We start from the raw sequence: 144,179 nt of genomic DNA, 5'->3' as shown, positions 1-144,179 counted from the left end.
GCCGAGAAGCGCTTATCCATTGACCTTATAATGGGAAAGCGCTCTTCTCTGGGCAAAATTGGGTTAGTTGTATCCCCCTCAAAATTAAGCCACCAAACCCTTAGTGTAAATCATTGTTTAAGTCCCGAACTGGTGCCTGTGGTTTCGGACGTTGAGGATATTAGTCCTACTCTAGACATATCTAAAACCAGTACGTCTACGAATAGTTTCACCAATAGTGTTGGTGACTCGTCCCTACGATTTAGCCCCGTACAAAAATCTCTAGACTTGGGCAGACTACATAATCCTAAACCCAGTAAAAGGAAAAGAGGGTATAAAATCCAGAAAGGGGGCACTGCTAAATTTCCTGAAAAAAATAGTATAGCACAGCCCCCATCTGTCTCAACAAGCCCCCCTAATTCCACTGTGGTCCCCATTAACCCTGCTGATCAACGCTTGACTCATAGTATAGACGATGATCTTTTGGTTAAGATAGAAATTCTTGTTAAATCTTTGATGTTACCCTTACTGGAACGTACGAGGTTGATAAATTCCAAATTGAATCGGCTGGAGAATTTAGCTACAGCTAATTCGATCACGTTGGATAAATTAGTAAAACATTCTGATAAAAGAATGGAGATTCCCCTTGGATGCCTGAATACAGGAAACAGCGTCGTACTTAAGATGGCCCCTCCAGTCACAATTGATCCTTTGATTACTCAGACAAAACAATCACGATTGGAGAAACCTCCCGATGACAATAATTCTTTGGCTTCCACCAAGGGTAGGTCCTCGAAGGATGGAGTGGCGATTAGAACTCAGCCCGCTCCTTATGTACCTGTCACTGGCAGACAGCCAATGGGGAACGGTAAACTGGGAAATGAGTCTGTTAAACAGAGGCTACCTTGTGTTAATCTACCCCCCCGAGTCAGCCACCTATACCATCATCTTGACCGGAGTTCCAGCTATTGGGGAGGAAAACATGGAATCACCTAGGGAGTTAAAAAACAAAGTCGTCTTCTGGCTAAATAAGAACAGAACTCTCCCTCCCCTGTCTAAAACGAAGATTTAAAATGTCAGAAGAGTTAGCTGGGTGGGACATTGCCCTAAAGACTTGGAGGGCGACTTTGTTATAATTAACTTTAGTGACCCATGGATGGTGGACTTTGTCCGTAGAGAACCAAGATTCGGAAGAGTGGGTGAAGTACAATCGTTAGGCCTTCATTACTTCTATCCTCAAAGAAGCATTGTTCCTCCTCTTCATCCATTTAAGTCTCGAAGGAGAAGCCCTATTGGATGATGTGTTTGCAATGTGTACAGGTTGTGTGAAATAGGAATACATCTGTGTGACTATGAGGGATAAAATAAACTGGGTGCCTGTATAGTCCATTTGCCGATGAGTCCCTTACATTTTAAACACTCACAGTTTCACCTACAAATGATGGGTTTTCATTATGAAGTTTGGACCCGGCTGGTGATGTTAATGTTAATGTTAATGTTATAAGGGACTTATAAAGCGCGCCTACACCAAGAGGTTTCATGGCGTTACTCTGTAACTGGTCGAGGTCAAAGATAAGTATTAATCATGTGCTTGTTCGAATAACCATGTTTTAAGCAGCTTTCTGAAACGCAATAGTTCTGTTCATGATCGGATCTCAAAGGGGAGTGAGTTCCACAATTGTGGAGCCAGATATGCGAATCAACAGCCTCCTTGTCGTTTCCGTTTGAATTTAGGGATGGCTAGTAGGTGAAGATGTTTTGAACGAAGAAATTGGGTACGGGTGTACCTGGATAATAGGTTATTGATAATTATGGTACTCTGACTATTTAGTGATTTAAAGATTAAGCAGCCTGTCTTAAAGGCGGTCCGTTGAGACAGCGAGAGCCAGTGTAATCTTTTTAGGAGAGGTCTGGCAGATTGCCACCTAGGTTGCTGGTGGATCAATCTTGCTGCCTGGTTCTGCACCATCTGGAGTTGCTTAGTCAGACAGAGTGGCATCCCTAAATAGATCGAGTTGGCATAATCCAGATGGGATAGTACCAGAACTATCACCACCTGTATGAGGGCTGCATGGGTGAGCAAGTGGCTGATCTTTTGTATATTTCGCAGTTGAAAGAAACAGGTTGATACCACTGTACCTACATGTGTTTTTAGAGATAAGTCTCTATCTATAGTCACTCCGAGGCTTTTTAGAGGGCATTGGAGGGGGACCGGGTTCCGCTGGCCAATAGTGAGGTCCCCAGAAGATCTGGCTTCCCCCTATCAGTAGCACCTCAGTCTTACCTGGGTTGAGTTTCAGGTGATTATGATCCATCCAAAGGTGACTGTATAACATAGTTTCCTGGAAGTTGGTAATTGAATTGGGGGAGTTGCCTATGGTATATGTGAGCTGAAGATCGTTAGCATAGTTAAATGTAGTCAGATTCCTGTCCTTCAGAGACTTTATCAGAGGAAGGATGTACAGATTAAACAGGTGGGGAGAAAGAGAGGAGCCCTGCAGGACCCCACAAGTTGTGGTTAACTCAGGTGCTATGAAGTTGTCCAGGCTTACTGCTTGAGTGCGACTCTCTAGGAAGGATTCGATCCAATTAAGGGCAGGGCACTGGATACCAGCCTGTCTGACACGGTCCCTCAGTATCATGGGGTCGACCGTGTCAAACGCGGCGGATAAATCCAGGAGCACCAAGGCCTGAGGGATACCTAAGTCTGCTTTGCCACGTAGGTCATCCAATACTGCCAATATCACTGACTCCGTGGAGTGGGCCGGACAAAACCCTGCCTCAAGGGGGTCCAAGTAACCAGATTGTTGCATGCAGCATTTAGCCACGTGGGCTTCCAATACTTTGGCTAGGTAGGGGAGCAAGGATATTGAGCAATAATTAGAGGAGTTTGATGGGTTTGCACCAGGTTTTTTTAAGGGAGGGATCACAATTGCATCTTTAAATGTTCTAGGGACACAGCCCTGTAGCAGTGATGCGTTCAGAAGAGATACAGCAGGCTGTGGTAGAGCGGAGAATTTTTTAAATTTTTTAATTTATTTAATGCATTTTTATAAAGCGCGGACTTTACTCGAAGGTGTCAGAGCACTGTACAATAGAACCAGTTACATTACATGATAGAACTGTTGCAGGAGCCAGGCAGGCAAAAGTCACACACTCTCTAGCACAACATAAACAGACTGTACAAGCAAAGATAAGAATAAATATGACAAATTATACAATGACGATTTTCTCGTAAAAGACATTGTTCAGGTTGTCGCACAGCTCCTGATTCGGAGTAGGTTTTGTCGACACTCTGTCGGCATTTGATAGCTCATTCACAATTGAAAAAATGTCCTTCGATTTGATGCAGGAATTCAATATTCTAGTGGAGAAGTGAACTGCCTTTGCCGCAGTGATAGCTTTTTTATAATCTTTCTGCGCCTCTGCATAGAGGAGCTTGTCTTCAGGAGCATCATTTAACCTCCATTTTATTTCTTTTTGTCGGAGTGCTAACTTCTGTTCTCTTAGTTCTCTAGGGAACCGTTTGTGTGCGGCACATACTCTTGCCAGTTCTATGGTAAGCAATATTCATTTATGCAAAGTTATTTAAAACCATAACAATTCCATAACATTTAATAAAACATTCAGTCATTAAATAGTTCCAAATAATTTCTTTAAAACAAGATAACATACACACGTGTGTGTGTCTCTCCATGGGCTAGGTTAAAAATATATAATATTCCAGTAATAAAAGCTTTGCTGAATATAAAACCTTGAATAAAAGCAGAGCCTTTGCAGCTACTTCAGTACCCTAAAGTTCTGCATGTTTTCCTAAAATGCAGATGTGACATACTAAGTCTCTTCATAAAGTGCAAAGCAGAGAATTATATCGAACAGTGTCAGGGTCATTTTATCGAGCTTCATGAGTTCTTGTTTAGCAAGTAGTGCTCCAGAGTAGTTAAACATTTTTGACCCAAATAATACAAGTTTCGTAAATTGACGATTAATCATAGGATCAGTAGATCTAAAGCAGCAACGTCCTACCTGCAAGTAGGTATTCCCTGTTCGTTAAATAAAAGTTTCAGCAAATATATTCTTTCTGATAGTAAGCCCAGGTATGCACATGTGATGTGCATGATATTTTCTATCCCTTTATTACATGGCCTACAGTGAACTTTCATAGACGTCTTCTATTTTCCATCTGCTTTTTTCAGCAGGAATACTGCAGAAAGGTAAATGCATAAAGTCAATCTACATGTTTCTTCACCATCGGCCTTCTAGGTATGGTTGGCACATAAGTATTTAACATTCATTAATCACAGACCAGGAATGTTCCCTGCTGCCTAACTGCCTAACTTCTCTTTATCTCTTTATCATTGAAAAGTGATATTCTCTTGACTGTAGAATTGGCTAATTTCTTTAAAGCAGCTGGTGAGGTGCAGTGAGAAGTTACTTAAAATGGGTACCTTGCTCCACTTAAAATAACCATCATGGTGATTTAAGAGGTCATAGATAACCTTAGAAAGCTATCCAAGTGTTAGCTGTGGAGAGCAGCCGTCATACTTAGGGGCCGATTATGATGGCGGACGGACCTGAGTCCGTCCGCCACCATAGAGTAGGGGGGAACGTCCGCATGGGCAGTGGCGTTCCCCCCGTGAAGATTAGGATGTGACCGCCAGGGTGGCGGTCACATCCTCTATCCTTAACATTGCGGCGGGGGCAGCTTCAAGCTGCACCCGCTGCAATGTTAAAAATGCATACTTTGCATTTGTATGCAGAAAGCGGCAGGCACCGCGCGATGCCCGCCGATCTCTGCATACAAATGCAGGGAGGTACCATAGGTACCCCCCATGTGCACCTCCCACCCCTCCTTCACCTAGGGGGCCCACAATGGGCCCCCGCAGTGAAGTACCACATGCTTTTCCACGGCGGAAAATCCGCCGCGGAAAAGCATCTTTTCAAGCATTTCCTAATATGGTGACAGTGTCTGACAGACACCGCCACCATTTTAGAGCTTTTCTGCCGCGGTTGTAAGCCAACCGTGGCGAATAGCTGCGGACTGAAACCAGGACCCACCAGCCATCCTAATGTGGCAGTGGGTCTCTGGTGGGTCCGCTGCGGTTTTTCCGCATCCTCTGGGCCGGCGGTGGCTTCGGCCGACCCGGAGGATGCGGAAAAACCGCAATCCTAATAGGCCCCTTAGTCTTGAAGGAATGTTAAGCAGCTTGTTTTTACCAGAATCCAACCTGATAGTATGGGTTGGCAGGAGAATCACACAGTAGTTATACAAATATGTATTAATTAATATAACACTATCTAGTACTACACAGTATCTCCTACACAGAGATAATCACAAAGCACACAATTCTTAAGCACAGAAATGGCAGTAAATAGCACTAATACACATTGGCCCTAGGGAGGGACCCAACCATATACTAGGAAAGTGGTATGAGAACCACGACTCGAGTCAAGACAGTGTCAAGAGGATATAGAATCGCTGGTACTCCAAGGAACCACCCAAGGTGAGTAAGAAGGGACCCCACGGAGGATGGGTGCAGTGTGAAAACAAAACCACGTGCTGCATACAATTCTATGGGAAAGTCGCTGTTGAAGTTTTAGAGTTTAAGGACCCTTCCCAGTCAACTTCAAAGAATCCTTGTGGAGGATAGGAGGTTAAAGAGCCTCCTCACCTGTGGATACCAATGTACCTAAGTTACCTATCCCAGGGCAGCTGGGTTCAGAGGTCTGAAGTGGCATCAGAAACCACAGTCTAACCAAATTGAGGACTTTGAAGAAGAGCCGCTTCTGAGAGCAAGAAAAGTGTCAGTTGGAATCCAAAGGTGTATTCTTGTCAAAGAATACCTGAAAGCAGAGGGGACAGAGTCTATCTCACTCAGGGGTGACCAGGGGATCGGTAGACGAATGCCCATCAATGTTGGGTGACTCAGGTGCTTTTATGGAGTTCTTGACTCTGCAGCTACAGGGACCAGGATATGTTGAGGACAACCAGGAGCCAGATGTGAGCTGTCCCATGCAGGATGTCGAGTACTGAGGCGTTGATGTCCATTGTAAGCACCAACAAGCCTTGGCAAATGCACCTACCCAACCTGAATACACGAAATCCTGTCTGGGAGGTGGTCACACCTTCCTGTGATAGGATGCCTATTGTTGTACCTTCCCCAGCTTGAGCTTGGCTCCGCAGCAGGAGGGCATACATATGTCTCTGGTCTGCAGCAACCATTTTGTGCTTCCTCAGGACTAGAAGGCTGATACCGGGAACACCAGGGACCCAATTAAGCTCAAGAGGGTTGGAATCATATCTCCAACAACGGTTAGCAGTGTGGGGACATGATTCCAACATGTTTGACACCAAACACAATAGGATTGGTTTCAGCCATTTTAGAGTTGGTCATTACATGGTTGCATAATGCCACTCTATATGTCATAAATGGCTGCCTCACTGACAACCCGCGTGAATGGACTCCTCAGAGTGCAAGGGTTTTGTGCTCATGCAGTAGCACCCTCTCTCTTAGAACCAATCACCCTGCCCCCAGGATGGAACTGCCTGCTAGAGGGGTAACTTATAGGTTTTAAGTGCAGTAAGTGGTGCAAGCATCAACTTACACAGGCTGCAATGGCAGGCCTGTAGTTCTATTTTTCATGGCCTCTCATGGGTGGCATAATACATGCTTCAGCTATGGGAGGCCTCTGCGGTACCTGTGCCCTGGGTATAGGGTACCATATACTAGCGACTGACATGGGCACCATATACTAGTGACTGACAAGGGTACCCCAATATCCAATCTGTAATGTACCTAAGTACATAACATAACAGTTTAGGGAGAACGCAGCTAGACTAGGGTCCTGATAAGCGGAATCCCAGTCAGACCCTTCAAAAACCGTATCACATTTAGCAAAAAGAGGTGGTAACCATAAGAAGCAGATTCTACTTTCCTACAAATGCTATACAGCTTTTTTTGGGGGGGTTATACAAGACTCGAAAGTATCACAGCACTATACATGAGCACCACTTACTTTACAGACAGACACTTTCATTTTAAGTGATTCCCCCAGAATCAGAGAATGTTGAGCATCCTTGCCGACAGTCAAACATGAATCCCCAGCTCTGAGGTCAACTGCGCTAGCCGTTAGGTCACATTGTCTCCCTGAATTAATCCCTTTGTCTTTTTGGCAGGATGAATGATTTCATGAGTTTAGTTTGCCCTATTGATTCTCCTGAACTTGAGGAAGGTAAACGTATTTTCCCATGTTCTTCATTATAAGCTAGTAAGTGTCAAGGGCTTGCCTGAGTGAGCTACACTAGTACGAAGCTGGGAAAATTGGGAGTTCTGACCTAGGCCTCCAATATAGGTTCAACACGATCAAAAAAACACAGTTGTCTTTGTGCGTTTTGAAGCTATATTGTCATTGAAATCTTTGAACTTGCATATTTATGGTCCTACCCTGGTTATCTGACCTCCCAGGGCTATGACTCAGCTTCCCTCCATGCACTAAACCCCAGAAGAAACAACAACTGCCAGCTGTCAGTGTTGAACACCACTCATGGCCAGTTCTCCTGATGACACTGCCGCCACACCTTCACCCACCTCCGGGCCCCGACAGCTACAGAACACCCACCCACCAGGAACCATCTCACACAAACTCCTGAGATGCATCCTCCACAATGTACGCTCCCTGCACAGACAAGCAGTTGAAATCTGGGACCTCCTAGACACCCTGTCACCAGCCGTCACCTTCCTCACAGAAACCTGGAGCAAGTGCGCTACTGACAGAGTGAACACCTTCTGCTGTCTGAGACTGATGCTGCATAGAATGTACTCTGAGTTTATTGGCAAATTTGATGGCCATGGCTGCTACAACTGTAAAAAAAAAAATGATGGTGCCGCTGCAGCCTGTGGGCTGCATTGATGAAGCTACCATTCAGGCAGCCTGGTGGCTCTAGGTATCATTTTCCCTGTCACAGCCCCATGCCACCAAGTTAAAAATACAATACTGTATTGGAGTTGTTGAGGCAATGGGCAGGACCTTTGCTTCTCCTTGTTGCCCGGCTCGGTGTCCCTCTGGTCCACGTGGGGTAGTGCGAGTCAGCCTCAGTGCTCGTGATGATGTTGTTTAGGAGGTTGGCAGGCCAGACTTGCACCAGGCAGATTGTTTTTAACAAAGTTTTGTCGAGCTTCCAGGAAGACATTGTGTGAGTCCAGACAAGGCTCTGAATCAGATCAACTTGTCACGGTGAGTGCTGTCTCTAAAGGTAAAGCTCAGTCTAATAAATCATTCCACGGTCTAGCTCACTCATCGTAACGTCTGCTTCTGGGAACATCTGCCTCATCTGTCCCCGGTCACAGCCCTGAGGTCTCCGGACTGCTCGTCTGACCAGAGCACTGTACTGTCTGAGCAGCCCTGAGCAGAGCAGCTGTCAGCAGCGGTTTTCCCCACAGCTTACTGTACAAAATGCTTTTTCCTCTTTCCTTTTCTGTCAGAGAGCCAGACGGGATCATTGCCTGCTTAAGTGAAAATGCCAATAGAAATAGTGTGTGCATACGTGCAGAGACTTTTTAAGGTATAGACAAAGTGGGCCCTGGCCCAGGGCCCCAGCCTTTCCGGGGGGCCCCCTCCTTGATATAGCCAACTTTGTTCTGCAGTGTTACCATGATGACCTTGGTAAGATTGTTTTACACATCGTTTTCCATTAATTGAATTTTAACATGGGTGATGTGTGTTTTTACAGTCATTTTCAGGGAAAAGTTTGTTTTTCAACAATAGCTAGATCCATAAATTTTAAATCTTTTAGATCAAAACAGGGCCTCACAAACGAGAAATAGGTTGGAGCTACAAAGATTTTTTGCAATAATATTATTGAGCTGGCGCTGTATATTATTATATTGAAAACAGGTCACCATCCTTGAGTATTAAATGTAAACACACATAGAATATGGACCAGTGTGCCTGTGCACTTTGAGTGACCTGGCCAAAGAGAGCAGGAAAGAGCAGACATTTGATCATGACCCCAAAGCTGTTCCTAACAGGGGTCCCCAAATTACATTTTGCCCAGGGCCCCGGAAATCCTTAAGATGTACTTGTGTGTGTGCACTGTACCCTGGGCTCTTGTTGGGTTTCAGTGTGCAGTTTGCTGCCCACTCTCTAGTCCACTGGATTAATCAATGCTTCCCTTCTACTAAGGCAGGGTATGCTCAGACGTGAGTCCCTTGCTCACTTTGCCACTGGATTCAAGCAAGCCGGGCTGAAGACGGCTGGAATGCCAGAAACCGGTCCTCGGAAGCTTGTTTCCGGTCCAGGGAAGGCATAGCTTGGCAGTTTGGGCTGGACTGTTACCATGAGGCACAGGATCAGACTGATTTGCATATGGCCATGTCTGAACTGGGGTGGCAGGGTGGGCTAAAGAACGGTGATGGATTAAACCCAGATCAGTTGACTGGGGGTGAGTGTTTGATTGGTTCAGATGCTCCGTCCATTACTACCCCCTTTTGTATCCCTTCTACTAATGACATTAAAAGGCAGACTTTGAGGCGCTGTGTGGCTTTTTGAATTTAAGTGGTGCTCGCACTGTGCAGTCGAGGTAGTTAACAGGTTTGCATCAGACATTGTAAAGTGGTAATTTTGAAGAGAGTAAGTATGTAGGTGCAGAGTTATATTATTGTTGTAAGGGGAAGGAGTGGATGATTCCAGCACTGAAACTGTATACTTATAACACCACATCTCGGCTAAAAAACTACTAGAACAGCATCAGCCCCAGGCAGCATTATCCCAGCAGCGTGACCCGTTACAGGCGGGGCAGGCGCTACAGAGTTCAGTGATTTGTCTGTTTACAGAGAAATCACATTATATGGTACTGTTTAAAATAAAAACTAAATGGTTTTCAAATCTAAGTTGCAATAAGGTGTTCCATAGCCAAACATGATCTGGCAAATGTACAATGATGTCTGTGGTTCTGAAAGCAACTGCAATGGTCAGAACAGGTGTAAACTCATGTAGAGTCTGACTGTAGTGAGGTTGCACAATTGTTTTACAGCATGATCAGCTTTCAAAGCTGCAGTAGAACAGCGCCTTTCCATTTCAGGAGCTTTTCAGACATTTATGGGGTTTTTAGAACTTCTTATGTTTATCTGTTATTACCATGGACTGCATTGCTTGCTGTAGCTGGTGTAAAAGTGTCACTTTAAGTGCCACACAATTAGTGGTTGAATGTTACTCATAAGTACGCGGAAACCATAAAAATGTCACAAATAAGCCATCTGAAACCTTGGCAGCTACGCGTGGAGCTCAGAGTGAGCGAATCATGCCCTCTTTGATTTGTGAAGCGATTGATAAATATAAAAATGTATCTGGAATTTCAGCAATGGCAGAGACAGTGCCCTCATCTGGATCCTGATGGTGGCAACTTGCTCTTATTTTCCGGCAAAACGCTTGTGTTACTGTGTGCTACAGTATTTCATGGCCGGACAGCGCAGGCCCTGATGAACCCTTCCATTTCTGGTGCTTTGCAGCCGTCTTGAGCTCGTCTTAGTGTTTCTTGTTGTTCAAATGGTAATTTATGATATTTATATATTTCCTGTGTATTCACTGCTCGATTTTGCTTGCGAGAAACTGTCACAATCCTAGTTATTGAAATTTTACTCATAATTACACGGAGATTATGAAAATGTCATACAACCTTGACAGCTATGGTATATAATTATGGGCATGTTCAAAACTGCATATACATAGTGTGTGATAAGGATGTCCAAGACCTCACATAGATGGTGTGAGAGGTAATGATGATCAAGTTCACACAAAGATAGAGCATGAAGACGAGGTTCAGGTCTCCACTCAGATAGTGTGTGTGGATAATGATGTTCTAGTTTTCATACAAATAGAACTATTACAGGAGAGTTCAAGACCTCTCAGTGATTGTTTGTTAAGGTAATCATTTTCAAGTCACCAAAAAGATAGTGGTTGATAATAATGTCTCCATAAAGAGTGTGTTACTGTAATGCTGTTTTAGTATCAGAGAGATACTGTGGTCCTAATTCACAAAGGTAAACTTACACTTTTGTGTAAGTTTACGATTTTTCTAAATTCCCATGGAATTTTACAAGTAGTATCTTTATGACTGAGGAGCATCTGCACTCGCGTCAGAGACAGCACACTTAAAAAGGTAGGGAGTATTAAAAATACTGCTCATAAAATTGCTCAGTGAATTGCAAAATGTCATAAACTTTCACAAATGTTTAAGTTTACCTTTGTGAATCAGGCCCTGTGTGATTATGGGAATGTTCAAGACCTTTCACAGATTATGCGTGAAGTTAATCATATTCAAGTCCCCACAGACAATGTGTGGTTAGTGATATGTTTGAGTCCCCACAGACACAGCATATGGTTTTTGGGATGTTCAAGCTGCCACAAAGATAGTATGTGTTAATTACAATATTCAAGTACCCCCAGAGATAGTGTGCAACTATAGTAGTGTTCAAGTCCCAACAGTGATAGTGTTTAAATAATCTTCATGTTCTAACACAGATAGCATGTAAAGGTAAGATTTCTCACATTCAAACAGGGATTACAGGCATGTGTAACCCTGCACATACATAGCGTTATTATAGTGATGTTCTAGTTTCAAATAGATTGCGTGTGAAGTAAAGAATGTTCAGGTCCCCACACAGATAGTGCAGGATTATACAACTGTTCAAGAACTCACACAGATTGTGTGTGAAATTAATCTTATTCAAGTCCCCACAAAGATAGTGTGTGAATATATTGTTAAAATCTCCCCCCCCAAAATTTTGTTTGGTTATTAACAGGTTCAAGTCCCCACAAATATAGTGTGTGGTTACAGGGATGCTCAAGTCCCAGCAGTGATAGTGTGTGGTTACAGGGATGTTCAAGCTACGACAAAGATAGTGTGTGTTTATTAGGATGCTCAAGTCCCCTAAAGATAGTGTGCAAAGATAATAATGTTTAAGGGCCTCATTTAGTTGTCCACGCAAGGGATACCCAGTGACAGGTCTTGCGTCCGCCAAAATATTAATCCCTTAGGATATTATGAGATTTACATTTCGGTAGATGGGATTTCCATTACTGTTGTGACGGAGTAACCCGTCTGCCAAAATATAAATCAGGACCTAAGTCCCTATATTGGTAGGGTTTAAATATAATCTTTATGTCTCCTCACAGATAGTGTGTGAAGGTAATGATGTTCATATTTAAACAGGAATATTATCTGATGATAGACATGTTCAAATATGCATATACATCGTGTGTGATTATATCGATGTTCAAGTTTTCCAAAGATTGTGTGTGTTTATAGGTATCATCAAGACCTCAACGAGATTGTGTGAGAAGATAATGATGATGAAGTTCCCACAAAGATAGAGCATGAAGATGATGTTCAAGATACTGTGTGTAGATAATGATGTTTAAGTCCCCAAAGAAATGAAGCGATTACAGGAAAGTTCAAGACCTCACGGCCATATTGTATGAGGGTAATCATGTTCAAGTCGCCACGCAGATAGCGGTTGATAATCATGCTCAAGTCTCCACTAAAATGCTGTTCTAGTGTCACAGAGATACTGTGGTCCTGATTCAGAAAGATATAATTACACTTTTGTTTAAGCTTACAATTTTTCGCAATTCACAAAGGCATTTTTACGAGTAGTATCTTAGCCTCTAAACGTGTGGCGGAGATGCCACACATTAAAAGATAAGGAGTTGTAACGATACTACTTGTAAAATTGCATTGTGAATTGCAAAATGTCATAAACTTACACAAAAGTGTAAGTTTACCTTTGTGATTCAGGACATGTGTGATTAGGGGAATGTTCAAGACCTCCCACAGGTTATGTGTGAAGTTAATCATATTCAAGTCCCCACAAAGATAGGTTGTGAATATAATGGTAAAATCTCCCCATAGACATAGTTTGTGGTTACTGGGGTGTTCAAACAGCCACAAAGACAGTGTGTGTTTATTATTATGTTCAAGTCCCCACCGAGATAGTGTGCAACTATAGTAGTCTTCAAGTCTCTACAGTGACAGTGTTTAAAGATAATCATCATGTCCTTACACAGATAGCATGTGAAGGTACAATTGTTTGCTTTCAAACATGCATTGTAGGCATGTTCAGCCCTGCACATACTAAGGGCCTCATTACGATGTTGGTCAGAACTAAACCGCCCGACTCCTTGCTGGATTCAGTTCCGACTGACTCGCAGTCAGTGGTTCCTCCCGACTGATTACGATGCTTCCAAACACCGTTCAGAAGGACTCCCATTGACTTCAATGGGAGCCAGTGTTCTGACCGCCAACACAGGCTCCTATTGGGAAAATGGGTGTCTGCTGAAAACCTTGCTCCCTGTTGCGGGCATCCCATGGTGCCAGTCACACTGTGCATGGTTTAACAGGGGGGTCCCTTGGATATCACCTCGAGCCCTAACCAGAGGACTCAGGATGAATGGGGCCTCCTAGGGGCCCCCAAAGTCAGTTTCCAACAGCCTTTTTGTGTCGGACAGACCGAGTCGGAAATGCTTTTGGAAACCGACACGGAAATCGGTCATGCAGAAATGCTGGCAGTTGAGCTGTAGGAATTGGTTCCGACTGACTCACATTCTCCAAATGCCAGTGAGAACCAATTCGGAATTCGCCTTCCGACTGCGAGCATCATAATCGGAATTGTTTCTCACTGAGTTGGGCAGATGATTTCCAACAAAGTAGAGAGGAATCCGACTGTTGGTCAGATGCTTCCGACCAACATCATAAATAGGATTATAGGAATGGTCAAGTCTTAAAAAGATTGTGTGTGAAGTAAATGATATTCAGTTTCCCACAGAGATAGTGTTTGATTTTAGGAATGTTTAAAATTTCACAGAGCTTGTGTGTGAAGGTAATCATGTTCGAGTCACCTCAACAATTGTGTGTGAAGATTATGATGTTTAGGTACCCACACAAATAGTGTGTGATGATAGGACTCTTCAAGAGCTCACACAGATTGTATGTGAAATTAATCTTATTCAAGCCCCCACAAAGATAGTGTGTGGATATAATGTTCAAATCTCCCAATAAATACTAATTACTAACATGTTCAAATCTCCACAGAGATAGTGTGTAGTTATTGGAATATTCAGCCACTCTTAAAAAGTCTTCCCTGACTGGCTGCAAATCCACAAACACACCTGTTGTAGATGATCACAGTTCAGTGGGCAGTCTAAGACTCCTCTTACTCATGTTACATGCTTAAAGAGTCCGAAAGGGATATCATGCTGAAGGGAGCAGGGTACCCATTTTGAATTAACCCAGAATGTCTATGTGGGCATGCAATAACTTGATAAGTACACATAAGTGAATAAGCTGGAGCTAGTACAGCTCAGAAACAGGGGCATTGTGTTGCTTCAGCAGCTACAGCGGGGCTGTAGGTCTTTGTGCTCCGATTCAGTCTGTACCTGGGCAGACAAAATGTCATAATTAATGCAATAAAGGAATATTGCCTCAAAAGAAAAGCAAACAGCAGAAATGAAGAACAAAAGATGGGTAAAGAGAAAAAGGAAAGAAAGAAGGAATATTTAAAGGAAGGATGGGTGAAAGGAAGGAAGATGGGTGTATGGGTAGGTGGATGAATGGGTGGGCAGATGAAAGAGTGGGTGAAAGGATGCATGGAATGAATGGATAGTTGGATGTACAGGTGACAAGATGGCAGAGTAAATGGCTGGATGGATGAGAGAGCACATTAATAGGTGGATAGACATGTGAAAGATGTCTTTTTTGTGTGATTCTGAGCATTGCACGACAGTGCTAAGGCAAGCTAGTAGTGTCTTTTGTGTCACTGAAGCCCTCCAGTACAAACTTCAACACAATGTCAAGAGGCTAAGGCTAAGCTGTTATAAGTGGATATTTTTGCAGAAATCACATGTATATCAGCAAATATCCTAGGCTTTTCTGTATAGCCATTGTTTGCTCCTGGTTTCATTTGGTGGTATAACGTCATGCAAAGGCAGGACACATTAGTTAAGTAGGTCTGGCTTTGTGTGGATTACAGTTGTGTTTGAACTGTTCCCACCCTGATAGTGGGTTTGTGCACCACAGAGCAGAGAATCTGGTGCTGCACTAGTGTCAATGTTTGACACAAAAAGCATTTTGTTGGTACAGTTGATTGACTCCCCCCATGCCACACAAGTACACACTCAAATTGTGAGTAAATCATGGCTGTATTTATTTAAAATACTGTCTTCAGCTTAGCCACTAACTTAGACTATTTCCATGCTAGGGTATGAGCTGTAGGTAATGTGGTGCAATTACATTCCAAAACAGACACACTTCTACTGTTTTCTGCCTGCGCCCATATCCAGGCTATGGCTGTTTCTTCTTAGATGTATAGCAATAATTTTCTAGGCTTACCCAAAATGTTAATTGTAGTGCCTCATTTTAAAAAGTACTGCCCTGCTTAAATGACAGTCAAATTGCATCAACATTCATGCTTTAATTCCTATATATGTGTGGTAGATTCCTTGCTTAAGGTAGGTTCCCAAAACTTATAAGCACTTTTAATAGTCTGCAGTTAAGCGAATCCCACAATCTCTGCTCCCAACTGCTGACCAATATGATCATAGACAACATATTATGCCAAAGAACTATTTACTTCTAAACAAGACATTGTTCTCCCCTAAATGTGATATACTTGTCCATTCTTTATGCACTATATGTCTGTGGTGAAAGCCCTTTTTCTCTTGGTTGAGTATGAGGCTCTCCAGGAATGAGTCGTTTTTATACAGAATAAGTGTATAGTCATAGTAAGGGCTTGGAGTAGCTAAAATAGTTCAGCTGTGTACAGCAATTATGGGTATATTGATGTATGTTATGCCGTTAGCAAATGTTTTTGATTAGTGAGGCCCTCTGTTTTAGATGCTTCATTCCATGCCTAGTTCCTTTCAAGGTCATAGGTCAGGCACAGCCATACCGCTTCTCTTTCCAAAGGTGTGCTCTTACCAGCAGAGCCCATCTCCCACTATGGGAGTGGAATCAACTTGAGGAGGTTCAGGTACACCAGCCTATTCACTTGTTAATGGGAAATTTGTTATGTGCGTGGACCATTGCCCTGAAGCCCTGCCTGTGTTGGATCTAGCCCTGATCTCTTGACTGGGTGAGAGTACTCTGCTTAATTCAGAGACGCTGTCCATCACCACCCCTTGTTGTAAATAATTTTGTCCACCCTAAGCGTGGAAGGGTATACTCAGATGTGAGTCCCTTGCTCATTGCACCATCAGGATTCAAGCAAGCCGGGCCGAAGACGGCTGAAATGCCAGAAACCGGTCCCCGGAAGCTTGTTTCCTTCCCAGTGTAAGAATTGGCTTTTGTAGTCTGGTCTGCCCTGTTCTCATGATGCACTGGGCCAGGGACAGACTAATTTGCATACAGCCAGGTTCTGAAACTGGGATGGTGCAATGAGCTAAAAAACGGTGTTGGATCTAGCCCTGATCTCTTGACTGGGTGAGAGTACTCTGCTTAATTCAGAGACTCTGTCCATCACCACCCCTTGTTGTAAATAATTTTGTCCACCCTAAGCGTGGAAGGGTATACTCAGATGTGAGTCCCTTGCTCATTGCACCATCAGGATTCAAGCAAGCCGGGACGAAGACGGCTAAAATGCCAGAAACCGGTCCCCGGAAGCTTGTTTCCTTCCCAGTGTAAGAATTGGCTTTTGTAGTCTGGTCTGCCCTGTTCCCATGATGCACTGGGCCAGGGACAGACTAATTTGCATACAGCCAGGTTCTGAAACTGGGATGGTGCAATGAGCTAAAAAACGGTGTTGGATCTAGCCCTGATCTCTTGACTGGGTGAGAGTACGCTGCTTAATTCAGAGACTCTGTCCATCACCACCCCTTGTTGTAAATAATTTTGTCCACCCTAAGCGTGGAAGGGTATACTCAGATGTGAGTCCCTTGCTCATTGCACCATCAGGATTCAAGCAAGCCGGGCCGAAGACGGCTGAAATGCCAGAAACCGGTCCCCGGAAGCTTGTTTCCTTCCCAGTGTAAGAATTGGCTTTTGTAGTCTGGTCTGCCCTGTTCCCATGATGCACTGGGCCAGGGACAGACTAATTTGCATACAGCCAGGTTCTGAAACTGGGATGGTGCAATGAGCTAAAAAACTGTGTTGGATCTAGCCCTGATCTCTTGACTGGGTGAGAGTACTCTGCTTAATTCAGAGACTCTGTCCATCACCACCCCTTGTTGTAAATAATTTTGTCCACCCTAAGCGTGGAAGGGTATACTCAGATGTGAGTCCCTTGCTCATTGCACCATCAGGATTCAAGCAAGCCGGGCCGAAGACGGCTAAAATGCCAGAAACCGGACCCCGGAAGCTTGTTTCCTTCCCAGTGTAAGAATTGGCTTTTGTAGTCTGGTCTGCCCTGTTCCCATGATGCACTGGGCCAGGGACAGACTAATTTGCATACAGCCAGGTTCTGAAACTGGGATGGTGCAATGAGCTAAAAAACGGTGTTGGATCTAGCCCTGATCTCTTAACTGGGTGAGAGTACGCTGCTTAATTCAGAGACTCTGTCCATCACCACCCCTTGTTGTAAATAATTTTGTCCACCCTAAGCGTGGAAGGGTATACTCAGATGTGAGTCCCTTGCTCATTGCACCATCAGGATTCAAGCAAGCCGGGCCGAAGACGGCTGAAATGCCAGAAACCGGTCCCAGGAAGCTTGTTTCCTTCCCAGTGTAAGAATTGGCTTTTGTAGTCTGGTCTGCCCTGTTCCCATGATGCACTGGGCCAGGGACAGACTAATTTGCATACAGCCAGGTTCTGAAACTGGGATGGTGCAATGAGCTAAAAAACGGTGTTGGATCTAGCCCTGATCTCTTGACTGGGTGAGAGTACTCTGCTTAATTCAGAGACTCTGTCCATCACCACCCCTTGCTGTAAATAATTTTGTCCACCCTAAGCGTGGAAGGGTATACTCAGATGTGAGTCCTTTGCTCATTGCACCATCAGGATTCAAGCAAGCCGGGCCGAAGACGGCTGTAATGCCAGAAACCGGTCCCCGGAAGCTTGTTTCCTTCCCAGTGTAAGAATTGGCTTTTGTAGTCTGGTCTGCCCTGTTCCCATGATGCACTGGGCCAGGGACAGACTAATTTGCATACAGCCAGGTTCTGAAACTGGGATGGTGCAATGAGCTAAAAAACGGTGTTGGATCTAGCCCTGATCTCTTGACTGGGTGAGAGTACTGTGCTTAATTCAGAGATTCTGTCCATCACCACCCCTTGTTGTAAATAATTTTGTCCACCCTAAGCGTGGAAGGGTATACTCAGATGTGAGTCCCTTGCTCATTGCACCATCAGGATTCAAGCAAGCCGGGCGGAAGACAGCTGAAATGCCAGAAACCGGTCCCCGGAAGCTTGTTTCCTTCCCAGTGTAAGAATTGGCTTTTGTAGTCTGGTCTGCCCTGTTCCCATGATGCACTGGGCCAGGGACAGACTAATTTGCATACAGCCAGGTTCTGAAACTGGGATGGTGCAATGAGCTAAAAAACGGTGTTGGATCTAGCCCTGATCTCTTGACTGGGTGAGCGTACTCTGCTTAATTCAGAGACTCTGTCCATCACCACCCCTTGTTGTAAATGATTTTCTCTTCCAGGCATATGATGGTAATATTCCCAATTGAAGGAAAGAGTAAGGAATATGAGCACACAGGCAGTTCATCTTCTCAGTAGGTCTAGACAGCCTGCGGCTACCTCATGACAGATCCTGAGACCTGAGCAGTAGTTTATATCATCCTCATCCATGGCTGTGGTTGCATTAGTAGACTTGACCCTCACACAAGTTCTCATGGTAATCGTGCCTTCTCAAGGATCTGGAACTCCCTCCACCCAGAACTCAGGACACATCCTTCCACGTTCCTCTTCAAGAAAGAAGCCAAAAGGCTCCTAATGAAGAAATTCTTACCTCAGTCTGGCCTCCCCACTTGATGCCGTGGCCTAACCGTTGATCCGTGGCCCGGCGGCCTGGACCATTTGAATGTTCAGACTTTTCATGTCTGTGAATTTTCACTTTGTATATTTAAGCCTTGACATTTAATGACTCAGGAGAATTTCTGATCACTTTTGACTGTGAAATTTTAGCTGTGTTTACCATGTTGGACACTTAAGGGTCATGAGGATGTTTGGACACCTATGACTGTGTAATTATCACTTCATTTATTTTCTCTTGCTGTGATATTTCCTTCACTTGTTACTCTTGGTTGTCTACATGTACCCTCTTGCCACATATATTGTAAAGCACTTAGATACGCCCGGTGGTCATGTTTGCGCTATATAAAACTATATAAATAAATAAATGGTGAAGCAACAAAAGCCACTTCTCACATACTTCTGTAAATGCCTCATTCCCACCAGTGCTGTTCTTGTGTCACTCCACTTTGACGCACTTTACATGAGCACCAGTTAAGTCATGTACAATTTCTTTAGGCACAGGGAAATTAAGTGATTTGACTAGAATCACAGGATGTCAAGCTAACGTCAAGAACTGAGTTTGAAGTTTGCGGCTCTAGCATAACGCCACATCCTCTCCTCCCTTCCGGCATGAAGACCTTCTCACTCATAAGGCAGGTGGTTGAGCACAGCCTATGCTACTGCAGCATATTGTAGTTAAACTAGTATGATCTTGGAAGGCAAACTATATTTAAATACACGGGAAGGGAAAATTGGAGAGGACGTCAACATGAGGGGGCCCATTTTACAGCAGAACATTGCACCTTAGCTGAAGCACTAAGTCCATACTGTAATAAGTGTGGGTGCCAATGCAGTAGTAAGGGCACTGTGAGCCCAAATGCAAGCTAGGGATAAACGGCCACATGCATCAACCTATTTAGGAAGTGCAAAGGGTGCGAATCGGTAAATTCGGCCGTTTGCGATTCCTAAATAAGCTTTTGGGATGCATCATACATTTTTGTGAAAATCGCTACTTTTAACGATTTCCAAAAATGCGATTGCTTTTAAGGAATCGCATATTTGCGATTCCTTAAAAGCAATGCATGATTGTTTTTCAAATTGCGAATTAGCAATTAGGGAGTGCAAATTACCACGAGGTTGAATCTCGTGGTAATTTGCGAAAAGTTATGGGAATGCTCAAAAATGCATTTTTTAAACTTTCATGTTACAGACACACATGTCCTTAGGACATGTGTGTGTGAAACATGCACTTTAAAATACATTTCAGGGGTGCAGGGGTGGTCCTTTGGACCCCCCTCTGCACCCTTGGAATGCATTAACAAATTGCGAATCGCATTTTCAAATTCGCAATTTGTAAATGCGTTTACATTGACTCCTATGGGCCTTTTGGCCCATAGGAATCAATGGGATTAGCGAAATCGCAATTAGGAATTCGCATAATATTTGCGAATCGGTAAAAATTGTGATTTTCACCGCAAATATTATGCGAATAAAATCATGCATCCCATTTTGCGATTCCTTATTTGCGATTCCCTAAAAATCGCAAATAAGGAATCGCAAAACCTTACATTGATGCATGTAGCCGTTGGTGTCCTATCCATCTACCCTTTTTTGGCTTTTGAAACATACCCACTAATTAGGGTGACGCAGGAGTCTGTGCCTCTGCACCTACTTCACTACAGTTGATATATATCAGAGTCTGCATTTTATAATTGAATAAGGCCAAGGAGGCTCCGACAACTTCTTTATATACTGTGATCAGTAGTGGCACCGTCGGTGATTTTTCTTTTCCCCACCCCCTCCGTTGATAGTGTTGACCCCTCACACGCCCCCACCCTACTGCCAGCAATAAAAATAAGTGTCATGATGTGGTCTGTTTTGGCTGCATCATAGTGCTTTTAAATTGTTTTAATTTCAATTTCATCCACGAGGCAGAGCAGGCACGCTGTGCACAACAGGGCAAAAAAACTCTGTCAAAGCCAGTAGCTGTCTCATAGGTGACAACTGCTGGCTTTGACAATGCTTGCCATATGACCGTTCTTCACCCATCTATAGGAATGAAGCTGATTTAATGTGTAAAGCATTAGGAACAGTTTGAAAATTAAGCAATTCAATTAAATGTAATTTCATCTTATGGCAATATTTTGAATATATTTTCTAAGAACACGCTTTTTGTTAAAATTAAACTTCCCTTTGCTGTGGGCATGACATTACTGCAGTTCGGCATCTGAGAGAGCATAGCTGTTAGCACAACGCCACTCTAGGCACTCACTCATCTAGCCATCATCTTAAGAACGTATTCCAAAGTGCATAATAATATGTAATCAAATTTGTAACAAATTATAAGATCAGTTTATATTGTATCATGTTTTAATGCACCATCATTCTTTAATTGCCTATAAGGATCAAACCACAATAGTGATGTAATCTGGGATTCAAATCGTATCCAAATTTCTTGTAACAATGTTTAATAATTTTTAAACTCAAATAGTCAAAAATTAAAATTTTCATGATTCTACTAACTTATGTTCCTGGTGAACAAAGTGTGTTTAAATGCAAAGTGTATTTCAACAACACGAGAGTGCTTACTGGAATACATACGGTGTACAGGTGACCATATCCCTGTTTACCTAGACTAAAACTTCTTCACGCTGCGCTCTCAATTAGGCTCAGCGACTCGCCGCCATGGACCTAACTATCAGGTCACTGCCGTCCGGATCCGGACGGCAGTGACCTGATTGTTAGGTCCATGGCGGCGAGTCGCTGAGCCTAATTGAGAGCGCAGCGTGAAGAAGTTGCCGCACTGTCGATCCATGGGGCGATTCAGTTCCTTGAATCATGTAATGACTCCAGACGATAAGCAGGAGTACTGACTACGGCGAAACCGTGAGTTACAGAAGGCACTGAATCCAGGTGGCTTTTTTATCCTTTTTTTACACTTGTCTCCACGGAGTGGACACACCTTAGTGAGTGTGGACCCCCGGGGACTTTTCTCACATCGGTCCTGAAGAAAGCTGAGCTAATAGCTATACACAGCAGAAACATGTCGACCTTTTAGATTTTGGACACTGTGGTTCTATTATTAACCCACGGCGTGTCCCCACTGTTTTTAATACGATCAGCTTGTCCATTAATAAAGTCTATTCTGGGCATAGTCGTGACTTTTTAATTATGCATATTCACCACGAACACTTTTTGGTTTGAAAATAAAAATTCAAAAACATTTTTTCCAGCTCCGCTGCAACAGCAGGCGTCGTAGCACGCAGGAGGGGATAGTCTGTCCCTCCTGCGAGAACCCTATGATGAAGCATGTCACCTCTAGGGTGAGTGAGGGTTCGTTTTAGAAATTAACTATTTTTTCTGGTGTAATCTCTTGGTTATTCCTTTCTGCACTGTATTTAGTTTACTACACCTTATTTGAGTCTAGGTAAACAGGGATATGGTCACCTGTACACCGTATGTATTCCAGTAAGCACTCTCGTGTTGTTGAAATATAATTAAAATAGGGGGTCGGGGAGTGCTCTCAGAGACCCTTTCTCTCTAGTTGTTTACTTATAAATGCAAAGTGTGCCTGCAATACCACCTCCTGTCTACGGGGGCAGAGCTGGTCAAAAATGTAAACACACTTTATGAAACGCAGGTCCCCACAAGACAAATTTTTTTAAAGTTGTAAAAATTGACACAGAAGTTCCTTAAGCCATTTTTTATCATTTAAAGGACATTACCTTGTGGGGACCTGGGTTCAGGTCCCCACAGCGCAATCAAGTCCCCACAGCGTGAGTGTGTTACCACACCCAAGTCCCCACAAGGATAGTAACACAAACACACACACACATATATCTGCTTACTTCATACAGCTCATGAACTGGAATTCTTGTGTGTGTGCTGTGCCTCTCTTTAAGTTTCCTTCATGGATACAAGCATGTATCACTCCTCTGGAGAGTGCTCTGTGACCCTGAGGATAGTGTGTGTTTATCCTGTATCCACATGGTATTTTTTTTTCCTGAAAATAAATTGATGTTTTTTATATTGCAAACACATGTGGAACCAGTCCAATTAGGCCAGAGAAACAGAATTGAAGTCACAAACATGTATAGTGATAAAGCATGTCTGTTTGTCCTCTTTGAAGGAGCCAGGTGATGCAGTGACCCTATGCATCGTTCAATGCATTCGATGAGCGGGCATGCAGTGGAATGTTGATTCAGTATACTGTGAGAACAGGATGATGCATGGAGTGTTGAACCAGGATGTTGTGAGAATGTGGTGGTGCGTGGAATATTGAGCCAGGATGCTGTGAGAACATTGTTGTTCATGGAATATTTAGCCAGGATGCTGTGAGAATGTGATGGCTGGGTCCAAACTGGGGTGGTGTGGTGAGCAAAAGAATGATGGATTTAACCCAGATCCTTGTGACTGGGGGTGAATGTCAGCATTGTCAGCATTACGTCCATCAACTGTTTCTTTTGTATATGACACCCTAAGTGGGAAGGGTATGCCCAGACGCAAGTCCCGTGTTCACCACACCACTAAACTCAAGCTAGCCTGGCTGATGAAGGGGGATGCCCTGTAACCGATACCAGGATGCTTGTTTCTGGTCTAGGGAGGACCTACCATGGAACTTCTGCCTGGACTGTTCCCACTAGGAACAGGGCCAAGACTTATTTGCATATGGCTGGGTCCAAACTGGGATGGTGTGGTGAGCAAAACAAAGATGGATTTAACCAAGATCCTTGTGACTTGGGGTGAATGTTTGTATTGTTGGCATTCCGTCCATCAACTGTTTTTTTTTTTGCATAAGTCACCCTAAGTGGGAAGGGTATGCTCAGACATGGGTCCCATGCTCACCACACTACTGGATTCAAGCTAGCCTGGCTGATGAAGGGAGATGCCCTGAAACTGGTCTCAGGATGCTTGTTTCCGGTCCAGGAAGGATCTGGCTTGGTAGTTCGGGCTGGACTGTTCCCACAAGGAACAGGGTCATGACTGATTGGCATATGGCTTGGTCCAAACTGGGGTGATATGGTGAGCAAAAGAATAATGGATTTAACCCAGATCTTTGTGACTGGGGATGAATGTTTGCATTGTCAGCATTCCCCCCATCAACTGTTTCTTTTGCATATGTCACCCTAAGTGGGAAGGGTATACCCAGATGTGAGTCCTGTGCTCACCACACCACTGGATTCAAGGTAGCCTGGCTGATGAAGGGTGATGCCCTGAAACCAGTCCCAGGATGCTTGATTTTGGTACAGGTTGAAACCTGGCTTGGCAGTTCAGGCTGCACTGTTCCCGCAAGGAACAGGGTCAAGACTGATTTGCATATTGGTGGGTCCAAACTGGAGTGCTGTGGTGAGCAAAATAATGATTGATTTAACACCGGATCCTTGTGACTGGGGTGAATGTTTGCATTGTCAGGATTCCGTCCATCAACTCTTTCTTTTGCAAATGTCACCCTAAGTTCGAAGGGTATGCCCAGATGTGGGTCCCGTGCTCACCACACCACTGGAATGAAGCTAGCCTGGCTGATGAAGGGTGATGCCCTGAAACCGGTTCCAGGATGCTTGTTTCCGGTCCAGGGAGGACCTGGCTAGGCAGTTCGGGCTGGACTGTTCCAGCAAGGAGCAGGGTCAAGAATGATTTGCTTAAGGCTGGTTTCAAACTGGGGTGGTGTGGTAAGCAAAATAATATTGTATTTAACCCTGATCCTTGTGAATTGGGCTGAATGTTTGCATTGTCAGCATTCCATCGATCAACTGTTTCTTTTGCACATTAAGCCCTAAGAGGTAAGGGTATGCCCAGACGTGAGTCCCGTTCTCAGCACACCACTGGATTCAAGCTCGCCTGACTGATGAAGGGTGATGCCCTGAAACCGGTCCCAGGATGCTTTTTTCTGGTCCAGTGAGGACCTGGCTCAGCTGTTCGGGCTGGACTGTTCCCACAAGGAACAGGGTCAAGACTGACTTGCATATGGCTGGATCCAAACTGGGGTTGTGTGGTGAGCAAAAGAATGATAGATTTAACCCAGATCCTTGTGACTGGGTTGAATATTTGCATTGTCAGCATTCTGTTCATCAACTGTTTCTTTTGCATAAGTCGCCCTAAGTGGGAAGGGTATGCCCAGATGTGGGTCCCGTGCTAAAAACACCACTGGATTCAAGCTAGCCTGTCTGATGAAGGCTGATGCCCTTAAACCGGTCTCAGGATGCTTGTTTCCGGTCCAGGAAGGACCTGGCTTGGCAGTTCGGGCTGGACTGTTCCCACAAGGAACAGGGTCAAGACTGATTTGCATATTGCAGGGTCCAAACTGGGGTTGTGTTGTGAGCAAAAGAATGTTTTATTTAACACAGATCCTTGTGACTGGGGGTGAATGTTTGCATTGTCAGCATTCCGTCCATCAACTTTTTCTTTTGCATATGTCGCCCTAAGTGGAAAGGGTATGCCCAGACGTGGGTCCCATGCTCACCACACCACTGGATTCAATCTAGCCTGGCTGATGAAGGGTGATGCCCTGAAACCTGTCCCAGGATGCTTGTTTCCGGTCCAGGAAGGACCTGGCTTGGCAGTTCGGGCTGGACTGTTCCCACAAGGAACAGGGTCAAGACTGATTTGCATATTGCAGGGTCCAAACTGGGGTTGTGTTGTGAGCAAAAGAATGTTTTATTTAACACAGATCCTTTTGACTGGGGGTGAATGTGTGCATTGTCAGCATTCTGTACATCAACTGTTTCTTTTGCATTTATCACCTTAAGTGGGAAGGGTATGCCCAGACGTCAGTCCCGTGATCACCACACCACTGCATTAATGATAGCCTGGCTGATAAAGGGTGATGCCCTGAAACCGGTCTAAGGATGATTGTTTCTGGCCCAGGGAGGACCTGGCTTGGCAGTTCGGGCTGGGCTGTTCCCACAAGGAATATGGCCTAGACTGATTGGCATATGGCTGGGTCCAAACTGGGGTGGTGTGGTGAGCAAAGAAATTATGGATTTAACCCAGATCATTGCGACTGGGGGTGAATGTTTGCATTGTCAGCATTCCGTCCATCAACTGTTTATTTTGCATATTTCGCCCTAAGAGGGAAGAGTATGCCCATACGTGGGTCCCGTGCTCACCACACCACTGGGTTCAAGCTAGCCTGGCTGATAAAGGGTGATGCCCTGAAAGCAGTCCAAGGATGCTTGTTTACGGTTCAATGAGGACCTGGCTCGGCAGTTCAGGTAGGACTGTTCCCTCAAGAAACAGGGTCAAGACTGAATTGTATATGGCTGAGTCCAATCTGGGGTGGGGTGGTGAGCAAAAGAATGATGGATTGAACCCAGATCCTCTTGACCGGGGTGAATGTTTGCACTGTCAGCATTCCGTTCATCAACTGTTTCTTTTGCATGTGAGAATGTGATTATGCATGGAATGTTAGTATTTGTGTGCAGGGTGAATCTTGCAGGGTAATTATAGATGGAGGAGAAAAAGGAGGACTAACAGAACCTACCAGGATATCACAGAAACCTAAAAGCCTAACATGGAGCACAAAACCCTCTTCTATCTGGGTGGCGACAGAAGATTATGTTATAATCACTTTGTCATCCAAACACAATAAAGAAAGTTGTGTGAGGGAAGCAAACGTTCATCATGACTCATTTTATTTATCAACTAATATGCTTATTCTTTATTGTTTCGCAACATTGCATGTTTGGCTTGGTAGAACACTTGCAGTTTCCAGGTAGTAATCATAAATCTTGAATTATACTGGAGGGTCAAGGGCTGTGATGCTGCCTTGTCCCTCACGGTTCCCTTAGTACTGCATTTATATGTCAGAAGACATCTCTCTTTCTTTACGAGCTTTTAAAATACAAAAAGCAGTATAATCTGAAATGTCATATAACTTGTTGAGTTGCCGAGGACAAATGTGAAGGTCCACAACAACATAACCGGCCTCGATGACAGCACTCCTCACAAACTCGTCATCGAGGTACAAATGGGGACACTTAACGGTGCCAGCCATGAAGTATGTGCATCCGAGGGCGATGCTCATTATCAGATGCCCCCCAGTTTTCAACAGTGAGCATATATTTTTCAGGGCACCGCAGAAGGTCTTCTTGTCTGTCACAAAGAGCTCCATGCAGTGTGTGAGCAGCAGACAGTCAGCCTGGGGCAGGCTTATGGGTGACAACGGGGCACTGCTCAAGACATCACACTTGAGAACTCGCTTGGCTTTTTTGCGGAATATGTTTAGTTTCTCATCACTAAAAATGGAAACATATAAAAAGAACAGCATGATTAGGTGTGAGAGATAAAAGAAAACAATCTTGTTATTATTTACACATAACAGTAAATAATGACAACTAATTTGCATCCCACCCATCTGGTAACCACATCCATGATCAGGACGGCTACCAGCTGTCAAGAGTCATGGTAGTCATGTGCTCATGACAGCTGGGAGCCGTCCGAATGTTGCTGCTCTAACCACGCTTGATTAATTCCCCGTCTGTATGGGTGAATTAATCAGTTGCCGGAGTTTGGATGGCTCCCGGACATCATGAGCACATGGCAACCATGATTTATGACAGCCAGGAGCCGCCCTGGGTACCCGAGCGCCACGCCCAGCCCCGCCACCCCTCGCAACAAAGCGGAATTTGACTCACGGCGAAAGGGTTAACAATCTGTGGTACACAAACTAAAGGCCAATAACTGTTGATTCTTCCCTCAGTTGTTCTTTATTCAACACAATGATGTCACGTTTGACTTTTGAGTATATTTCAACCTGGATGTATTTGAGAAAGACATATTTTGTTTTTTTTGTTAAGATAACCCGACGTCTTTTTGTATTTGCTTTAATGTGGATTCATGATAAAGCTTTAGGAGATGTTGCAACACGGGACATTAACCAAGTAGGCTAAATAATAGGTTTTGCCATTGGTGCAGTGGGATCAGTGTGTAATGGACACTAGGCTAATGTGCAAGGTGCAAGTCCTAAAAAACGAAGTGGTGGGAGAAACCAAGCTAGTCATCACTGCATGTGACAATGGCAGGAGGTGGCATCACAACCCATGACTTCAAAGAAAGTGACATTACAAGAAGAGACACCATATAATAAGACCTCAGGAATATGTTTAGCAGGTCCACCATGAGTACATTTGAGACTTAATAAAACTTAACAAATTAAACCTGTTTAGTACTTCAGTCAGTGATTTGAGTTCCCTGTCTGAAGAAATGAACAGCTCAAATTTGGGTGAAGTTTGGTGTCTGACTAACTACAGTAGTCAAGCCTTCTGAGTGCTACGAGCTGGGTATGCCAAACTTGGCAACAAGAGCAAAGCATAGTCCATGCGCTGCATTAAAAATACTAGAACCTGCAACTGTGAATGTCTTAAATATAACATGTGTTACTCTACCCAAAATACCAACTTTATATATGCTGAAAAAAATTAGCACACTTTAAACTTTATAAAAAAATATAAGTTGCGCATTGCAGTTGGTATTCTGGTCATGGCAAACAATAGTCCCTCTGAAAGATACAGTTAGAATTGGATATTTTGCACATACAGGCATTCTGTACCATGCTATATCACCATAAGCTTTTTAGTAACTAAAGAGACCTTAAAAAAATACTGCATATGAGGTATTTTTTGTTGTGATGGGCAGGAGGAGCCACCTTCCAGACTGAGTGTCATACACATGGCGATGAGCACTCAGCCATCTGTCAACACAAGGATTACAAAGAGGCAGAGGAGGGCCCATGAGATCTATGAACATTCGTGAAGAATGACGTACAAAACCAAGACAGATTTGTAAGGGTAACAGGATCAAATTCTTTGTGAGAGGATATCTTTCTTAGACACTTGTAGTCACTGGTAATGTGTTTATGGCCCTCAAAATAGGTTGCATTTGTTCTGTTTTCTCATTTCACCGTTGTCAATAGACTCTTTGAAACTTTCTTATGTGAGTTTATAAATAAAATAGAATCTCCTACATAGGTCTTTACACTAGCACAAACTATACATAATTAGAATTAGTCTCTCATTCATTTCTTCGAGGGTCCTGCTAGGAGGGTGTTTCTGCAGACAGTAGTGTAGCCATGGTTCTAAAGCACTTGTCTAGCATACATAAATTGTCCATGTATGCTCTGTGGGTGCGGCTCCTTCAGCTTTAATCACACAGCATTAAATGTCCTAAGAAAAAGTAGTAAAAGATGACAAAAACAACATGTCTGCATCCAAGAATCAAGTGGTCACCATCAGTTAAGGAACAATATAAAGGCCTAACTATATATAAGGTAAAATATTGAACAGAATGGTGAACTGATTAACTAGTCAACTGTGTTAGCTTAAAGTTGACTACTGCAGAGACCTCTGTGTAGCATGCAGATCTGTTTGAATCGTAGCCACACCGCGTTAGAGTTTCACCATTGTGGAAAACTGATGTAATTATAACCACTGAGATGAATTAGGAACATATAAAGTCATGAGACAGGTTTAAAGATGGGAGTGAGATCCTAGTAACTGCAAAAAACAGCGCTGAACCTTGTCAGACAGTTCAGTTTCCAAAGCATGGGTATGAAGTGAGATCCATCTTTGCAATGTTTGGACACCATCCAGTGTGCTTGAAGAGACTGTGAAATGAACCCTGAAGACAATGGACAAGAAGTATAAAAGCAAACCCTCTTGATTTAGGCAGAAGACTCAACACTTTTGTAAGCCACCCACAAAACAATGTTGCTTTTTGTCATTGTAAGTCTTCCTTTACTCACGGATTGAACAAGCTAACTCTACCGCCAGCCTTCTCCAGAAGGCATACTATACCATGTGCAGCACATTTCCATCCAGATGTGACTGCAATAGCTGACTGCTCTCCAGAGGTAACACTTTTCTCCTATGTGACAAATGATTACTCAGCCCTACTCCCACCTTTTAATGTGTCTGTTGTAGGAGTGTGTACTCATTTTAGGAGATTGGGTCTCATTGTTAACAAAACAGTCCATGACACAAAGCAAGTAAGAAAGAGAGAAAAGGGAATTGAAAAAAAATCTTGCAGGAATAGGCAAGTGTAGGGTAGAGAATGAAAACTGTTATGCAAATCCTTCATTCAGCAATGGCACCCTAAGAAACAATTTAGGGCTCTGCATTTATGTTTTGACAAATACCACACTTTCCCCCATAAATTCAGTAGCAGGTATCTCTCATGTTCTTATTGTTGGCAGAACTATTTGTAAACCATCCTCATATTCACCAGCACAATCGGACAGCTCACCTGGGAATCAGTAATACCTGAATAGTCACATTAAGAATGAACCATAATGCTCACAGTAAGAAGGTTCAGCTCAACATCAAATTAAGTGTAAGCCACCCAGTATCCAAGGATGAGAAGGAAATGGTGATAAAGTTAATTCACAAGAAAAGGACACATGTAATTCTAATCCCAATTAGCACTTTCCGGAAAATATTGGCACTCTTTAAGGAATATTGCTAGTTTCCACAGCAAAACCACACAAGTGGGGAGATTATGCTTGCTAAAAAGAACTTTGCACATTGTGTAACACTGACAACATGGTGCACTGAAGAAGGCCCACTTGACCTACTTGTTTACAGTATCACTGACCTTTGGGCTCGCATATTCACTGTAACCTCATTCTGAAGGAGCCAGCCCTTTGTAAGCACACATTGTTGTAAATTGACAGCAATGGGTTAGAATTATCAGAAGCCATCTTGTAATTAGAAGTTATATTATCCGCTTTGTGAAAGCCATTTTGTATTTCTGGCAGCCATTTTGTTTTCCATGTGCTTGCCATGTGCTCTGTCTTACCTTTCTGTTAACTGCTCTTGTAGTCTGCCTAGAGACAAACTATGTTTAGCATCTTCCACCTTCGCACATACTCAGAAGGGCCTAGCTAGTAGAATACGCCTGCTTCTCTAGTATAACTGTCAGGCAATTTTTGCTGCTGTATGGAGAAGTAACTCTCCTCCCACTTTGTGGAGCAAGCAGATCTTGTATGCCCATCTTAGTCATTTTTGCATGCTTACATGTGTCAGGACTGGTCCTTGGTTTTATGCTTACTATGTAACCCTAAGCATATATAAAGCCCCAGTTTTCTGTACTCCTTAGACTGCCTCATTCAGTTGCTAAGGCTTCTGTGTGAGCTAGTCTCACTCATTTGAGGTTATTAAAAATGTTCTTTCATATTTCAGCTTCTCTGCCAATTTCTTCTTTGTGAATTTAAAAGGGCTAAGTATCAGTGGGACCCATGAGAAGTTTTCTTTGTTCAACAGAATGGCGCTCCAACGTGGACCACATCAGAGAAGTGGCTATCTAAGGGAGTAATCTTGTCAGGAGACAGCAATCTACTGAGGAAGACAGCACAGGACTCTACTAAGAAGGTACTGCGATTCTGGGGATTCTCTGTTTCTGCAGCCCAGTATATTTCTTGTCTTCCTGATTTTGATCCTCCACATGATGTCACCCCTGACTGAGAAAATTTTTGGCGTGAGTATTTAAAAAAAAAGACTGTTAGGTCATTCAGAACTTGGCAGTTAGAATTTGGACAACCATTTCTTTGGTAAGAGTCGTTCTACGGCTCTTACTGTTGGTTTGATGCCTTGGATTGTTGAGGTTGTTTAGTAACACTTACTGTGGCTTAGATTTGTATTGGCCAACTTTGGATTTGTATGGGATAGATATGTAAATTGCAATTTATGTAGGCAGGTAATGAGGAGATTTTTCTCTGTTTGACTTTGAACGGCGCAACGTATGAGGAGTTCCTTAAGCGTTACTTTGATTATATAATATTTGCATATTCTGCAATATTTTTGGCATACCTGTTTCAAGCAAACATCTAAGAATTTGTTGCTTTTTGGAGGTACCATAGTGAGATGTGAATTAAATTAACCGGCTCCCTTGAGGGAATAGCTAGATAGGTTTATGTATAAAAACATATTTCTTCCTTGGTGATTCTGTATCGCCAGGGAATTAAAATATGGATCTTTTTCTGCGCAATTTTATGAATGGAGATATGCAGAGCAATTTTTTGTTGTTCTGCCAGCCAAAGCTAGTGAATTGAGTATATTTTGGCTTCTTGGAAATTAAAGTTTGTTGGGCTGTTTTTGCAGTCTTTTGGAATACTAATGAGAAGCGCTTCATGTAAATATGACTTACAACTAGTATTTACAAATGGTTTGGTTTAAGTACAGTCTGTGGGCTGTCCTTTGTTTCTGTCTTAAGTGTTGATCTGTGGGTTAAATGTGTGTTTAAATGTGTATGTGGGGCGCAGTTTTACATTGCAAATTCTGTAAGTAAATAGCGATTTGCGCTATTTATGAAATAATGGCTATTAAGCGCCCTGTATTATGTGTCTGCTGTAACCTAGGATTTAGACTGCCCCGCTCTCTCCCCCTCCCTCCACCTGTCAGATGGTACGGTCTTCGAACCTTGGAAGTGAAGGCTGTAATAGAATGTTGTACGTTGCCTGACCAGGGCTCTGACAAGTTGGGGGCATCGTTTACTGCTAACTGGTTTAATAAATCTACTTCCAGTTACACCGTGTGGACCCTTACTACAACATTTTGTGGCAACGAGTATGGGATACGAACCCACACGTGCAAAGCACCATGAGGGCCACTTGGGTCGCAGCCTCAGCAAAGCAAAATTACGGTTGGAATATTGGTTTCCAGCAATGGATCGTGACATGGAGGACAAAGTTCGTGATTGCTATGCGTGTAGTCTAAGCGACAAGTCAAAAGTAACAATGCGCGCACCCTTGAGCCCGGTAGAGGTTCCCAATGCACCCTGGGACAAGCTGGGTTTTGACATAGCGGGCCCTATTCAAGAGAAAGGTCCCCAGGATTGGTATTTGTTGGTGTTAATTGATTATTACACCAATTGGATAATACACAAGGTGGTACACAATGTGAATACGAAGTCCCTCATATATTTCTTGAGGGAGGTGTTTTCTAGAGAAGGAATTCCATCCACGATGGTAACGGACAATGGCGTACAATTGGTCTCAGAAGAGATGAAAGAGTTCCTAAATGACTCCTCCATTACCCACATCCGCACACCTTTATATTGTCCATAAGCTAATGGGAAAGTGGAGAGAGCTAACCGCATGTTGAAAGAATGCATACAACTGGCCAGCAAGTCGGGGCAAAACGTAGAAGAAGCTATCCGGGACATGCTATGGGCGTACCACACCACGCCCAATTCAACAAAGGGGCATTCACCATTCGAGCTGCTGAGAGGAAGGAAAGCTGGATCGAAGTTATCTCCAAATTGGATGGAAAGGAAGTTCGCAGGGGAGATAGATCAGGAAGAAACTAGGAAGAAAATCGAATGGAAGCAGAATAGGTACAAGGAATGGTACAACAAGAAGTGGGATGCAAAGGAAAGGGACCTCAAACAGGGACAAAGTGTTTACATCAGGAAGCCGGAGAAACTTGACAAAAGTGGGGACAAGTTCTATGCCCCTAGAAAAATCAAGGAAGTGAAGAAAAATGTGGTTGTCCTGGAAGATGGGAAAATGTGGAGTCAGGACCAGGTTGTACCCGCCACAGGAGGAAACATCAGATCAGGGGAAGACAAGTCACAGGTATATGGCATCAGAAAGGATGAGGGGCAGAGTAGGAAAAACTGTAGACAAAGAATATCTCCGCATTGGCACAGACAGTATAACATGACAGGATAGGTTTTTGGTTGTTATCTTTTCTGTATTACGTGTAGGTATGTTGGTCTTCTGCGCAAGACCTCGTATTACTGTGTTTTTTTGCCCAATTTTTGGCTCCAATCTCTTCCCCCTTTTCTTCTCTCTTAACCTACACCCCTTCTCCTCCCTCTCACTCTCCTTGCCTCGCACCACCCTGTTTTCCCTAGGGGGGATGATGTGTTGTAACCTAGGATTTAGACTGCCACGCTCTCTCCCTCTCTCCCCCCCCTCCCTCCACCTGTCAGATGGTGCGGTCTTCAAACCTTGGAAGTGAAGGCTGTAATAGAATGTTGTACGGTGCCTGACCAGGGCTCAGACAAGTTGGGGGCATCGTTTGGACCCTTATTACAACAGTGTCCTGAGTGTCAAACCCTTTCTGTACAAGTCTGGAATGAGCTCAATGTGTGTGTTTGTGGTTTTTCTTGTCTCTAGTCTGTCAAAATGTCATTTAATTAATATTAAATAAAAATTAAATACAAATCCAGAAATGAACCATATGATATACTAAATAAATTATATGTACTATTTAAATTATAGAGTAAGCAATTTTGCACATTTACAAACTGCCAATGCCTAAAAGATAAAATTATAATTCTCATTCAATAGGAATAAAAAAAGGTCCCAAAAAAGAAATTGTGTGTTTTGCAATAAATAAAATTACAGCATTTTTCTTAGATACATTATGTTAGATATAAACAGGCAAACGCATCATCTGAGTAACATTGGATGTTGTTGGAACTAAAACACATATTATAGAACATGCATTGAAATGCTTCAGTTTTAAATAGACTGTCCCCAAGCTTACAATTCAACACTAAGAAAAGCTTTCCTCAGCTGTGTTTTTACTGCCGCTAAGCAAGCAGCTGTTGTTTTGATTGTAGGACACGGAGAAACAGGAATGTTGGCTAAGCCAGGACTTTGTCAGTTAAACACAGGGTGAAATTCTGCATTTCAGACTGCTGTTTTAAAAAAAGGTTACAAAAACAAGGTTCATTATTTTGTATAACAGGAAAACATTTCAATTAAGGATTTCCTTTCTTAAAGCTTTTTTTATAAGCATATTTGTGGTTCTGATGCTAAATAAGAATTTAGGCTTCTGTGCTTAGGCAAGGGATGCAGCTTGCTTTTCCTATGTGGAATTATCAAAAATGATTGGTTTAATTAAAAAAAAGATATATTAATTATGGAAAAAAATATTTTTTAAAGTGCTTTTAAATTCATTTTTTAATATTTATAAAGCGTAATACTCATACTGTGACCTCCTAGTATCCAAATTAAATTGAAGTTGTGTCGTACCGCATAATGAGGAAATTTGCATGTGAACTATCACTCTGCAAAGGCGTAAAAAACTCATTTTTATAAAGGTATATGTGTTTATTTTCATTTTTTATCTCCTGGGCTATGTAATGAACATTCTGATAATGAATATTATGCAAAAAAAATAGGATATTCAATTTTAATTGCCCCAAATATCAAAGTCGAAATTGGGTAAAATGCACTATTTAAACAGCATTTTTTTCATTTAGAGTAGCTTTTAAAGTGCATACCTTTAGGTATTAACAAATAGCTGACCTTTATATTGCTGCAAAAGTATACTGCACACAGCTTATAATTGAAAAAATGTATAAAAAACCAGCAGAAGTTATTCTTTTAACTACAAACAGGGGGATTAGTGCTAGCCAGAATAGGACAGCTGGGAAGAGTTAAATGTCAGCTCTATATTTAGAAGCCTGGCAGGGCTCCCAGATCAAGGGCTGTGTTGCAATTTTGACCTCTGCAATGTTTTACCTTTTTCTTTTTGGCAAAAAACGAGCACTTTATGCATTCATGTGATAGACAATGATATAATGGTATATGTGAATTTTGATTAACAGATAAGCTTTGCCATATTTATACAGCACTAATGCTTAAAAGCTGAGGCAATGCATTTGCTAAAAGGATTGGGTTTGGGTATTCATATTTTTTTTTACCTCCTCAAAAGTGCTATGTACCTCCTATAACTTTGTTAATGGCCAGATGCTACAAATAGGGGTTGATAGTGTTGACAGAAGTGAAACCTGTTTCAGGTTTCCTACTGTCAAAATGAGGGAAGGAGGCTATCTCCTCTACAAATTAAGGCTAGGTAATATGTATGTTGCTCTTTCTTTTTCTCACTTTTTTTTAGCCTGTCGTAATCTGTCTGTGAAATAGCAAAGAGACATTTAATTGACTATTCAGTAATACTGTTTTAAACATTGTTAGCATTAATAAAATAAATTAAAATATATGTTTTATTACTGCTTATCCTGTTTGATGAAATTATGGCAAGATCAGTAGTCTAGATTGTTGTTCCCTTATTATCTTTAAGGGGAATTAGATGTGGGTGGTGTTGTTCTGCAAGTCTTAGGTGATAACACCATTATTGTAGTTTTGCAAGGGCATTGCTAAATTTTTGTATTACCTAGTCCATGTAAATAAACTGACAGTCCTTATTAGAGCTGATGTTGCTTAGTCTGGATCATGAAAAGTAGAACGTAGGGAATATGTCCATGTGATCCTTAGAAAAAAATGTTTTGAATAAAATGTTGTTTTATAGATAAGAACCCTGTTAAATTAGCAGTTTTAGATTTTCCTGCTGCTCCTATAACATGAGAGCATGGTCCTAAAGCGTACAATGTAGGTATAGCCCACAAATCTGTCACACCTATCTCAGTTCTGAGCACTGAAGTTGACTACGATTGTAATCATTTACATGTAGGAGTAAGGGTAAGATGTGTTAGCATTTCTCTGCATTTTATGTTGGGTTGTAGACCTTGTATACCCTGTAAAGCACTCTGATACCATCACGGGTCAAGCTTGCGCTCTATAAGACACTAATATTAATAAATAAATAAATAAATAAATAAATAAGAAGAATCATTTTAGAAGTGTCTGCAGTCCTGTTCAAGTAATGTAAATTTTATGAGCAAAAATGTAGAACATTTCCTTTTTTTTTCAATCAATCAACAAAGCTTTATTTCGATATGCGATATCATAAAAGCACATTTACAAAATTTCATATAAAAACCTTTTCGTTACAATAAATAGTTAAAAATATATTAAACTTTAACTGCTTTGTGAATATATGAATTCTTATTTTTTTATTTTTTTTAAAACAATTAGTTGTACAAATTCATCATACAGCCTTCAACCTGATCAGCCAAGCCCAGCTTAGAAATGTAGCCACCCCGCACATAAGGTTGTGCTAGCATCAGCCTTAAGTATTCTAAGTGCGACAGAGTGGTCCCTGGTTTCAAGCGGCAGGCACACTGGTTTGAGCCATTTCAATCTAGGCTTTGCATATGCTGGACATACAAAGAAAAAGTGAGGAATGCTTTAAGTAACTCCCACACAGTTAGGACAATCCTCGGAGGTTTGATGCGCAGGCTTCCATTTACTAGTGCGGTCACGAAGAGGAAGGGTACCCATCTTAAACTGAATATAAAGAGATCTATCTCTTGACTTCATGATGAAGTCTAGATAAGGTTCCAGGCGAGGCGTAAGCTTATGCTGAAGAAATGCCTCAGTCAGCCTGCCTTGATTTGGGACCATCTACTCTTTGTTATCAACCCATGCCCAAAACGCTCTCTTTGTTTCTGCCTTTGACAGCACTGCCCCGGACTCCCAAGCAGATGTAAGGCCAGTGGCTAAAAAAGCTTCTTTATGCTAACTAACCATCCGATCTTGTGGGATCCTTGGAGATTCATGACCTCACTTAGGCCGTTGGCGTACCTGGCAAGTTCTGGAGTACGCCATAACCAAGCCCAATATAAAAGAGGACGCAGGGTGACTAGGTCCTTGATGGAACGACGGTCTAGATCACTCAAAAGTGGCTTAGTTGGCGTGCCCCTAGGGAGTGATACAAGCTCCCTAAAGAACTTGTTTTCTGTAGTGACTAACATATCCACGCAGCCAAAGCCCCAGAGTTCTGCTCCATAAAGGACGCTTCCTACAGCTTTGGCAGCGTAGATTTCCAGAGCTGGAGCCTTGGGTTTAGAGGTGGAGGCACGGCGTTCCCTCCCTAGCGCTCCTACTGCCCACTTGTGGTTTAGCGCCATTTTATTGATATGGGGCTGCCATTTACATTTTTCAGAGATTCTAATCCCCAAATAATTGAACTCCTTAACACGCTCCAATGGCACCCCATCAAGAGACAAAGTAGATCTGACGATCTACTCGGGTTAAAATAAAGAAGCTTGGTTTTAGTGGTGGTAATAACCAGGCCTCTCAATTTGCAAAACAAACAGAAGAGATCCAGCAGCTTCTGTAAACCTACAGGAGTTTTCAACACTAACAGCGTATCGTCCGTGAAGAGTAGTGCTGGAACTTTATCCCCCGCCAAAACCGGGGCGTCGGCATTAATTTCATGCAAAAAGGAAACTACACCGTTCACAAAAAGCGTGAAAAGTGTAAGGGCCAGTACGCAGGCTTGGTGGACCCCTCTGTTAACAGGGATTTAATCAGTTTTTTGGTCCTGTGCTCCCCATCTAATGCGGGCGTAGTTACCATCATGCATTTGGGTCAAGAGCTTCACGAATGGCAAGGGAACCCCAATCTCCTGCAAGACCAGCCATAGCCGGTTGCTGGGGACCAGGTCAAAGCCAGTCTTCAGGTCAATAAAGGCCAAATAAAGACCGCCTTTGCCAATGGTGACCACCTTCCAATGCAATAGTGCCAACCTAAATGCCTGGTCTATCGTGCTTGTGCAAGCCCTAAAACCTACCTGAAACTGTGAGATGATATTATTTTCTTCTGCCCACGAAAGGATCCTCTTCAGGAGAACTCCACCAACCAATTTCTGTCCAGCGTCTATAAGACTGATAGGACGGTAGTTGGCCGGATCCCCCCTGGAGCCCTTCTTATAAATAGGAATTACTTCGGCCCCCTTCCAGGAATTCGGGACCGGCGATCCTTCCAACAGGGCATTAAAGAGAAGTACAAAATAAGTTGCCCAACCATCAACATTGGCTCTAAATAGGTCAGCCGGGATGCCATCTTGGCCCGGGGCCTTGGCGGGTACAATCTTGCTAATAGTGACCACCACCTCCTTCTTCTCTATCCTAGCAAAGGAAGCCTGAGTAGGGGCTGCAGCCGTAGAGCCACTAAAGGGCCATAGACTACCTGTTTTCTCCTCCCCTACATAGAGTTTCCTAAAGTGATCAAACCACTCCCCATCTTTTTTTTTAGGGTTTTCAGATAAGTACACAGAAATACACCAATGTGAGTATTTAGAGTATGTCTGTGTTGTTTTTTTCTTTTTCCTCTGCATTTAAAAAATGAATATAGACTTCCTTGGCTGCTTGGGTTTTAGTGATGTATTACTCTTGTTCACCAAAGAGTTCCTTTAATACTTGCCAATAGGTCCAGGCTGCTATTTTTTTTGACTCTCTCATAGATGAAAGTGGTTCTTGGGTGCCTTGCTAATATATGGGGCACCCCAAGACCAGAAATTATTCTGACTATCCTCTATGTTGATAGACTGTTTCTGTGCCTTGTCTAAAGACATTTTGTTCTGTCCACCAATAGATATTTGCTGCTTTACAACCACTACCAGAGGGGCCCGGACATCAGATTCAGCCTGGGGAGTCAGCGTCAGCACCAGTCCAGCTTGAAGCCAAAGGGAAGGTAACCAGCACAGGCATTGCTGGCAACTTGGACCTCAGTGAAGGCGGAAGCCCTGTGATCAAGTATGTACCACTGCCACTGTCTTGGGCGAAAGACGGGGTCACAAATCAGAAAGGAGAAATTGTATTTGATGCCCAGCTGAGAGTCACAAATCGACCAGAATGGCGAGGAGGCTTTGCTTGAGGCGACCCCTTTTGAAACAAGGGTTGCTTCAGAGATCCTAGTATCAGGCCTTTGAATCCTGGTCCTAAAGTGAGTGCACGTTTGCTCCTTTGTTTGTTGGTCAAGAGATTCCTGGGTACACTGGATGCAATGTGTAGCCCCAACAAATGAGCAGTGCGCCAGCAGAGCAAGACAGGGGTTAGGGAAGGACTCGAGATTAGGGTACAGGTGATGTGTCTCTGGTGCCTGTTAGATTGAAGTGAAAAAAAACAGGCGCACTGCCTGATACACTGGACAGGATCGCTAAGAGCATTTGCCTGGTGGGTGACTGCCCTATCCTGAAAGAAGAGACTTTTTCCTTGAAACTGGGCTTTGATTTTTGGGTTGCAAGTTGTCCAGATCCACCGTGGAAACAACAAGAGCCTGCCTGTGAGGCTCAAATGGAAACAGGGAGAATACTCCCCTCTGGTTGGTTGTACAGCAGCTTCAATTTCCCCAAGGACTTCTTATTTTTCTTGTAAATAATGTATCACTTTAATCGTCCCATTTTTGAGGAGGAGCCGCCCTTCACAGCTCTTTGTCCTAATTCCTATGGCCCTGTGTGGTCATCCTCGTCCCAGATATGATTGATTATCTAGCCCTCATAAAAGGAAAATGTAACAGTCAATTGGAAAATGTTTTTATTAGATATGTGTTGTTGGCTATTCTAAATTTAAAATGAATAGTCACTGGAATGCATAGGAGCCCTGAAAATGTTTGCTAGATGATTTTAGGATTTGCTTTTGCTTAGGACTAGGAACAATTATAATTCTGTTTGTAACAGTGGTCATTACTTTCTCCTGCTATATGAATGCTTATTATGATCTGATGCTCCATTCCCTTTGTATTCCTGTTTATACCCGCTTAATGACATTTTTAGAATGGAAAATGCCCACCTAGCAATGAATTAGGATATTGATACATTTATGAAAAATTAATATGCAAATATGTTCTATGTTCCTACTGGATCATAGGGATGTCTTCAGCTAATGCTAAAACGGTTGTCTGTTGTAAATTGGCAGCAACGGGTTAGCATTAGCAGAAGCCATCTTGTAATTAGAAGTTATCTTATCTGCTTTGTGAAAGCCTTTTTGCATTTCTGGCAGCCATTTTTTTTCCATGTGCTTGCCATGTGCTCTGTCCTACCTTTCTGTTAACTGCTCTTGTAGTCGGCCTAGAGACAAACTATGTTTAGCATCTTCCTCCTTCGCACATGACCAGAAAGGCCTAGCTAGTACAATGCACCTGCTTCTCTACTATTACTATCAGGCTATTTTTGCTGCTGTATGGAGAAGTAACTCTCCTCCCACTTTGTTGAGCAAGCAGATCGTGTATGCCCATCTTAGTCATTTTTGCATGCTTACATGTGCCAGGACTGTCCCTTGGTTTTATGCTTATTATGTAACCCTAAGCTTATATAAAGCCACAGTTTTCTGTACTCCTTATACTGCCTCATTCAGTTGCTAAAGCTTCTGTGTGACGTAGTCTCACTCATTTGAGGTTATTAAAAGTGTTCTTTTATATTTCAGCCTCTGTGCCAATTTCTTCTTTGTGAGTTTAAAAGGAATAAGTATCAGTGGGACCCCGGAGAACTTTTATTTGTTCAACAACATGATATTTCATCTGGTACTTAGCATAACTCTAAATGACATCAGTCTGCCAAACCTAAAAGCATAATTAACATGAACACTACCTTGTGTGATTGTTTAAGGATACAGTAATTCACAATCTTTACAGCATTGTTACAGAAGGTATTTTCAAAAAAAGGCAAAGAGCAAGACCAATCATAACTCAGCATGGTAATATCTTGTAAACATTAGACACAGCATTTCCAGGGATCAGGAATTTTCACAGCTACAAAAAATTAACTTATCTACTTTTCATGAACACAGGTAATAAAAGCACATTATTTCAAATGTTTGGAAATCGTTTTGTGTTCTGGTGTGATGTTTGAAGATACTTCTTGGCAAAACTGAAATATGTGTGTCAAGGAGAATCTAGCAGGATTATGTGGAACAGCCCTTATTTGAAGTGGAAAATGCACAGTTGCACCACAAATGAATGAAGAAGCAAGCACACAATTTCTAAAAGTTGGAAAAAAGTGTGCATCAGTCAGTTGCATTGGCCAAACTTGAAATGGTTAGTTCAAGTTGACTAGTGTAACAAACATACATCTGTGTATGCAATTTCGCAAACACACAACAATAAGTGGAAGCTTAACTGGGGTTTAGCTATGAGTGGAAAGCATGTAACCTTTTTTTGTGAATTATTTAACTATAATGTTGTTTCACATGTAATAAGAATCTAGGCCAGGGCGTGGCTTGCAGCAAAGGAAGATGGCTGCCTCTTAGGTGAGCTCCTTGCCACGTGGTGGTTATCCCTGTCATCCATCATTACATCTTTTTAAATCGTTCCCAGCCCAGCAAGCACAGTGTGGTGCTATCCCCCCTTTTACACTGGTGCAGGTCATGGGGATGCTCAGGTGGTCCCACAACTGCATAGAGAAATAGTGTGAGGGCAATGCAGCCTAACAAAGATGGCTTCTGAGTCCCTGTTGCGTTGGGGACTTAGAGTGAAGTGATCCTTCCCCTGCACTGCGGAATAAAACCTGGCATGGGCGGGGCGGTGGGCTCGACCTGCACCAAAGATTGCACACAGACTGCGACAGAACAGCCAGAGAACGTGCAGTGGCAGAAGCCTTGGCCCTTGGTACGAGACCTAGTGATCGCTACGAATCCTGACAGAGAAGAGAGCTGCCACCAGAGGCTCTGTTGCGATGATGCTGGTGCGAGCCATCACCATAGTCAGTGCCCGTTCCTGGCCTGCACACTGGCTCCTGACGCGGGGGCTAAGACCGAGTACAGTTAGGGCCAAAGACTGATTGCTGGCCATGGGGGCAAGCTGGCAAATTTACAGTGGTGAGTGTGGTGTTCCTCAGGTGAACTAAACAGACATAATGAGCCCCTGGGGATGTCTATACAAAGGCAGACAGTTCATGCAGGATGGGTTGCAAGATTGGTGAGGAGAGCCTTTCCCCCCCTTACCTATAAATGCGCTGGGGCTACGGGCCCTGGTAGGAATTGTGGAGCAAGCTGGAGGATCTCAGTGGGGGCTGCAAAATGCCAAAGGTCCCCAGGAAGGTCTACTCAACGAAGAACATTTGCAGCAGGCCCAATAGAGAGACAGCTGATGTGGGCCTTCCCCTCCTGTAAATGTGGTGGAGGCCACAAGTCCTTGGACAAACTCCGGGAGAGTGGTAGCCTGGAAGAGACTAATCCTGGAATCATCAACTAGAGATCCACTAGGGCACCAGTGTAACTGGCATGCTGGATTGTGCTGGAGTGCTCCTGTTTGAGAGGTGCTGTCCCCAAAGGGGTGTTTGAATGCAGTGTGGGGGCCCCCAACTGGGGAGACTCCAGAGGAGAGTTGTTTGGTGTAACCAGGCCTGAACATGCAAAAGGGTGATGCCTGTATTGGTGGCCCCCATGGATGAGGCAGAGTCTGGAAGGTACTGGTTTATTTGGCCCAGTGGATATCAGAGAAAGGCAAAGTGATGGGGGAGGTGGAGGTCCCAGCAATAGAAAAGGGCTGCCACCAGAGCCCCTCAAAACAGAATAGGCTGGACAAATACACTGTGAAGATTTCCGCAGCCAGGCCAATGGCCCAGGGTGTGGACTTTGCCCTTCGGGTGGGGATCAACAAAATGGAGAGCCTTCCCTGCAAACAAAAATTACTGCCATAAAGGGACTAATAGGCTTCATATCCCTGATTGAACTCAAGCTAGATGCAGTGACGGTGGATGTCAATTTATTTCAAGCTGACTTCCATTAAATCTCTGAAAAGGTGGCAGTAGCGGAAACAGAAATAAACTGATTCCTCTCTACAACTAAGTGCCTGGAAGAGGAGTACAGAACCTGACAACACAGATCATGATCATGTGTTCCAGGCTGGAGGACCACAAAGGGAGGGCGATATGAAACAACATTAGGGTGGTTGGGGTTCTGGAGGGCTCCAAGGGCCCCAGCATAGACCAATTCCTGGAAGACTTGATTCTTAATAAACTAAAACCGAGACGTATGTCAACCTTTTTCTTGATGGATAGAGCTCATAGGGCACTGGGCCCGTCGCCGAGGCTGGGACTCCTCGGTGTACCATAATTACCTGAATACTGTACTTCGGAGATCTGGATGCAATATTACAGGCTGCATGTATGCATGTGGACCTACAGTTGGACAACACAGTGATCTGCTTCTACCCAGACATAAACTTACAAGTGCAGTGTCTATGAAGAAGCTTTAATGAAGTAAAAAAGGCCCTCCATGCTAAGTAACTGAAATATATAATGCTCTACCCATCCAAGCTGAAAGTTATCACAGACAGAATCACATTGCACTTTGCCTCTCTGGAGGAAGCATAGGATTGGCTGGAAGGTTGGAGATGAGTCGGGAAAGGGGCTACTGTTGACAGAAAGACAGGGTCAAAGGCCACAGCGAGAGAAGGGCCATCCCTCCTGACAGCCAGCAAGATCCACATCCCCCTGTGAAGGGAATGTGAGCACCCGGGAATGTATAACTTTATGGTGATGACTTGCTGTGTGGTGATATTGGCAGTATAAGGGAACCTGGGGAGGGATTGATTGAAGACAGGGTAGATTGCAGACATAGAAGTGCCGGAGGTGCTAGGTTTAACTTGAGCGGGGATACACAGATTTCATTTTTGGTTATAATGGATGATTCGATTGTAATATCAGTATTTATCCAATAGGCCATTGACCAAGCAGCTGCAGCACCCCCGTTACTAGAAGTTAAGTTTGGGGAGTCAGGCACTCTGCTAGTTGGGAAAGTAGGTTGTTCTAAGTCCACAGAGCAGCATGGCAGTGAGGGGATAGTTTTTGGTTTTATGATTTAAGTTAATGCTTACCAAAGCTTCACAGAACTGTGCTTTTGTGTTTGTGGTGTGAGAGGATGGTGGGCTACTGGCCCCCGGATTATCCCCTTGGTATTGAGGGGGGCACTGATATCCAGCAGCAACTGTGGGTGCACATTCTAAGTGACAAATATGTGCATGAGGCTTCACAATGGTAAAATATATAGTCCTGGAATGTCAATGGGCTAAACGAATAGCATCAAACGTACATTGGTCATGCAGCATTTTAGATACCACAGCCCTATTACAGTGCTTCTGCAAAACACACACCTTTAGAGTCATCATTATAAAGCTTTGGATACAATGGGGTATGTCCAGAAGCCCCAAGCAGGATGCACATCCCGTGGGAAACCTGATCAAGAAAGTGTTACCACTTATCTCCCGAAGGGTGTGGAGAGATGATCATGGTCAATACGAAGCCATCAATGGGATGTGGAACGGGACTGATCTTAATATTTGCTCGACTTATGCTGAGACTCGACCCTTGGGAACTCTTCCTGATCTGGGGGACATGCTTTTTGAGCTTCCCCCAGGAACTCTGCTTATGGGTTGGGACCGAAACGTGGCCTTCGACATGAATATGGATAGAAGTGGTGGCACGGATGTGAGAGGGGAGGGGACCCCTGCCTCAGTTAGCATCAGCAATGGGATAGGTGGATCTCTGGAGGGAGCTTAATTCTAACAACCGATAATGCACATAATTCTCAGCACTACATAGCAGTTTTTCCAGAATAGATTATTTTCTTGCCCTCTGATCCCAGATGCTGTGATTTATGGCGGCAGCACAACTGGTGAGAGGAATATTGGACCACTCCCCAGTGGAGGTCCCGCTATTGGGCCTGACAGTAGCTTATCAGAAGCCACATAGATTGAGGCCTGGTATCTGAAAGATAAGGAGACCAGAGACAAGATACGCAGATCAGCTTACCTGTACTTGAAAGAAAATCAGGGGTCATAGAATAAGCACTAAGCCTATCGGACGCTTTTAATATTGTGATGGGGTGCCAAGGCAATAATACAATTAATCAATCAATCAATCAGGGAATTTTTAGAGCGTGATACTCATATGTGAGGGTTTCCAGGTGATAGGGTGGGTGCAGCTCAGCTGAAAAGCCAGGTCTTGGGGCTCTTCCTGAAGGTGTACAGTGTAGGGGAGCATCTGATGTTGGCTAGGAGCTTGTTCCAGGTCTTGGATGAGATGTAGGAGAAGGTGCTTACGCCTACTATGGTTCTGCAGATGTGTAGGGTTTCTGCCAGTGCGAGGTCAGCAGAGTGGATGTTTCTTTAGGGTACGTGGAAGGAGACTCTTTTTTTTAATGTATTTGGGTCCTATGTAGTGGAGGGATTTGTAGGCTTGGATGAGTTGGGATAGGAAAAAGGAATCTAAGCAGAAATGTGCAGACCTTGAGAGAAAGATGTTAGAGATTGAAAGTTTGTTGCTCTGTCAATAGCAAATGAGAGCCCTGGCAGATGATCTAGCCCGTAAACATGCCCCAGCAATGCAGCAACATCTCTATGATGCTGGAGATAAAGCAGCCAAGTTGCTTGCATGGCTAGAAACCTGGGACAGAGAGAGGTCATGGGTAGTTGAGGTGAGAGATGAGAAGGGAGATCCTTATACAACTAATGTGGCAATAGCAGAGTCCTTCACCTCCTACTACAAGGCTATGAATGCCTCCTGAGCTTCCATGACAAACACTGCCTGTATAGGCTTCTTCAAAATGTCACTCTTTAGGCACCAATGGGGGATGAACAGGAGGACCTGAATGCTTTTTCTGACTGTGGAGGAAATGCAGTGAGCATTGCAGGAGCCACGGTCACTCAAGGTACAGGGGCCCAATGGTCTTCCAGTTGGAATGTATAAGGGGTTAGCGGGGTGGTAGTCGGATGCTGGCAAAGTACCGAGAGACGCTCTCCACAGGCTGCCTCCCCTCCAACCAGAGGATGGAGAGGATAGTGGTCACTCTTAAGGAAGTGAAGTCCCCAGCTGAGTGACGTTTATATAGACCAATTTCTTTGCTTTATGTGGAAGCAAAAGTATTGGCCGCATCTTTAGTGTACAGATTGCAAGATGGTCTGCCCTTGATAGTCCTCCTGACCAATCAGTTTTTTTGTCCCAGTAGGACCACAAGGTTAAACTTTAGGCATCTATATGGGGTACTCCTTTTTACTGAATTGTGTCAGGAGACACATACTTTAGTGATGGCCTTAGACTTGAGGATGGCATTCAACTCGGTGGACCTGGAGACACTGTGATCTGGTCCTATATTCAGTGCGCATGGCAAATTACTTTACCAGGCCCACATGTCTAGAGTCAGGGGGAACCGTATAAGATCGCATAGTTTTGAGCTCTAAAGGGGCACACAGCAGGGATGCCCACTATCCAAAAGATGTTCACCCTCGTGCTTGAACCATTGGCGGTGTTAATCCTCTGGGACCCCCTAATTTGAATTATAGGGGCACCAGTAGGTTGGGAAGAAAGATTCTCCCTCTATGTGGATTATGTATTGCTTCACATTGCATGCCCTCAGAGTTCCATATTTAGTCATGCAGTTGTTCAATATTTTTGGGGAGCAATCTGAATAAATGATCTACAGGACTAAGCCAGTCATTTACTGGTGATTGGGTGAAACCCCTTGTATGCCTTGTGATTGTCTGGCCTCGGTGATCCCGGAGGGGTTTTTTAATCTAGGGATCTATGTCATGGGAGAGCCATAAAAAATCCTTAAACAACATATTTACCCATAGCTGGAAAGACTTAAAGGGGATGTGATGCACAGGGGATCCCTGCCACTGATGTTGGTGTGTAGACCGACTCGCTACAAGATGATGTCTCTCACATGGCTGCTTTACATAATGGAAAATACGCCCTACAAGATTCTGGCAGAAGTATTCAGGAGTATTGACCAAGAAGTGTGCAAACTGTTGTGGAAAGGGGGCCCCCAAGAATTGCCTTAGTCAAATTATATGACAGGGGCTTGCATTCCCAGATAGACTGACATACTACAGGGCTTCAGAGCTGCTTCTTACTAATGATTGGGTGTTTGTAGATCACCAGGACCCAGCATACAGGGTGGACAGAGAGTACAAGGGCCAGGAGGGTATGAAAGATTTCCGTACAAGAAGGCTGGGAGAGCTCACTGGCCACAACACACACAGGGTGTAGTAGTTGTATGGTAAGGGGCCACCAAGTTTCTAGGCTGGAAAAGGAAACTGGCTGCTCTGATTTCACTATGGGGCAGCACATGACTGCCAGTAGTAGGATTACAAATAGTTTGACAATGGGAGCTCATTAGTGTAGAGCACCTGCGTGATGTCTGGAGGAACCAGGCTTACATAATGTTTACTGGCCTGTAGGGTCAGCAAAGCCTGGCGGAATATGAACGTTTCCGGCATACACAGTTGGGTCATGCACTTGGTTGTCACCTACCAGAAGTTGAGCAATTGCAGACTCATTGTCATTAGAAAACCGAGTGCTGACTGAGACAATGACGTACAAGGGAGAGTCATTGATATACAGGAAACTAACCAATAATTCTTCTGATTTACTGCGTCCCTAAGGATAGCGTGTGAAGGGAATCTGAGGATGCTAGAAGATGACTGTACAGAGTCCCTAATGGTCCCCAGGGAGATAGCTAAAAGGGTGCAATTCAGACTGGTCCAGATTAAGGTACTCCACATTTCGTATTATGCACAAGCGCTCTTGCACAAAATAGGTAGGGCAGGTGTGGCTGTGGGAGTGAGGGGTCCTTCTTTCATATCCTTTGTGACTGCTAGTTAATTTGAGACTATTGGGCTCAGGTGACATCAATAATGGTGAGTGTGGTAGAGGTAGAGTTCCATTTTGAAACCAAATGGTTAATCTCAGGTCCGGCTCAGACTGGCAGCTGGAGTGGCAAAGCAAATTATAGCGAGAGTGTAGGTGGCCACCGCTATGCAGATAGCCCAGATAGGGAGGCGGATCTAAATTGGTGCCAGAGGGTGGAACAGGTGGTGTGCACAGCAAGAGGCTGCCCCAGGAAAAGGGAAAATATGCGGCAGAGTTAGAGGACATATAGAGGACAGGGCTGGATGGACCTGTGAGAGCGTTCCTGAGGAGTAAATTGAGTTAGTTTGAAATGTGGTTATTGCTTTGATTGGCCATAAAAGCATTGAGTCTATGTCTGGACATTATAGAGAAATTATTTGTGAGGTACGAAGGCAAACTGTTCAAGTGCTGTAACCTCATTGTGTCATTACTACATGGTATGATAAGCCTATGTGTTTGGTTCTTAATAAAAATACTTTTTTCTAAAACAATAATCTAGGCCATTTGGAGGGTGCACAGGGCAATTGGCTTGCATGTGGCTGCTGCGTGCCGCCCACCTTTCAACCTTGTGTGTTAAGAGTTAAAGACAAAGCATTAACTTTTGTAAAACAGGAAAAATAAAGAGACGTTCATATAAAGGCTGAAAATACAATGGGAAAGCAGAAAACTTCGGCTTAATGCCACCTTCCCATCTAGTCCAAATCATTATTGTAGGCAAATCACCCTCTTGTGTTTGATTTATTAGTCTGTAATGATGCACCATGAATAATAAGAATCTATGTCACATATAATATGCTCTTGACACTTATGTCTGCCAGCCACACTCTAAACTCATGCACCAAACATTAACCTGTTCCATGCTAAGGACAGGATGGTTACATCCTCAGCCACAGTGGCCATGCAGGAGCAGAAAACCCACTAGGCACCAGGGTCTATTTGCTTTAGTGAAGGGGTGGATATGCCCAGAATGGGCATGCCAATGACCCCACCTGCCCCCAAAAAATGGGCACAGTCTTTATGCCCCATGGGGTGCATAGCTGGGCAATAGCAGAAATACTTCAAGGCAGCAGAGACAATTTGTTTCAGGGGCGGGGGCTACCCTTAAGGGGAATACCAATGCCCCTACTTCATCCTAAAATTGAGCAAAGTCTTACTGCCGCCGGGGCAGATATAGGCAGCAGCCCACTATCTGCCTCCCTGGGGGCAGAAAACACACTAGACACCAGGGACTAATTTTAGTGTGTGTAGTGATAGGGCTGCCCTGTATGTATATGCCGATGCCTACCCCCCCCCCAAAAAAAATGGCAAAGTCTTTCTGCCCCCTGTGGTGGGAAGATGGTTGTTAGTACACCAGATCTGCCCCCCAGGTGGGAGAAGAAAACCCACTAGTCACCAAGTATATGCTTATGGGCATGTCAGGGAGCAGTCCCATAGTCAAGGATTGCCACACTTTTATTAGGCACACATTTGAGGCACACATTTGAGTCATTTATGCCCCTTTAGTGGTAGATCAGGGATACCATAAAACTACTACATATCAGAGGAAGTTTCTGTGTGTATGTATTTGTGTATGTGTGTGTGTGCATGTATATGCATGTGTGTGTGTAAACTGGAGATTAGCTGACAGTGTGCATGTACTAGTGTTTAACTGGCTAGCTGTGTACTGTCATTTTGCTGGCCACATGTGTGGACTTGACTTGGCTGATGTTGTGCGTTGGATGGTACTTGGCTAGAGGTGTGCATGGATGGTGCTTGGCTGGTGATGTGTTTGGATGATATTTGGCTGCTGATGAACATGGATAGTGCTTGGCTGGTAGTGTGTGAGAAATGGCACTTGGATGGCTGCATGTGTGGACTGTCACTTAGCTGGCTGTGTGGCTTGAGTGCATCCCCTTAGTTTTTTTAACCGCTACACTATGGCCAGAATTCACCTGCGGTGCGGTTGGGACGGCCCATGGCCGGCCTATGCACATGCCCACTGTGATGTGAGACGGCCGGGGGCCATCTGACGCATAGAAGCGGTTAATTCGAATCCGCTGCAAACCTGAATTTTCGAGAAAAAGTCATAATTTCCTCACATTTCTGTGTGGGAACATTATGGAATCACCTGCCCGGCATAAATTTCAAACCACCCAGCATTCCTGCAGGACTCCTAATAAAAATGCTTTCTCACTTGTGTGGGTAGGCCAGGAGCCCGCAACTCTGTAGTTTGTCCATCTCATTTCTTGGTGACAATTCTGTTTTCCTTCCAAATTTCTCCTTTGCTCTGTGCTAAGACCTGTATGTTAAATAATGCACTCCCAACCACGATTTTGTGTTCACAAGCCAGTCAAACCAGCCCCCCTGTCCCTCCAGCAACAGGGGTTTTCTACATCAGATGATGCTTCTGTGAGCTGTTTAAACTGTGTTTACTAGGGCCTGTGCACTTTGTTTTTTGGCCAGCCGAGGGTGTAAAGTTTTAAACAGTATTGTTAGGTTTCAAGTTAGTGAGGCCCTTACCTGCTGAAGTCCAAAGTCTGGATTGAGCCTGTCTGTCTCCTGGGAGATTCTGAACAGGAGAAGCAGCTTCCAACTCCCTGGCCAGCAAACCTCGTCTGAGGTTGCTGGGACCTTATATGGTCTGCTAGTGGTTGGTACATGTCTATACTGATTGGTGGTTGTATCTGTTGTTTCTATTGGATTAGGGTTAATGTCCTCATTGGTTGGTTAATGTCCTCATTGGTTGGGTATTTGAGGGTTCTGATTGGTTTATGGGTCTGTGATTCAATCATTGTAGGGTTGGGACTAGGGTTAGGATTTCTATTGGAAGTAGGGACTAGGGCTTCCTATGTTAATTGTTGTTGGGAGTAGGGTGGGACTAGGGCTAGGGTTAGACATTTAATTGGAAGTAGCGATTAGGGCTTCTGGTATGATTGGTTGCTGGACTAGGTGGGACTTAGAGTAGTTTAGGCTTTCTATTGGAAGTAGGGGCTAGGGCTACCTGTGCCATTGGTTGCATCGACTTGTTTTGGGACTACTGGTTGTGCTAGGGCATTTATTGGATGTAGAGATCAGCGTTTTTGAACTGATTGGGTGCTTAGACTAGGGCTAAGATTGGCTGTAAGATCCTGGTCTCCCTATTGGTTCTAGATTTTAGGACTAGTGTTGTGATTGGATAGTGTTAGGACTAGGGTTCCCATTGGCCCAATGGGTCACCCGATTACTAGGGTTATAAAAGGTCAGGCTTAGGGTGTCTCAGTCCGGGCTTCGAGGCTAGGGCCAGAGAAGACAAGGACTGCTGCCTGTTTTAGCATGTTATAGACTGGTCAGGACTAGGGCCAGAAATGTTGCTCTTTTTCTCATTTATGAACTAGGATCATTGACTAAAGTATCAAAGGAAGTCAGAAACCTCGGAATGACCATGGACTCCAAGCTGTCGATGAATACCCAAGTGGATAAACTAGCCAGATCAAGCTTTGTCACTATAAAAACACTACAATGGATTTTCCTTCATTTGGTATTTCCACACAAGGTCCAAGCTACCATCGCCCTTGTTCTGTCCAAACTCTATTACGCCAATAGCCTCTACCACGGATCACCTTTAACGACCATGAAAAGATTACTTTACTCCTGAAAAAGCATATCCAATGCACTACCCTATTTCTCACACCAAGTCACCCACAATAACACACCAAGTCACTCACAATGACAGGGTAACCAAGTAGCGGTGGGCTCGCATCTGGCCACGCCACTTCTGAAACTAGGCTCTTGGAATCTAAATGGGCTCAACAACAAGGCAGCAGACACTGAATTCTCACAATACGTGAAATCATTTGATATTATCCTCCTTCAGGAAACATGGTTGGAGGATCCTGTACACATAGTCAGACCATGATGCTGTCATTTTTAGAATCAAAGCACATAACCCTAATCCAGCACAATCTAAATCACAATCTGCACCGAGTATCCGTGACTGGAAAAACTTAGATCTCTCCCTGTTTATCCAATTACTCACTACTCCCCCTTTTGAGACTCCCGTTGACTCTAATCAGGCATCTATCAAATATCACGACTGGCTCTTGGACGCAGTCAATCTGGCGGTCCCCACCAAGGTAATTTTTCCAAACCGTTCTACTAAATCTGCTGGTTGGTTTTCAGAGGAACTTAGACTGCAGAGGCAGCACTGCAGGAACCTTGAGAGACATTGGCGAAAACACTATAATCCTCACGACAAACAAAGCTATAAAGCTGCCATAGCCATTTACAAGCTTGCCATAATCTCTCATAAAAGGGCGTACTACCTATCCCAGATAGAGTTCGCACAAAATTCCTCTAGAAAACTGTTTCAAATAGTTAACATTTTATCCACCCCTCCTTCTGTCTCTGCAATTGAGCCATCCCAAGACCTCTGTAACTCCCTAGCTGATTATTTTACATGCAAAGTCACCAACATCTGCTACCTTTCTTCATTAGCCCATTCCAAAGGCTCTGACCCTTAACCTATTTCTACTCCGGCTACTGGTCCTACTCTTTCTCTGTTTCATCCTGTCCTCGTTGAGACTACCAACAAATACACAGCAACCATTACCTCAGGTTCCCCGCTTGACCCATGCCCTCCATCGGTACTTAATTTACTCAGTGGACTCACTACACCTCCTCTCACCGAGATTTGCAATTCTATGTTCCTTACGGGTGAGTACCCAAAAATTTGGAAGAAAACTATAATCAAACCTCTGCTAAAAAAACCCGCACTGGACCCTTCAGAACTAGCCAGTTATAGACCCATAGCCTGCCTTCCTTTCCCAGCAAAAATCTTTGAAGCACTCATGAATCACCAACTGTCTGATTTCATTGATCAACATCATTTGCTGGATGATACCCAATTCGGATTTAGAAAGAGCCATGGGACAGAAACAGCACTGATAAAGGCGGCTGATGAGATCAGAACTATTTTAGATCATAATGGGGCGGCTGCACTCATTTTGCTCGATCTCTCCGCCGCCTTTGACACGGTCGATCACTCCATCTTGATCAACCGTGTCTCAGCATTGGGGGTTAACCATCTAGCCAGAGACCTTATAGCTTCCTTTCTGGCCAACCGCTCCCAATCCCTGAAACTTGGTACTTTCTACTCGCCCACTTCCACACTACCCTGTGGAGTACCCCAGGGATCCTCGCTAAGTCCGACACTATTTAACATCTATGTGTCGGACTTGGCGAGGGTCATAAAAACGTATGGGCTGAATCTGACTACCTACGCAGACGACACCCAATTGGTGTTGGCGGTCCATAAGAATGGTTTGGCAGTTGCATCAAGATTTCAGGAGGCTATGCTAGCCATAGGCTCCTGGATGCTGATGAACTGCCTAAAACTAAATTCGGATAAGACAGAGGTGATGACCTTTGGCAACCTGTCCCCGGTATGGTCTGACATCTGGTAGCCCACTGAATTCGGCCCCCCACCAGCACCAGTTGCCAAGGTCAGGAACCTGGGGGTCATATTTGACGCCAAATTAACATTTATCCATCATGTCAATACTGTGACCTCATCCTCTTTCTTCATCCTCAGGAAAAATTAAAAAAATACTTCCTTTCTTACCTTCAGCTGCAGGAATGACACTGATAACCACTCTAATATTTTCAAAATTGGACTATTGCAATGCACTCCTGCTAAATGCCCAACAGCAGGTTGTGGATAAACTGCAATTAGTCCAAAATGCGGCAGCTAGGGCCCTTCTTTCCATCCCTAAATACCAATCTGTTTTGGCGGCCATACGTCAACTGCACTGGCTCAGAGTCCTAAGCCGCATAAAATTCAAGGTCCTCTGTATTGCATATAAGGCCATTCACAACTCAGGTCCTCAATTTTTAATAAATGCCTTCAGGATTTACACCCCCAGCAGGTCTCTCCGCTTGGCATCCAACTTCCTTCTTCCTCTTCCTCGCACCAGAACAGTTGCTTGGGGAGACAGACGTTTCCTGGTAGCCACGGCGAGGCTATGGAATACCCTCCCTCTCTTTATCAAAACCAGTCCAACCCTTTTAATTTTCCGAAAACAGTTGAAAACGTGGCTCGTTGATCAATAAATTTACTTCTCATCCATTTCTGTCAATTGCATAATCCTCTGCGCCGAGACACCCTCGGGTATTTGTGCGCAATACAAATTTAATTAAAAAATAAAATAAAAATAGAGGGCTACACCTGCTATCACTCCACAGCCATAAGAAAAAGCAAATTCGGTCAGCTGGAGGGTGGCTTAGCAACCTATATTAAAATCTCAAATATTCACAGTGCACAGGAACTTACCACCCACTCTCCTACCATTAACACAGTACAGATTAAATTAAATCTTAGGGGGAAAAAAGAAGAGGTGCTGCTGACCAACATTTACATCAATCCAAAAAAGAAGAAACAGGAGTCGAAACTTCTAATGGACCACCTACATCATTTAATAACTACGCACACCTCTTCCAACTTCGTTCTGTCTGGGGACTTTAACCAATATATTTTAGGCTTATCCTCAAACAATGACATTCAGGCCCAGTCCTACTACTGGAATATTCCAACTCATTCCTTTAGCAGCCAAGGTAAAACCTCCAAGCTGGCGAAGGAGCTGCTGGATGACCTGGAGCACATCGGCCTGAGGGTTCTCAATGGAAGATTCGCTGAGGACTCCCCATCTGTTGCCTCATTCAAGTCAGGCAATGCAACCTCTACAATAGACTACACACTAGTCTCCCTCCCACTTTTTCATCATATACTAGGCTTCAACCTAGGAGACAAGGGAGATAGCGACCACCGTCCCCAGGAAGTCTCTATTTCTGCCTTTCTGGATCCAATTCTACCCAATCCAACAGGCCCACATGCCTGTCATACCAAAAATCTCAAACGAATTAAATCTTCTGTCGCAAATACGATGGAGGTACTTCAAGTAGCAAAACTCATTTTTAAATCCAAAACATGTTGGAATAACTTCGCACATAACCAATAACTCCTGGGAATCTTTCTTAGATACTCATTTTAACCAACAGGTCATTGTAACATACACGCCCCTTGTTGCCCAGGAGGGCCATCCCCCCCAAAAAATAAAACTACAGGAAAAAGCCAAAATCGAAATTAATGCCGTCACACTTAGGAAACTAATCTCCAAAGGAAGGAAGGATGGAGCTTCGGGGCGAAACGGAATTCCTCCAGCCCTCTTCAAACTTGACCCGGCATACTGGGCAAAATCCTTGACCCCCTCTACACGTCTGTCAGCTACTCTGGGCGTTTCCCTGCATCATGGAAGGGATCAGTTATTTCAAGCAGGGGACAGAACGTTACCAAAAAACTACCGCCTGATAGCCCTTCTGGACATTGAGGCAAAATACTTCGCAGGGCTGTTACTGACACAGCTGTGCGAATAGGCAACCAAGTGAAATATAATTCCACCTAGTCAAACTGGATTTTGTAGAGATATGGGAACCACAACAAACCTCCACGCACTATAGCTACTTATAGACAAAGCAAAACTGACTAAACAAACTCTTCACTTTTGCTTTGTGGACTTCAAGGCTGCTTTCAATAATGTCAATCGAGCCAATCTTTGTAGAAAATTTGCCTTCTGGGGGATCCCTGCCCCTCTCCTTGTAGTGTAGTTCCTATATTCCCAATAGGCTCTGCTCATTGGAAAACCATAAACGATAGTTTAGACATAGGACTGAGGTCGACTAGGTCTCTCTATGTTAGATTTAATTATGAATGCCAGCTAGAGCAGAAGTCACTAGAAACTTTCTCGAATTCACAAGAAGGGATTAGTTTCTGACAACCGCATAAACATGACAACTTTGCTCCCCCAAGAATAAGGAGTATATCTCCAGAGTCGTGGAAACAATAGATAGCTATTTTACTCAGTCAATCGTGCATGCTTGGTTTCACCAGAAGTGCAGAGAAACAGAGAGACAGGCGTTTTGAATAAAAGTGGTTATTTATTGAGCAGTCTTCTTTCTCATGCAAGAGAAGTGAATTGCCACAATTGCAATACTTGTCATGAAATAAAGTGCGTACAGTAAATGGAGTATTATGAAATAATACTGTAAAAGCATTTATATGGTTTCTAAGCCATAAGATACTTAAAACGGATAAAATACATACAATGATAAAAGATGACTAAACATACTCAACTGGTGCTTCTAAGATACGCCTACCCCGTTGTACCTAACCTAAGCCTAGTACATGGGATGGAGTAAATGAGTTGTAGTTTGAGTTAGGATAGTTTTCTGCCAAGAATCTGAATCAAGAATTCTCTAAGGGTCTAATCAGCTCCGTACCTTGGTTATAGAATGAAGGAGGTCTTGTATCTCTCTCTCAGGACTCGATCTCCCAGCAACCCGCAAGGGTGACAGAGAAACACTGGAGCTGGCTTTCTCGGCAGGAGAAAAGACAGCGTCTCTCTCAGTGCATCAATGGGAGGGTCGGCTTCCTTCGGCACTCGCTTCAGCAGGGCGCGGGCAAGTAGATAGCCGATCTGCTCCAAACCACCATGTGATTTGCTAGGGCAGATGCTGGTATATTTATACCTGGAAGGTGCCGAGTTTGATGTAAGGTTGGACATAAGACGTCACTAAGAACTCGCAGTTCTTTCAGGACTCCAGGAGTTCTAGGACAAATCAATATAGAAGCAGGGGGAATTGCTGGGCTGCTGGTGGCTTGGTTTGTTTAAGAACGTGTTGTGCTTTCTAGGAGTCTATGGGAGTAGCCTTGCCGTATTTGGACTGCATTGGCTATGACTTAATATGGGACTGATTCTTATGCCTTTATAAGGATATGATTTGATATAACCACATAAGGGCATATATCTGGAATATTTAAATAGGGTCCTAGTGTCGTCTACAACATCCTAAGCCTTTTGATTGAAATGCACTCTAATACTTGGGGCCAGGTGAAGCTTGGGAATGGCACCCACCTCTCCAGGTGCATTCCATCTACAAAAGGCCTTAAGCAGGCGTGCGTTTTAGCGCCAACCCCTTTTAATTTATTTTCCACCTGCTCTAGAAGCCTATGCAGATGACGTGGTTCTGGTTAGTCACACCAAAGTAGGACTGCAGAGTCTCATTAATACGTTGCATGGATACGCCGAAGAAAACATACTTGAAGTAAACATCGACAAGTACTGTCAATAACTGGGAATAAAAAGTTGCACTTCTGGCTCCTTGGAACACAGGTAGTTACAAACTGCTCTGAATATGAATACCTTGGCATCATAGTCGATAAAGGAGGTCGCTTGGCAAACCATCTTGAGGCCACAAAGAGAAAAGGTATGCTGATCGCGACAACACTTAACCAACTTAAAACTAAGTTGACAGGCCCAACTCTTCTACCATTGCTTCGTGTTGTCCAAGTTAAAATACAGCCATCAATTACTTATGGCAGTGAAGCATTAAGAGGCACAGACACGAAACTGCTGGATACAATCATCTCAAAAGCATTCAGACTTCTCTTAAATCTGCCACCTTACACCTCACAAGCCCAGATTTGGCTAGAATTTGGACTAACGAGCCAAATGCTAGCAAGGAGAGGATCATATATTAAGTGCTGGCACAAAATAAAGAACTCACCAGAAAATACATTGAACAACCAGCTTTGGCAAGATCTGTGCAGCTGCTCCAAAATGCCGGGGAAAAAATACTTAGAGGAGTCCCTGATTGTTACAAGACTAAAAGAACTATGGGAAACCCCATTATCACACGCACAATTCAAACATGTAGCAAATAAGAGTATAAAGACACTCTCGCTCATAGAGGACAAAGCCATTTTTTCCCATAGGCGTCACGCTTGGATGACTCTGTGTACATATAAATCACCCGGGTTACAGGCATACTTTGGACTGGGGTACTGCAGGAAATCAAAAGAAGCCTTTTTAAAACATAGGCTAGGAATTCTACCAGCTATACCACATCTACAACCATGGTTGAGAAGGAACTGTGGGACAACATGCAGGTTGTGCGGTGCAGGGAAAGAAGATATTTTACATTTGTTATGCACCTGCTTGAAGTTAAAAGAGGAAAGAGTAGCTCTTCTAAAAACGTCTTTTAATGAACACAGAATACGCTCACCCAGACAAGCAGTCCTTGCATGCTTCGACCCAGGATATCCGTCACTAAATAGGAAGTTGGTGAAATTCCTGAAATTAGTGGTGCTGAAATTAACACGCCAAGATGTCGGCCCAGACAAGATATAATGAACTATGGACATTTTCCAAACCCTATTTTTCTACTATTATATCTATTAATACTCATGAATTCTTTTTTTAAAGATTTTTTATTGATGAAATGTGCACCCAAATGTATTTTTGTAATGGTTTTAATTAATCAGACACAATACATTTATACTTACTTCTTACTTACTTACTACTACCCTATTTCTCATCCTGTGCCTCTATCAATATCTTCAATATACATATAATTACCTCCTTTATGTATCTATATACTTTCAATGTAATTATGGATCTATATATTTATCACTTTCTTCTAATTTAGCATTTCCAATGCTCTACCCTATTTCTCAGCCTATACTGCGCTCAATATATCTTCTAGCCCAACCTTCTGACTCATCTCAAACTTCTTCTACTACTCCATCTAATGCACTACCCTTTCTATCATCCTATACATCTATCAATATATCAACTACATCCACTCTCTCATTTATCCCAAACCCCATACCACTACTATGATTTCCAAAAAAAACCTTTCTAGACTCTCTCTTACTCTACCCCTCCTTGCAACATGTGACACCTCTTTTACTATAACGATTCCCTAAAACAAACCTTTCTAAACTCTTCCCTCTGAGTCCTTCTCTCCAAAACTCATTTTTACTCATCCAAAAGCCTCCTCCTACTGCTAAGACCTAAAAAACAAAAAACAAAAAATAAAAAAATCCATCACTCTTTTATCCATCCACTATCCTTTTCAATCGAAATTAACAGACTAACATGTTCACTTCTCAAATTCCATATTAAACTATACTAATATACTACCCAGATAACTGAATAACATATCCACTACTCAAATTACTTCATAGTTTTTACTATACTAATTTTCAACAGTAATCTTTTATTGGTTCTGGAGTGGTGTGCTACTCGCCAGAAACACACTTCAACACCCTTCACTCTTTTATCCCTCCACTATCCTTTTCAATCGAAATTAACAGACTAACATGTTCACTTCTAAAATTTCATATTAAACTATACTAATATACTACCCAAATAACTGAATAACATATCCACTACTCAAATTACTTCATATTTTTTACTATACTAATTTTCAACAGTAATGGGTTCCGGAGTGGTGTGCTACTCGCCAGAAACGCGCTTCAACACCTATCAGGGGTAACAAGTGCTATATGAATGCAAATATTTCTGCCCCTTGTATCCCTATGCTATCCTTCTCACTCCATGTAACTGACTAATATCCACCACTGAAATGACTTCATATTTCACCATATTAATTCACCAATAATCCTTTGTAGGCTTCCTGAATAGCACGTGTCAACAAGCGCTATATAAATACAAACCTTTGTCCTGCTCAATCCTTCTGCTATCATTCCAAATCCAGATAACTGTCTAAACTACCCACCACTTAAAATGTACTTGCATGTTTTACTATACTAATTCAACATTAATCCTCTATGGGTCCCGGAGTAGCGTGATACTCGCAGAAAAAGCAATTTGACTCAGGGGTAGTAAGCGCTATATAAATGCAATTACAATACAATTACAATATTGTGAGGTATAAAAATTATTGATCACAAAATGATCTGGCTTTGCAGTGGGGTCATCTGTGTTTTAAGTCCCGGACTCAGCAGCCATCAAGGGAAACCTACCAAACCCAGACAGTTCTGAAAACTAGACACCCAGGGGAGTCCAGGCAGATGTAGCATGCATTGATCCCTCAATGTTTTCTTACCCAGAATCCCCTGCAAACCTCACATTTCCTCATATTTGCCTCACATTTTTGTGTGCAAAAGTTGTGGGATCACTGGTCCAACTCAAATTTCCTACCACCCAGTGTTTTCCAGGTTTGCTAATAAAAATGGTACCTCATTTCTGTCAGCAGACCAAGTGTCTGTGACAGGGGAGGGCCCAAAACATATTGTGAAGACATCAAAACGCCCTATCACAAAAAAACCTGGTTTTGCAAGGAGGCACCTACATTTTTGGTACTGGGCTCGGCGGCCATTGGGCGAAACCTACCGAACCCAGACATTTCTGAAAACAAGACACCCAGGCGAATCCAGGGAGTTGTGCCTTCCTTAATATTTATTCCCCAGAAACCCTGCAAAAATCCCATTTTGTTACAAAAAATCACATTCATGTGTGGGAAAGCTCTGGGATCACCTCCCCAGCACAAATGTCCTACCACCCAGCATTGCTCCACGTCCCCTGATAAAGATGCACTCTCACTTGAGTGGGTGGGCCAAGTGCCTGTAACAGGGAAGTCCTCAAAGCGCATTGTGGAGACATCAAATTCTCTATAACAGAATGACCTGGTTTTGCAAAGGAGGCACCTGTGTTTTTGGCCCTGGGCTTGGTGGCCATCTAGGGTAACCTACCAAACCAAGACATTTCTGAAAACTAGACTCCGGGGAGAGTCCATGGATGTGTAGCTTGAATTTTGTCACTAAAAAACACCCTGCACACTTCAAATTCCTCATATTTTTTCACAATTCTGTGTGTGATTACTGCTCCAGCACAAATGTCCTATCACCCAGTGAACCCTTTTGTCTCCTGAGTAAAATTATACAAGTGGGCTGCTGGGTGTCAACAGATGTGTCTCCTATGAAACAAGGTTGTATATAGAAAAAGCATCCTTGCCTTGGACCGAGATTGTTATCAGGCCGCTGTTGTTTGTTTTCCACAGATAGCTGTGTCGCCTCATGGACGTAATAACAAACATATTTGTACGATGCATGTGAGGGTCTTTTATATGATGGCAGGCACTGTGATAATGTTCCCACAAAATCCTCTGTGTCAGCAAGGTCTGTGTTTCCAAGAAACTAACCCAAGTGCCACTGTTAGACCTGGCATCATTGGCATGAGTCTCTCCTCCATTTTTTCTGTTTGCCTCCTCTGTTTACGATGTTTTTGCTGGTATATGCTTTGGGCACTGTGCCACTGCTGATCAGTGCCACAGTGCAAGTGCTCCCTATGTGAAATTGCTGTATTGATTGACTTCCATGTTTGGCTTATTTGGTTTACTATCAGTCCCTAGTAGAGTGCACCAGGAGTGCCAGGGCTTGTAAATACAAATGCTGCTAGTGGGCCTGCAGCACATGTTGTGCCACCCACAAGAGCGGCCTAGTAAAAGTATGTCTGAAGGTCTGCCATTGCCGGACCACGTGCAGCCTGACTGTCACGAGGACTGCGCAAGTACACCTACTTGCCAGTCCCTAAACCTTCCCTTAACTTCATGTTAGTCACCCCTATGGTAGGCCCACGGGCAGGGTGCATTGTAAGCATAAGGTAGGACAAGCCTGACAAGGTTGGCATGTCCTGATAGTGAATTACAGCCATAGTCGATTTTCACTATTGTAAGGTAGCCTGCTCTCCATCAGTTAGAATGGGCTGCCAGGATTATTAATGCTATAATCCTAGCGGGCTCGGGGAGCATGGTGCAATGTCGAGTTTGGTATCCCTGAACTCAGGGTTTAATAACGCATCCGTTTGTGTGGATGGTTTTTGGACTCTGTGTTTGAAAATAGCACTTTTAGAAAGTAGCTATTTTCTTGTCTAACTGTCTACCGGTCTCTGCTGGTTCTGGTGTGCGTGTGACAGGAGCTGGGTGGCTCCAGAGAGTCTGAATGAGTCAGTGTGGGATGAGTGGGGCATTTGCATTGAGAGTAGGGGAGAGTAGCTCTTGATAGCCTGCCCTGCCTGATACAATGTTGGCTCCGCCCCCCTGCCAGGCGACTGATGACTCTGTGCTTGCCTGGGACTTTCCTGGCCCGCCTCCTGCCGGGCAGCTGATGGCCCTGCCCCTGCCAGTGACAATGCTGGCTCCGCTCCTGCTGAGCGGCTGAGGACTCTGCCCTGCCCAGTGAATAGGCCAGGTGCTCTGGCCTGGCAACACCCACAACAAACCCAGGATGGGGGGAAATTCCCCTGCATGGACAAAGGGATCAAAGCCAAAAAGGGGTATAAGAGAAGGACCCCTGAACCAAGAAATCAGATCACTTCTGACAAGGAAACCTGAACCAAGGACAAGAAGCCTGCTGATCTAAGGACTGCCTACCCCTTCTGCCAGAGTGCTGTTTGTTGGGGGAATCCTGCATTGCTTCTTTATTTTTGCCAAGGAACCAGGAGAGAGGAACTTTGTGTGTACTCTCACTCTTTGCTGAGAAAATCTCCAAGGGCTGGAAGAGTGCCAGTCTCCTGTTGAAGTCACAGGGCTAAAGGACTTCATCTGCTTAAAGTGCTATTTGCTGGGATTTGTGAATCCAGCACCTCTGAAAGAATCCAGCAATCTCGACGCCGACGGACGCCGCCGAATCCAGCTCGACATCGTGAGTAACGGCTCCAGTGTCCCGCTTCCTCGACGCCGGCCGCCGGGCCCGATCGACGCCAGCAGCAACGCAAGTGAGTAGTGAGTTCGGCTCCAGCTCCAAGTGACCCCGTGTCTGCACCGCCGCTGATCGCATCGACTTCGAGCCCTCTCGACGCCGTGAGCGCTGCTCACTCTTGCAACATCGACATCGACGACGCCGTATCCTGCTTCATCCCGTGAGCGCTGCTCCCGCCTGACTTCGGTCGACGCCGCTGCAGATCGCCCCGACTCCGAGGCCCGATCGACGCCGAAGACGCGACGCCGGACATCTCGACGCCGCTGATCATCGAGTGCTTCACTTCTTCCAAGGTACTGTGTTGTTGGGGTCTGTGCGACTCCGGGCTCGACGTAGCGCTCCTCGCGGTCGACGCCGAACCTTTGGATTAACTTTGCCTCGACGTCGTGTGACTCCCGTGTGGGTTACATTGTTGCCAAGAACTGTGTTTTAGAGAAGAAGAGTTGCTTTTGATACTAAAGACTTTGTGCTAAGAAGAAACCGTGCTTGAACTATTATTTTTCCTTCCAAGAGTATTTATTAAGACTGTGGTATATTTTTGTCGTTATATGGTCTTGTGCTACACCTTATATAAAAATACTTATTTTTATAATACTACTGTGTCGTGTCCATTTGTAGTGTATTCACTTTATTACTGTATGTGGTCATAAATGCTTAACGCACTGCCTCTGAGATAAGCCTGTCTGCTTTGCCAAGCTACCAAGGGGGTGAGCAGGGGTTATCTAAGTGTGTGATCTCCTTGCCCTGACTAGAAAAGGTGTGTCCCTATTTGTCAGAAGTGTATACCTCTGCCAACTAGAGACAGCCGCTTCTAACATTGGTGGGTCAGCGGTGGGATTTTGAACTTTGCATTTATGACCCATGTGCAGTGATTAGTGTGCGCTACATAGTGAAAGCAGACCATAGCGCAGCCACAATCTGTTTTGGTTGGATATTCTATTTTTGTTCTCCGCTTTTCCTGAAGCTTGATTTTTGAAACTGCCAGTTTTGACCATGAGTACTGCGGGAAGCACTACACCTGTTGTTGCTGTTGTGGAGGAATTTGATAGGAGTAAGATAAATGGTTATTCCTTAAAGGAGCTGAAACACTTTTGCAAACAATTGAAAGTCCCTACTCCAGGCCTCTCCAAGAAAGCAGAATATTTCAAAGCATTGGAAGCCTGGTTAGAGTAATATTCAAGAGGAGTGGATCTCGCACAGCTAAGGTGATCTCAAAATGAGGGTTTGTAATGAGCTTTCGTGTGCCGCAGGGTGATAAACACTGTCTAGCCCAACAGTGTGTAAAGAAGAATCCAAAAGAAAGTCTCCCGCCTAGGGAGAGGAAAACCCAGCGCACACATGTGGAATGTTATTTACTGATGTGCTATACCTGCTTCAGCATCGTCACATCCATTTGAATAAATCTGGATAATCGATAAACTTATAACAGACTACCATTCATTGTTTAAATGGAATATGGACTAGACCACTGGTCTCTTTAAAGTAGTGCGCTGGGTTTTCCTCTCCCTAGGCGGGAGACTTTCTTTTGAAGCCTGGTTAGAGGCCAGAAATCCCTCTGATCCGGTGGTGGGACCGACAGAGGAAGGGGAGGAGGAAGTGCCCGTGACTGGGCCTGTCTCCCCTCCTGGCAGCAGTGTTTCCTCCAAAGGTCTTTCCCCTGAAGAAAGAGAAGAAAGGGCGAAGGAGCGAGCCTACAACGTGGAAATGGCAAAACTTAAGATAAATGGGCAGTTGGAGATAGAGAATGCAAGAGGCAGGAGAGAAGCTGATTTGGAGATCAAAAGATTAGAGTTTGAGAGAGAGAAGTTAGCTTTTGAGCGTGAGAAAATGGTGAGGGACATGGAGCTCAAAGCTAAGGAGTTAGAATTGAATCCCTCTGGTGGCAGCGTCCCATCTGTGCCTGCAGAAAGTAGGTTTTATTTTCCCAAAGATGTGATCAAAGATTTTCAGAAGAATGAGGATATTGGTCAGTGGTTTAAAGCATATGAGTTAGCATTGTTGGCCCACCGGGTCCCTGAGAAGGATTGGGGAGCGGGGTTGTGGGGTCGCTTTGTGAATGAGGGAAGAGATACCCTGTTAGACATGCCTGTTGAGAATAGGACGTCTTATGCTCATATGAAAGATGCTTTAATGTTAAGGTATGGCCTAACCCCAGAAAAGTACAGACAGGCCTTTAGAGAATGTAAGAAGTTGCCTGGTACCACGTGGGTGGAGTATGTGTCATATTTTTGCAGAGCCATGGATGGTTGGGTAAAGGGCAGCAAAGTGGAAAGTTATGATGCTCTTTATGATTTGTTTGCTTGGGAGCACTTGTCTAATAACTGTTTTCCAGAGCTGCGCCAGCACCTTATTGATAGCAAGATATCTAACCCTAGAAAACTTGCTGAAGAGGCGGACCGCTGGGTCAGTACCAGGGTCCACAAGGGTCCAGTGGGAGACTCAGCCAAAGGTGGGCAGGGTCCCCAGCAGAAGAGTGGGGGGGACAAGGGTAAACAGAAGGAGTCCCAGAAAGGGCCCCAAAGTAATCCCCAAGGGAACCAAGGGAAAGGTTCCCAGCCTCCCCCTGTGAAGAAATCAGAGGCCCCGCCAGGTAAACCTGGTCATAGGGGCCCACTGACCTGCTTCGTTTGTAAGCAGGTAGGACACCGTTTTTATGACCCTCAGTGTCCCTTGAAGAAGTCTGGTGCACTACCCAGTGCACCACCCCGTCAGTTGGCTAGTGTAGCTCTGGGAGGGGAGGAGATGGTTGCCCATGGTGGGGAGGGTCCCGCGGAGATGTCCCTGGTCTCTCTAGGAGACATGGAATTGGTCCCTCCACCCCCTCTGCCTAGTAACACTAAGAAATATAGGCAGTGGGTGACCATTAATGGCCATAGAGTGGAAGCTCTCAGAGACACCGGAGCGAGTGTGACAGCTGTCAAGTGTCACTTGGTGTCCAGAGAGCAGGTTGTTCCCCACGCATTCTACCCTGTGATAGCTGCTGACAACTCCCAGAAAGAGTGTGAGGTAGCTCAAGTTTCCTTTGAATGGGGGGGAGTTTCAGGTACTCTTCAGGTTGCTGTGAGGCCCGCCATGCCTGTTGATTGTCTCCTGGGCAACGATTTAGAAGACTCCCCTTGGGCTAAGGTGGAGAGGGAGACACATTTGAAAATGTTGGGTGTGCCAGAGTGGGTGTGTGCAACCACTCGATCCATGACAGCAAGTAAGGGTGTTGATGGGGTTCTGGAGCCTGAAAGTATGGCCCAGGACCCAGCTGTGAAGAGAAGAGGCAGGGGGCGCGGGAAACCGTCCCCCGTAGTTCCCGTGGTCCAGGAGGAGGCAGACCTCGAGGGGGATGCCCTGGAACCCACAGGTGAACAAGTTGCCGACCTGGGAGACCTGCCCGAGCTGACCCATTGGCAGCAGGATGGTGGTCCCTCCAGGGAGGAATTCTGTGCAGAACAGAAAGTGTGCCCTTCTCTTGTGGGTATGAGGCAGCAGGCCTCAGCCCAAACCTCAGGTGATCAGTCAGGGTCACATTTTGTGTACTGGGAGAACGACCTCCTGTATAGCGAGCCTAAGGCTGCTGAGCCTGGGTCAGCCCGTGTGCTGGTGGTACCCCAGCGCTTCAGAGCCTTCCTACTGGGTTTGGCTCATGACGTTCCTTTAGCTGGACATCTGGGGCAGGACAAGACCTATGACAGGCTTGTCACCCATTTCTATTGGCCTCAGATGCGGAGGGATGTAGACATCCAGTGCAAGACCTGTCAGACTTGCCAGGCAAGTGGGAAGAGCGGGCGGAAGCAGAAGGCTCCCCTCCAACCTTTTCCCGTGGTCAGTACCCCCTTTGACCGGGTGGGGATTGACATTGTTGGGCCACTGGACCCCAAGACAGCCCTGGGCAACAGGTTCATCCTGGTCTTGGTGGACCATGCCACACGGTACCCGGAAGCCATCCCTCTCAGAACAGTGACTGCCCCCGTGGTGGGACGGGCGCTGATGGGTGTTTTCTCCCGAATGGGGTTCCCCAGAGAGGTGGTGTCAGACCGGGGCACCAACTTCATTTCCAACTATATGAAGTCTCTGTGGAAGGAGTGTGGGGTAACTTATAAGTTCACCACTCCTTACCACCCTCAAGGTAATGGGTTGGTTGAAAGATTCAACCGTACCCTTAAAGGCATGATCATGGGTCTTGAAGAACCAATGAGGCGTACATGGGACGTCCTCTTGCCATGCCTGTTGTTTGCTTACCGTGAGGTGCCACAGAAGTCTCTAGGGTTCAGCCCCTTTGAGCTTTTGTATGGTCACCCGGTAAGAGGACCTTTAAGTCTGGTCAAAGAAGGCTGGGAGCAATCTCCCAGGAAACCTCCCCAGGATGTATACAGTTACATGCTGGCCTTTAGAAACCAGACTAGGCGCTTCAGGGATCTTGCTCAGGCAAATCTGGAGGCCAGCCAGGAGGAGATGAAGCGGTGGTACGACCAGAGGGCCACTCTGGTAGAGCTTCAGCCTGGACAGAAAGTTTGGGTCATGTCCCCTGTGGAACCTTGTGCGCTCAAGGACAGGTGGACTGGACCATTCGAGGTTGTGGAGAAGAAGAGCGATGTCACCTACCTGGTGGATTTAAAGTCTCCCAGGAACCCCTTGCGGGTCCTGCATGTCAACCGTTTGAAGCCCCACTTAGAAAGGTCCGAAGTGGGCATGCTCCTAGCTACAGATGCTGGAATGGAGGAGGAGAGTGAGCCTCTTCCTGACCTCCTGTATGCAAAAGAGCAAGATGGGTCAGTGGATGGTGTTGTCCTCTCTGACACACTGACCCCTGAACAGCAGCAGGATTGTCGCCATTTGTTGGGGCAATTCCCTGATCTGTTTTCCTTGATTCCTGGTGTTACTCAGTGGTGTGTCCATGACGTAGACACCGGGGACAGCACTCCTGTCAAGCACAAGGCTTACAGAGTGACTGACAAGGTCAGAGCATACATCAAGGAGGAGGTCTCCAAGATGTTTGCCCTAGGGGTGGTTGAGTCCTCTAGCAGTCCTTGGGCCAGCCCCGTGGTCTTGGTTCCAAAGGCTGCAGCGCCTGGTGCTTCACCGGAACTTCGGTTCTGTGTGGATTACCGAGGACTCAATTCAGTCACCAAGACTGACGCGCACCCCATCCCCAGAGCTGATGAGCTCATCGATCGGTTAGGGGCTGCCCAGTACCTTAGTACGTTTGATCTAACGTCTGGGTACTGGCAGATCGCCTTGACCGATGGGGCAAAAGAGAGGTCAGCATTCTCCACACCAGATGGGCACTACCAGTTCCGGGTTATGCCCTTTGGGATGAAGAATGCCCCTGCCACCTTCCAGAGGTTGGTCAACCAGGTCTTGGCTGGGCTGGAGGATTTCAGTGCTGCCTACCTGGACGACATCGCAGTGTTCAGCGCCAGCTGGGAGGAACACTTGTGCCACCTCCAGGAAGTGTTGTTGGCCCTGCGCAGAGCAGGCCTCACAATCAAAGCCAGTAAGTGCCAGATTGGGCAGGGTTCAGTGGTGTACTTGGGGCACCAAGTAGGGAGCGGCAAGGTGGCCCCCCTACAACCCAAGATTGATACCATCCTGGCATGGGCACCACCCAAAACCCAGACTCAGGTGAGAGCCTTCCTGGGTCTCACGGGTTACTACAGGAGGTTTGTCAAGGATTATGGTAACATTGTGCACCCCTTGACTTCGCTGACTTCCAGGAAGCAGCCCCGACTTGTGAACTGGACTGACGCCTGTCAGACGGCCTTTGACACCCTGAAAACTGCAATGTGCACAGCACCCATACTCCAGGCACCCGACTTTTCGAAAGAATTTGTTGTCCAGACGGACGCTTCAGAGCATGGCGTGGGGGCTGTTCTAGCTCAGGTGAATGAAGAGGGCCGAGACTTACCTGTAGCCTTCATCAGCAGGAGGTTACTTCCCAGGGAACAGAGGTGGAGTGCGATAGAAAGAGAAGCATTTGCTGTGGTCTGGGCACTGAAAAAGCTGAGACCCTACCTGTTTGGGACTCACTTCCGGGTGCAGACAGACCACAGGCCCCTCAGATGGTTGATGCAGATGAGGGGTGAGAATCCAAAGCTGTTGAGGTGGTCCATTTCCCTACAGGGGATGGACTTCACGGTGGAACACCGCCCTGGCACAGATCACGCCAATGCTGATGGTCTGTCCAGATTTTTCCGCCTTAGTGATGAGGACTCCCTAGGGTAAGGGTAGTTCTCCCCACATTTCAGCTGGAGGGGACACGTGTTAGACCTGGCATCATTGGCATGAGTCTCTCCTCCATTTTTTCTGTTTGCCTCCTCTGTTTACGATGTTTTTGCTGGTATATGCTTTGGGCACTGTGCCACTGCTGATCAGTGCCACAGTGCAAGTGCTCCCTATGTGAAATTGCTGTATTGATTGACTTCCATGTTTGGCTTATTTGGTTTACTATCAGTCCCTAGTAGAGTGCACCAGGAGTGCCAGGGCTTGTAAATACAAATGCTGCTAGTGGGCCTGCAGCACATGTTGTGCCACCCACAAGAGCGGCCTAGTAAAAGTATGTCTGAAGGTCTGCCATTGCCGGACCACGTGCAGCCTGACTGTCACGAGGACTGCGCAAGTACACCTACTTGCCAGTCCCTAAACCTTCCCTTAACTTCATGTTAGTCACCCCTATGGTAGGCCCACGGGCAGGGTGCATTGTAAGCATAAGGTAGGACAAGCCTGACAAGGTTGGCATGTCCTGATAGTGAATTACAGCCATAGTCGTTTTTCACTATTGTAAGGTAGCCTGCTCTCCATCAGTTAGAATGGGCTGCCAGGATTATTAATGCTATAATCCTAGCGGGCTCGGGGAGCATGGTGCAATGTCGAGTTTGGTATCCCTGAACTCAGGGTTTAATAACGCATCCGTTTGTGTGGATGGTTTTTGGACTCTGTGTTTGAAAATAGCACTTTTAGAAAGTAGCTATTTTCTTGTCTAACTGTCTACCGGTCTCTGCTGGTTCTGGTGTGCGTGTGACAGGAGCTGGGTGGCTCCAGAGAGTCTGAATGAGTCAGTGTGGGATGAGTGGGGCATTTGCATTGAGAGTAGGGGAGAGTAGCTCTTGATAGCCTGCCCTGCCTGATACAATGTTGGCTCCGCCCCCCTGCCAGGCGACTGATGACTCTGTGCTTGCCTGGGACTTTCCTGGCCCGCCTCCTGCCGGGCAGCTGATGGCCCTGCCCCTGCCAGTGACAATGCTGGCTCCGCTCCTGCTGAGCGGCTGAGGACTCTGCCCTGCCCAGTGAATAGGCCAGGTGCTCTGGCCTGGCAACACCCACAACAAACCCAGGATGGGGGGAAATTCCCCTGCATGGACAAAGGGATCAAAGCCAAAAAGGGGTATAAGAGAAGGACCCCTGAACCAAGAAATCAGATCACTTCTGACAAGGAAACCTGAACCAAGGACAAGAAGCCTGCTGATCTAAGGACTGCCTACCCCTTCTGCCAGAGTGCTGTTTGTTGGGGGAATCCTGCATTGCTTCTTTATTTTTGCCAAGGAACCAGGAGAGAGGAACTTTGTGTGTACTCTCACTCTTTGCTGAGAAAATCTCCAAGGGCTGGAAGAGTGCCAGTCTCCTGTTGAAGTCACAGGGCTAAAGGACTTCATCTGCTTAAAGTGCTATTTGCTGGGATTTGTGAATCCAGCACCTCTGAAAGAATCCAGCAATCTCGACGCCGACGGACGCCGCCGAATCCAGCTCGACATCGTGAGTAACGGCTCCAGTGTCCCGCTTCCTCGACGCCGGCCGCCGGGCCCGATCGACGCCAGCAGCAACGCAAGTGAGTAGTGAGTTCGGCTCCAGCTCCAAGTGACCCCGTGTCTGCACCGCCGCTGATCGCATCGACTTCGAGCCCTCTCGACGCCGTGAGCGCTGCTCACTCTTGCAACATCGACATCGACGACGCCGTATCCTGCTTCATCCCGTGAGCGCTGCTCCCGCCTGACTTCGGTCGACGCCGCTGCAGATCGCCCCGACTCCGAGGCCCGATCGACGCCGAAGACGCGACGCCGGACATCTCGACGCCGCTGATCATCGAGTGCTTCACTTCTTCCAAGGTACTGTGTTGTTGGGGTCTGTGCGACTCCGGGCTCGACGTAGCGCTCCTCGCGGTCGACGCCGAACCTTTGGATTAACTTTGCCTCGACGTCGTGTGACTCCCGTGTGGGTTACATTGTTGCCAAGAACTGTGTTTTAGAGAAGAAGAGTTGCTTTTGATACTAAAGACTTTGTGCTAAGAAGAAACCGTGCTTGAACTATTATTTTTCCTTCCAAGAGTATTTATTAAGACTGTGGTATATTTTTGTCGTTATATGGTCTTGTGCTACACCTTATATAAAAATACTTATTTTTATAATACTACTGTGTCGTGTCCATTTGTAGTGTATTCACTTTATTACTGTATGTGGTCATAAATGCTTAACGCACTGCCTCTGAGATAAGCCTGTCTGCTTTGCCAAGCTACCAAGGGGGTGAGCAGGGGTTATCTAAGTGTGTGATCTCCTTGCCCTGACTAGAAAAGGTGTGTCCCTATTTGTCAGAAGTGTATACCTCTGCCAACTAGAGACAGCCGCTTCTAACAGCCACAAAGGCAAATGTGTCAAGAGTCGATGTGACAAAGTAAATGCAACTTAGGAAATAACTGTGTACAAGTAAAATGGCACTATTTCTTACCAGGCTGAGCTTGGGCACATAACAATACAATGATAAAGGCTAATTTAGAATGTATGAATACACCAAAGAAGCCAACAATATAACAGGCGCGCAGGCTCTTCTGATTTGTTACAAACAGCCAATTATTCCAATGCTGAATATGATGACTAAATGTCCCATCACCTCAGAAAAGTCTCTTCTCCAGGGAGATATAAATCCACAGATATCAAATCAGACTTGAATTCACGAAGGATTGAATGGGGGCTTGTGAGAAGTTGGCCTGATATATGATTCTCACTAGTTCTAGTGATCACCTTGTATCAGTCCAAACAACCCTTATGGTGATTGGTTGTAAGTCAACCTTATAGACCAGCTATCCTAATGGTAGCATGGACAAAGCAGTCTTAGGCTAAACTCTTTTGGCATGTGAAGCCAGCTGTTTTACCACATATAACCCCTTGAATACCAGATGAAAGGACACCCCACAGGTTGTTATGAAAATAAACAATATATTTATTAGTAACAAAACACCTCTGAACTCTTTATGAGATCAGAGGGCTAAGCACATGACAATCTCTTAGGAAAAATACAATAAGTTGCACAAAATTACAATGGTGCCCTAGGGGCACGACAAACCATATACTAAGTAAATGGTATAAGGAAATCGATAGAAGGAATGGAGCTGTCCAGAAGCTGTAGGATCGCTGGGACTACGCTATCCTAACCTTAGGTAAGTGATAGGAGGCCCACGGGACGCGGGTGCAGAGTGTAAACTCACACGCGAGATGCGGAACAAAGTCAATGGACAGTACAGTTTACGAAAAAGGTGAGTACGGACAGTATTTACTATCTAGGACTGAAACAACTGGAAATCTGGACACTAGGAGAGTTAATCTACCCTTGAGCACCAAAATGCCCTTGTTACCTCACCCACGGGCTGCGGGTGCATAGGTGTCAAAGTGTGTCGGGTTTCCGCGTCGAAGTCTATGGAGCCTTGTAGAAAGATGCTGCAGGCGACCAGGAGGAAGATGTCCGGTGCGATCCAAGGGTGGATCGAGGAAGAAAAGGACCTGAAAGCAGAGGGGACAGTGTTCAAAGTCACTAGCCAGTGACCGGTGTGGAACCAGGATGGAACCAGATGCTGTCGTCGCGATCAGGTGAAGAGTTGACGCTTGTCTCTGCAGCCACCTGGACCATAGGATGTCTTTGACAACCAAGATGGAGGCACAAGCTGTTCCACGCAGGCTCTCGCTGTCGGCGGTGTCGGATCCGGATTTGGAGTCAACAGGCCTTGGCAAAGGCAACCCATGCAGTTAGTGGAAACAGCGTCTGGTGGGGACCAGGAGGGTCCGGGGTGCTCCTCTTTTGGAAGGGAGCAAGGGCCAGTCTGGAGCAACTAGACCAGCAGTGTAGATTTCAAGGATCATCGTCTAGGAGGCCACTAGCCAGCCGGCAAGTGACCAGACAACGCGTCGTGCAGCAGTCAAGCAAAAGGGCCCCTCGCAGATCTCGTGGGTGCTGGAGGGCTGGTCTTCGGTGCAGGAGCTGCTCGGGGCTGGGGGTTCTCAGTCCCCAAAGCACTTACTTGAGGATGTCTCTGAAGTCGTGCTGGAAGCAAAGTACAGTTTCTCCAAGATGGCCGGTCCCACGTGTCTCGTCGCACCCACGGATCTCAGCTGTGCTGCAGATGTAGGTTGAGGTCAGAGAGGTCTGGAAGTCTGGATCTCGTGGGCTCTGAAGTCTGGTTCTGGCAGGAAGGATGACAGAGTGAACCGCTAGGACGCTTGATGGTGCCTGCAGTTGCAGGGTGGACACTCCTTGCCCACAAGGGAGATTCTTCAGTCTTCTGGGGAGCAGAACGTCAAAGTCCAGAGTTTCTTCTTTAAAGAGTTGTTCAGGATAATCTAATTTGGGATGGGACCAGCTCCTACCTTTATCCTGCTAAAGAGGGCTGTACTGCTGACTAGGTCCCTCCCATGGGTGGGACCAGAAAGGGGAGTGGTTACACCCCATATCCGTTGTCCGGTTTCGCGCCAGAGCTGGGGCTGGAGTGCCTCAGCAACTGGTTTGCACCGGTGTATGCACAGGGCACCTTGTGTGCCCCAGGCACGTCTCATTCCTTTCAGGCCTGTCCTACCTAATACACAAAATCCTGTCTGGGGTGTCGCTAGCACCTCCCAAGGCAGGAAACCCTTTGTCCAGGCCTCCCTCACTGGAAGGACTCCCAGCAGCAGGAGGTCAGACTTGTGTCTGTGGTGGCAGCATCCATTTTGTGATGCTGAGGCATCGTTTAACTTTAACCGGGGTTCACAGTTACATAAATGTTGTGTCCCTCTAGAAGGGTGGAATGCTACCCCCGTTGCCAGAATTGGCGAGGGGGTAGTATTCCAATTCGTATGACACCTTACTCGACATGTTTTGATAATGCTATACCAAAGTTAGCATTCAATCACGAGGATTATAATGCACTTAAGAGTATATGGTATAGCGTTATCATGGAACAGCTATTAGGACATGGTTCTGCAAGCTGCAGACAGTCTCATCTCATGCTAGAGCACCATCTCACATAATTCCAAGCACTCTGCCTTCAGGAATGATAAGGCCTGCCATAGGAGTGACTGATAGGAATATATGTGTCCATTTTAGGGTTAGATATAGGTATACTATACCTATAGCAAAGGGTGTTTACACCACCTTGCCCCAGCTGTCTTACTAGCCAGTTGTGTCTGTTTAGATGGCCAGTCAAGGGTGGCATAATACATGATTCAGCCCCTGGTAGGCCCTGGGTACACCTATGCCCTGGGTACCTAAGGTACACTATACAGGGACTGATAAGGTGGCCTAGTACCAATTGGTAAATGCACCTAAAGTACATGGATGTCAATTTAGAGAGAGAACAGCTAGGCTGTGGGTCTGATTAGCAGGCCCACAGCCAGGGAAAGTCATAAACCAGTGAAGCAAAAAGCAAAAATCTGGGGTGACCATAGGATTGCAGACCCTACTCTCCTACACAACCCCCCCCCCCAACCTAGGGACATTAAACTAACCTTGACCAGGTGAGTCTTCCTGTTCTAAGTGGAAATACCTGGAGAGACCATCTGCATTGCCATGGTCAGTCCCTGGTCTGTGCTCCACTGTAAAGTCCATCCCCTGTAGGGGAATGGACCACCTAAGAAGTTTGGAGTTTTCACCCTTCATTTGATTTAGCCATAAGAGGGGCTTATGGTCGGTCTGAATCTTGAAGTGAGTTCCAAACAAGTATGGCCTCAACTTCTTCAGGGCCCAAACCACAGCAAAGGCCTCCCTCTCAATAGCTGACCAACGTTTCTCTCTAGGGGTCAGCCTTCTGCTTATAAAAGCAATGGGCTGGTCATGACCATCAATATTCAGTTGAGATAGAACAGCTCCCACACCCAACTCAGATGCATCTGTTTGGACAATGAAGGTTTTGGAGTGAGAATAGGTGCAGTACACATGGCCTGCTTCAGGTCATCGAATGCCTTCTGACAGCTAACTGTCCACTGAACTTTCTTTAGCATTTTCTTGCTTATCAAGTCATTAAGTGGTGTCACAATGGACCCATAATTTTTGACAAACTTCCTATAGTAACCAGACAGGCCCAAGAAAGCTCTGGCCTGTGTCTGGGTGGTTGGAGGAGCCCAGTCATTTATGGCCTGTATCTTGCTCTCCAATGGTTGAACATGGCCTCCACCTACAAGGTGGCCCAGTTACACAACCTGACTCTGCCCTATCTGGCATTTGGTGGCCTTGATAGTGAGGCCTGCCTTTTGCAGGGCCTCCAAAACTGTCCTTAGGTGGATCAGGTGATCCTCCCAGGTGGAGCTAAAGACAGCAATATCATCTAGATATGCTGCACAAAAGTCATCCAACCCAGTGAGAACTTCGTTCAACAACCTTTGAAAAGTGGCAGGTGCATTTTTCAAACCAAAGGGCATCACCACAAATTGGTAATGACCTCCTGGGGAAGAAAATGCTGTTTTGGCCTTGGCATCTTTAGCTAACCTGATTTGCCAATAACCAGCTGTTAGGTCATATGTACTCAAGAAGGTGGCAGAAGCCAACTTATCTATGAGTTCATCTGCCCTAGGTATTGGATGTGCATCTGTCTTAGTGACAGCATTGAGACCCCTGTAGTCTACACAAAACCTCATCTCTCTCTTACCATCCTGGGTGTGAGGTTTTGGCACTAGAACTACAGGACTAGCCCAAGGGCTCTCTGAGGGTTCAATGACTCCCAATTCCAACATCTTTTGTACTTCTTTCTTTATGCAGTCCCTGACGTGGTTAGGTTGCCTGTAGATTTTACTCTTGACAGGCAGTCTGTCACCAGTGTCCACCTCATGGGTGCACCAGTTTGTCTGACTGGGTGTCAGTGAGAACATTTGTCTAAAGGATTGAAGAACCTGTTTGCAATCCTTTTGTTGATGCTCAGAGAGGCTGTCAGAAAAGACCACACCATCTACTGACCCATCATCAGGGTTCTAAGTGAAGAGGTCTGGGAGAGGGTCACTCTCTTCCTCCTGCCCCTCACCCGTGGCCATGAGCAAGCCCATGTCCTCCCTGTCGACAAATGCCTTGAGCCTGTTTAAATGAAGCACCCTGTGGGGGCTCCTGGGAGTTCCAAGGTCCACCAGGTAGGTGACCTCTCCCTTTTGCTCAATGATGGTATGGGGTCCAGATCATTTGTCTTGGAGAGCTGCTTGGGCCACTGGCTCCAACACCCACACCTTCTGTCCTGCATGATAAACAGTCAGGACAGCCTTTTGGTCATGCCAAGCTTTTTGAAGTTATTGGCTGGCCTCAAGGTTTTTGGATGCCTTCTCCATGTACTCTGCCATCCTGGAGCGGAGACCAAGTACATAGTCCACTATGTCAAGCTTAGGCTTTTTGAGAGGTAACTCCCATCCTTCCTTCACAAGACATAGGGGTCCTCTTACAGGATGCCCAAACAGAAGCTCAAAAGGGCTGTAGCCAACCCCCTTCTGTGGGACCTCTCTGTAAGCAAACAGGAGGCAGGGTAAAAGGATGTCCCATCTTCGCCTAAGCTTTTCAGGTAACCCTTTTATCATCCTTTTAGGGTCTTGTTGAATCTCTCCACAAGCCCATTGCACTGTAGGTGATAGGGTGTGGTAAATTTGTAATCTACACCACACTCCTTCCACATTGCAGTCAAGTATCCTGACATGAAGTTTGCACCTCTGTCAGAGACAACCTCCTTAGGAAACCCCACTCTGGAGAAAACTCCAAGTAGGGCCCTGGCCACAACAGGAGCTGTAGTGGTTCTAAGGGGAATAGCTTCTGGATACCTGGTGGCATGATCCACTACCACCAGTATAAACCTGTGCCCAGATGCTGTTGGGGGATCCATTGGTCCAACAATGTCTATCCCCACTCTCTCAAAGGGCACCCCCACCACAGGTAGTGGTATAAGGGGGGCCTTTGTTGTGCCACCTGATTTGCCACTGGCTTGCCAGGTGACACATGAGCGACAAAACTCTTTGGTATCTTCAGACATGTGAGGCCAGTGAAAGTGAAGGGCAAGCCTGTCCCAAGTCTTATTCTGGCCTAAGTGTCCTGCAAGGGGAATTTCATGGGCTAAGGTGAGAAGGAAACCTCTAAGTGACAAGGGGATGACCAGCCTCCTGGTAGCACCAGGCTTGGGGTCTCTTGCCTCAGAGTATAGGAATCCTTCATCCCAATATACCTTGTAGGCACCTGTAGCATTCCCTGCAGCCAAACAAAATGAATAATGTAATCTTCGTCAGCCGTAGAAATTAAGTGAGCGACAGATCAAATTGGTCCGCCGAGTCGACCAGACTCATATGGGTTTTCAAGTATTCAATATCAGTATTCCAGTATCTCTACGTGATCCGAAAAAAGACGTGTGTCTTAATTTAAACTTAATTTCTACGGCTGACGAAGATTACATTATTCATTTCGTTTGGAATATATGCAGTTATTATTTAGCACTAGACTACCGGTTGGTGCTAATTGAATTTTACAGCCGCTCTACCTTAAATCATTAAGGTCTCGACGATACACAAATTGAGGAGCAGTTCCAGTAGCTCTGCTATGCTTGAAATCGTGATCGAGTGAAGTCCCTTTTCTTAACTAGCAGTTTTGCAACCAAGATTACTTGTGGTCATATACAGTTTATAATTGACATCAGTCCTGAAGATGGTCTCAGAAAGTGCTGTTTAGGAGACCGAAACGTCGACCTTCATTTCATCCCTATTTTGTTTTATTCATTTTGATCTGGGATAGGTGTTTTTAGGTTCTGTTGAGCCACTTATCAATTGATTTATTTGTGTACCTCCAGTCCTAATTTGTGCTGTATTACATACATCTGTATATATGAAATCACTTTCCCTTTAAAATTTCTTTTGATAAACTCAATTTTTCTAATACACCTTTGTGTCTGTTGTGTATATGTTGTTTATATGTTTTTTACCAAATATAGGTTTTGTATTGAATTGAAAATTGATTTTATTGTTGCATTGATTGCCTGAAGAATTACTAAGATATCCTTTGAAGTTAGTCGGAATCACTAATTGTTCTTTGAACAAATCCCCTTGAAGGCATTCATACCTCTCTATTTAATCACCCGGGCCCTCAAGGGTATTTTGGGTCCCTCACTTTTTGTTGATCAGGAGTGGACACCTCACAGGGAAAGCCAGGATGGGTTCCACAGCGGTATTCGTACAAGCGCCTTGAGACCCTTGCGGGTGAGTAGTGCGCTATACAAGTATCAATTTTCACAATTTACAATTTACACCTTAGCCCATGTCATAGATAAGGTACCCTGCCATGTTCAGCGTTGTGCACAGACCAAGTCAGTGTTCACTAGCACAATGATGCACTGCCCTGAGAGCAGTCAAAATGTAGTGCCTGCCCTGCGGGCAGCACATTAATGAAAGAGAACCAGCAGTTTGAAGCCACCTCTTTATATTTCATTATGCCGGGGGCCTGCTTTTGAAAGGGGGCAGACATCTCTCCACAGGTGGGTGCAGCGAATGACGGCAACCCTCGCTGCAGATACATATTTTGGGGTTTTATAGAACCCCCTTTTCTTCTTTCAATGGGGCTCCCTCTGTGGGCTCAGGGCCTAGATCCCACCTCTTTGTGGAACACAGTCAGTGTGCCTTCTGACATCGTCTTTACTACTGTACCTTTAACATGGCATGGGTGCAGAGGCAATGTGTTTCCTCAATTGAATGGCTGCCTGTAAAGTAATGCCCGCTTGAGGTTGTGCCGGGGCTATATATGCTCGAGCAAAATCTGTATTGCACAAGGAGCTGTCCAAGCTTCTGCAATAATACCCAAGTTCCTTAAGTGTTCAACAAGTGTGTGCATATGTGTGTTGCACACTTGGGGACTTTTGATAATAAGCTCCTTGATCTACTTCCAGGACTTGTGCAAATATAATAAAATCAGACACTTGACATAATATGTACTCCACATGGTCTGTACACGGCTAGTGTGACTCCAAACTTGCATGAAACACACTTACCTGATAAAGGTGAACATACTGTATGTACAGTTTACAGAACCTATATCCTGAGAGCAGGGGTGGAGGGTTTGTGTTATTGGGGGAATTGAATGTGAGTAAATGCTCTTCAATCTGACTCAAATTTAGCTTCAACTTGCAATACAAAACTGTACGCATATCGTTAAATTCTACCCTGGCATGTGTGCCGCACTCCGTGAGCACTCAAGTTCTTTAGAAAGGATATAAATCAAGACTTGAAGAGGAAAACAAATAGGACAATCTTAATATACAAAATAATCCTTGTTTCTTACCAGTTTCCCTGCTTCAGTATACCACTCAAGTCCATGGCATCCGGTTTGTTCTTCAGCCAGTTCTCTACCTCCTCAATGGTTTTATCGTGCGGGGAGGCAAAAATGATTTCAGTGAAATAGTCACAGATTGGTACAGTATAGAAGATGTAGGGGGGCAAAAATATTTGAATCAGAGTATTTCCTTCAACAGCACCTGTTTAGAGAAATATTCAAAAGTTAGACCATTGGATATCTATAACATGATTCAAATGACTGAAGGATAATAAACAGACGTATACCTGGTCTAATCATTCTTCCTACATGCTATTTTATGCAGCACCAGACCTTCTTCTGAATGGAACTCTTCCTAGAAGGTTATTAAAATAATTTGGGAACACATCTGTTAGGAGGGTGAGTGATTTCAGGACTGCTGTTGAGTCAAGCACAGAAGATCTGTAGGTTACAAGTTTTAATCCCTGATCATTCCTTCCTTTTGCGATTTGTGTAAATTGAGTACTCTTAATTTGAGTAATAGCAACAACTCTAACTTATGGTACTTAGAAGCAGTAGAGGTGAGGCATGAGGAGTTATATAATAATAAGTTATTGTTACACACAATAGAATATGAGACTTGTACAGTTTAGGAGATAAACAATCATAGTCTTGGCCACCGTTCTCTGCAATTATTAACTCTTAGAATGCCAGAATTTTGCTGAACCCTAGAGTTCAAAAATGTGACTCACCTCATTGCCAGTATTTTTTTATTTGTATTGCTCCATCAAAGTGCAATCCTTCACCATCTCTTACAGAGGACCGCAACATAAAATCTTTATTTAAATGAGATGTGACGGCTTGTAAGCAAACTATGAAAGATAAAGCTTATTCTTGACAGCCTCTCAGGGAGCATAGGATTTGCAGGGCCAGAGTTTTCTAAATGTTGAGAACCATATCTGAAGAGGTGAATGGGTCAGGTATTCGATGCACCATTTCTAAATTATTGATTGAAACAGCCATTTTAAAACTAATCTGCACAGTTTGGAGAACTGGATTTAAAGTCCATTCTGTATTTGTATCTAAGGTTAGCGTAGTTACTTTAAGCTGTGAATATTATGAGTTTTAAATAACAATCTGACTAAAGCATTGAAGAAAATAGAAAAAAAAATCCTTTGGTAATTGTTTTGGTATTAGGAATCTGGGACCTTGGCATCCAGTGCCTGCTTTATTCTTCAGATCTCACGTTTTCTGTTCCAGGTTGTGTGCTCTCCATTGTCATAACACCCACTTAGGTATGGCCCTAGTAGGAATGTGTGGTTTGTAGGTGATGGGACATAGACTAAGGAAAATGCTCTTGGGCATAGAACCAAAGTAGGAGCTCATGATGAACTCTTCTAAGTAGCCGCAGTGTTACCCTACCCAGTATGATACAAGGAAAGGTGTAAGATATCTTCTTAGGAACATTCTAGTTTTAGGGGGACACAAAAAAAGAAAAACAACCTTTTTGGCAATCAGATTTATGTTACTCAACATTATTCAAGCAGGAACCTCTTGTCAATGGAAAGACTTATGTCTCACCTGGGATTGTGAACCAATAATATTGTCCTGTGGACAATACTGCTTCTTTGGATGATATTTTTTAAGGTTAACCCTGCCTCCCAATTCACAATCATGACCTCGGCAAAAGAAGCAAAGAGGATGACCAAGTTTGATATATTTTCTCGGTTTCATTGCCTCCTCTTCTGGCTAATGTCTACATATGATCACATAACATCCCTCTGGGTGTCAGTGATCATAGAATGATCAATACAATTCAGGCCATAAGTACATTCACCTATGCACTGGGGACAGAGTTCAGCATGCACTGTATTCCTCTGATAGTGTATAGCCTCTAGTGAGTCATTGGTTGATTGTGACAATTATGTAATGAAAATACTTCTGAATAACTAGGAGTTGCGCTCCGATTTGAATTGATGATGTGCATTTACAAGAAATATAGGAATACAGTTGGGACTGGAAAAAGAATCCCAATGCTACCAATCCCAACTTCCACAGACATCAACCCCAACCACCTGCTCACTGCCTGGGACCAGCTCAACACACAAAACACCACAGCCATAATGAATTCCATCCTTTCATAAGCCCCTTCGAACCCCTGTCCCAACTTCGTTTTCAAACTTGGGAGCAAAAAGCATAAAAATCAACAACAATCTCACCAACATTTTCAACCTTTCCAGCACCACAATCCCTATCCCACACTCGAACAATGAGATCAGGAAAAGAAAGGAAGTATACAACACCCAAGCGAAGGAAATCCAATCAACCTGACTTTGCTGAGGTTTCAGACCGCGCTAACCACAGATTAAAACCTCAAAAACCCTTAAGCCTGCAGGACTTTTTTAGGAAAACGCCATCAAAGACTGCTGAACTGCCACAACCACACGTGCAGTCTCCAGAGGTAATTACCACCACAACCCCAGTTCAATCAGGGTCAACTCACTTGGCCCCATCGCTTACATCTTGGAATACGCTCTGTACGTAAAATGCTTCAATCGTTCATCCTTCCACACCCATGTTCCGATAAATCCTTACGTACAGAGCGTATTCCAAGATGTAAGCGGCATTCCTGTATAATACGAGGAAGTGGCAAGGGTACCTATGTGATGTGAACAGACATTGAGACTTTTGATTAAGCTGATGGTTGTGGAATATTATTGACGAGAAAATCTGGATGAGGGTACGCTCATTAATACGGAAACGGATGATAAGAAACTACACTCGATTGATATAGAATATTTGCGTGTCTCATTGCGGTATCAGGAATAATACGCCAAGAATTACTTGAACGTTGAACAACAAGTTGAAAGCAACATATCAATAAGAAGCCCTGATGACGTCCTAGACTTAGGACGAAACGCGTCGGCTGTTTATGTTGTGACTTTACACTCAAGAAACAGAACATAAAAGAATATGCAAGAAAACAAGATTCATCTGAAAGATTGTTTTTGACAAACTTTATTTTGATTGTACTGTGCCATATATAGATATAATATGCTCCTACATCATTTGTTGTATTGATTTTGGGGTGAAAAGGAGGCGCTAATCCTTCGCTGCAGCATTCCACACCATAGCCCACCACACCCTTATAAAGAGGCCTAATTATATTAGAAACCCTCAATTGGATTGCTTCCTTTCTTAATGGTAGAACCCAGAGTATCTGGCTACTGCATTTCAGATCTGAATCCAAAACATAGTCTGCATCATCCCTCAAAGCTCGCCCCTCAGCCCTGCACTGTTCAACACCTACATCACCTCCATTGCCAATATCATCAGAACACATTGACTAAACATCATATCCTGTGCCAACGACCCCCGGCTCGTTCTGTCAGTTTCAGAAGATCCCTTCACTGCGATGTTCAACTTCTGCAGGTGCTTGATGATCATAACCCACTGGATGAAAGATAACTGTCTAAGACTCAACACAAACTAATCAGAAGTGCTGATTTTCTGGATCAACTCCTTAGGACCGTCCCTTGCTGGCCTTCCACACTTGGACCCTGACCCACTTCGACACATCATACCTGGCACCTCGGCATCATGCTGCAATGCAAGCTTACCATAAAAAGCCAGAATACCGCAGTCTCCTCCGCCTGCTTCCTCACTAATCGCATGCTCTGTTAGTTCTTTTAATGGCTCCCTAGCAACACCAGACACACTGTCACTCAAGTCCTAGTGACCAGCATGCCGGGCTAGAGCAACACACTATATGTAGGAGTCACATCGCATCTCTCGAATAGACTGCAGACCATACAGAACTCAGTGGCCAGACTCAACCTTGGTCTACTAAAGCAAACCCACATCACCCTCCATATCAAGAAGCTCCACTGTTTCCCCATTCAAAAGAGATATCAGTTCAAGATTCTGAGCCATGCCTACAAAGCCCTACACACCAAGGACTGGCATACATCAACTACCACCTGAATTACCACCAACCCTGCAGGCACCTGAGCTCTTCCTACCACTCCCTCCCTCACACCCCCAGCATCCACCTAAGCAACAGTGGAGGATGCTCCTTCTATTACTTCACTATGAAGTCCTAGAACTACCTCCCCCCCACCTCTGCACCTCTTCCTCTCTGTTTAACTTCAGGAAAATACTTAAGACCTGGCTGTTCCAATCAAACCCTTCCTAAGCAGAAGGGGTCTCAGTGCTCAGATACCCTCTAGGTCATTTAGTCCCATTTTAAAAGAACTGGTTGACTGCATTTCAATAATAACTACTGCATCCAACATCAGAACTTCCTATATGTATACCTGCATTCTCGTTCATTCTCGTTCTGCACACAGCTTTCAACACATTTCACAAATGATTCATATACATCCAGGGACCACTGACTGATTAGTTTGAATTTATTGTCACAATCATCAGTCGCAGACTACATTTTACTTGTCAACCACATGATTCCCAAAGCAGTTATTAGCCTAAATTCACGGTACATAACTGATCAATGGTTGGTGCCTGGAATTGCAGTAACAAATAATTAATGTCACCCGCCATCTTCGTCCTAGCTCTCAAACCTCTAATGCAGGACATAAAACTCAACGACAACATACAAGGGATAAACATTAATGGAATGACAGTAAAAGTGGCTGCATACGCGGACGACATTCTGATAATGACGCGACAACCAAAGGCCTCAATAAAGGCACTAATGTCCACAATAAAGGAATGCGCTGGGCTATCAGGCTACAAATTGAACAATGAATAGTCGGTTTGTTAACCATTAAATGTCCACTGCACCAAGGAAATGCTAGGTGAGTCAGGTATCCTATTCAGCAGCGACCTGATAACTAACCTACGCCACAATGAGAAACTCCTACTAGAGAAAGTAAAGAAATAATTAAAAGCCTGGTCACTTAAATTCATGACATGATGGGGATGAATCAAAACACTAAAAATGATGTTCATGCCCCTGATAAACTACCTGACAGGCATGCTCCCAATCCTCCTAACAGATGATTTCCACCAAAAAATAGACAAACTCTGCTCCAAATTCCTGTGCCACGACAAGAAGGCGAGGATAAGCATAAAGGAACTAAGACTCGGAAAGACACAAGGAGGGGTGAAACTAGCGGACTTTAGGCTCTTCCAGCTAGCCTTCCTAGCTAAACAAGGAACATACTGGGTCGGCCAGATACTGTGGTATTCACCAATGTGGCTGCAGGTAGAAAAAGCCATACTGAACAAACTGAACCCATTAGCCTTACTAACAGCAAATGCATACACACATGCGAATAACACAATCCTGAAAAACACCAAGATAGCGCTTCTAAAATTGGACGAATAAAATTGAGGTCAGCATCAAGGGGTCTAAATCAAAAGCTCTATGGGCAAATATAAAGATAAAATACAAGGGGAAAAGCCTCAAATTTGACACCTGGATAGAAAAGGGCTTCTCACACCCTCACCAACTGGAAAAGGACACATCACCGCTGACTTTCGCTGAACTGAAAACATCCCACCAACTAGAAGAACTAGCCCTCTACGGATTCCTAAAGATAAAAACAGCCCTATCAAATTAAAAAATTGCAAATACCCAACATTCGATCTTTAAGTTTATAGTAAACTTAAATAAATTAGGACACCAAGCATCGCACCTATACAAGATACTCAATCCACAAAAATCCAAACTCAACACCAAAACGAAGGAATACTGGGATAAACGTACACAACCCCCACTAAACAACCAAGAGTGGAACAACTTACGGTCATCAGCCACTCGTAATAAGATCACTCCAGTCTTAGCTCAAACTAAACTCTGGCTGCTCCACAAAACATTCTGGACCTCTCAGCGCCTACACACACTAGGTCTCAGGGATACCCCAACTTGCTGGAACTGCAACACAGGCAAAGGGGTCTTAGAGCATCTCATCTTTCTATGCTCAACACTCAAGGGGTTCTGTGGCAGGGTGTTTGACTTCATAGACAACATGTTCAAGTGCAAAATTGTAAGAGACTTTGCCTCACTCACCACAGCATTCATCCAAACCGAACTCCCCTCGGAGGGAGAGAGGGAACTAATGGACCTACTCCTGACAGCAGCAATCAAACTAGTGCTAACACACTGGAAGGATTCTAACAAAACTATGTACAAGAGATGACTCAACTGGGTCACCCACCTTAGAGGAGCGGACAGTGTAGTGCTGAAATACTCTCCCTGGAAGGCGTCCTCCAGAGGCCTGTGGGAAATACTGGACAAAAATCTGATCCTGTTTGAACCACCATAAGGAAAACCTGCACCCTAAGTGGAAACAAGCAAGGTTCCTAGTGAAATCCAATAAACCTGGTCCGGGGATAGAATTTGCCCCAGTCAAGTCGGAATGGTATAGTTATACATATCTCTGTCCTATCCTTCTCCCACACTTATTCCTTACTATCCTGTACTCTTCTATCTTAATCCTACTCTCAAACTATAGCCAGCACAGGGAGACTTGCCGAAAATGTACCTTTCTGCTTTCATACATTGTATTAACAGAGGCGGGAAACCCATATAGAATGTATGAATACACCAAAGAAGCAAACAATGTAACAGGCATGCAGGCTCTTCTGAAACAAAGAAACCCAGGATCTTCTCAAACAAAGAAACCCATATAATAATTGCTATGCTGTACGTATATAAAATCACAAAATAAAAATTAAAAAAATTAAATAAAAAATAATAATAATATTTAATGCATTTGTTGGTCTTTTATTACAGCATATATCTCTGTTGTGTTATTTTACTTTTTTAATCATAAAAGTAGAGTTCAGTAGGCCATTGAGGGGAAGATGACTCACCATACTTGTAGTGCTTTTGACAATTGAACCACCTTCAATGAACACTAAATCTTAGGATACATTGACTACCGGACATGCAGGATATTTTATATCCATCCTGCTGAGTTCTGGAGACTGTTCTTTTTCCCTATAGCAAACACTCAATGACTCTTTTAGTCAACTAAACCTCTGTTTCATTATCCTTGTAGCCTTCTATCATGTACTATCTTGATACATTCTATTTCTCAGTTACCTGTGTCTTTTTACTAGATGTACATCCAGGCAGAGATTCGGAGTGAAAGTTATACTATAAGTGTATTAGCAGGAATATATTGGAATGCATTTTATTTGTACTTACATTCCTGAAGATCCAATTGCACACAAACATAGTGATGATATAAAAATGAAAGTGGGTACCCTTTGTTTGTATCATAGATCCAGCATTGTGGCACAGATGTACTCTTCTGAGGACACAATCTCTTTTGCAGTCCTTGATTTGTGTTCAGAAAAAGAAATAAGGTGTTCACCAAAGCAGCCGCTTCTTTATTACATTGGTTGATGTTTGTTCCACCTTTGCAATGTTCCTGCAGCATATGCAACAGTGGGATTGGTTGGCTGAGGGCACTCTCCTCTGAAGGCAATGGCATTTGGACCAAACACTCTATTAGCATCCATTTGCCACCCGTAATCATTATGGCATAGGCAGTCACCCCCCTTTTGAAGTACATTTTCATTAATAGACGTGTACTACTCACAAATGTATTGCTGCATGAAGCAGGAGAAGGGCCAACAGGATGGGACCTCCTGTATGGGACTTTAAATGACTACATTAGCATGCTTAATTTCTCTTAACTGATTCTCTGCTTTGAATGGCTGAATAGAGTGCACACCCTACAAAAGTTGACCAGTATGTTGTTAACCATTTGTCTGGTTTTGAGAAAGTCATGCTGCAACATCTGGGTTGAAATCACTTGTATTCTCTCATAGTAAAGTCTTCGTAGATGTTCGCAGCTGTATTTTCTTCCTCCATGGAAAACACAGGAAGTGTTGCCTGCTAGGCAACACCTTCAAAAGGAACAATATTTAGGATATCTTCGGCCAGCCTTTATTTAACCCTTTGCAGGAGACCCAGTGTGCAGTGATGCACATGTAGTTTGTAACTCGACAACTATTCTACACGTCTTTCGTGATATGGACTAATGAAAAATACTCCCCTAGATTGCTTCACCAACCAATTGCAGCACTTGATGGTGTAACACTTGCATAGCAGCTGTTAAAAAACTAAATCCAGCTTGGAACATTGGAATTAGAGCATTCCCTCTCTGTCCCCCTCAACAAAAAGGGAGGAGGTCAAGCGCTAACATTTTGCCCAGCTTCCCCTCATGGGTTTAGAAGAACAATGACTCCATGCTGAACATAGACTTGAATAATAATCGATTATTGGGTCTGTTGTCTTTGTGCGGCTCCCCCTTCAACTGACCTACTGGGAGCAGGTAGGCTGCTTGGAAGTTTTGAGCTGACTATGTCCCTCTTTTCCATGTACCACGCTAGGATTTATGTGTGTGATGACGGCATACTAAGAGTGACAGTCACAGTGCTGCGTCACATGATAACATCTTCTTCCTTATCACTACCTCTTTCTGCTCTCTCTGCAGCAGCTGTCATTCTGAGGTGCTCTTCCCATATGATTGCATGTTGTTTTATTATATGGGCAAGTCGACTGCCACCCCACATACTGTACTGTCCACCTCACTTACCACAACACCCTGGTTTGTTGGAAATTGTGAAATCTGCAATGTGGCATTCATGGAGTCTAAGTGTGAAGAAGCCTCATGAACCCACACATGTACACAGCCACATACACACACACACACCACACACAAACACACTGGCTCCACAAAATGATGGTGGCCCACATGGCCACCTGCGTGGGCCATTGCATGCCATCAGTAAAGCAGAAACAATTATGCAACACACATTTTAATCAAAATAAACAATATAATAACTATACAGCAAAATGAAAACAGCCATGAAAGACTAAACTGACTGAGACACAGCCAGCCCTAGTCTGCAATTACCAGTGCAAAATATTTTAAAAAGATGCAAAACAGCATATTAATCACCCATCTCACACAAACACAAACCTTCACAATGGTGGGAAGTACATGAGAAAGAAGAAGAACAAAGTACAATTTCTGGCTAAAATAATGTGGACTCCTGGAAGCGCAGCACACAGAGTTACCGAGAGTCACATGCAAAGAAAAAAAAAAGAGAACTTGGCATGAAATAAAGTCTATCTATGGCCCCCTTCTGAGAGCTCAGTTCAGAGAGCCATATGGCAAGCAGGGGTAACTGGGCCCAACCATGATGATTGAGGCATTTAACCCTTTATATCCCAGAGTCTGATCTACAATGAATGATTGACAGCAAATGAGACTGAGGCAAACAAAATTGCACCTATCGCTTGTAGGGAATTCATTAGGTTAAAGGGGTGCACAAATCCAGAATATCAGCCTTCCAGGCTTCTACTCAGGAGTCCAACTCCATGATATTGTTACAAAGTAATGATCAGCCCACACCTTTCATCATATACAGATCAATTAACTCAAAAACTCCACAGACTCGTTCACGTTTATTCTAAAAAAGATTCTTTTATTCACATTTCTCCAATGTACTAATGTGTTTCATCTCTTGAAGGAGAATTATTCAGGACTACAAAACATAGACAATACATACTTGATTGAACTCACTTACAAAAAATCCAATTCCATACAAACTGCCAATCCATGTGATACATCATTTTAAAGTCCTAACTAATGTCCTTTAAAGAATCTGCTCAGAGTGCACATTTCTGTGTTTATCAGTTCACTTAACTCATTTCAATGCCATAAAACAATGTATTAGCCTATTAACAATTTGTATTCAATTTGTCACAGCTAAGTTCGACAACCTATACCTATTTTTCTTAGGGGAGTCACTGGGATTTTCCATGTATGCTGTGTTTCGCAAAATACATTCAAATATTTTATTGTAACACCAAAAATGGTATTCAGTTCAGGTTTTGCACCTACACCCATCTCACTTATGTTTTAATCAAGAATTAAGGTACACACAACCAGAGCAACCCTTGACCTTAGGGTACGTCGCTCCCCTTGCCGCTGCAGCGCCACCTGTGACCTTCTGTAGCCGAGAGTCTGCCTGCTGGAGCGAGTGTCTGCCCCCCTTTGCATTCTGTATCCCGCGTGACCGTCTCCCATTTTGAGTGTCTACCCCCTCTTGTTTGCCTTCTGTACCCCGGCTTGACTGGTTTAGGACCTGTGCCCATTCCCCCTGTGCCTCGTTTTGTACTTTTCTCGCCTCTCTCTTGCTTCCCGTTTTTTCGCGCCGTTCTCCTCATTGGTTCCTACCCTCCCGCCACCTGCCTCCCAGCTGACCCTCCTCCCCAGCTACCCTTAAATGGCGGCCGCTGAAGGCAAGCCCACCTGCGCCCGTCCGCGCCTGGCCCGTGCCCAGCACCAGGACCCCTGGTCCCCGCCGACAGAAGACCACCCAACAGACCTACGAGGCCGCCACCCTCAACGCACTCAATGCCGGCCAGACCCCCGCCTGCTACCGAGCCACCCCAAAACGCACCCACTGACCCTTCACCTGCAAAGCCTGCAAGTGCACCTGCCTCTGAACCTGCACCACACCTGCAAAGCCGAGTACCAACAACAAACACCTCAAGTGCATCCTGCTTAACACCCGCTCCGTCCACAGACACGCCGTGGAACTCTGGAACCTCCTCGACACAACATCACCAGACGTCGCCTTCCTCACGGAAACCTGGATGAACGCCTCCTCAGCCCCGGACATCGCCATAGCCATCCCGGATGGATACAAGATCACCCAGAGGGACCGTGTCAACCAGACCGGAGGAGGCATCGCCATCGTACACAAGAACACCATCCGCATCACGACCAACTCCGACGACACCCTCACCGCCGCCGAACACCTCCACTTTCAGATACACACCGACCCCAAGACGACCCTCAGAGGCACCCTCATCTACAGACCCCCGGGACCACGCACATGATTCAGCGAAGACATCGCAGACTTCATCAGCCCGCTCGCCCTCCCCTCCACTGACTACATCCTCCTAGGGGACCTCAACTTCCACCTGGAGAACAACAACGACACCAACACCACCACCCTGCTGGACAACCTCGCCAACCTCAGACTCAAGCAACTGGTGAACACCCCCACCCACTACGCCGGCCACACACTCGACCCCGTCGTCTCCTCCAGCAAGCACATCTCCTTCAGCCACTCCACCGGACTGCATTGGACGGATCACAGCTGCATCCACTTCAGCTTCAGAAAATCCACGACCCACCACCACCCGCAACAGGTGCCCCGCAGGAGCTGGAGCAAGATCACCGCCAACCAGCTCACCACCTCCCTCAGCCAGAACCCTCCCGCCAGCACAACGGACCCCAACAAAGCAGCCAACAACCTCACACAGTGGATCACCATCTGCGCAGACCCCTCCCAGCAGACCCGGCAGCAAAAAAGCCTCCCGGTTCACCGACAAACTCAAGAACTCCAAGAAGAACTGCCGTACCCTTGAGAAAGCCTGGAGCAACAACCAGACCACAGTCAACATGACTGCCCTCAAGCACGCCACCCGCAAACACCACCAGCTGATCCGCACCACCAAGAAGACAGCATTCCAGGAACGACTGGACAACAACGCCCACAACAGCAAGGAACTCTTCAGCATCGTCAAAGAGCTCTCCAACCCCAGCGCCGGAAACAAAGACATCACCCCCTCACAGGACCTCTGTGACTCACTCGCCTCGTTCTTTCACAGCAAGATCGCCGACATACACAACAGCTTCGGCGCACAGACCACACACCCAACCACCAAACCAACGCCCCCCACCACCACCCTCTGCGCCTGGACACCGGTCAGCAGCGAAGACACCACCCGCACGATGAACAACATCCACTCCGGATCAACAACCGACCCCTGCCCCCACCACGTCTTCAACAAGGCCGACTCCATCATCACACCCCAACTCCGGAACATCATCAACGCCTCCTTCAACACCACCACCTTCCCGGAGAGCTGTAAACACGCCGAGCTCAGCACACTCCTGAAGAAACCAACGGCTGACCCCACCGACCTCAAGAACTACCGCCCCATCTCGCTCCTCCCTTTTCCTGCCAAGGTCATCGAGAAGACCGTCAACAGACAGCTTGCCGCCTTCCTCGAGATGAACGGATCCCTCGACCACTCGCAGTCCGGCTTCCGAACCAACCACAGCACCGAGACTGCCCTCATCGCAGCCACAGACGACATCAGATCCCTGCTCGACAACGGGGAAACTGTGGCCCTCATCCTTTTGGACCTCTCCGCAGCGTTCGGCACTGTCTGCCACCGCACCCTAGTACAACGCCTCAGCAACATCGGAATCCAAGAGAAAGTACTGGAATGGATCATCGGAAGAACAGAGAGAGTCCGCCTCCCCCCGTTCAGATCCAAGGCCTCCGAAGTCATCTGCGGCGTACCACAAGGATCATCACTCAACCCCACCCTCTTCAATGTCTACATGAGCACCCTCGCAGCCATCGCACGCCAACACAACCTCAACATCATCTCCTACGCCGACGACACCCAGCTGATCCTCTCTCTCACAAACGACCCCGCTACCGCCAGAACCAGCCTACACGAAGGGATGACAGACGTCGCCGAGTGGATGAAGAACAGCTGCCTGAAACTGAACTCAGACAAGACGGAAGTCCTCATCCTGGGATCATCACCATCCGCCTTGGACGACTCCTGGTGACCCCCTGCCCTGGGCACCGCTCCCAAGCCAACGGACCACGCACGCAACCTGGGCTTCATCCTGGACTCCTCCTTCTCGATGACCGGACAAGTCAACGCCGTCTCATCTTCGTGCTTCAACACCCTGCGCATGCTCCGAAAGATCTTCCGGTGGATCCCCACCGAAACCAGGAAGACGGTCACCCAGGCACTCGTCACCAGCCGACTGGACTACGGAAACATCCTCTATGCCGGAACCACAGCCAAACTTCAGAAAAAACTCCAACGCATCCAGAACGCCGCCGCACAACTCATCCTGGACATCCCCCGACACAGCCACATCTCCGGACACCTGAGGGACCTGTACTGGCTCCCCGTCAGCAAGAGGATCACGTTCAGACTCCTCAACCACGCACACAAGGCCCTCCATGACCTGGGACCCAGGTACCTCAACAACCGCCTGACCTTCTACACTCCCACCCGCCAGCTACGCTCCGCCAGCCACGCCCTCGCCGCAGTTCCACGCATCCGCAGAGCCACCACCGGAGGAAGATCCTTCTCCTACCTGGCGGCCAAGACATGGAACTCCCTCCCCATCCACCTCCGGCTGACCCAGGACCACCTCTCCTTCAGGAAGCAACTCAAGACCTGGCTCTTCGAGCAGTAGCAGACCTTCCCCCCCAGCGCCTTGAGACCCTTCCGGGTGAGTAGCGCTCTATACAAATGCTATGATTGATTGATTTATTGATTGATTGGCGATTCCTAAACGTATTGTACTCTGTGTGGTATAATAATTTAAACATAATGTACCTTGATGTTGTGTTGACACCTGTATACATTTCTGGTCATGAAAGTCTTGTAGGTACTTACCATAAGAGTCAAAGTTCACTCTGTGGTTTGGTAGCCAATGACAACAGTGCAAATCTTTGTTTTATGACCTGTGGCTCTTCTTGTTAGATGTATAATATCAAAGACAAAATTTATTAAAAGGTATTTAGGAAATGATCCTTCATTTTTCACCAAGAACGTCCAAAATACTTTAAAAACCAGGTATCAATCAATGTACCTCTGGTCTTTATGTATTATTCCCACAGGTCAAGCTCAGCACTACATGTCAGCACATAATGTCCGAGCCCATGATGGAGTCAAACTCGATCAAGAGTATGGAGAGGGAAAAACACTTAACCCTCCGACACAGCCTCTCGTTTTCAACCCCACTTATCAAAATATCAGATATATACAGATGTTTTATTATGTACGAAAGGGTAGTCGTGTTCCCTGATAGGGAAACACCTGCACATGAAATTAAACAATTAGAATATAAGCTAAGTCAGTGGCGTAAAAGAAATACATGAATTATTGCTGTAAGTCCAGGAGGGTGCTACCCAAGAGTGCTTAATTAGCAAATTGCAAAAACAACCTGCAAATTCGAAACCCAAAAAACAAACTAATATAGCACACTCTTGATATGTATTGCTAAGGCCTACACAGGAAACAGTCTTATGGACCAAAATAAATACAAATTCAATGAGACAGTTAAACAAATTCCAGGAATTATCTATGTCAGTCTAATCCCAAACAAGATTTTATGAACAGTCCACGAGGCTTCAGTATAACATGTTCTTATTAATGATTTTTAAGATAAAATTCCCAATGTAAATGACAACTAACACGTGTTTTGTCAGTACTATTTAGTACTCAGACTTTCTCAAGGCTAACAGGAGGTTTTGTTGGATCCAGAATAACACCAAATGTAATGGAGGGTTTGAAAAGCACTAAAAACAAGATCCAGGCATCATCATCAATTACAGTCAATGTAGTCCCCACTAGTGGAACAGTGTGGTGAGCTAAAAGAATGACACAATAATGTGGAAAAAATGCAGGCTCACGTCACCCGAAATCTAATGTGTAGTTACATTCGTACTATACCCATTCCCTGATGCGATGTACTCCTTACAGGTGGTGAAACCAAAAACAGGAACAAAATACGTAGTGCCAGATAAAGCCTCCTGTACCTAAAAATTACAGAGTGGATTATCAGTTGAAAATTCCAAAGAGGACCTCACAACCGTGATACGTCGAGTCCTTGTGAAAAAACGAATCGCCGTAAAAAGCCACTGCACATGGTAAGTAACACACCTTTGCAGGTTGTGTCAGCTTGCAGAGGAGCAAAGGAAGAATACTGCATGCAAAAATCAGATGCAGCTATGATTTTTTTCTCCAGTGTCCTGGGTGAACTGGCATGATGCGAGGTAGAGGTTCGATGTAACTGTCCCAACATCACAAGAAAATAATTTTGCTCCGCTAAAGGTAAAAACAATGGATTTGAATCATTTTTATATTGGTGTGGGAGATGGTGAATGCCTAGGTGTGAGAACTGTGCGTATTGAGGATCAGTGGGAATGATAGTTGGAGTATGAGGAAGAAGTTAATAAAAATGGAAGGAGTGATACCCAGTTGGAACACATACAGGGATTGCAAATGAGCTGAGGGGGCAGAAAAAGGGTTTCTAATACTTTTCCCAAGTGTCATGTGTTACATGGAGGGGAGACGAGCAGGGATTCACTTGTCAGATGATGGGTCTTGAATGGATTAGATGCAAAAGACAGTAGGAAGTAGCCATCAGCAGAATTATCCACCACATTGAGAACAGGTGAGATTCAGTGGAGGAAAAATTGGGGTGCTAATAAACTACTTTACTAAAAAGTCAAGTTATCTAGACCTATTACATTGTATAAAGGTGTAGCGCAAAATCAAGTACTGTCCCCAGATGAGAAAATTAAAGAGAACAATGCAAAAGATGATGACTAAGAAAATGAGGTAATTGAGATAAAAACTATTCTACATCTATTGCATGGATTTATGCCGGGTTGCTTGATGTAAAATATTATTTTCAGAGCTAAACATGTCGCAGGTATCAATAATAATAACGCAGACGCATTGAAAGTGGCAGAGATTCTGTGGTTTGGTACCCGGAGCAGATGTGCAGGAAAAACATATACCGCAAGAGGTATTGGAAAAGAAAAAGGTACATTCATTAGGAATCCAGTATCTATGAACATCTTGCTTCATATGGACAGGAGCCTTCCTGCCATATGTTTTTCTGTTTTTGATTAGGTTAATTTTTGAAGCTTTTTTGTTATCGGAATTGTTAGGTAGAGGCCATTTTCGCAGGCTGAAAGTTCAGGAGAAACAATTTAAATATTGTAATGAGTAAATGCACGAAAACAACATATAACAAAATTAGTGGAAAGATTTCAAGGCAGCTGTGGGAGCAATTTCAGGATTTGTTTTCAAACACCGAAATGGTACCTTCACCGGTGCTTTGGGTGATGAGGAAAGCTCTTTGTCACATGGCGGAAGATCCTTTCTGTTTTGGTACTCATTCTTTTAAAATTGGTATTGCGTCTGAAACAACAAGATTGGGTTTTTCCTTCAGTGACGTTAAAAGATTTTTGCTTCTGTTACATTAGGGACATTGCAGATGTTTAACCTTTATATGCTTGTTAATTCTTGTTTCTCTTTCAGGTCCTGCAGGAGTTTACTTTTCTGTTTAGATAATCAGACACACTTTAATTAACTGAGCCTCCAAGCAAGCCAAAAAGCAACCTTTGAATGAAATTTAGGTTTCTGCTGCAACAAAATCCACATTGATTGGTGAGGGAGGGAGACATGACATGGGACAGCTGTTACTGTAGTTATCTCATTTGGTTTCTGTTTGAATGTGCCCAGATGTTTTGCTTTTTCATTTGGGTGAAAATGAATTAGTTAATTTCATTTATCTGGTTTGGTTTTGATTAAAGATATCAAGACGGTTTTAGAAATTGTGGCTACATCTTTGGCTGGGATGAAGATGATATTGACTTCTTTAGTTCATAGGGGAGTCTGGTGTGGCGCTGAAAAATTGACTGCATTTGAGACTGCTGGATGTAAAGTCAATAAGGAAATGCATCATTTTTGCAGCATTAATAGAGCAGGTCGGTTAGAACATACTGACTTAAAGAAAGAAGATTTTCAGGTTTTTAGAAAGGATGGAGTTCACCTTTTATTTCTAGGCAATGAACTATATTTACTCAACATTAGGGAAACTATACCTTAACTGTGGCTATTAAAAAGTGTTGTTAAATGTTTCCCCACCTCCCTACCCAGCTGGAGAACTTTGCTCATACCTGGTGTAGCCACGCTCCTCTGGGAACGTGACTCGGCGGCGCGTGGTATCGTTGGCCTACAGGCTCTGTCCAGGGTCCCTCAGGAACCGGTCTTCGCTCCCCTTTGCTGTCTGCTACTTCTCATTCTCGATACTCCTCTCTGAGAACTGTCAATCAAGACGCCTTCCTCCTGTTCTCCTCCGGTGTCGCCACACTCCGATTGTTCTTCTTCCTGTTTCTTATCCACTAGGATTGTCCTGACGTTGTGAAGGGGTGGGGCTTCCTCATACTGGAAAGCCCAGTTAAAGGTACCGTCAACCTTTTTCCTCCTTCGAAGCGGGGTATAACGGTGTGTTATCCCAGCTCCACTTGTCCTGTGGAAAATGAACAGACGGTGACATTAGGGTTGAGGCAGTCCACCATTCTTTACTGTGGTAGTCTTGGGTGGGCGGCGGGCACTCCTGGTCTCAATACCCTTTGTGTAGATTGAGAAATCATAAGTGTTGATGTAGTAATTAGTGACTTAAAAAAAACTTGCTCTTCACATCGCATTGCAGCGCAGTCCTGATGAGGATCAAGTCTGATGATGAAGCATGACACCCAGAAGGGTGTGTGAAGGCCCCATTTCCAAAAAGGAACTACTTCCAAAGTAGTGACTCCTTTTCGCTGACCTACTCCCCTTTGTCCCCCTTAGGAACAGCATACCTGTTTCTTTTGAGATTAACAGTGGAGCATGTATGCTAGACCTTTCTGCACTCTAGGTTCCCAATTTGTTTATGAAGCAGGAAATGATCGACATATTCGGTTAGGAGCCCTGGGAGGGACCCAGTCCCAGAAATAGTGGGCCTTCTCAGGGAAACCCGTGCTGTCTTATGGATCCTGGGCAGAGCATGAATGCAGGGATATCTCGGATGTCAAACCTGAAGATATTTGTGTTCCAGGTCTGTTAAAAGGAATGTTCTATGCCAATCCTTAGTCAAGCATTGATATGTTTCTCTAAATCTCGAACAGGATTTCCTTTTAGCCCCTCATAGAACATGTGGTTACAAAGCAGTCTCTTGATCTCATTCAAATAGTTTCCTTGTTCATCAGAACAATATTCACCCCTTTGTTGGCGTCTCATATTACAATTTTTTCATCAGCTCTTAAGAAATAAAACATATCCTTATCTTTCTTTGATAGGTTATGATGATCTTTACATTTTTGTCTATCTCAGCGGGAATTTTCTAATTTGCACAAATCAGAAGTCACTCTATGGGGAACCTCGTCCATTGCAGTATCTTGCGCACTCAGGGGCATGCACTTCGAAGACGACCTCAACGTACTGTTCAAGGTTAAATCCTCTATTTGTCTCAGATTACCACAGTCATCTTTTTCCCTTGCAGAGGCAATAACCTATATGTCCCTTAGGTCAGAGATGGAAAAGGTTGACATTTCTGTTGTTTTGGATACAACACACGGCACATGGGGAGGTTCTCTGAAATATTGTTTTCTTTTTAAATTGCGTGTAAATCTGAAAAGATCTAAATGTATTTTAAGAAAATTACATTTCTCTTCGAGACAGAAACTTAAACCCTTACTAAGGCATATATTTCATGTTGTAACAGAGTTTTTAATGATAAATGTATAATTCTCAATTCATTATTGATTAGCCATTGAGTTTGGATTTATTCGCCCAATCACAGACTCTACTCCTGGACTGCATTGATCAGGTTGGTAAACTTGTTTGGATGCTTGTTCTTATATTTCTGCCCTCCCCTTCTGATTCTTCTCCTCCTCTGTCCACTGTGCCCTTTCCCAGTTCCCTAATCTGCATCTTTGACCATCTTGAAAAAAAAGAAAAGAGGTCTTATTTTATGTTATAATACCGGATCCATCTCTCTGGTCACTCTAAATTGATAAGAGTGAAACACTACTAGAGGTGATACCTAATTCTCTTATTCGAGGGTGGTTTAGCCAGGGCATCATTATATTTCCTAGCGAATGTAAATATCCTTCCTCTTTCATAATCCCCATCATTTCTTTTTATTTTTTGCTGTTTTTCATCTCTCAAATAAGTTTGATAGTACATCAATTGTTTTTTCCTTGATTTAATTCTCTAATGTCTCAAATTATTTATGTAGTTTCTTAACTTTCCTTTCAGAATTTGTCACCAGGATCCTCATCATCCAATACAATTCCCTTTTCCCAATCCTCCAATAGGTCCATTTCAAAAGCCTAGAAATTAGAAAAAATGTATATGTGTAGACCTCTATACATCCTGGGCAACTAGGTCAATTACTCATTCAGCACCTGTCTCTCATTAGTAGCATGATCCGAACAGTCCAAGGCTTCTTGGGCAGGAGGTAGACATAAGGGGGAGAACACAGGTTCACAACTCAAAATAAGAGAAGCAGCAGCAGTAATAAATGATTGTCCAGTCAAACATTCCATTTTATGAGAAAAGTAAGTATTTATTTTACAGCTATTGCTCGAATATGAGTTTTCCTTGTAAAAACAAAAGACAAGAGGTGTTTGGCAGAACAGGAATTTCGTCCGGGAGGACCGCTATAGAGGCGAGTCTGAGGACAATCTCAAAGTACTATCAATCTGAGCAAGGTTTTATACATTTATTGGGTATCATAAAGTGCTTCAGTTGATCCTTTTTTGGTAAGGAATACAGGCCTTTTCTTTGAAGTCATAAATAAGGCCCCCTGATAACAATTGCAAGAGGGCCTCGATCTTGCATGGAGACAATGTGGGCCAGTGGATATTGTGTTAAGATGTTCAGCATGCGGGGAATGTGATCACTGCTTGTACTGTGTGTGATGTATCCTGAATGGCTATGTGTTCATAACTTCATGTAGCATCTAACTTTATGGTGTTTTAGGGAATGCACAAAACCCGCTGGCTATGTGTGCTTTATTTGGGCCAATCGTCCTTGCCAATCATGGCATGACTGCACCTATCTGTTCGATAGACCTGAGTTTCCTGTTGACATGTTTGAGTCGAGGTTAACGGGGAGTTCAAAAAGGGAGAATTTGATATTAGAGATGGACTTTGTTCTTATAAGTGAATGTATTATTAAGATTGACTGTTTCAAAATTATCGGAGCTATTGACACAAAGTAGAATATGACATTCACAAACAATACACTCAGCCCCCTGAAGTCAGGGCTCTAATGCTTCATGGGCGGTTAAGTGAGTACCACATCTCTCAAGTTAGTGGTCATGGTCATTCCCTATTCACCATACATGATACTCAGGTTAAGCCCCATTAGTAGTCTCAGGAGTCCCAATCTGACTCTGCCTCTTTATTAGAAACTCTGTAGTAAAATCAAAAGTGTTCCAGTGCTGAAGTGCTATCTTGCAAATAGTTTTTCCCAGGGCCAACAAGCCCAAAATCAGTCTTACCTCACCAGCAGGATCGAAGTGACAGCAGTCTCTGAGATCACCCCTCAGTATGCACTGGAGCTGCAGCATCTTTTTCTGGTAAATTCTTTGCACTCAGCGGCCCTCGATTCCCTCACATGCTGTTATGCTGTCACAGTTGCGGGGGGGTCCTTGCAGCTCTGCCAAGCTTCGTACGTTCTACAGCTCTTCTCACAGTTGGTGGGGGTTCAAAGGTCCTGGCGTTGGTCCTCAGTCACAGTATAAGCTTGCTGGGGTCTTCACTGCAACCTCTCACCCCCAATCATGGTCTTGCCTAGTTCACACTTCTTGTTTGCTCCTGTTGGAGGCCTCTGACTGCAGGGTTCACCATTGCACAGTGCTCTGACTGGATCAGTACAGCGGGGTTCTTCATGGCATCCACCCAGCATACAGAGTCTGCAGATTTCCATTGCACATGGGCTGTGGCCTACTCAGAACAGCAAGTTTTCCTCAGCTGCCTCACCTAGTATGTGGGGCTTCTGACTTACCGCCTGCAAAGGGCAATGACCCGTTTGGTGAAGCATCATTCTTCGCTCCCTTCACGACTGCCCTTTTCTTGCATATGAGGGTCACCTACTTTTCTTTTTCCTGCACACTGGCACAGACCTTATCAGTGCAGTAGCCACCTCCTAACACCTCACTGATAGGCTCCACTCACTAGGAATCTTTAGTGGACCTCACTGCCTCCTCTTCTTCACACGGCAGACGCTGGTGCTCTAGGCTCCAGATATGGCAGTCTTACATAGTTTTCTCAGACACACATATGCCTATCACATGCACATCTCATACACATACTGTTCTGCGTTATCGCAGGAGAGTTCCATTCACAGGCACACATATACCAAGCTCATGGTCACAACATGCAAGCACTATGCAGCACTTTACATGAAACCAATGCAGGCCACAAGTGAGTCAAGCACAGCAGTGTAACTTTAATTCAGTGAGCCTGTAGACCTCACTCTAGTGACACAGGGTAAATAGGATCTGTCCACTCCTACTGACCATTACACAGTATGCTGCCACAATGGTGCTCATGCTGCTTCACTCCTGGGAAAATAAAACAAGACGACAATCATTGAGACAGGCCTGTGCCATAGTGCACATGCACCATCCGTGTTTACTTTTCACAAAAAAACTGCATTTGGGTACAAGACATCAACACAGTTTGGAAACTCGAGGAAGGGGAGCATGATTAACATGCAGAATTTTCTGTCCCAACAGACCGTCTTCCCAGATCAGAACACCACAAACCAACTCCTAAACGGACAGGTCGGGAGCTCAGATTGATACAACTTACTGGCAAGTCAATTAGCAGTCCCATGGCTTAGTCTGCTCCAATACAAAGTCTAACCCTTTCAAAGACATATATCATCTTGACAACTTGGCATGATCTCCCTCTATAGCCATCAACATGTTTAATGACTTATGATCCCTTTGCAACACAAATAGAAACACAGTTATGTTCTCTGGGTAATAATATTCTACAAATGATGGCTACCAGACGCTCTCTACCTTTGTCATCCAGTTTAGCTAACATTGCTTCGAATATTTTGTCAGAGGGAATTTTTATCAAATAAAAGTCTGGCTCTAGTCAGGTTCTTTCATCTCTGGTGCAGTGCACAGTGCTTTCTTCAGTTCCTAAAATGATTTGGGACACTCCTCAGTCAATACCACTTGCATTGGCTGCTCTGTGAAGGTTGAAGCAGACAATGGGGCAGCTCTACTTCTATAGTTTGCCACAAAGAGCCTGTAATGCTGGGTGAAATATAAAAAAAGCCCTCACTTAAGTATGTGTGGGAGGCATTACCAAATTAATGTTGGCATCTAACAGGTAAACCTTCCTTTTCCCCACCTCACATCCAAGGTAGACTAAAGAGGACAGCCCCATCTAACGTTTTTTCATCTTGATGTATCATACCCTAAACCTATCCGCAGTGTCTCAGATGTTCCTGTCATGAATTGCGAGAACATGGTTCACCAGTTGCTGAAAAATGGCATAGTCATTCTTCATCCCAAAGGGCATCACTTTGAATGAATATAGACCGTCTTAAGTATAATATGCAGTCTTCCCCTTACCATTTGGTTCCAAAGCCATTTCCCAATATCCATTGATCTGATTCAGGTGCTCAAGTACTTTGCAACATTTAATGAGCCACCAGTTCATCCACTCTTGGAATTCAATGGTAATTGGATGTGGTTACCTCATTAAGGGCTAAACACTGCAAGCCAGTCGACCCTTGAATTGGTACTAGTATTAAAGTTATAGTTCACAGACACCCAACCTCTCAATGACCACCAGGTCCAATATTTCAGCAACGTTCAACTTAATGCATCCCTAAACCGGGTCTGACATTATGCTCACCCTGCTCTTCATTGGCAGACTGTATCCTGTTTCTATGTCATGCACACAGACATGTACATTCACAAGTACCAACCCTGGAGACAGCGGGAGGAGGTTGGCAAACCATTCAAACACCTCTTACACTCCCTCTGTTGCTCAGGCATTAACTCAGTCGTTAGCTGAACCCAGTCAACAGTTCCATCTTTCATGTCACTGTACAGCAAGTGAGGAAGATGCTCATTGTCTTCCTCTACTCTAAATAGCCATGACATTCACTGTGGAATATATCCAGTAATAGTTGCTATTAATAATGCCACCCCAGCAAAGTTATAATTGATTCACCAAAATGATTTTTTATCTCTTCCAACAGCAACAACAGAAAACCATCTCCAAATGTAAAAGCCCAACCAAGATGGCAACCTGAAGCTGCTACTCCATGCGACCGAGCACTCCTCCAGGCTGCCACACATGCATATCCTAACATAGACAATGCCCTGAGGGACTACTGAGGTTTTACCTCCTCCGTTTCACAATATGAGTCTATAGCTGCCATGCAATTGGCCTGTTTCCTCTATAACAGTGCAATTTGCAAGACTGTGGATAACCTCATTAAGAATATATTTAACCACACAAGGATTGCTTACATCAATTCCTATAACTTTACAATGGGCATCGGCCTCTAAATGTAAATGTAAATGTAAATGTACATGTATTTATATAGCGCAAATCACCGACCCGGTATCTAAGCGCTTGCTTAGGGAACCCGTCCTGGTATTCCCCTGTGAGATACCCCGGCAGGGTATCCACAAGGTGAAAGCCAGGCATCCCACCGCGAGGGGCGTAGTGGAGATTAAGCAAGCTATTGCCCAGAGTCGCAGAGTGTGACCCCGTGAGTTGAGTAGGCACCGGAGCGAGAATTGTTGAGACCGTGGAATTTATGAGCCCGAGACCCGCCGAGGCGGGGAATCGAACCCTGGTCCACGGCCGATCTCAGCTTCCGGGTCTGCCGCCTCTAACCACTGAGCCACGCTTCTCCACAACAAGTCACTGACACCCGTTCCCGCCAGTTCCCCGTGGCGCCCGTTTCCAGATCTAGAGCAAATGCTTTCAAGATCAAATACCCCCCAAATCTTACCATACATGTAATGAAGAAATTTAAACACAGACCCTTGAGAGACTTCCCAGAAACCCTTTTCACAGACTTACACCACAGAGAGCCCAAGGGCTTCCTCCAAACTGACCTCTTCCTCTTGATGAACAAAACTGACCTATGAACCAGATCCTTACACAGTCTTCTCTCATCCTCTTCTCTCTCTGATACCTTCTTTGGATTCAAATTCAAATGCTGTTCCCCTTTGGACTCTTGAATAACCTTTCTATATCCATTTATAACAATGGAAACATTTTGTTCCAAGTCAACATGACAATCCTGGACACAAGTGACTTAATTGATCTTACCCTACGGTCATCCTACAATCCTCTACAATCCCCCTCCCCATCTACCAATAGTACCCTCCACCCACTCTACCCCTCTTCCAGTCTACCTAGACAACATCTATTACCTGGACTCTTCTACAATCTGCGATGCCTCCCACAACCCATAGCTTACCACCAATTTCAGATCTTGAACATCCCTATCACTGATCATCACTCCACTTTCTCTCTTACCTTCCACAAACCATTATCTCCCTCTCTGGTTGCCGTCACCATCCTTCTTTCTTTCCCACAGTCCGTCCATATATCTCCCCTTCTACCATACCTTATTCATCCATGCCCCAACTACTCCCAAAGCCAGACACCAACAACCAGCATCTTCCCCTCCTGAACCTCAAGTCTAATGCTTGAAGTCCACCCAATCCTATGGCATCTGTTCACCAATCTCTTTTCCTTGTTTTCACACCTGTTTCAAAGATGGACACCCTCACATCAGCTCTATTCCAGCTTAGTGACTCTCTGTCTTCTCCTCACTCCAACCCTGATCACCCCCTCTAGACCCTCCCTGATCACCTTTGCAAGAGACAGCCCCCTACCCAGGCCACAATGGACACAACCACCCCAAGACAACTCTGAACTACTTTATCTCCTAAAGTGTAATGCAGGTTCAAGTTCTACTACCCCCTCCTCATATCTTTTTGTGGGGGCTGCTCGATTCCCACAATCATCTCTGACCACATTACAACTTGTGTACACCATTCCAGTGCATGCTCATCCCCTCTTAACTTGATACAAATCCCGTCTACTGTCCTGTAACAGCCAAGTCGGAAAGAAAACATCTCCTCACTGAAGTGCATGCTTTACAATTGTGAATCTGCAGTTAAACCCTGTTCAGATTTATCAGACTCGATTCTGACCCATGATCTTGACATCCTAATGTTCATGGAAACATGGCTCAATGTCTCATCTAACCATGCCTTAGACCTTCTTCTTCTTCCTAATTACTGCAGTTTACGGGCAACCGGGTACATAAACATTCACAGAAACCCTCTGAAATGCTGAACTCTCCCAATTACTCAACTTTACTCTGTTAAATGCATGTTGGTGGAACTATCCACATCTAGTACCTCCAACCTCAGATTGAACGTGATTTACCACCCACCTGGACAAAGCAACACCTTCATCAATGAATGTACCTCTCAACGTACCAGCTCTGAAAACAATATCTTCCTTGATGACTTCAACATTCACTGGGGTGAAATTGGCAACTGCTATGTGGAGACTGCCATAAACCTACACACCAAAAATGCACCATTCTGGATCTGATAATCTCAAATTCGACTTTCCTGAAGACATAGGACCCTATCCCAGTCGACTAGTTTGATCACATACAAATCCCGTTCTCTCTAACTGTCTCTTAAAACAAAACATATTGGCAAGCCAAGATTGAGAAAATATGGTTTAATGACACATCCAACCTTGACAAAGAAGCTATGGCATTCATGGCCTTTTCCAACTCAGTTGTGATCATATCTCATCTTGACATTAACAAAACCACTTACAAATATAACGTCTGCATGGATTCCCTTATTGACAAATATGCATCCCTGAAGTGAAAGTTATCCAGAATAAAACCCTCTAGGCCCTGGCTCTCTAAAGGGCTTTATGAAGCACAAAAGCTTATTAGAAAATTTGAGAAAGAATGGAGAAAAGCACTATCTTATTCATTCATTGATCTTTATTCGGTTAAGAAAAACCATAAACGATGCCCATCAAAATAATACATACATATTGAGTAAACACCATCAAAAAGCAGTCATTCCCTGGTTCCCCTGTAGCAGTCACAATGGATAAAATATTGCCTTTAAGATACATAGCAGATTTCTCAATTTGTTAAAAGGAAAACATAGATCTAAATACAAAGTCTGATATTTGATTTACTAAAACTATTATTTGAACTGCTATTGTATAAGAGGTATGGGTTCAAGGCAGGAATAAATCAAGTACAAGTTTGAAAAGGTGCATGTACATACTAAAGCAGTACATAAGATTTAAAACATTTGAATTGTAAACTAGACCTGTAAAAATTAAAATGTCATGCCTTTTCCATTTTGTATTAGATTGACAGCAAATAAATATCTACTAACACTAAAAACAATTTTTTGTGATGTATCAATTTTCAAAATCCTAGTACCTCCTGAATGGGACCTAATTCCCAAATTTCAACAGATGGTTTTGATCCATTTTTTTCTTGGAATAGCGTACGTTGGACAGAAATATAGTAAGTGGATTGTTTTCTACTCCATTCGAGTGGCATAGAGGGCAGGAGACCTCACTGTCATCGGCATTTTTGTGTAACAATGTTGCTGTATTATAATTACTTTTCAAGACGTCAAAATGGACCGTAATATACAGGGATTTTGCCAATTGCGGTTAAACTTTGTCCAAATATTGCACAAAAATGGGAAATAGCTTTATTAACTGGAACTGTGATGTTAGCCTACCTATATCGGAACTGTGGATACTATTTTGCATAAATTCCCAAAATGTATTGTTCAAGATCTCTTTTGAGAATGATGTTAAGAAATTTGATTCATCCCAATAGTGATTTAAACCTAATTTGCATAACCATAGGCACACATGCCTAAACCACTGGAGGGTAACATGTTGGTCAAACCTTAAGATCTCAATTAACCCCAGTTTATAGTTTGTGAGTTCTTCTGTGGTCCACACAGGGATCCGGAATAGTAACGGTCTCAATATGGCCTAATGGTCAATGCACTTTACATTCAGATCTAGGGTCCTAGGGATCATGGGTGTATGTAAAGGCATAAATAATAGCATCCTTAAAAACTTGTTTTCATCCCCTACAAACGTATTCAGCCTAGTTACCCCCTCAGTGTTCTACACCCTAGAGGGTTGCAGATTGTCCCCTATAATTATAGACTTTAAGTGCGGGAGATACAGTCTTGATTACACAGTGCTGATGATTTTTGGTATTGGCAAGGTGTCTTGAAGCAAAATAGTCTTGCTTTTTTGCAGGTGCAAATACCAGGTTAGTTTAGTATCTAATGTAATGCTGAGGTAATTAAAATTGGACACATATTCTAGCTTCTATTTTTGGACTATGATATATTTTTGAAAAATGTATGAGGGTTTATAGCCATGTGTTTTGCTTTGTTAGAATTTATTTCAATGTCCTTTAAATCATAATATTCGCTAAAAGAATCTAATAGGTGTTGAAGACCCTTTGGGGTTTGTGATAATAGAATTGTATCATCAGCAATTAGTAGAGCCAGTACTGGCACCCCTCCTAACTTCGGCAAATCATGTTTACACCCTAAAAGATGGTTCACAACATCATTTACAGATAATAAAAAGAGGGTAGATGCCAGCACACAACCCTACCTTACTCTTCTCCTTATATGGATTGCCTCAGTGAGTTCACTCCTGGGTCCCCATATGACTTTGGCATCGTTGTCTTCATGCAATCTGACTATATGTAATAGAAGATCTTCAGGTACACCCTGATTTTTAAGGGAGTTCTAAAAAGAATCTCTGGGGATGAGATCAAAGGCAGCCTTCTAGTCTATAAACGCTAGGTACAGGTGTCCTTTAGTTAGAGTAGTATATTTCCAACCTATACAGAGGAGTCTAAAGACCTGGTCGATTGTGCTTGTTCTTGATTCAAACCCAGCTTGATACTGCGATAACATGTTGTTTCCCTTTATCCTGTTATTAGGTATAGATAAAATCTACTTAGCATAGATCTTTTGTAAGATGTTGATTAGGCTTATAGGCCTATAGTTAGCAGGATCTTGTTGGTTTCCATTTTTAGAAATCCGGATAATTTCAGCCCATTTCCTTGACTCTGTCAATGGGGCTCCTATCGCTACAGCATTACAAAGAAGATTTATGTAAGGTCCCTATAGTGCTTTGTCGTGTCTCAGCAGGTCGTCAGGTATTTTCCCAGGACCAGGGGCTTAACCTGGCTTGACTGCATCAATAGCCATTGCGGTTTCTTCTAAACTAAAATATGGGGCATAATTGCGTATGCTTTGAGCAGTTGCTATGGGGCATATTGTCTTTATTAAATAGTTACCATGTACCTGATTCCAAAACGAGATCCATGCTGGATCTGCCTGTTTTATTGCCCATAGCTAATCTTCTCCAGAAACCTGCATGGTCCTTATTCTTAGCTGCAATGATCAAGTCGTCCCAGACATGATCATCCCAATCTCTTTTTGTTTGTGTTAGTAATTTTTTATATCTAGCCATTTTATCCATTAATGCTTTGACGTTGTTAGATCTCACAGCTGCTAGTAACTCACTCTTTGCTTTCTAGCACTCACTGTTGTACCAGTGGTTAGTGTACGTGTGAATAACTGCCCCGGCTGCCTCATGTTTCTGGGGAGTTTACTCAGGATCTGTTTCAGTTTATCTATCATATTGCGATGGATCTACACTATAGGGATCTTTGGTATAGATAAATCTATTTAATGAGCTGTGTCATTTGAGAAAGTATTATAGTTCCTCATAATAGCTTTACAATTGCCTAAGATCAAAAGTCATTTTAGGGATCTGCGATTATTGCAGACTATCGGTTGGATTGGAATTATAGTACTAACATTGTTTTTCAGGGTCCTGGTTTCAAAGACGGATACTATTATTGTTAGGCGCAATGGGAAATGATCAGTATCATCTCTGGCATCTACTTTTAGATTGAGTATATTTGTCAAATAATTAACAGTAGCCATTATGTAGTCAATTCTACTTCTTGGTAAATCCTCTATTAAATGTATGGGCCATTGAAGTCCCTGCCCTGAAACTAGTCAGATCAGTTATGCCACTACAATTGTGCAGGGTACAGTAGAGCCTGCCTCATAAGGTGGGACACCACATGCCATATCCTCCTCCTCAAAAATAGTTTCCAACCCCACAACCAGTTTGAATTTACAATAAACTCTCCCCCTACAATTACTACTGCCCTGGGACCTATAGTACTTAAGAATTTATCATGTAACTCTATCACTGGAGATTCCTTACTAGCTGGTCCTGGTCTGTTATAAGTAATCAGTAAGTAGATTTCAGCTTTATTGTGTGTTTTTACTGTTACCCCCAAAATATCCTGTGTTGGGAATTCCAGCTGGAATGTTTCGACATTGAGGGTGATTTTTCCCAATAGTATCAGATGACCTGATGGTCTGCCTCTCATTGAGGGAACAACACTGACGCTGATTGTTTTATAACCAAGATTGTACGGGATGTCTAGTGCCCAGGTTTCTTGTAGCAGGCAGAAGTCATTTTGGCTTATTTGCTCCTGCCATTCACATTCTATTAGTTTACGTTTTTAGCCATGCTATGTTCTATGATATTAGGCATTTTTCCAATAGCTGTGTTATTTCTTTCTGAGTTTGAGGGCTGGCTGGGACAGAATCTACCCCTATATCTACCCTATATTCTGCAAGATTAACCTGTTGGTTAAAAGGGTTCAATTGGAGTTGGGTTTTCATTGGGCAAGCTTGGGAGCCTGTCACATCGATCAAGTGTTAGGGACACCCATTAGCATTCAATAGACTGCCTCCAGATTATTTTGTGAAAGACAAGGGTGTTGTAATATTCTGGGATTAGCAGGCTCTTGATGGATCCCTTCCATTATGCTGCAGGGATTGTGCAATTTGTATCTCACCAGGGTGCTCGAAGGTGGACATGTTCTCAAGTCAAGTGCTATTAACCCATCAGCATTGCTCTTTGTTTTTAATGTAGAGCACAGTATCCTGAGCTACATTTTTACTTCACAGGCACTCTACCTCCAATAGCTCTAAATATATTACTGATAGGCAGGTTCTCTTGTGTCAAATCCAATGTATTACCTTATTTTTAATGACTCTTCAACCTCCTTATTAGAAGAGAGATTGAAATTAGGGAAATTCGTCATAAACACTATCTATCCCACTGGTCGGGGACTGCCAATTGTTCCATATTTGGTGGAGGTCTGCATATGATCTGAACCACTAGTGGATGGATATCGCTTCAGCTGCGCAATATAATGGTCCTGCTCCCATGGTGGTCTATCTCTACCTATTCCACACCGATTGGCGTGTCCCTAGGTCTGGCTGTGGAGTTGCTGTAGAGACCTCAAGGTAGTGTTTATACCCTCCTGACTTCGACTGAACGATTAAGCCATTGATGATACTGTCAGATTGAAATAGTCGGCCCCAGTACTTATTGTGTATTATTTCTTCCTCAAGGTTGCTGCACTCTAGATCGTGCTCATAAGGTATAATCACATTGTGGCAATGGGCCTTATTATACACGCTGGGTGAATTGTTTGTCTGAAGGGGTCACATTTTTTAATTTGTAACTTACAGTTATGGGGAAAAGAAAGTTACCGGGTGGAAGCGGGGATGGGGATGAGGCTGGAGGCAACGGAACAATCCGAGGTAGTAGGGGCAAAAAGGCAAGGAAGTTCCAATTGCATGCGGGAAGGAATTGTGTACTAGATCGGATCAATACACTAATAAGTGAATGCAAGGGTATTTTTGGAGTCTGTGCCCATTACTCAGCCCATTTGCACTACAACTCCCCCCAGTATCCAACATCCAAATTCCACCATCCCTACCATCCCTGCAATGTTCTATAAAACACATAAAAAGAAATTGTGTAATAACGAAAAGGGGATAGGGGTAGCACAGGCCCAGCTAATACAGACTACCTCATTTGTTAGACATATCTGATAACGAAATAAGTGGAGAAGGACAACTACAGTCAACACAGTTGACACAGACCTCACCCATGCAGAGAAAGGTAGGAGGGCCAGATATGATTCTGGAGCACCAAGATATGCTACAAAACTTTATTTTATTAAGCCAGGAAATGGGATCAATGAGAAGTTTTAGTGTACCATATGGTTACAGGGTGCTACTCCTGCCACTGAGGTAAGACCTAGGGCTACACCAGTCACTGCCCCCCAAGTAATAAAAAAACACTAAAGGCGGGGTTCCATCCAGTTTGGGCAGGACCAGGATAGATAATATGAGGTCACTTCCTTCAAAGCCTAGACTCACTCCACATCCTACTGCTAGTAACATCGACAGCTCTTATAAAAACAGCACTCATGAGGGCTCCATCACTGCATGATGAAAATACCACAGTGCATCCTACTCAGCCAGAGGTCGGACAGAGACAAAGGCAACAAGTCTATCAGAGTCAGAGTCAGAGTCAAAACACTTTATTCGATTAAGTTAAAATCACAAAAGTATGCTATACATTCATAGTTGATCATTGGAGTGCTTAAAAACCAGATACATTATGTACAAATACAAATTGCATATTTACAAATTTCATATTTACAAAAATTTTAGAAAAATTAAAATACTTATCGTCATACTTGCACTGTCTGTGTTTTCCTACCAAATTACATTTCATTTTTACTGTTTGTGATATAGGTTTGTTCAGTGATCTAATTACAATAATATTTACAAACCTATAATACAATCATTTAACAGTGATACCCCGACTGGGTGTACAATTTTTGACAAAGGCTAGGTCAATTAATCAGTGTCTGAGGTATATTTCGACGAGACCTAATGGACATTGTGAGAAAATTTGCTACCCCATACATAGTTAGAGGTGTTTCCATTAACTGTAAAAACAGAAAGGCCGGTTTGACTTGGGTAAACTTTAGATCTTTTAATATTGGCTTAATATATTTCTCTCTTGCAATTCTGAAAAAAGGACAAAAAAAGAAAAAGTGGGTAGAATCCTGGTCTGAGAAATCGTCACACTTGCAGGGGGCGTTCTCATGGGGTTTACACCATTTATTATATTCACCCAACAAGAAGTGAGACTGATTAAAGCGAAATTTAGTGAGAAGCCACCGATGAAAAGGTTTGTTTACTACCGCCAAGTATGGTTCAATGGCTAAAGATGTTATTGTCAAAAAATGTGACCTCACGGTCGGCTTCATGATTTCGCGTGTTTCTCTTTCGGCTTCTCTTTTCTTTATATATTCCCGTTTTGCCCAACTAATGTCATCTTTTTGTAGGCCTTCAGGGTTAGTATATAAATTAGGGCGGCCCAGGTATTGTGCTATTTTCTTGATGTATGAAAGCCACTCAATCTCTGCCACACGATCCCGCCCCATACAGTCTTTAATAATCGTGTGATTTAATGTTAAATTGGGATTAAGCCAAATTTTAATCCAAGCCCTTAGTGGTGCAAAAGACAACATGTCTTCAATATAACCTACCCCTAGTTCCATATGTACTGAGTGAGCAGGTGTAGATTTTGGTAAGCCCAGAACAGATCGCAGAAAAATATTCTCTGCCCTTTGGATATGGGTTGTGTTCTTATATCCCCAAATAGAGGCTCCATATCTGGCTATTGCCATGGTTTTGGCTTTGTATATGGATAATATAGCCTCTGGTGGTTTGCCGCCAAGACGTTTGGCGAACCCCAATATAGCAGCAGATGATCGTTTTACAGCAGCGGTCTTGTTCTGGATTTGTGGTGCCCATGTCCCTTTCTCGTCGAACACCACTCCTAGATATGTAAAGGTTTTAACCTTAGTAAGTACGGCATCATTACAGGTCAGGGTTCTAATGTTACTTTTAGAATTACCCACAGCCATGACATGCGACTTTCCTACATTAATCACCAAATCCAGATCTTGCATAAAAGCCCCAAAAGTATTAAGTAAATATTGAAGACCCCTCGGGGTCCTTGACATCAGTACCGTGTCGTCGGCATATAAAAGTACCGGCGTCACGGAACCACCCATGCAGGGCACATCTGCAGAGGCAGTTTTTAGGGACTCACCAAGGGAGTTAATATAAAGGGAGAAGAGCATAGGTGCCAAAATGCACCCTTGGCGCACTCGATTTAAAAAAAGAGGTACAGTTCCCTTCTTGGGTCATGCGGATAGTTGCCCTTAAATCACTGTGGAGTCGCGCCAAAAAATCCACAAGAGCACGATCCAGTCCCTTTTCGAGGAGTATTGTCCACAGCTTTGACCTGTTAACTAGGTCAAAAGCTGTGGACAAGTCCATGAAGGCCAAGTACATCTTCCCCCCTGAAGCTACAGTGTATTTGCTCAGTATAAGGTGCAAATTAAGGCATTGATCTTCTGTACCTCTGGCAGATCTAAACCCATACTGGGCTTCACACAAGATGTTTTTATCGGTGGTCCAAGCTGAGATTCTCTCTAGTATTATTTTGCCCAAGATTTTAAATGAGGAATCTAGCAGAGATATTGGTCTGTAGCATCTAGGGTCCCCCCTTTGACCCTTCTTAAATATGGGGATGATGACAGCCTGTGACCAGGTAGTTGGAGGTCTTATCTTGTCTATACCAACTATATTAAAAACATTAGTAAGTACAACTGACCACATTGCTGAGTTTGTTTTGTACATATCTGCGGGTACGCCATCTGGCCCAGGGGCCTTCTGTGATGACATGCCCTCGATAGCACTCTGTACCTCTTTAATAGTAAAACTTAGAAGGGGGACTTGAATGTCGATCTGTGTTAAATTAGGAGGTCCTAGGTCGATGTTGCTGCCATAAATTTTTTGGAAGTGGTCCAACCAATCCTTCTCAGGAATATTTAACTCCAGTGGCGCATTTTCTTTCCCATTGAACAGAGGTGTATTGACAATGGCCCAGAACTTTGCGCTATCCCTTAGGGTAGCTTTTTCATACAAATTGTCCCACGCCTGTTTCTTAATTTCCTTTTTCCTTACTTGGATATCCTGATTGTACTGCCTTCTAAGCCTTGCCACCTCCACTCTATCACGAGGTACCTTTTTCAGTGCTTTATGGAGTACTCGATGTGATTTGGAGCATGCATTATTAAACCACCCCTCAACCTTTCTCTCTGTTTGTGGATTTACATTTTAGGTCATCTGCCACCTGGCGGCAGATGGCTTCAAAGGACCCAATTATATTCCCTTTGTGTCTCAATGGCTCCCTACAAACATTAATGTCGCTGCCCACTTTCTCGTTTAGGGAGTAAAGGAATTCCTCAGGTATAACCTTACTCCATTTCACCCGTCTCCCTTGATCCTTTGCAGTGATATCAACAGCGATATCTAATTCAGAGTTTTTATTAAACAAAAATAAAATATTATCCTCCATGTTCAACACAACCGGGTTGTGGTCACTATATGTGGAATGTATAGCATTATAAAAGATAACATTCTGCAACATAACTGGTGAAATAAATATATAATCAATGATAGTGTTGCAATCCCTAGCACTATAGGTTGAGACCCTTTCTTTACTATCAAAGAACTCTGGTTCGTAAAGTTCATTTTCAAGAAGCAGATCTTCTAGGGTCGACCCTTTAACAGAATGTTCAAAGTGTGGGGGTTGGAACATGTCTACATTCAGACTATCTATTAAATGACAGCTTTGTTGGCATAAATGTACATTAAAATCTCCCAACAATATAAAATATGTCGGGGCGGTTTGACTCTTTTTAAAATTACACAAAAACATATTCAGAGAAATGAGATTTTCGATATCGCCAGAGCCTTGGGTAGCGTTATAAAAGTTAATGTAAACGCATTTAGAATTATTAGTCAATGTGACTTCCAAAGCTAGAAAATTGTGGGATAACGTGTTTATTGCTTTCGCAGTTCCATTCATTTTAACTGACAATAAAAATTGTAAACCTCCTTTATTGCGACCAGAGTTTGAGGGTTGTGCAGCAAGGAAGTAGGATGTATACCCATCTATCCAAAAATCACAGTCCATATCCCATGTCTCCTGCAGCGCTATCACATCATACTTTTTCAATATATTCAACCAGTTTATATCTTCCCTTTTAGAGCGGAGTCCTGCAATATTCCAGCTCATTAGGTTAACAATAGAACCCCTCACGTTACTATTGATTATAGGCAATGGGTCAGTAATACTATCATAAGAAACTAGTCAATCAATTTCCTCCAGATTTGAAAGTGCTGAAAACATATTTGATAACTCCAGACCATTACTTGATTCACAACCCTGGTTTCCATGGATTTTAGGTAACATACCAGTTGTTTGTGTTGCCCAAGGGCTAATACGGTGAGTTTTAGTTGGGAGAACATTGCAACTTGCCCTTTCAGGGGGATTTTTTGGTGATGCTGGTGGTGGGTAGAAGAATCCTAGGGGGACTGCTCTTATTCTATCCTCTCTAATCTCGGTTGCATCCCAAAATAAGCGGGATGCCTCATGGGGTCTGTTAAAGTTGACAATTAGACAATCCCCAGAGAATTTCTTCTTTGTATATCCCACCCAATCCACACGTCTACCTGTCTGGATGTATTCAGAGATATTGTTAGGGCCAGTACAGTTAGCATTGCACCATGTTTTTATATTGTCCAGCACTGAGGCATTTGACTCAAATTCCCCTGTTTTTAATACTGGAATATTCACCAAAATTGCAACAAACGGTGTAGCTTCTGGTGGGAGGTGAACTGGTGGTCTCGGGTGAGATCTTCTAGGCCCTGCTGGGTTAAACCCATCTTGGGTAGATGCCAGAGGCATTGTCTGTGGTAGGCAGGGTTTGGGTGCAGAGGGCTGTTTAGGGATAATTGTGCTGACCCCTTCCCCCGTTCCATGACCAATTAACCCTAGTAGTGATGCAGGTGGAAGCTGAGGATTGGCTAGTACGGTACTTCCATAGGGAATTGGGATTGCCTCTGAGGTTTAGAAGGGGATTGTAGGGTGATTTTGGGTGGTGGACACCGAGGATCTTTCTCGAGAGAAATTACAAATTTATTTATCCTGTCACATTTCTTTAGAATATCGGAAACACAATCCCTTAAGGTATCAATAATGTCTGTGGAGATTTGTATGAGTACCCCTTCAAGTTTGTCAACCAGGACCTTCTCCACCATGTCCTTGATGGAGGATTCTAGGGCACTCAATGGGGAATTTTGTAGCTTACAACGCTGTGCACCATGTGTCCTTTGTGTATAAGTGCGCTTGCTAACCTGGGGTTCAGGCTCAGGTTCCTGGGTACAGTCATGAGAAGAGTGTTCACCTTGGCTATCGATCACTCTTCCATCCGCACCTTCTTGTACCAATATATTGTCTATATCTGTATCTGGTAACCTAGTAATAGGTACCTTTTCAACCAGAATTACCGGGTCCAAAGGGATTGGTTGTCTAGACAATGTAAGCAAAGTTTGGCTATCCGATGATATGGGGTCCAAGCCTAGTTCGCGTTCTTTATCAGCAATTTCCTGGTTTAGTTTACCGACAGCTGAGGTCAGGAACGACATAATGTTTGAAGATGCAGGGGTTTTTCGCGCAATTTTAGCCTTAGTTGTACCTCCATTAACAGAAGTTTGTAGTTTGCGCTTACCCATTGTCCGGTGTGCAAATCAAGGGGGGGATGCCCGTCCCGTCCCCTGTCGTCCCCGGATGGCCACAGACGGCCCGCCCTCTGCCCGGGCTCCGCCCGGCTCCGCCCACGCGCGTCCGCGAGGCGGAGGGGGCTGTTGCCTTTTGTTGCGCCTCCTGGCGCTTGAGCAGGAAGTGGGCGGTGGAAAACTGCTAGGCACGCTGGGAGTTGTGGTCCGCTCCGCTCCGCTGCCGTGCGATGGCGCTGCACAGCGGCGGGGGCGGCCACAACGTCAGGAACCCAGTGGTGCTGTGCTGGTACAGAGTAACGACCCCTCCTGGAGCCGGTATGCCTCAAAATGTCTATCCTTCCACAGATTTCCCCAATACTCATAGAACTCTTATGGTGAACATACCAAAGCTTGATGCAAGCAAAAGTCCACAAAACGAGGATTTCCCTAATAAATAAAACTATTTATTGGATACGGCATGTCAGGGGATGCCGATCGGTGATAAGGGAAGACATAGCAAAAGCTTATAGGTTGTTTTCATCAGCTCATCATCTGGATTGCATTGAGCTCACTATGACTAGGGCAGATCTAGCAGAAAATCTATTTGCTCTATAGTTTCGTACGAGCCAGACATTCAGTTTAGACGCTCCCCCCGAGTAATGAGAGCGCCGGCACCCACACTCAGAAACTAACTAGGATGCAGGGAAGCTTTACTTTAGAAAACATTGACTGACTAAAGGTGACATTGCCACTAAAGCAGAAGTACTATCAAATAGCTAATACCTTCAATAGGGACAGTCCACCAAGCTTTGAACACTTACCTATAGAGTTGGATCAAACCTCAGAAGCTGAACCCCTTCCAACTAGACAAAATGAGGGAATAAGGAGGGAGGGTAGTCCAATTTCCTCAAGTTCCTCTGTTTTAAGTGGTCATTCGGCTATTTGTACAATCTCCTTAAAGGAACCCCTGTTGTCCTGGAACATCAAAGTATTATGTTCAAAATTAGGCTCCCCAGAGTGCCATGCTTTTATTGAGGGTTTTGATATCTGTCTCTTTCAAGAGACTTGGGCAGAAGTCCCCCTCTTTTGTGTGGGATATTTAAATTTGTATATTCCAGCCATTAAAGGTGAAAGATGGAGACCATCCCGGGGCTTGACAATCTGGGTGAGACAGGACCTAGGGTTAGACATCCATGTACTTCCAACTTATACATCCTAGCTGTTAGATTGACTAGGGGAACAGACAGAACCATGGGCAAATATAATGTCTATATGCGAGGCACCAGAGGGAAGAATTTGGGAGTTTTGGTGGCTCTTGTTGATCTTCTTGACATCAGCCAGATAGACACAAATGTCATTGTCGTGGGGGATCTGAACACAACGTTTGAGCCTCTGAGTGAATTTTTCAGAAGAGGAAGACATTGTGTGAGGTATCCCAAAGCTGGAGCTTGACTGAATTCTATCTGTATGGAGAAGGGATTGTAGGCAGTTAATGGCCGTATACCCTCAGATAAAATGGGGTCTAACACTTTTGACAATGGCTATTGTGTTAGTAGGATAGACTATGTATTGGTTAGCTTTGCTCTTTGGCTGCCATTAAGGATATGAGGGTTTACGATAGATTAGCAAGTGACCACAGCCCATTATGTGTGAACTTGGATCTAATAAGTTATAAGGCTCCCCATGAATCACGGGATACATATTCCACCACTGAAGTTGTTCCATCTAATGACTTGAGGGGACTTAAATGGGCTAAGATAACAGAGCTACCCGAAGTATTAGCTAGCATCGAAAAGGATATGGGTCATGCTCTAAATGAGCGCCAGGCCAGTGTAGTAAATTTGATGGCCTTAGAGCAACCTATCTACATACACAATACATTTTTTGGTTAGCTATGTACATATTTTATTAAAAAGGGTAGTACTAAAAAGGTTGTTATTCCTAAAACACAGAAAGGGTACAACAAAGACTGTAAAAAGGCACCCGCTGACTTAGGGGAGGCTATTAACGAAGGTATCCCAATAATGGTACAAGTAGCTAGGGCTACCTATCGTGGGCGCCCAAGCAAAGAATGTGACAATAAAAGATGGGAGGGACTTAGGGAGGCATGTGTTAGGAGAAACCCTAAACAGTTCTGGAATCTACACAAATGGGATAGAGGTGAGCAGGCCAGCTAGCCCCAAAACTGTGTCTTACAGTTGGAGTGGGTAAACTAATTCAAACCCCAATATGCCGTAAATGAGTATGAAATAGAGGGCTATACAGCTAAACATTTTTACCAGGATGCAGCCTTTGCCAAGGCAGATGTTGAGGTGGCACTTAAATCTATTTTGGCGGAAAAGGTACCAGGTCCAGATGGACTACCGGGGGATGTATTCCTCTATGATAAGGATAAATGGTGTCTGTACATTTTCCTATTGACAAATGCCATAGCCCAGGGTGCGCCGGTCCCAGACTCCTGGAAAGGAGCCGATATTATACCAATTTTTAAGAAAGGGGAAAAATCGTACCCTGGGAATTATAGGCCGATCAGCTTAATAGATTCTTTGCAAAAGGTAATGGGAAGGTTGGTGCTCAACATAGTCCAAGAATGGATCGATGAGTTTAGCATTCTATCGCCATTACAAGCAGGGTTCTGAGCTTTCACTAGCACTATTGACCGAGTGTTTCGGTTTATCTTGCTTTTTTGTAAAAACAGTAACCCTGGGCAAGGGCAGTTTGTGCGCTTTTTTAGTTGACCTTAGGTCAGCATTTCATCTTGAACCACAAGCTAGACTATGGAGGACATTACAGGAAATGGGTTTACTAACAGACCTGTTGACACTCATCGTTAGAATACACAAGGACAACAAGTTTGAGATTCGATGGGGTACGCAGGGCGAAGGTACTGAATCTTTCCCTATAGAGAAGAGAGTTTGCCATGGTTGTGTGATGGCCCCAACACTATTTTCCTTATACATCAATGGAATAGTGAACTTTATGAGGGCTACCCCAATGGAAGCCCCAACACTAGCAGGAGAAAAAGTACCCATACTAATGTTCGCAGATGACATATTGATCATTTCCAAGATGCCCAGTGGCCTCCAGAGAGCTTTATCTATCTTTGAGGCATTCTGCTTGAGGTGTGAATTGGAGGTCAATGTGTTTAAAAAACGAAACTGATGGCCTTTAAATCGCATAGAGCCTTCAAGGGGGGCATTAAAATGAACAGCATCCTGCTAGAGCAAGTTAAGAAGTTTACATACCTCGGGGTAAACATACAGGAGGGATTAAATTGGGCTCACAAGTTTCATATAGCATCCCTAAAATATTGACAACTAGCGGAGGTGCTGCACAAGGATTATAACATCTCATTCTCTAAGATATTTAGCCTGGCAATCGAGATCTATAACAATAAAGTTATTAGCTCCACCTTATACGGTGCTGAGCTTTGGGGGCAGGAGAATTTAGTTAAGCTCACACTATCAGAAAATAAGTTCTTTAGAAAAATGACCACTTGCCACAGAGTACCCCGACACGCCCGTTATTGAATGATCTTGGGAGGAAGCCAATCGCTGACACTGCTAAACTATGTCTTCTTTCGTATTGGCGTAGACACTGTTCTAATCCAGAACTTGCAGCTGCTTTCCAAGACATAATAAGGGTAGACACATCATACTAAATAAAATGGTTGAGGGAGCTTAGAGCTATCCTATCGGATATTGGTATAAATACACTGTGGGTGAATCCCAAAAATTCTTCTTTTCCCCCCCAAAAAGATTTTGAAAGCCAAGTATTGGAAAATGGTCCAGAATAATACAGTGAGAAGTTGTGAGTCCTCTTTTCTAACAGGGCTATTCTTGGACTGTAAACCTATCCCCAGGCTGGAACAATATTGGGATTTTATTACAAAGCCCCATGAGCGAAAATTATATTTCCAGTTTAGGGTGGGTAAATTGCCACTAAGAGTCTTTACCAGTAGATAGACCAAACCTAGCAATGACTTGTGTTTTGTATTGTAGTGTAGTTCCTATTTCAATAATAGGCTCTGCATATTGGAATAATATGCCCTATAGATTTGGCATGGGACTGAGGTCAGTATGCCCTATCAAGTATATTAAACTTGATTAATTTGTACCAGCTAACCCAGAGGCCACTAGAAACTCCTTGTAAACAAGAAGGGAGTAGTTTCTGGCAACCGCATAAACATGCCAACTTTATTTCCCTTTAGAATCGGAACACTCTAAGAATCGTGGAAACAACAGATAACAGTTTCACTCAGCTAATCGTGCATGCTTATCTTCTTCAGAGTTACACAGAAAGAATAGACAGGCATTTCAATAAAAGGATTTATTGTTCAGTCTTGTTTCTTGTGTAAGAGATAAGAGCTGTTACAATCACAAGACAGTATGCAAGATATATTATGTACAGCATAAGCAGTAGAAAGAAATAATACTGCGCTAGCATTATCTTTTAGCTATGACACATATATTCATATACATAAACAACATAAGCTAAAAATGTGAGTACTCTTAAAATGCTTTTCTAACTAGTTCTACCCTAGTGTACCTAACCTAAGTGTCGTACAAGGTAAGAAGTAGGTAATGTTTTCTATAGTATACTACGGTACATGCCCTTGTGACATCTCACCTTGATTACGGAAATATACTGTACCTGGGCGCTACGGCTGAATGTTTGAATAGACTTCAATGTCTACAGAACGCAGCCGTGCAGCTGGTCCTCAAGCAACCGAGGCGGGCATCCTCAACGAAGGCTCTGGTGACCCTTCATTGTCTTCCCATTAGAGAACAGGTATTGTTTAAGGTACTTTGTGTATGTCATTGCATCTCCCAGGGAATGGGTCCCGCATACTTGGCTGACCTGATCATCCGCTACGCTCCCACAAGGCTACTTAGATCTTGTGGGACGGGCCTGCTACTTGTTCCCAGGGTCCAGAAGGCTAGGATGGGGGGGCCGGTTGTTTCATCGTCTGGCTCCGCAGAACTGGAACAAACTTCCTCTGAGCCTTAGGTTAGAGGTCTCCGAGGTTAAGTTTAGGAAAGACCTGAAAACTCATCTTTTTCAGTGCTTGTAGGGTCTATTGCATTGTTCAGTTGCTTCTGTTGTCAGGTTCTCTTCTTTCCAGTCTCTCCTCACAGTGTGGGGACACACCAGCTGGTGTAACCAGGCACTTTACAAATGCTCATATTATTATTATTATTATTATAGTATGATAGGCTATAGTATGGCATGCTAAGTTTTAGTATGCCAAGAGTCTGGTATGCCAAGTTTAGTATGCCAAGAGTCCCTCTAGGTTCTAGTCAGCTCCATACCTTGAGAATGAGAGAGGTGGCAATCTCTTTCCGGGTCTTGAACTCTAACACCCAGCGAAGGGAGTCAAAAAGCTGGAAGGTAGATTCTCTGCAAGCAGGGATGCCACGTCTCTTGTCAATGCATCAGTCCGGGACACGGTCTCCTCTAAAGTTGAAGTCTCCTCCTACTTGTTTGGGCAAGGGAAGGTATATTTATATCTGGTAGGTGACTTGGAATGTTAGCATTGATGTAAAGTCAGGCAGAGGACGATGCCAGGAATGAACCCTTAAGGAATAGCAGTTCATGCATAATAAATGAGTTATTGGAAAAATCAATAATCTTGTGCTAGGGGAACTCCCAAGAGCTTAAGGGTCTGGTTTCTAAGAATTCGTTGTCACATTGGGGTGGACGGATGCAGGTGACCATGCCTGTATTTGAATAGCATGACTAATGCCTAAATAAGGACTGGGAACTTATGCCTATATAAGGGCAATGTGAATTGTGCCTATATATGGACATGTATTATGAAAACCTATATACGGACACCTAGAGCAGAATACAACAGCCACTCCACTTTCGAATAAATGATAATACTAAATAGTAAACATAAAAATGCTAAATATAAAACTGAGTACCACATGTTTCTAAAAACATTTGTAAAAGCATACTAAAAGTAGCAAAAAAGAAAACTGTAGCTAAACATGTAATGAAAATGTATGGTACGGCAATAGGAATGAATAGAAACATATACATATGACAAAATGGTTGACAATTATTCAAAAACCAAAGCCATTTCATAACATGGTACTAAATGAAATAGTGGTAAATAAGGTGACAATGTGTCCCTGGAAGTAGTCAAAGAAGTCTGTTCTATATGAATAGTTCTACTGTAAGCAGATTGAATTGCCATGTATTTTCAAATTTAGAAAAAAGTCAATTTTTGGAAGAGTTCTAAGTTCTGATCTGTTATGAAAATATGGAGGCCAAATTCATTGCTTCCCTGGTACACTCTGAGTCGAATCAAAGTCAGTGTATGGGTCTGGAAAAAACATGAAATGATCAATTCTTGTGGACAAAAGATCGTCTACCGCTGTTGGTGACAGTTGGAACACATCGTTTAGAAGGTTAACTGCACAGAGATATGAAGCATCACCTTCAGCATGGAATGCCGCAGAAATGTTCGTGTCCGATGTTACCTGTGTGCCTGTTGATCAATCCCATACCTCAATAGCAGCAAGAAGCGTTTTTTGAGATCTCAACGAATGTCGTCATCAGGATTGGTAGCCTCTTGGGACAACACAGAGAACGGGCCGTTATCGGGTCCAGCAGAGTATCGATTTCCGTTGGCATGACTGATGGGAGTGTTAGATATATGTCTAGCACGCATTCTTCACCGCAAAGCAGGCAGCGTAAAACAGGTAAGATGCAATCTTGCCAGATTGGTCTAAATGACAGAAACAATGTTGTATTAAGTTCCCGTAGATGAGGTATGCCCAAAAGTTGCACAATGGGCTCACGGCACTTCCGTTCTAGGAGAGCTTTCTCCAAGTTGCTGGGAGTGATGCCAGTGGATAGGCTTGCCATAGCGTAGCAGTAGAAATAGAAACAGGATTCCTCCAATGAGCGCTAGAACTAATGGCAGACCACCAAACACCGAATGCACAAAGTTTGGAATGATTCCAAGGACTGCCTGAAAAGGTGTTAACAGTCCTAAATATATGGTCTTAAATGCATGTACAATCCCGCTCATATCAGACATGTTTAAGATACGTCCTATCATTTCTTTGAAATGTATAGGGCAGTTTGTACGTATTAGAGCCTGTATCTCAGCTGAAGTCCTTGCGATTTGTAGATCAAAGGTTTCTTTGGCCGAGGTCAAAGGCACAGTCTGTTGCAAAAGCATGGCTTTCATTCTGCTTAAAGTATCAAAATGTATAAAATAAACATTCAATGAAGGCCATAAAGGTGACTCCCTGATTGTGTCTATTTGGGGGAACAATACTTGCATACAACAAGTAACCCTAGAGCAAACCGTTACTAGATATGGGATTCCTGACAACATGGCACAACAAACTTAAATCATTCAACATGAGGTAACTCCTGTTATAAATTTGGCCAAACATTGGATTAATCACATAATCACAGCAGCTGCTGGTGTACCCTGCAAGAGGCAGAACATGTTTGCCATAGAACGATTCAAGCCCTGTGTAAAGAAATGTCCTGACATATGAGAGATCCGCTCAGTGCATTTTCACAGTGTGTATCACTTAGAAACACTTCATGACCCCCACTCCAACATCTGTATTAGTAAGCTAAAACCCAGGATGTCTTAATGTATCATTTACCCAACCTTTAATATTTGCCTGTTTGAGGCAATACTGAAAATAAAAAACAGTGACAGGCAGAGTTATTTTGCCATGGATAAGACATTCTGTGGCTGCTTTTTCTGCTACCAAAAATGGTAAGTTTTCCAGTTTTTCAATGCTCAGCACTGTTTACTTTGCTCCCCTTTGTGCCAGTTTGATCTCTTTATCCATGAGATGGATTCTGAAAACAGAGACGATGCGTGCCTGTCCTGCTATATGCGGACGACGCCGTCCTAATCTCTAGAACCGCAATTGGCCTCCAAATCTTGTTAGACTCCTTCTTCGTATTCATGAACTCTCGAGGCCTGAGCTTCAACAATTCGAAATCTTTCGTCATGATGACAAGATCAGGCCCCAGAAAGTTATATCCTTATTCAGTGCATGGTGGAAAAATACCGATAACCAAGACCTTTTCGTACCTTGGTGTTCTCTTCGATCACAAACTAACGTGGGCACCAGCGGTACGAAAGAAGAAGGGTGAGGTACTGCGGGCAAATGCAGCAATAACAGACTTCGCCAGGAAAATGGGAAATAGCCCAGTGGCTGCCGTGTTGAAGCTATACCAAGCTAAAAGCACGGCTGTCGCGTGTTACGGGAGCGAAATATGGGGCTTTGTTCCTCTAGACGATCTTGAGGTTACCGAAAATACCTTCTTAAAACAAGTGCTAAGGGTCCCAAGGGGAACGGCAAATTTTTCCGTCCATGAAGAATTAGGCATGCCCTATTTAAGCGACAGAATAGCTGCAAATCCTTTGCTGTGCTGGCTAAATAGCTGGCTGAATACAGACATACCCCTCACTAGAAATATTCTACACGAAGCTCTATCGTGGGAAGGGAGGTATAAGATCCCCTGGATAAGTTACGTTAGAAGATGTCTTCTTGAGATGGGTCGGCTGGATCTCTTCCTAGCGCCAGAGACAATAACTAAACCTGATGTAACCTATGTGAAGAACACCTTTATGTCAACTAGGTACCTAGCAAGGGAGGAGAGAGAGCTTAAGAAAAGCAGTGTGAGGTTGCATGTTCTGATAAAAACCTGCCCACAAATGGAACCCTATCTATCTTGGCCCATGTCTGGCTATGAGCGTTTCTTGTTGAGAAGGTTTCGTTTTGACCTGTTTCACCTATTGTTAGCTGTACCAAGTGGGGCCCATAGAGGCCAAGTGTTGCCAGCTTGCGGCTGCGACAATAAGTCTCCGCAAGATCTGGCACACTTTTTATTCATCTGCTCCTATTATATAGTCCCCCGTAAATTGTTTTTAAAACCTCTCCTTATAAAGCTACATTTTGCACAAATCAGACCAGCACTTTATTACCTTCAAATGCTAAACTGTGATTGCACTATGTTTGTATGTAGCTTTTTAAAATTAGCTCTCAAGTTTAGAAAAAGTATGGAAGGTTAATTAATTATGCTACTGATAGGTATATCCTTTTATCTAATTGTATATTCATATATATTGTTTTAATCTACTTATCTTGCCTGCGCCCATCGCTTTTTGGAAACACTCTTTTATAATATTTTGTGTAAAATGTTAACGTTATGAAATGCACTTTTATGATTGTCAAATACAAACAATCGAATAAAGATATTTGACTTGACTTGACTTGTTGATAAAACGCCAAGGCACATATCCTGCATACAAGGATTACAGCGTCCAGCCTAATAACATAATAGAACGTAACTGAGATTGGCCTTGTTGTAAAGTGGCTGAATCTTGTTCTAGTATGTCAATAGCAGAAGATACAATGTTGTCCAGTGAATATATTCTTGATGACAAAGTTGTTAATCCATTGTTGACCACAGAGAGAGATTTCTCTAAGTTAATACAATCAAGCTGACATATTCTTTCTGTGGCCTCTGCCTGTGAAACCTTCCATATCTCATTTTAAGCAGCATAAATGCCGGCTTATATGAAACGTTTTTGATGCCATTTTCTTGGTCCTAATAAGAAATCCCTAATGTCTGCGCATTCTTTAACTAAAGATAAGTGTTGTTTCACATCCTCGAGTGTATATTTTTGTAACCAGTCGAGGCACAATTTTCCTACTCTGTATGTTATTACTACGCCCGGATGCAGTAGTTGAACATACCATGGGTCTGGCCTATGGATACTAAAGCCCTCTATTCTATTCAGGAATCTTTCTTGACAGATGTTTGTGTCTGTGGGCCAGAGCAACCATTTTTTCCAATCAGGATCTGATCTGTTGTGTTGTAGTATTGTGTCTACGGTGACCGCTCCCTGTGTAGTGCTATTACTTGCAGCTGTTGGTACAGAAGGTGTGATCATGTCTTTGATCTTGGCTAATCCAAGGCAAGACGTTTGTTGCACAGTGTCATATAAAAACATTATTTGCTGAGGCATGATACAGGCTCTAAACAAAGTTTCTTTCCCCTGCACTTGCCAATCTTTAGAACCCCAGACAGATTTTGTGTTGATTGTGTCTTTGCAAAAGTCGAATTCTTGTCTAAACAGTTGGGCAATAAAGGCTGCAGAATAAGTCTATTTTGTAGTAGTTAACATATTTTTCTGTCCTGTATTGTTTACATTTCTATAGAAAAATGTTATTGTACCCAGCAAAATATGGAAACTTATTTCCAAACATTTTTTAACTACTTTTGGTGGTGTAGGACAATGTTCCCATTGGTTAAACATAAATACATTTCTAGGTGTTGCAGATCTATGCAAGAAATGATGACTGTAGTGGGTTTAACAATAAAGCTGTATTTAGTCTGATGAGCCCTCTAAGTTTTTATTGTTAGAGAATGCAGCAAACCTTCCAAGAGCAGACATCATGTTATTAACCACTTGGATGCTAAGGCATCTCAAGGACGTTAATGTAATTTCCATTGAAATCAATGGAAACTCCATGACGAGCTGAGCTCGTCATGAGCGTCGAAGGGGTTAAAAGTCTCAAAGTCCCAATCATCAGAATAGGTACTGGAGGTAATTAAGACACTTAATGACATTTTAAATAAATGTAGAATCTTCATAGGTTCCATCAGGCCCAATATGTCAAAATCGGTTGAGTCCCAAACTCTACCATCCTGTATAGGAACGGCAGTGATGTTCACTGCTGTCAAATCTCTTGCTTCACAATGGGAAAATTGGTGTTGTTTTAAAAGTAAGTTCACATTTTTACTTTCAGTGTACAAACTAATGTATCTATCATTCATAAGCACGCTAAGAGTCATTACCAAAGCTATCCAAAGCAGAAAGAAAAATATTCCAGAAATAATCCATAGTTCAATCCATGGTGAAACCAGATAAGAGTCTTTCTGAAAATGATAAAATCCTTGTACTTGTTGTTTGAAAGTTTTTAGGGCTGCCGTCATTTCAGGCTCACTTGGATCCTCACACAACGTATCAATTTTAATGAAGTAGCCAGAAGCAGTTCTGTCATTTGTTGGAGTTGCATCAGGATTCATCAAAACCGCTGAAACCAGTTGATCATGTGTTATGTTTGTGTAGACAGGTGTATCTGGATGAACTGTTACTTGAGTTTCAAGAGGGATGTGTTCCATAGCATCATTTCTTAGTCCTTTATCTATTACTGCTGAATTCTTGATGATTATGAGTCTTTCAGTCTGTCCTCAAATAGGACCTCATGTGGAGTGATCCCCCGATAGAACTTCTTGGCAAATTATTTAATGAGCGTTGGACCCTATAAAGATGTTTGACCCACCCATCACCCGAACCTAATACTCCAGCTGTTATAGACTGCTTCATGTCCCAGTTTTTTCTTTCCACAATAGAATTTTCCTCAGGATGGTATTGAGAAGAGTACTGCAATACAACCCCCAAACTGGCCATGCATCTTTGTAAGCTCTAGAGCTAAACGCAGGGCCCTGGTCAGAATGTAGTGTGCCTATTGCGTATGTGCCGATAAAGACTCCCACATCTTTAATAACAGTTTGAGCCTTTGCAAGGGACCGCAGTGGTCCAGGTAAAAACACACTAATGATTTATCTGAAATTAACAGGGGCATGTGCGCAGGACGTTTCACTGTAGAGACTTTCAACTTCATGCATATTTCACATACCAAAGCATAGTTTTTGGTCTGTTTCCTAATGTCGGGCCACCAATATATTTGTTTTAATAAAGATGCTGTGGCGGAAACACCTGCATGGGCAGAGGCTATCCCTTCATGTCCTGCTAGGATCAGTCCTAATCTACATTCCATGTTTGAAATTACCCTATCCCCCACTCCAGGGATTCAAGCAAAAGGAATGTTGTTCACATCAATTACATATGAGCACTTGAGTGGAAATTTCTTTCATATTGCTGCACTACTGCCTTTGCTTGAAGCATTGACAGCCAACATTATCTAACTGTCTATTCTCGTTTTTGAACAAGTGATCGCAGCTATGGTAGCCATTTGTACAGCCCCCTTTGCGGCTTCATCAGCCAATGAATTCCATGCAACGTGAACGCCATCACTTTGATGACTCGGCGTGTGTATCACGTGAGCTTTTGGAAGTTTGTTTATCAACTGAACTACTTATTCCCAACGCATTTTATGCTGCATTGTGCCAACTTTTGCATAGTTGATTCCATTTTGAATCCAATTCTGTAAATATTCATTATAGGAATGGACACAGTAAAATGAATTGCACACTAGAATGTGGGGAATTCGTGATCTGGACTTTCAAGTGCTAGTTTGAATGCTTGTAGTTCAGCTCCCTGAGCTGTACAATCTCCTAGAGATTGAGTTTTAGTGGCCATTGGTCATAAATTACCGTTGCGCATGCGACCTTTAACGATTGTGCATGCTGCACTATAAGCTTTTTACTCCCTGTAGCAGGTTGTGATGATCCATCAGTATAAATTATAAATTTATACTGATCGACAGGCAGAATTTCAGTGTTCAGAGGACATTCATGTTCATATTGCAGGAACGCCTCTGTTTTTAAATCAGGATCAAAAACATATTCAACATTTGTTGCAGCAAGAGAATTAACCCATAGTATCCCTTTAGGATGTAAAACTTTTGCATTTGGAATGCTCGCTTTTGTAACTGCCTCTATGGTTGGTACTGGAGTCACTACAATAATGCGTTTCCCCTGGCCTAGAGCTCTTTCTTTTGCTATAGCGGTTTGAACTGCTGTCAGTATCTTTTCTGTTGAAGTGAAGCGCATTTCTGCTTGTGTATACAAATGTGATTTGTATGCTACTGGTCCTTTTTCACCCTCATTACATTTTAAATAGGTGAATCCGCATTGACCTGAAATTATTCGGATCACTAAATTGCATTTATTTATGCGTGTTTGTAAGTGATTTGTTGCTAACATTTTAGCTTGGAGTAAATGCAGGATGTCTGTGTGTTCCTGTGTCCAATGTTTTGTTGAAAAATCAGGTTTGATTCATTTGTAGTGAGGTTTAACCCTTTTTGCATAATTTAGAATGTAAGTTCTTCCAGAATTTAGGAAACCCAAGATGGATTATAAATATTTCAGCGTTTTTGGAGGTTGGATCAGCGCATACTTTTCTAAAAAGTTAGCATGACAGCCTTTTGCCTTCACTTGACAGCTCATATCCTAAGAAAAGGACATTGGGATGGGCAATTCTGGATTTTTCAAAGTTGAATTTATAGCCCTCAGAGGTGAGGCCCAGTATAATGGTATTTACCCTGCTCAAGTGCCTATCTAGGTCATCGTCTGTCAGAGAGCAGTCATCGACGTATGACTATGCTTGTTAAAATAAATTTGTAGTAACTCTGATACTCTGGCTGAGAATAACCCTGGGCTGTTTTTGAAACCTTGTGGGAGTCGACAAAATCGATGTTGGGTCCCCATTATTGAGAAAGCAGTACATTTGACTAGTGAGGGACATCTAGTAACGACTAGGTGAACTGCAGCTCTTTGTAGAATTATTTTGATATTGGATACTATAATATTCACTGCCCACAGCTATTCTCGTCCCATAATGCTTTACAGGGCCTTTGGTTGTAATTGTTTTTTTGTCAATACCTGTGCTTGGGGTGGTCCTAAGAGGATGGGACCACCGCTGAAGTTCAACAAAATGTGCTTTTTGTTTATGCTCTATGTGTTCAAGGCATCTGCTTGGTCCTCCCCCTAGGTTAGGGGGGGGGAAAAATCATCAGTTCTCTTATTGCCTAATGTTTTCATTGTAAAATTTCACTTTTGTGAATTGGTTATATACGTGTAAGCATTTAAAATTGCTTTTTCAAAGCATCTGAGGAGGTTGTTGATTTAGCTGCTACACAACGTGACTAATGCAAAACAACAGTTGATGGACAGAATGCAGAACAATGTCATACATTCACCCCAGTACAGAGATCTGGGCCTAAATTCATCGTGTTTTTGCACTCCACACCACCCCAGTTCAGACATGACCATATGCAAATCAGCCTTGACCCTGTGTCTCATGGGAACAGTCCAGCCCGAACTGCCAAGCCATGTCTTTCCTGGACCGGAATCAAGCATCCTAGGACCGGTTTCTGGCTATCAGCCGTCTTCAGCCAGGATAGCTTGACTCCAGTGGTGTGGAGAGCATGGGACTCATGTCTGAGCATACCCATCCAACTCGGGGAGACAAATGCAAAACAACAGGTGATGGACAGAATGCAGAACAATGTCATATATTCATCCCAGTACAGAGATCTGGGCCTAAATTCATCGTTTATCTGCACTCCACACCACCCCAGTTCAGACATGACCATATGCAAATCAGCCCTGATCCTGTGCCTCATGGGAACAGTCCAGCCCGAACTGCCAAGCCATGTCTTTCCTGGACCGGGATCAAGCATCCTAGGACCAGTTTCAGGCTATCAGCCGTCTTCAGCCAGGATAGCTTGACTCCAGTGGTGTGGAGAGCATGGGACTCACGTCTGAGCATACCCATCCCACTCGGGTGACAAATGCAAAACAACAGTTGATGGACAGAATGCAGAACAATGTCATACATTCACCCCAGTACAGAGATCTGGGCCTAAATTCATCGTTTTTTTGCACTCCACACCACCCCAGTTAAGACATGACCATATGCAAATCAGCCTTGACCCTGTGCCTCATGGGAACAGTCCAGCCCGAACTGCCAAGCCATGTCTTTCCTAAACCGGAATCAAGCATCCTAGGACCGGTTTCTGGCTATCAGCCATCTTCAGCCAGGATAGCTTGACTCCAGTGGTGTGGAGAGCATGGGACTCACGTCTGAGCATACCCATCCCACTCGGGGTGACAAATGCAAAACAACAGTTGATGGACAGAATGCAGAACAATGTCATACATTCACCCCAGTACAGAGATCTGGGCCTAAATTCATCGTGTTTTTGCACTCCACACCACCCCAGTTCAGACGTGACCATATGCAAATCAGCCTTGACCCTGTGCCTCATGGGAACAGTCCTTGCCGAACTGCCAAGCCATGTCTTTCCTGGACCGGAATCAAGCATCCTAGGACCAGTTTCTGGCTATCAGCCGTCTTCAGCCAGGATAGCTTGACTCCAGTGGTGTGGCGAGCATGGGACTCACGTCTGAGCATACCCATCCCACTTGGGTGACAAATTCAAAACAACAGTTGATGGACAGAATGCAGAACAATGTCATACATTCACCCCAGTACAGAGATCTGGGCCTAAATTCATCGTTTTTTTGCACTCCACACCACCCCAGTTCAGACATGACCATTTGCAAATCAGCCTTGACCCTGTGCCTCATGGGAACAGTCCAGCCCGAACTGCCAAGCCATGTCTTTCCTGGACTGGAATCAAGCATCCTAGGACCAGTTTCTGGCTATCAGCCATCTTCAGCCAGGATAGCTTGACTCCAGTGGTGTGGAGAGCATGGGACTCACGTCTGAACATACCCATCCCACTCGGGGTGACAAATGCAAAACAACAGTTGATGGACAGAATGCAGAACCATGTCATACATTCACCCCAGTACAGAGATCTGGGCCTAAATTCATCGTGTTTTTGCACTCCACACCACCCCAGTTCAGACATGACCATATGCAAATCAGCCTTGACCCTGTGCCTCATGGGAACAGTCCTGCCCGAACTGCCAAGCCATGTCTTTCCTGGACCGGAATCAAGCATCCTAGGACCAGTTTCTGGCTATCAGCCGTCTTCAGCCAGGATAGCTTGACTCCAGTGGTCTGGAGAGCATGGGACTCACGTCTGAGCATACCCATCCCACTCGGGTGACAAATGCAAAACAACAGTTGATGGACAGAATGCAGAACAATGTCATACATTCACCCCAGTACAGAGATCTGGGCCTAAATTCATCGTTTTTTTGCACTCCACACCACCCCAGTTCAGACATGACCATTTGCAAATCAGCCTTGACCCTGTGCCTCATGGGAACAGTCCAGCCCGAACTGCCAAGCCATGTCTTTCCTGGACTGGAATCAGGCATCCTAGAACCGGTTTCTGGCTATCAGCCATCATCAGCCAGGATAGCTTGACTCCTGTGGTGTGGAGAGCATGGGACTCATGTCTGAGCATACCCATCCCACTCGGGGTGACAAATGCAAAACAACAGTTGATGGACAGGCGTGACAAGGCACAGTTTTGGTACTGTACTACGTGCAGTTTGCAAAGTGCGAATTAGTACAAACTTTGCATGCTCCGTTAGCGTAGGGTAGTATTAAGCCCAGGGTTAGTGTGATCCTCATTGGTAAACAGATTGTTACGATTCTGTGTTTCTCATAAGAGCTTGTATTTGGAAACACTGCTTCGATTTGAGCAATTTTTTGAGCTATCCAGAATGGAATTTGTTCACATTTTGTGGGCATTTTACCCATGACTCCGTGTAAATTCTATGGAGTAATTTTTAGTGTATACCTTTGTTGAGGGGTTTGATGTTTCTAAATGAAATATTGGACTAATTGTCTGTAAATTTGTATTAACTCTTGTAATTGAGTAAGTAATTCCTCGTCTGACATCTCTTCGATGTAAGGATGAGGTGTGTAGCCTGCGAGTATCGGCCATGTTGCTCCTGGTCTAACTAGTAGACTGAGCCTGGTAATGTTTTTCTGATGTTTTAGGGGGGGTTTGAACCAGAGATTATGCTCCTGGTATGTGAGTGGAATTTCAATATCCCTGAAAGGAATATATTTCTCAGGTGGTTCATCTTCTTAAAAGAAGTGAAATACTTTTGTTACTGGATATAATTATGGGAATAGAATCCATGAATAGAATACCTCTGTCTGAAATGATTCATGTGCTTCTATCGCGAAAACTGTTCTACCACCTCTTGGTGCTAGGCTGTGTTTTTTAAATTTTAGAGAGATTACTCTCCTTAAGTTTGGAGGGCAGTTTATGACACCCTAATCGGTTTCATTTAAACTTGTAAGGTTAAAAGTTGTTACCGCTTGATCAGCCGCAGCTACACCGTTCTCGGTGATAGTATCCCCATTCAGGGACATTGTTTTTGAAAAATGTAGAGCAAGTTTCAAGGAAACAAACATAAGGTGCACAATATTTTGGAACACTGTAACCTTCAACGTAGAACAAATCAAACAGCGAACATATTGGTACATATTGGATATTGGTAGACGTGCATTTGAAAAAAAGGATTTATTGAACAGTCTTGTTTCTCATGTAAGAGATATGAGCTGTAAAATAATACTGCCCTAGTATTATCTTTTAGCTATGACACATATATTTTTAGCTATGACACATATATTCATATACATCATAAGATGCTTCTCCAACTAGTTCTACCCCAGTGTACCTAACCTAAGTGTAGTACAGTTAAGAAGTAGGTGATGTATTCTATAGTATGATAGGCTATAGTATGGTATGCTAGGTTTTAGTACGCCAAGAGTCTGGTATGCCAAGTTTAATATGCCAAGTTTAATATGCCAAGAGTCCCTCTAGGTTCTAGGCAGCTCCATACCTTGAGAATGAGAGAGGTGGGAATCTCTTTCTGAGTCTCAAACTCTAACACCCCGTCAGAACGCTGGAAGCTAGATTCTCTGCAAGCAAGGATGACAGTGTCTCTTGTCAGTGGATCAGGCCGGGACACAGGCTCCTCTAAATTTGAGGTCTCCTCCTACTTGTTTGGGCAAAGGAAGGTATATTTATACCTGGTAGATGTCTTGGTATGTTAGCATTGATATAATGTAATGTAATGTAATGTCTATACTTGTAAAGCGCACTGTTGCCAGTCGGCGTCCTGACGCTGTATACCGCTGGGGAACCCGTCCTGGCTTTCCCTGTGGCATGGTCCCTGCTGGGAATACCCAATGTGGACCCAGGCATCCCCGGCGTTGATGGGGCCGTTGTGGAGATTAGGCAAGCTAATGCCCAGAGTTGCCAAGTGGGACCCCTGGTTAGAGTAGGCACCGAGGCGAGAATTATCGAGTCCGCTGACCCTAGTCCACTACCCTGCCGCGTGGGGAATCGAACCCTGGTCCCGGGCCGACTTCTGCTTCTGGGTCTGCCGCCTCTAACTAGTGAGCCACACCACTCCACTAATATAAAGTTGGACAGAGAAAGACATGAGGAATGAACCCTTAAGGAATAGCGGTTAATGCATAATAAATGAGTTCTTGGAGAAATCAATAATCCTGTGCTAGGGGAACTCGCAAGAGTTTAAGGGTCTCTTTTCTAAGAACTCGTTATGACATTGGGGTAGATGGATGCAAGTGACCATGCCTGGATTTGGATAGCATGGCTAATGCCTAAATAAGGATTGGGGTCTTATGCCTATATAAGGCAAACATGAATTATACCGATATAGGACATGTATCATGAAACCCTATATACAGACATCGAAAGCGGAATACAACAGTATGGCAGCATAGTTAGGAATCATTGGCCCATTTGTTGTTTGTATGTAACTGGATACAATGCCCGACGCTGTGTCTGGCTGTCACCAACTTGCAAGTTCTTGGGAACAAGAAGGTCCAGTGAAGCTGAAAGAATCCTAAGAGCTGACACAACAGAGGTGATTGATTGTCATAGCAATGGCGTAATAGCTTGGGTGGACGTGGTCAATAAGAGCATGTTTCCTTGATTAAGCTTTCGATCAAGAGAGATAATGTCATGCTGTAAAGTATAACATGTGGAATCATCTGCATTTCCTTAAACTAGTTTGCCTGGAAATCTGTAGCTTTCATTATGGTATAGCTACAAAGTTTTTATCATAATCATTTTTATTGCATTTATACATTGTATCGAGTGTTTTTATGGTAATTGTATTCATTCATCCATTCGGGTTTTTTGATGTCTTATGGAATTGTTTTAGATGTATTTTTATGTTCTTTTATGACCTAACATGTCGAATAAAGCTTATTTGGATTGGATTGGTCACTCAAGATCTGATTGTATTCTCAACCCTCTTCTACCTCTACCTAGAACCACTTTGTGAGATTCTCAGAAACTCTAGGATTTTCTTCTACCTTTACATTGACAATACCCACATTTATATGAAAATCTTATTCCCAGAGGATGGTGCCCTGCTTTTAAATCTCTCTTAAAGATACACAACTGGATTTCCAACGACCATTTAAAACTCAACCCAATTAAAACAGTATTTCTTTTGATTTCACCTCTGAAAGCAAAAATTCCAGTACAAGAATTGATTGCCAACTTTCCTGCCATTGTCATAGTTGTAAGATCATCTGGCCTTACCCTTGATAATCGTGTCAATCTTCAGAGCAACATAGCAGTCATGGACAACAGCACACATAACCAACTGAGACTCATCAAACAATTGATTCCAGAACAAGACCTCAAATAGTGGCACAGTCTCTCTAGACTAGACCGTGGAATTGCCCTTCTCTAAGTCATTCCCAAAGTTAAAGTTTCTCTTATGGGATGAAGAACTACGTAAAAGTGAGTCAGACAGCTTAATGGGTGGGTTCTTGGATTTTAAGGGTGTCATGTTATTTGAATAATTTCTTGATAAGATTGAGTGTCCGTTAGCCAAAAAACTGTATACACAATTCCGATATAGAATCTTTCCAATCAACAGCTTCTATATTCGCTGAGAAGTTAAGTTTTGTGCCAATACTCTTTGTCAGTCATGCCATCTGGAGATTGGAACTTTGCACCATTTCTATTTTATTGCAATGCTTAGACAAATTATCTCAAAAAGTAGTTTAAGCCCATCTGTCACCTCCTAGGAATTAGGTATGAGTATGCTTTGAGAATTTTGAAATCACCACATTTTTATCTTCTGCCTGGATTACATGTAGGAGCATTTTAGAGTCCAGGGATGATCATTCATGGTATGTGATTCACTCTGCATTTATTGTGCATTACTACTGCTGCTTCTGTGATATTTATATAAGGTTGTGTTCCCTTCAATGCATGTTTCACATTGAGAGGATTTTTTAATAATAGTGTACGCACTCTTTTTGTGGCATTCATGTCTTTGCAATTTTGCACAATGTAGTGGTAACCTCATGAGTCATCCTGCCACTGTGTATAATGCAATCAAGTGTTATTTTGTAGTCAATTATGTTGTATTTATTAAAGTGCTTTGATTGTGTCTTGAATCTCTTTTCTAACTGATACTGGAGTTTATTGTCATTGCTTGGTTTTGATGCCTTTACGTTGTTGGATCTAGCCCTGATCTCTTGACTGGGTGAGAGTACTCTGCTTAATTCAGAGACTCTGTCCATCACCACCCCTTGTTGTAAATAATTGTGTCCACCCTAAGCGTGGAAGGGTATACTCAGATGTGAGTCCCTTGCTCATTGCACCATCAGGATTCAAGTAAGCCGGGCCGAAGACGGCTGAAGTGCCAGAAACCGGTCCCCGGAAGCTTGTTTCCTTCCCAGTGTAAGAATTGGCTTTTGTAGTCTGGTCTGCCCTGTTCCCATGATGCACTGGGCCAGGGACAGACTAATTTGCATACAGCCAGGTTCTGAAACTGGGATGGTGCAATGAGCTAAAAAACGGTGTTGGATCTAGCCCTGATCTCTTGACTGGGTGAGAGTACTCTGCTTAATTCAGAGACTCTGTCCATCACCACCCCTTGTTGTAAATAATTTTGTCCACCCTAAGCGTGGAAGGGTATACTCAGATGTGAGTCCCTTGCTCATTGCACCATCAGGATTCAAGCAAGCCGGGTCGAAGACGGCTGAAATGCCAGAAACCGGTCCCCGGAAGCTTGTTTCCTTCCCAGTGTAAGAATTGGCTTTTGTAGTCTGGTCTGCCCTGTTCCCATGATGCACTGGGCCAGGGACAGACTAATTTGCATACAGCCAGGTTCTGAAACTGGGATGGTGCAATGAGCTAAAAAATGGTGTTGGATCTAGCCCTGATCTCTTGACTGGGTGAGAGTACTCTGCTTAATTCAGAGACTCTGTCCATCACCACCCCTTGTTGTAAATAATTTTGTCCACCCTAAGCGTGGAAGGGTATACTCAGATGTGAGTCCCTTGCTCATTGCACCATCAGGATTCAAGCAAGCCGGGCCGAAGACGGCTGAAATGCCAGAAACCGGTCCCCGGAAGCTTGTTTCCTTCCCAGTGTAAGAATTGGCTTTTGTAGTCTGGTCTGCCCTGTTCCCATGATGCACTGGGCCAGGGACAGACTAATTTGCATACAGCCAGGTTCTGAAACTGGGATGGTGCAATGAGCTAAAAAACGGTGTTGGATCTAGCCCTGATCTCTTGACTGGGTGAGAGTACTCTGCTTAATTCAGAGACTCTGTCCATCACCACCCCTTGTTGTAAATAATTTTGTCCACCCTAAGCGTGGAAGGGTATACTCAGATGTGAGTCCCTTGCTCATTGCACCATCAGGATTCAAGCAAGCTGGGCCGAAGACGGCTGAAATGCCAGAAACCGGTCCCCGGAAGCTTGTTTTCTTCCCAGTGTAAGAATTGGCTTTTGTAGTCTGGTCTTCCCTGTTCCCATGATGCACTGGGCCAGGGACAGACTAATTTGCATACAGCCAGGTTCTGAAACTGGGATGGTGCAATGAGCTAAAAAACGGTGTTGGATCTAGCCCTGATCTCTTGACTGGGTGAGAGTACTCTGCTTAATTCAGAGACTCTGTCCATCACCACCCCTTGTTGTAAATAATTTTGTCCACCCTAAGCGTGGAAGGGTATACTCAGATGTGAGTGCCTTGCTCATTGCACCATCAGGATTCAAGCAAGCCGGGCCGAAGACGGCTGAAATGCCAGAAACCGGTCCCCGGAAGCTTGTTTCCTTCCCAGTGTAAGAATTGGCTTTTGTAGTCTGGTCTGCCCTGTTCCCATGATGCACTGGGCCAGGGACAGACTAATTTGCATACAGCGAGGTTCTGAAACTGGGATGGTGCAATGAGCTAAAAAACGGTGTTGGATCTAGCCCTGATCTCTTGACTGGGTGAGAGTACTCTGCTTAATTCAGAGACTCTGTCCATCACCACCCCTTGTTGTAAATAATTTTGTCCACCCTAAGCGTGGAAGGGTATACTCAGATGTGAGTCCCTTGCTCATTGCACCATCAGGATTCAAGCAAGCCGGGCCGAAGACGGCTGAAATGCCAGAAACCGGTCCCCGGAAGCTTGTTTCCTTCCCAGTGTAAGAATTGGCTTTTGTAGTCTGGTCTGCCCTGTTCCCATGATGCACTGGGCCAGGGACAGACTAATTTGCATACAGCCAGGTTCTGAAACTGGGATGGTGCAATGAGCTAAAAAACGGTGTTGGATCTAGCCCTGATCTCTTGACTGGGTGAGAGTACTCTGCTTAATTCAGAGACTCTGTCCATCACCACCCCTTGTTGTAAATAATTTACGTTGTTTTTAAGCATCTGTGAATCAATACTAAACTTTATGACTGATATAAATATTTCTCTAGTGACGTGATAATATGAGAAATGCATTCAAATTGCTTCCCAGTACTACTTTCCAAACAGTAAAATGACACATCTGGACATATTATAGAAGCAACACAATTAAATAGAGGAAATATATAAAATCCCTATGTTCTACTATCTCAAATTGTCCTTGCCCCTCACATTATTATCCACTAATTCCACAATGACCTGCTCTGAACCCGCTAATCCAAACTCCAACCCATTCAGAATACAGAAAATACAAATTTAAAAATGAGCACAAATAGTGGCGCCTGCCCTCTCTCAAACAAAGAACATTTTGCAGCATATGGCATTGAACGTACTTGAGCCCCAAAGAGTGAACATTTTAAAGCTAGATGATGCAATAAAAATAGAAGATAAAAAAATTAATTTGACTTCCCTTAGGAATCCAAATCCAAAATGGCCAAGAGCTCAACACAGAGCAGAACTAAGTACATGGTAAAGGAAGAGAAAGTTGACACTGTATATATTACAGTCTCACTTTTAAGGTAACATCTCTCTTACAAAATATCAAATACAGAATTATGCATTTCCCACTCAAACATTACCCAAACTGTCTTCTAGGGTACAAAATTACGTCAAAATAAACATTTACAAGTGCCTTCCTTAACTACTTGTGTCTTGCGTTTAACTTGATCACATTGTTTCTGTTCTCCAACAATATCATTTCTACCCTAATTGCAGAGACAGTGGTGGTAAATGTTTGGCAAATAATGGGAAGAACATCCAGCAGACGGAGATGCAAGGTAGGTCAGAACATTGCTGAGTTACTCAGGTTGAGGTCATCAACTCAATCAGAACATATAAAGAAATCATATAGTCTGTGGACATGAAATAACATAGATAGTACATACCTCCCGATGTGAAAATCTTGAGAAACCCATTAAAATGCTCAGTAAAATTATCAAAAAATTCAGATTGCTGGGCCAAGTAGGTTTGTATATACTGTCTTGAATCAAAATAATCATCGTAGAATTCCTTGTTAGTAACAGCAGAGGCCATTTTCTCCAGTGCAATATTCTCCTGTTTTCAGTAAGTGTTACCTGTACTCACTTTATATTGCAAACATCTACAATTTAAATAATTTCTCTTACTGCATTTGCAAGTTATTTTAGCTAAAATTCAATTTAAATTTTTAATTTTGGTTTAATGTTTGCATGTTATGTTATGCAGACTTGTAGACTGCATGATCACCTGAGGGGGTATCCTGGAACTCAGCAGGTGTGAGTATAGCTACACTTAGGGCCTAGGGAGATGAATCGAAAAGCCAGGTCTTTAATTTCTTGCAGAATTTAAGAAGTGAGGAGGACGCTCCCATGTGTGGAGGCAGGCTGTGCAATGCTTTAGGGGCTCTGGAGTGAGGCGGAGGCTCCCATGTGTGGAGTCAGGCCATGTAATGCTTTTGGATCTCTGAAGTGGGATGGAGGCTCCCATGTATATATAGCATAGAATGATAATGATAATGATACTTATTTTATCATAACTGGTACTGTGCAGGATGCCATTTGCAATTATTTCATAGTGCAGACAAGTACAAAGTGCCATCAACTACGCTACGCAGTACTATGTGTTCTATGTGAAGTTCAAAGTATACTACGTGAAGCTATGTGTAGTGCTGCACCCAGGGTTAGTGTGGAGTCAGGCTGTGTAATGCCATACGGGCTCTGGAGTGAGGCGGAGGCTACAATGTGTGGAGTCATGCCGTGTATTGCTTTAGGGGCTCTTGAGTGAGGCGGAGGCTCCCATGTGTGGAGTCATGCCATGTATTGCTTTAGGGGCTCTGGAGTGTGGCGGAGGCTCCCATGTGTGGAGGCAGGCCGTGTTTTGCTTTAGGGGCTCTGGAGTGAGACGGAGGCTCCCATGTGTGGAGGCAGGCCGTGCAATGCTTTTGGGGCTCCGGACTGAGGTGGAGGTTCCCATGTGTGGAGGCAGGCCGTGCAATGCTTTTGGGGCTCTGGAGTGAGGCGGAGGCTCCCATTTGTGGAGTCAGGTCTTGCAATGCTTTTGGGGCTCCGGACTGAGGTGGAGGTTCCCATGTGTGGAGGCAGGCCGTGCAATGCTTTAGGGGCTCTGGAGTGAGGCGGAGGCTCCCATGTGTGGTGCCAGGCCGTGCAATGCTTTAGGGGCTCTGAAGTGAGGCGGAGGCTCCCATGTGTGGTGCCAGGCCGTGCAATGCTTTTGGGGCTCCGGACTGAGGTGGAGGTTCCCATGTGTGCAGGCAGGCCGTGCAATGCTTTAGGGGCTCTTGAGTGAGGCGGAGGCTCCCATGTGTGGTGCCAGGCCGTGCAATGCTTTAGGGGCTCTTGAGTGAGGTGGAGGCTCCCATGTGCTGAGGCAGGCCGTGCAATGCTTTAGGGGCTCCTGAGTGAGGTGGAGGCTCTCATGTGTGGAGTCAGGCCTTGTATTGCTTTAGGGGCTCTAGAGTGAGGCGGAGACTCCCATGTGTGGAGTCGGGCAGTGCAATGATTTGTGGCTCTGAAGTGAGGCAGAGGCTCCCATGTGGGGAGACATGCCATGCAATGCTTTGGGGGCTCTGGAGTGAGGTGGAGGCTCCCATGTGTGGAGGCAGGCCGTGCAATGCTTTAGGGGCTCTTGAGTGAGGCGGAGGCTCCCATGTGTGGTGCCAGGCCGTGCAATGCTTTTGGATCTCTGGAGTGAGGTGGAGGCTCCCATGTGTGGAGGCAGGCCGTGAAATGCTTTAGGGGCTCTTGAGTGAGGTGGAGGCTCCCATATGTGGAGTCAGGCCGTGCAATGCTTTAGGGGCTCTTGAGTGAGGCGGAGGCTCCCATGTGTGGTACCAGGCCATGCAATGCTTTTGGATCTCTGGAGTGAGGTGGAGGCTCCCATGTGTGGAGGCAGGCCGTGCAATGCTTTAGGGTCTCTTGAGTGAGGTGGAGGCTCCCATGTGTGGAGGCAGGCCGTGCAATGCTTTAGGGGCTCTTGAGTGAGGCGGAGGCTCCCATGTGTGGTGCCAGGCCGTGCAATGCTTTAGGGGCTCTGAAGTGAGGCGGAGGCTCCCATGTGTGGTGCCAGGCCGTGCAATGCTTTTGGATCTCTGGAGTGAGGTGGAGGCTCCCATGTGTGGAGGCAGGCCGTGCAATGCTTTAGGGGCTCTTGAGTGAGGTGGAGGCTCTCATGTGTGGAGTCAGGCCTTGTATTGCTTTAGGGGCTCTGGAGTGAGGCGGAGACTCCCATGTGTGGAGTCGGGCAGTGCAATGATTTGTGGCTCTGAAGTGAGGCAGAGGCTCCCATGTGGGGAGACATGCCTTGCGGTGGAGGCTCCCAAGGTTAGAGGGTAGAGGCAGGCCATGCAATGCTTTAGGGGCCCTGAAGTTAGGCTCAGGCTCCCCTGTGTAAAGACAGACCAGGCAACCCTTTATGGGCTCTGAAATGAGGAAGAGGCTCCCCTGTGTAGAGGCAGGATGTGCAACGCTTTAGGGGCTTGTCCACCAGACCTGGTTTTCCGCATGCCTTGGATCTCTGCAAGTAGGAGCCTAGATTTGCAGAGGTGTATAGATAGTTTGTAAACCCAGATGCAATTGTTGATGTATGTTGGGCCAGTGTTAGGTAGTGCCCTGAAAGTGTGGGAGAAGTGTGTTGTGATTGTTTGTGAATATGGGCAAATTGAGCTCTTTCGGGTGTGGTGTGAATTAAGTGTAGCACAGGAGGTTGAGAGTGATTCTGGCCACTGAGTTCTGAATTGTCTGTAGATTTTGTTGATATCAGACCCTCCTGTCACAAGCCTTTTTCTTCCCAGTCAGGCAGGCAACAAACCCAGTGGGGGGGGATGCCCCAGAACTGGTTTGAGATGGCCATAGAGAAGGGGACTCCTCATTATCTTGGTTCCTCCTCTGGGTGGGCACACAAGCGGTGCTCAAAGCTTTTTCCCCTAAATAAATATAATACCTATAGCCAATAAATGAGCTGCACCTTAAAATGATTTTCCATTGTGTACCGACAATACAGCAATGCACATGATACATTTTAAAAATTAAAAATGGGTTTGAAGAAAACCTTTAATGTACATAAGATACTGAGTTTAGGAACAGTGGTTATGTGTACATATCTGAATATGGAATTACGTATACTGTCATGAGATTTAAAGGGTAGTTTTAACCCCTTCGATGCTCGGCCTTTTCCCCTCCGGTGCTAAGCCTTTTTTTGGCTACTTGGGGTAGTGCGCACTTAGGCCCCTGTAACTTTTTGGCCAAATAAGGTATCCACGCCAATTTTGCATCCTTTTCTTCCACCATCATGGGTATTGTCAAGGTACCCAGGGTTTGTGGTTTCCCTTGGAGCGGTCCCAGAAATTAAGCAAAATACTGTAATGTTTTAGTTTTTTTCAGAAAAATTGGAAAAGCGGGCTGCAAATGAAAGCCTCTGGGTTTTTTCCCTGCAAATGGTAACAAAAAAGGGTTTGTGGGGCTGAAATCACCGTTTGTCCAGATCTTATGGAATGACAGTCTTTTGTCAGAGAACCAACATTTTTCACACAGTTTTGCCATTTGTCTTGGACATGGCCTATTTTTGCTACTTTTAGTGCTTTCAACCTCCTTCCAGTTAATGGTATAAAATGAGTATGAAAGCAATAATGGATCCAGGAAAGCTATACATTTCAGAAAAGTAGACAACATTCTTAATTCAGAAAAGGGTCATTTGTCTAAATCCATGATGGTTTCTTTATAGAAACTAACAGTTAAATATTGGAAAAATTGAAAATTAGTTGAAAAAAAACAGCCTTCTGTCTCAAAGTTTTCCCCCGGTAACTTCTTGTATTTATGACAGCTCTTTGAAAGCGATATACCGTTACATCCATTAGACCTTCCTAGTTGTGGGGGTATGTAGGGCTTGTAGGTTCACCAAGAACCCAATGAACCCAGAGCCAAAAACTGAGCAGCAACTTGCAATGATATTTTAATATGTACCGTTTATAGAGGAATTATTCTGGGAAAATGTATACATGGAAAAATCGGTATGACGGACACCTATGTATTTTTGAATTGAATACAAATTATAGAGTTTAGAAACAGTATATATTTGCACATTTTCAAAATTGGGAATACTGAAACTAGCATGAGAATTATTGGTCATTTTTCAAAATGACTTCTTTTTTACACAATGTCTTTCATTTGGAAGGAAGAAATGCATAGAAACTCAATAGTTAATAACAGTTGATTTACAAATCTCAATTACTCTAAGTCTCCCGATAAAAACAGTACCTCACTTGAGTGGATCGGCCTTGTGCCTGCGACAGGAAACGGCGCAAAACGCAACGTGGTCACACCTCAATCTCGCAGTGAAAAAATGACCCTTTTTTGGCAGATTGCCTAGCTGTAGTTTTTGTACCCTAGCTCTACCGGCACCTAAGGAAAACTAGGAACCTATACATTTTTAAAAAGTAGACACCCTGTCAAATCCAGGATGGGGTGACTTGACTGCCCCCCGCCAGGTTCTGTTACCCAGAATCCCTTGCAAACCTAAAAAATTGTCCCAAAAAACACATTTTTCCTATATTTATGTGGTGGAAAGTTCTGGAATCTGCCTGGATCCACAAATTTTCACCCACCCCGCGTTTCCCAAAGTCTTCCGAGAACAATGGTAGCCCACTTGTGTGTGTCGGCCTAGTGCCTGTGACAGGAAACCGCCCAAAAGGCAACGTTGTCATTCCTCAATTTCACAGTGAAAAACGACCCTTTTCTGGCAAAGTGCCTAGCTGTAGTTTGTGAACCCTAGCTTTGCCGGCAGCTATGGAAACCTAGCAAACCTATACATTTTTAAAAACTAGACACCCAGGGGAATCCAGGATGGCATGACTTAACTGCCTCCCACCAGGTTCTGTTACCCAGAATCCTTTGCAAACCTAAAAAATTGACAAAAAAACACATTTTCCCCACATTTCTGTGGTGGAAAGTTCTGGACTCTGCGTGGATTCACAAATTTCATTCCACTCCGCGTCCCTAAAGTCTTCCATGAAAAATGGTACCGCACTTGTGTGGGTCGGCCTAGTGCCTGTGACAGGAAACCGCGCAAAAGGCAATGTTGTCATTCCTCAATTTCACAGTGGCTTTATTCAACTTGGCATTGCGCTCGCTCTAAAGACGCATTAGCGCTTTTAACTCCCCGTTTTTGTCTTTTATTTTTGTATTAATTTAGCGCACAGTTACCCCCTGGTTTTACTCACTGTCCGCATTGCCGCATTTT

At 44.0% G+C, this 144,179-nt stretch overlaps 1 protein-coding gene across 1 annotated transcript; it reads right to left on the bottom strand.

Annotated features, from left to right (window-relative positions):
- Nucleotides 1-26,526: 26,526 nt before the first annotated feature.
- Nucleotides 26,527-138,996, bottom strand: LOC144752083 (nicotinamide N-methyltransferase-like). The gene is made up of 3 exons (XM_078640033.1): nt 138,833-138,996; nt 79,260-79,452; nt 26,527-27,154 (listed from the first exon to the last, which is right to left on the bottom strand). The coding sequence occupies exons 1-3, from the start codon at nt 138,978-138,980 to the stop codon at nt 26,716-26,718; spliced, it is 780 nt and encodes a 259-aa protein (XP_078496159.1). The 5' UTR covers nt 138,981-138,996; the 3' UTR covers nt 26,527-26,715.
- Nucleotides 138,997-144,179: the final 5,183 nt, after the last annotated feature.

Source organism: Lissotriton helveticus, chromosome 4_2 (assembly GCF_964261635.1).
Source record: "Lissotriton helveticus chromosome 4_2, aLisHel1.1, whole genome shotgun sequence".
In the NCBI taxonomy this organism is placed as follows: domain Eukaryota; kingdom Metazoa; phylum Chordata; class Amphibia; order Caudata; family Salamandridae; genus Lissotriton; species Lissotriton helveticus.
The sequence above is the reverse complement of the archived record's forward strand: the minus strand, read 5'-3'. Positions and strand labels throughout refer to the sequence as shown.

Excerpts from the sequence above, each read along its gene's own strand:
- LOC144752083 (XM_078640033.1), bottom strand. The coding sequence starts at position 138,980 with ATGGCCTCTGCTGTTACTAACAAGGAATTCTACGATGATTATTTTGAT. Across the intron at positions 79,453-138,832 it reads CAAGATTTTCACATCGGGAG|GTGCTGTTGAAGGAAATACT; the intron begins GTATGTACTATC and ends TTCTCTAAACAG. Across the intron at positions 27,155-79,259 it reads ATACTGAAGCAGGGAAACTG|TGATGAGAAACTAAACATAT; the intron begins GTAAGAAACAAG and ends TTCCATTTTTAG.